A 144,179-nucleotide genomic window follows, 5' to 3' on the forward strand; every position below is an offset into this window, starting at 1 on the left:
CCTTTTCATTTTATTTTATTGATGGTTCCCTTTGTTGTGCAGAAGACTTTTTAGTTTTATCTAGTCTCACTACTTTATTTTTGCTTTTAGTGCCTCAGGCATTCCATGTTCTTAACCACTGTGTTATTTGATTCCTCCTCAAGGGAGTAAACCAAGACTAAAGAGAATATGCAATCTATTAGGCTGGAAGAGGAAAAGAGAGAGATCTCAAATTTAGTGGATTATATATATCTTCTCTTTTTTGGTTCACTTCCTTGTTTGGGCAAAGTACATACTTCAGCAGCTTCCTGAGAGGGTGCATAACATGTAAATTTTAGAGAACTTGCTTGTCTGAAAACATCTTTACTCTTCCCCCACACTTGGTAGTTTCCCGCCGTGTGCTGATCGAATTCCCCAGAAATAATCTTCTTCCTGAAGAATTTATGTCTGGCTGCTAGGTTTAGTGGGGAAATAGAGTGTTTCATCATTCAATTTCATCATTGACATGATATCCTCTTTTCTATATCGAGCCCCTGATCTCATCTATACTCATTGTCCCATAGTCGTACTCTCTCCAGAGAATAAACCTTTGATCTTTGGGTATAGTCTGGGAGAGACAGGTTTCTTTAGGAAAGAGCATTAAGAGTGTGTCTTCAGTGCATTATAAACTATGTTCAATCAGCTATTTTCACCTCCTTCCCCAGCAGAAGATATTGAAGCCTGTTAAGCCTCTGAGAACTTATTTGCTGAATATCAGGTCATATCTTAGCTTTCTCCACTGTCAATTCAGAATCCTCTTGGATTCACAAAAGAAGTGATAATCTATCCATCTGCTTCTGGCTTGCAAAGTTTTATTGCTGCTGTCTCCTACCCTATCTTCTTCATTCTTGTCAGAAATCCTGTAAAACTTCCTTTTCTGACTTTTTATTAGGACTTCTGAAAGAAGTGAAAGTAAATACAGTTCAAACTGTCACCTTAAACTGGAAGTCAAAATAACCTGTTAACCTCTCTCTACATGTACATACTCTTGCCACCGTCTAATCCATTCTCCGGAACTCAGCTGGAGTCATCTTTTGAAATGCAAGTCTAACGTGTCACCTCTCTACTGAAAATAGTTCACTGGTTTTCCAGTGGGAAGCTCAAAGTCTTTACCATGAACCACAACCCCTAGCAGGGCCTGACTTCTTCCTGCAGCCTGTCATTGTCCTGGGCACTGCGCACACTGGTGTCTTTCAGTTCTCTGTGGCCACTGAGCCTGTGCACTTCTCTGCCTGCATCACCCCTCCTCCTCTCCCCTTGCCAGCGAGTTCCCTTTACCGTATTAACTCATCCTTTTCTTCCAGCTTATCTACCGCCTCTCTTCCTGCCTTCCACCACCAGGCCAGGCCTTCTTATGAAATGCTCTTAGAAGAACATGTAGTTCCCTTTCATAACTCTTATCCCTGTTGTAAATTTACATTCAGCTGAATACTTCTTTCATTAGTTTGTCTCTCTTCTCCTGGACTTACAGGCTTCATGAGAGCAATGCCCATGTCCATTTTTGTTCACCATTGTCTCGTGGAATTGGAGAGGAAATGGCAACCCACTCCAGTATTCTTGCCTAGAGAATCCTGTGGACAGAGAAGCCTGGTGGGCTGCTGTCCATAGGGTTGCACAGGGTTGGACACAACTGAAGAGACTTAGCATGCATGCATGTCTCGTGGAATTGCGTGTCATACATTATAAACATTTAAAGCACGTTTGTTGAACTGAAAAAGAATAGATCAAAACTCGCTTCTTTTCCTCAGTCTCTAGTTTATTGTCACCTTCCAAACTCTAAGAGGAGCTCGGTGCTCTCTCCTTTCCTTTCATCCCTGGGAAGGGGCCAGAGGACCGATGTGGGTTAGACCTAGACCATCAGGCCTCTGGTCACAGTCCTTAGGGATAGAATTTTTGGTGTCCACACGGCATGGTGTCAAGCAGAGCACCGAGCCCTGGTGATGGATCCTAGGGGATATCTCCAAACACTTCAGCCCATTGCATCTCAGTATTGACTGGAGTTTCCAAAAAAAGATACAATGCAGTCAAGCCCTAGATGGGACAGCATTTTAGTTACACAGAGAAGAGGCAGAATGAGATCAGCTTTAATAGTGGGCATCTGTACCCCATGGCTAGTGGGTCTCTCCCAGGTGTCACACAGGGCAATTAGTCAGGCACTGCACCCATTCATGCTGCAGTGAAAGGAACCCTGTTCCCTCACCTCAGAGGACATCATAACAGTTAGGATTGGCCAGGTACCATGAAACACATGTGGTTTAAGCAGAGACGAGAGTACTCACTGAGATTAAAACAAGGAAAGATTTTCCCACATAGGTAATAAACCAGACATAGTCTGTATGGGCTCTTGAGCAGTTGATAAGGAAGAATTCCAGACCCAAGATTCATTTTATGCAGCTGAGTGGGGTTCCATGAGACTGCCTTTTCCAGTGAAAATTCTTCTGGATTTTCTCTCTCTCTTTTATTTTTTGGTTTTCTCCTTATGTCCTCTCTTTGGAATTTCAGTATAGACTCTTAGATCTTCCTCTTGCTTCTTCCTTTTGTTTCACATTCTTAGGTCTGGATGGAATCTAGGGGAAGGAAACCTAAGGAGAAGGAGACATCTTGTTTCACACTTGCCTATTTACTAGAAATAAGTTCTACAGTGAGATTCAGGGTTGAAGCTTCATCAGTAAAACCCAGAGATTTTATCCAGCACCCTTTCTGCATGACTCCTTTTAGAGTTAAACTATAGCATCTATGGACTATTCAGAACTCTGTCACCTCCATATTCTACAGTGGAGACAAGACTCTCATTTACATCAGGCAAGAGCTTATCCAAGTTAGAATGCAGGAGTTCTCCTCAATTCTGATTGACCACACACCATCTGTTGATTCTGTTAAGTCTTTCGGATCTGACTTCAGTCACACACAACTGAGCCAGTTCCTTCCCTGAATTAGTAGTGTCTAAACAGTGCTCCAGTGATCCCTGGAGGTTGTGTAGATGTGCTTCTGAGAACCACAGCAGGGGACAAACTGGAAAGGAGCATGCAGGCCACCAGAGCAACATGTAAGTCTTCATGTTATATGCTCTTCTTGGTGCTTTTATTTAGACAGCTACTCTACCCATTTTTATTGCCGTCTTCATTTGTTAGGTGAAGAAACTAGAGAGGTTTAGCAACTTAAATGATACGGTTAGCAAGTGTTGGATTTAGGCTTTGAACTGTGGTATTCTGATTTCTGAGCCTACCTTCTTGATATGTAAGTTACAGAGTTGGCCCTTTGTATCCATGGGTTTCACATCCATTGATTCAACCAACTGCAGACTGAAAATAATTGGGGGAAAATTCCAGAAAGTTCCCAAAAGCAAAACTTTAATTTGCCACATATTGGCAACTATTTAGCTTCCCTGGTGGTTCAGTGGTAAAGAATCTGCCAGCAAGGCAGGAGATGCAGGAGACTCGGACTTGATGCCTGAGTTGGGAAGATCCCCTGGAGGAGGAAATGGCAACTCCAATATTCTTGCCTGGAGAATCCCAGGGACAGAGGAGCCTAGCAGGCTACAGTGACATGGGGTCACAAAGAGTGTGACATGACTGAGCTACTGAATACATATGCATGGCAACTATTTACATAGCATTTATACTGTATTAAGTATTTTGAAGAAATATCGGTAACCTCAGATATGCAGATGATACCACCCTTATGGCAGAAAGTGAAGAAGAACTAAACAGCCTCTTGGTGAAAGTCAAAGAGGAGAGTGAAAAAATTGGCTTAAAACTCAACATTCAGGTCATGGCATTTGGTCCCATCACTTCATGGCAAATAGATGGGCAAACAATGAAAACAGTGTCAGACTTTATTTTTTTGGGCTCCCAAATCACTGCAGATGGTGACTGCAGCCATGAAATTAAAAGACGCTTGCTCCTTGGAAGAAAACCTATTACAAACCTAGACAGCATATTAAAAAGCAGAGACATTACTTTGCCAACAAAGGTCCGTCTACTCAAAGCTATGGTTTTTCCAGTAGTCATGTATGGATGTGAGAGTTGAACTGTAAAGAAAGCTGAGTGCCGAAGAATTGATGCTTTTGAATTGTGGAGCTGGAGAACACTCTTAAGAGTCCAAGGGATCTCTGCAAAGAGATCCAACCACTCAATCCTAAAGGAAATCCATCCTGAATATTCATTGGAAGGACTGATGCTGAAGCTGAAACTCCAATACTTTGGCCACCTAACTCGAAGAGTTGACTCATTGGAAAAGACCCTGATGCTGGGAAAGATCGAAGGCAGGAGGAGAAGGGGACATCAGAGGGTGAGATGGTTGGATGGCATCACCGACTCAATGGACATGAGTTTGAGTAAACTCTGGGAGTTGGTGATGGACAGGGAGGTTTGGCATGCTGCAGTCCATGGGGTCGCAAAGAGTCAGACACAACTGATAGTCTGAACTGAACGGATGATTTAAAGTATACAGAGGATGTGCATAGGTTATACGCAACTACTATGCCATTTCATATAAGGGACTTGACTATCACTGTATTAGGGCTTGGAACTAATCCCCTGAGGATACTGAGGGACAACTGTACTAGAGTTTACTATGTGTCAGGGACTGTTCTCGGAGAAGGCACCTGCACCCCACTCCAGTACTCTTGCCTGGAGAAGCCCATGGACGGGGGAGCCTGGTAGGCTGCAGTCCATGGGATCGCGAAGAGTTGGACACGACTGAGTGATTTCCCTTTGACTTTTCACTTTCATGCATTGGAGAAGGAAATGGCAACCCACTCCAGTGTTCTTGCCTGGAGAATCCCAGGGAAGGGGGAGCTTGGTGGGCCGCTGTCTATGGGGTCACACAGAGTTGGACACGACTGACGTGACGCAGCAGCAGCAGCAGCAGCAGGACTGTTCTAAGGGCTGTAAGGGATTATTTCATTCATTATTTCATAATGGCCCTGCATGGTCAGTACTATTAGCTTCCTCTACAAATGGAGAAGCTGAAGAATAAGGAATTTGTCCACAGCCTTGAAGCGGCAGAGCTGGGATTTTAACTTGGATCTGCCTCATCTAAGAGCCATGGCTTTGATAGTCCTATGCTCTCCATGTCCTCCTGTATGTGATGACAGGATGCCCGTGTGGGCTTCCCTCTCCTGCTACAGTAAGAGCTTCTTGAGAAAAGAGGACTATGATTTATTCAGCTTTGTCTTTCAGGAACAGTGGCAAGATTCCTGACACACAGTCCATGCTCAATAATTGTCAATTGAATTGCACAGAAGTCAGGATTTGCAAGAGGGTCCTTGGAGTTTAGAAGATGGAAGAACTCTGAGACCAAGTGATGTAAGGCTGTTCTTGTGGATGTTGAGAGCTAGGAGGGACAATTGAAAACTGTCTGATACTAAAACAATGCAGGAGGGTAGGGAGACAGTCTTGGTGGCAACATGCTTAGCAAAGCTGACTAGTTGGCCAGGCAGTGCCCCAGAATGGCCATGCCTCAGTGTGCTTTCCATGTTTCAGGGGATAATTTCTTCCATTTTGTTGTTTCAGAACCATCCTCTCTGTTCTCAAAAATGATTAGGTTTTCATGTTGATACACTAAATGCTCTAGGAACTGTGCAATAACCAGAGTCCCATATCAGTCGGTCAGTTCAGTCACTTAGTCGTGTCCGACTCTTTGTGACCCCATGAATCACAGCACGCCAGGCCTCCCTGTCCATCACCAACTCCCGGAGTTCACTCAGACTCATGTCCAACGAGCCGGTGATGCCATCCAGCCATCTCATCCTCTGTCGTCCCCTTCTCCTCCTGCCCTCAATACCTCCCAGCATCACAGTCTTTTCCAATGAGTCAGCTCTTTGCATGAGGTGGCCAAAGTATTGGAGTTTCAGCCTCAGCATCAATCCTTCCAATGAACACCCAGGACTGATCTCCGTTAGGATGGACTGGTTGGATCGCCTTTTGGCAAAGTTATATCTCTGCTTTTTAATATGCTGTCTAGGTTGGTCATAGCTTTTCTTCCAAGGAGCAAGCGTCTTTTAATTTCATGGCTACAATCACCATCTGCAGTCATTTTGGAGCCCCAAAAAATAAAGTCTGACACTGTTTCCATTGTTTCCCCATCTATTTGCCATGAAGTGATGGGACCAGATGCCTTGATCTTAGTTTTCTGAGTGTTGAGCTTTAAGCCAACTTTTTCACTCTCCTCTTTCACTTGCATCAAGAGGCTCTTTAGTTTTTCTTCACTTTCTGCCATAAGGGTGGTGTTATCTGCATATCTGAGGTTATTGATATTTCTCCCAGCAATCTTGATTCCAGCTTGTGCTTCTTTCAGCCCAGCGTTTTTCATGATGTACTCCGCATAGAAGTTAAATAAGCAGGGTGACAATATACAGCCTTGACACACTCCTTTTCCTATTTGGAACCAATCTGTTGTTCCATGTCCAGTTCTAACTGTTGCTTCCTGACCTGCATATAGGTTTCTCAGGAGGCAGGTCAGGTGGTCTGGTATTCCCATCTCTCTCAGAATTTTCCACAGTTTCTTGTGATCCACACAGTCAAAGGCTTTGGCATAGTCAATAAAGCAGAAATAGATGTTTTTCTGGAACTCTTGCTTTTTCCATGATCCAGTGGATGTTGGCAATTTGATCTCTGGTTCCTCTGCCTTTTCTAAAATCAGCTTGAACATCTGGAATTTCACGGTCCACATATTGTTGAAGCCTGGCTTGGAGAATTTTGAGTATTACTTTACTAGCATGTGAGATGAGTGCAATTGTGCGGTAGTTTGATCATTCTTTGGCATTGCCTTTCTTTGAGATTGGAATGAAAACTGACCTTTTCCGGTCCTGTGGTCACTGCTGAGTTTTCCACATTTGTTGGCATATTGAGTGCAGCACTTTCACAGCATCATCTTTGAGGATTTGAAATAGCTCAACTGGAATTCCGCCACCTCCACTAGCTTTGTTCGAAGTGGTGCTTTCTAAGGCCCACTTGACTTCACATTCCAGGAGATCTGCCTCTAGGTGAGTGATCACACCATCATGATTATCTTGGTCATGAAGATCTTTTTTGTACAGTTCTTCTGTGTATTCTTGCCACCTCTTAATATCTTCTGCTTCTGTTAGGTCCATACCACTTCTGTCCTTTATCGAGCCCATCTTTTCATGAAATGTTCCCTTGGTGTCTCTAATTTTTTTGAAAAGATCTCTAGTCTTTCCCATTCTGTTGTTTGCCTCTATTTCTTTGCATTGATCTCTGAGGAAGGCTTTCTTATCTCTCCTTGCTATTATGCTTATATCTTTCCTTTTCTCCTTTGCTTTTCACTTCTCTTCTTTTCACAGCTATTTGTAAGGCCTCCCCAGACAGCCATTTTGCTTTTTATGCATTTCTTTTCCATGGGGATGGTCTTGACCCATGTCTCCTGTACAATGTCACGAACCTCCATCCATAGTTCATCAGGCACTGTGTCGATCAGATCTAATCCCTTAAATCTGTTTCTCACTTCCACTGTATAATCATAAGAGATTTGATTTAGGTCATACCTGAATTGATTATGCCAAAGCCTTTGACTGTGTGGATCACAAGAAACTGTGGAAAATTCTTAAAGAGATGGGAATACCAGACTACCTGACCTGCCTCTTGAGAAATCTGTATGCAGGTCAGGAAGCAACAGTTAGAACTGGACATGGAACAACAGATTGGTTCCAAATAGGAAAAGGAGTACGTCAAGGCTGTATATTGTCACCATGCTTATTTAACTTCTATACAGAGTACATCATGAGAAATGTTGGACTGGAAGAAACACAAGTGGGAATCAAGATTGCTGGGAGAAATATCAATAACCTCAGATATGCAGATGACACCACCCTTATGGCAGAAAGTGAAGAGGAGCTAGAAAGCCTCTTGATGAAAGTAAAAGAGGAGAGTGAAAAAGTTGGCTTAAAGCTCAACATTCAGAAAATGAAGATCATGGCATCCGGTCCCATCAGTTCATGGGAAATAGATGGGGAAACAGTGGAAACAGTGTCAGACTTTACACTTTTGGGCTCCAAAATCACTGCAGATGGTGACTGCAGCCATGAAATTAAAAGATGCTTACTCCTTGGAAGAAAAGCTATGAGCAACCTACATAGTATATTCAAAAGCAGAGACATTACTTTGCCGACTAAGGTCTGTCTAGTCAAGGCTATGGTTTTTCCAGTAGTCATATATGGATGTGAGAACTGGACTGTGAAGAAGTCTGAGCTCTGAAGAATTGATGCTTTTGAACTGTGGTGTTGGAAAAGACTCTTGAGAGTCCCTTGGACTGCAACGAGATCCAACCAGTTCATTCTGAAGGAGATCAACCCTGGGATTTCTTTGGAAGGAATGATGCTAAAGCTGAAACTCCAGTACTTTGGACACGTCATGAGAAGAGTTGACTCATTGGAAAAGACTTTGATGCTGGGAGGCATTGGAAGCAGGCGAAGAAGGGAACGACAGAGGATGAGATGGCTGAATGGCATCACTGACTCGATGGATGCGAGTCTGAGTGAATTCCAGGAGTTGGTGATGGACAGGGAGGCCTGGAGTGCTGCAATTCATGGGGTCGCAAAGAGTTGGACACAATTGAGCGACTGAACTGAACTGAATGGTCTAGTGGTTTTCCCTACTTTCTTCAATTTAAGTCTGAATTTGGCAATAAGGAGTTCATAATCTGAGCCACAGTCAGCTCCCGGTCTTGTTTTTGTTGACTGTATGGAGCTTCTCCATCTTTGGCTGCAAAGAATATAATCAATCTGATTTCGGTGTTGACCATCTGGTGATGTCCATGTGTAAAGCGTTCTCTTGTGTTGATGGAAGAGATTGTTTGCTATGACCAGTGCGTTCTCTTGGCAAAACTCTATTAGCCTTTGCCCTGCTTCATTCTGTACTCCAAGGCCAAATTTGCCTGTTACTCCAGGTGTTTCTTGACTTCCTACTTTTGCCTTCTAGTCCCCTATAATGAATAGGACATCTTTTTTTGTGTGTTAGTTCTAAAAGATCTTATTAAACTCAACTACCTTCACTGGAATTTTCTTCTTTTGATGGTAATGGTGCAATCATCAGAGAAAGGCAGAAAGCAGACTAGAAAAGACAGGCAATGGCTATACTGTTCCGTTTGGAGAAAATCTGTGTGGACAGAAGGGGGATGGTATTCTCCGAAAAGCAAAGGCAGCTGGCAATACCTGCCTAAGCATCTCCAAGGGAAGGAGTCTGATCTAAGCACACTTGTTCAGATGAGCCTTATAGTAAGTGTTCATTAAAGGACAGTTGTTACTTTTGTTAAGATGGCTTCCTTAGGTACCCTTAACTGAAAAACACTTTTTGACATTTGGTAACTCATTTTCTATTTTTTGCTTTGTAAACAACCCTCTCATCCTTTGACTTTATATAAGAAGTGTTTTGGGCTTCCCTGGTGGCTCAGATGGTAAAGACTCTCCCTACAATGCAGGCTACTGGGTTCCATCTCTGGGTTGGGAAGATCCCTTGGAGACAGGAATCTGCTCCAGTATTCTTGTCTGGAGAATTCTATTGAATGAGGAGCCTGGTGGGCTATAGGCTATACTCCATGGAGTTGCAAAGAGTCAAATACGACTGAGCAACTAACACAGTGTTTATGGGGCTTTCCCAGTGGTGCCAGTGGTAAAGAATCTGCCTATCAATACAGGAGACATAAGAGACGTGGGTTCAATCCCAGGGTCAGGAAGATCCCCAGGAGGAGGGCATGGCAACCCATTCCAGTATCCTTGCCTGGAGAATCCCATGGACAGAGGAGCCTGGCGGGGGTGGTGGGGGGGTGGTGGGGGGTTACAGTCCATGGGGTCACAAAGAGTTGGACACAACTGATGTAACTCAGCATGCACGCAGAGAGTGTTTACAGCCTGTAAATGCTGGTCAGCCTGGGATGAGCTCAGGTTCACTTTACCAGTGTTTCTTCTTGTGAATCGATATTGACAATATGGACTTTTGCAGCACTGTTTCTGTGTGCTTTTTAAAGAGAGTCTGCCTCAGAAGAGAGAATCCTCTCCCAGTGTGAATCAGGGCAGTGTTCTCTGGAAACAAACCACTAGGGTTCAATTCCTGGTTTATACTATCTCTGTTACCTTGGGCAAACTATTGAATCCTTTATGCCTCAGTTTCTCTTGTTTGTACGATCAGAAAAACAATAGTACCTACCTACGAAAGTAGTCATAAGAATAAAATGAGATAATGCAGAAGGGCTGGCACATAATAAAGCCTCAATAAACGCTGGCGTTTAAGTTCAGATTCTTGAGCTTGCTGGGCTAGGACCAAACCCTGGAGTTTTGGAAATAATCAAGGTAAATGCTGCCTAGTCCTTGAGCCTAACTCTCTGAGGTGACATTTTCTGCTTGTCAGTGGGATCGCCTTGACATTTAAAATGAGTCACTCATATAGTCTCAGATATTTACATATATTTATTCATTCCACATTTCTGGCAACCTTAAGAGAAAGGAACTCATATTTCCATTTTACAGATGAGGAGACTGAGGTGTAGAGAGGCTAAGTAAGTTGCCTAATTAAATGGTGGATTTCACTCAGAGAATCACCTTTTATTCACATGTTAAACTACCTCTTCTTTCTCAAAGAGAATGGCTATTTTTCAGTGAGAAAAATTTTGAAAACTCATATTTTCCTCTATGTAACAATGTTTTAAAGTAACACTTTCTCAGTAAGCTTTGAATACACTTGTAAATGTGTCATGTAACTATTAAACGTGGTGGGCTGCTTTGTTACTTCCAAATATTAGCACAAGGTTGTTGCCCAGTTCTTACAAAGCAAGCACCACAGAGCATGCCTGTAATTGTGCTTCTCACTTCCCAATTTTCAAAATTGGCCTAAGTGTTCTCATGTTTCAAAAAAAAAAAAAAAACCCCAAAGGTAGAAAGAATAACTGTATAAAGACACTTCTTCAAAAATGTCTATAAAGTTGAATATGCACATGCTTATTAAGCCCCTTGGGTGCTGGCCTTGTACCTGGAACATCTAAGGCAGTAACATTAATATTTCTCTGGCCTTTTAAGAGTATTTACAAAGAGGCTTTCCAAAGATGCTTAGAACTAATAACTGGAGCAATGAAAAGATAAAGTGTCGCCAAAATCTCAGCTTTCTGTGAACCAATGCCAAACAGAAAAATGGAGGCGGAGTTACGGAGAAGGAAAGAGTGGCTTTATTACTTTGGCAGGCAAAGTAATAAACATGGGGAACATGGTAGGCTAGTGCCTCAAGAACTGTGTCCCCCCTTTCTGGTCAGTAGGGAGAGGTTATATAGACAGGCAGGAGTATGTGAAAAGGAACAAGGCAGGAACAGCCTTGTATTTTCTTCTGCTGCTGATGAGATGAGGGTGTGTGCACGGTCCTAGGTGGTCCCATCTTTTGATCTTGATGAGCCTCTTTGGACTTTTAATCTCCAGGTAGTCTAGTTGCTGTTCCTACTTTGACTAGGAAACTGTTCTGCTGTTTGGAATTGAGAGAATGTCATGGAAGCTGGAGAGCCTATAAGAAGTGAAAGTCACTCAGTCGTGTCCTACGCTTTTCGACCCCTTTGGACTATACAGCAGTCCATGGAATTCTCTAGGCCAGGTACTGGAGTGAGTAGCCTTTATCTCCTCTAGGGGATCTTCCCAACCCAGGGATTGAACCCAGGTGTCCCGTACGGCAGGCAGATTCTTTACCAGCTGAGCCACCAGGGAAGCCCCTGCCTATAAGAAATGAAGGACAAAAAGGCCTCCGTGCCTTTTTGAGATAAGAGCTCCGTGCATTCCCACAGGGCCCTGCTGATCATCAATCCCGCCTTTTGTCTGATACTCCTCAGTCTTGAGGAGCACAGAATCTTTTCCCTTTTTCTTCAAGTTGCTGCTCACACATTGCTCTTTTTCATAATTTTGGCAGTTCCCAGTCTCCTGCTTTGAAGAGATGTTAGGGAGCATCCAGGAAAGGGGGAGACCCATGGAACACAAACTCATGCATAGTGGTTAACAATTGTCCAATCTGTTGGAATATGCTGCTTAATTGTATCTCCCATGTTAGAAAGGTTTCTCTTCTTTATCCTGAATGTTTTTTATTATTTCTGTTAGCTTTAATTACATGCTTAAATTAGAATCTTCATCTCTTAAAACCTTAAATTCTTGTGAAAACTAAGAAGTAAGCAATTATGAACTGTCATCTGTATTAGTATGTTGTAGATTGGTAAGCAAACACCAGTGTTAATTTCTAAAAAAAAACAAAACAAAACTTGTTTTCTGACTGAGAACATCTCAGAATGGCACCAAACATTAATAATCCTATTTAATAATAATCTATAGTTTCTCTGTAAGAGGAAGCCAATGTACAGTCATTTATGTGTCAGTATCTTATTTTCTTTGAGAATGACACAGCTTTTCAATAAATTTCCTTCACTTGATTTGCAACTCTAAAATTTCAAGTTACTAATATCTGGAGAGACAGACATTTCCAAAACATAAGTATTCTTAACAGTTTATCTAAAAGCTCTTATCTCATTTAGGGATTCCCTGGTAGCTCAGATGGTAAAGTGTCTGCCTGCAATGTGGAAGACCCAGGTTCAATCCCTGGGTCGGGAAGATCCCCTGGAGAAGAAAATGGCAATTCACTCCAGTACTCCTGCCTGGAAAATTCTATGGATGGAGGAGCCTGGTGGGCTACCGTCCATGGGGTCACAAAGAGTTGGACACTACTGAGTGACTTCACTTTATTCACTTCATCCTTAAAAGTTTCTTTATATCACCACCCATTGGCAGCAGGTTACTTAGCTTGCTGATCTATTACAAAGAGCAAGAACTAGTAAACTATTTTGGACCTACTTGCTTCTAATCAGTCTATGTCATGTCCTTAGGCTATGTCATTCCTTCAGAGTTTGTGTCCTCCCTCTTCTCTCTTGCTTCATTTCCCTCTGAAGATATTTGACTCCCATATTCCTATGGAAGGCAGAGGGGTGACATCCACCTTCTGTAACTGCTGCAAAGCTGAGTAGAGACATCGATGCTGATCTCTGGATACCTGATTTAGGAGCCTGAGGCACAAGACAGCTCTTGAAGATCATGGCTTCTGGTCCCATCACATCACGGCAAATAGATGGGGAAGCAATGGGAACAGAGACTTTATTTTCTTGGGCTCCAAAATCACTGCAGTTGGTGACTGCAGCCGTGGAATTAAAAGACCCTTGCTCCTTGGAAGAAAACCTATTACAAACCTAGACAGCATATTTAAAAGCAGAGATAATACTTTGTTGACAAAGGTCCATTTAGTCAAAGCTGTGGTTTTTCCAATAGTCATGTATGAATGTGAGAGTTGGACCATAAAGAAAGCTGAGCGCCGAAGAATAGTGCTTTTGAATTGTGGTGTTGGAGAAGACTCTTGAGAATCCCTTGGACTGCAAGAAGATCCAACCAGTCCATCCTAAAGGAGATCAGTCTTGAATATTCATTGGAAGGACTGATGCTGAAGCTGAAACTCCAATACTTTGGCCACCTGATGCAAAGAACTGACTCATTGGAGAAGACCCTGATGCTGGGAAAGATTGAAGGTGAGAGGAGAAGGGGACAACAGAGGATGAGATGGTTGGATGGCATCACCGACTCAATGGACATGAGTTTGAGCAAGCTCTGGGAGTTGGTGATGGACAGGGAGGCCTGGCGTGCAGCCGTCCATGGGGTCGCAAAAGAGTTGGACATGATGGAGCGACTGAACTGAAAAAAGAGGAAGCAGTGACAGATTTTATTTTCTTGGGCTCCCAAATCACTGCAGATGGCAACTGCTGCCATGGAATTAAAAGACTCTTGGCTCCTTGGAAGGAAAGCTATGATGAACCTTGCCAGCATATTAACAAGTACATCACTTTGCTGACAAATGTCTAAGCTATGGTTTTTTCCAATAGTCAAGTATGGATGTGAGAGTTGGACCATAAAGAAGGCTGAGCACTGAAGAACAGATGCTTTCAAACTGTGGTGTTGGAGAAGGCTCTTGAGAGTCACCTGGACTGCAAGGAAATGGAACCAGTCAATCCTAAAAGAAATCAGTCTTGAATATTTATTGGAAGGACTGATGCTGAAGCTGAAACTCCAATACTTTGGCCATCTGATGCGAAGAGCTGGCTCTATAATAATTCTAAGGAGCCTTCTAAAGTATCCCAAAGTTAGCGGGAACTCAAAAGACCTTTAATTAAAATTTGATATTTGGGAAGTTTGTCAAAAAGTTTTAAAACACTTGATCAAGATCAGTCATTGTGTAACAATACCCATTCCTTAACCAAAGTAACCAGGGATCTCAAAAGCAAATATTAATACAAATTCCTTAAAGGCAAAGAAACTCATCTCATACAGCTGTAGTCAACATCTCCAGAATACTAGAGGAAGAAACCAAAACCACTCTTGTTCTTGCCTATTTCTAATAAAATCCATTTACCTAACTAAACAGTCCAATCTTACAAATTCTGATAATGCATAATTCAATCTTTTATTCCTTGCATCTTCTACTGAAAACACATGTATTATTTATTCGTGTAGCAATGAATATCCCACATGCTACAAGTCCTGACCTAGCCAAATACATAAACTAAAGCAAAAAGATTAGGAGATGGACCCCCTAGGACCCTCAGTTCACTTCAGTTCTGTCGCTCAGTCGTGTCTGACTCTTTGCGACCCCATGGACTGCAGCACGCCAGGCCTCCCTGTCCATCACCAACACCCGGAGCTTACTTAAACACATGAATTGGAAGGTTGGAAGATTTCTGTGAGGTCAGGCCCTCAGGGTTCCCCTGCTGTAGGGCTGTGCTAGGGTCACACCCTGTCTGGGCTACAGAACTCCAAGTTTGCTTCAGAGAACAGGGGAGAGGTCCCCTAGGAACCTGCATACACCCTAATCTTGTCAGCAGCCCCACCCTTTTGAAACTGGAAAGAATATGAGTGTTACTGCCTTGATCCTTTTCCCATACTCCTGCCTGAGTATTTAAACTTCTCTTACTCACCATGGAGAAGTTCCTGAGTCCTGGCACTAGCTAACCTACTGTGTTCCTCCTTTGCCTGGCAAAGTAACAAAGCCACTCTTTCTCCTCCGTAATTCTGTCTCTGTATTTCTGCTTGGCATTGGTGCACAGAGAGCTAAGATTCTGACTACAAGTTTGCAGACTCGTCCGGGATCTGATCGTGGGCAGGTGGCCCCGCAGGCCACTCAGCTTGATCGGACACTTTTGGATCTCTCTCCACCCCAGCCTCTCTCCTCTAGGAGAGTTGGAAGGTTGGAAGATTTCTCTGAGGTTAGGCCCTCAGGGTTCCCCTGGTGTAGGGCTGTGCTGGGATCACACCCCGTCTTCCTTCTGGGCTACAGAACTCCAAGTTTGCTGCAGAGAGCAGGGGCGAGGTCGCCCTAGCAGCTGCCCAGGATTTCTTTGCCTTTCTCTGTGAGACTTCTACTCCGAGAAGACATTAACTTTTGGAGGATTAGAAAGAGTGCCTTTGGTACATTGCAACACAGCTGCCAGCAATTTGGTAAGTCTCATGGAGTGTACACCAGGACCTCTTTGACCTTGCCTCTTCTGGGGAAGTTTGATTTCAATTTGGGGAACTTTGGTGCCAATCTGGAGAACTTTGATTTCAACTGGGGGAGTTCTCCCTGTGAAGGGCAACTCCTTTTGTAAGGCACACCTTGGACAAGGTCACAGGTCTAGTGGAATGGGAAATCATGTTTGGGGCATTCACTCCATTTGGCTTTGACTTCTGAGCATCTCTTTGCCATCCTCTTGGGGCATTTTTGCCATTTGGCTTTTTGATTTCTGGGTATCTCTTTGCCATTTATTTTGAGTATGACTTCCAGCTGGTGAGGTTTCACTTTTGTTTGGTTGCTTTGGTTTGAGCCTGCCAATTGGTTTGAGTGTGCAGACATCTGGTAAAAACTGCTTGAGCTAAAATAGGAAGTGCTTCCTCTAAGATTCTACCCACCCCCTTATCTGGGAACCCCTCTGGAAAAGTTTTAAATGACTGGTCAAACTATGGGCTTCCCTGGTAGCTCAGACAGTAAAGAAATCTGTCAGCAATGTGGGAGACCTGCGTCCGATCCCTGGGTTGGGAAGATTCCTTGAAGAAGTGAGGTCTCTGGGTTGGGAAGATCCCCTAGAGAAGGGAATGGCTACCCACTCCAATATTCTGGCCTAGAGAATTCCATGGACACAGGAGCCTGGCAGGTTAGAGTCCATGAGGTCGCAAAGAGTCAGACATGACTGAGCAACTTTTACTCACTCAAAGCCAAAAAATGGGTCTAAAACTAACAATTAGAACTTTACTGGCACAGGATGTTTCTCTCCCCTTGTGCCCAGGCCCTTAGGGGAAAAAGTGGGGAGCAGAGAAAAGCGTTTAGAACTCAAGCATAAAAAACTGAGATTTCTGGTTTGGTCTTTATGTAAAATTTACTTTGTAAATGAACTCTTCTAATTGACTTGAAAGCTGTTCAGTTGCTCAGTCATGTCCAACTCTTTGCGACCCCATGGACTGCAGCATGCCAGGCTTCCCTGTCCTTCACTATCTCCTGAAGTTTGCTCAAACTCATGTCCATTGATTGGGGGATGCCATCTAACCATCTCATCGTCTGTTGCCTTCTTCTCCTGCTCTCAATCTTTCCTAGCATCAGGTTTTTTTCCAATGAGCTGGCTCTTCACTTCAGGTAGCCAAAGTATTGGAGCTTCAGCATCAGTCCTTCCAATGAATATTCAGGGCTGATTTCCTTTAAGACTGACAACAATGAGGGCATTTGCCATCTGCCTCTGTGGAGACTGAACCCTGTGCTGCCGTAGGTGTTGACCTTCAACACCCTCTGAAGGAGTTCAGGGTGGAGTGAGGCCCTCTGTGCTCCAGGGAATCTGGTGAAACAGGTCTTTAGATATTTTCAGGAACTGATTTCATGATCCCAATCTTTGCACTTCTTCAAATCTAGAAAATCACTTAATCCCTTCCAGGTGACATCAGCTCCTTGTGCCAAAACTTTTGTAAACTAAGCCCTTGATTGCACTGAGCTCCCCCTTCACTAAAATCTTATATATTGACCTTACCTGACTCCTTCTTTGGAGCAATCTCTTAGAGCTATCTGAGGTGCTGCCTCCCAGGCTGCGGTCCTCACCCCAGCCCAAATAAAACTTAAGTTACAAATCTCAAGTTACATATATTTTTAGTTGACAGTGGTATCATCTCCATATCTGAGATTGTCAACATTTCTCCCAGCAATCTTGATTCCAGCTTGTGCTTCATCCAGCCTGGCATTGTGCACAATGTACTCTGCATCAAAGTTATATAAGCAAGGTGACGATATACAGCCTTGTCATACTCCTTTTCCAGTTTTGAACCAGTCAGCTGTTCCATGTGTGTTTCTAACTGGTGCTTCTGAACCCGCATACAGATTTCTCAGGAGGCAGATAAGGTGGTCTGGTATTCCCATCTCTTTAAACATTTTCCAGAATTTGTTTTGATCCACACAGTCAAAGGCTTTAGCGTAGTCAACAAAGCAGGTTTTTCTGCACTTCTCTAGCTTTTTCTATGATCCAATGGATGTTGGTAATTGGATTGGTTCTTCTGGCTCCTCTGACTTTTCAAAATCCAGCTTGTACATCTGGAAGTTCTTAGTTCACATACTGTTGAAGCCTAGCTTGGAGGATTTTGAGCATGACCTTGCTAGCATGTGAAATAAGTGCAATTGTGCAGCAGTTGTAACATTCTTTGGCATTGCCTTCTTTGAGATTGGAATAAAAATTGACTTTTTCTAGTCCTGTGGCCACTGCTGAGTTTTCCAAATTTGCTGGCATATTGAGCGCAGCACTTTAACAGCATCATCTTTTAGCTTTTTAAATAGTTCACCTGGAATTTCATCACCTCCACTGGCTTTACTTTTTTGCCCACTTAACTTCACACTGTAAGATGTCTGGCTCCATGTGAGTGACTACACCATCTTGGCTATCCAGGTCATAAAGACACTTTTTGTACTGCTCTTCTGTGTATTCTTGCTATTTTTAATCTCTACTGAGTCTGTTAGTTCCTTTCCATTTCTGTCTTTATTTTGCTCATGTTTGCATAAAATATTTCCTTGGTATCTCTAAGTTCTGAATTTTGACACTTGAAAGCAAGCACTGAGAAATTAAATCTATATAAATAGAAAATTGGCCAAGATAAATATTAGGACCTATATTCTGGGAAATATTCAGTACTAAATTAATATCTACTATTGAAGGTGGCTGAAGCTTGTTGGTTTGATTAACATAGACATGTCCTTAGAGTTATCTATGTTAAGTTTAATTCTGTTGTACCTAAGTTTACTAGATGTCAAATAAGACCTTATTCCATCTGTTACAGATTTGTCAACAAGAAAAGTATCTCAACGTAATATGTACTTTTGTTGCAGTCAGTTCAGCCGCTCAGTCCTGTCTGACTCTTTGTGACCCCATGGACCGCAGCACACCAGGCCTTCCTGTCCGTCACCAACTCCTGGAGTCTACCCAAACTCATGTCCCTTGAGTCCGTGATACCATCCAATCATCTCATCCTCTGTCATCCCCTTCTCCTCCTGCCCTCAATCTTTCCCAGCATCAGGGTCTTTTCCAATGAGTCAGTTCTTCACATCAGGTGGCCAAAGTACTGGAGTTTCAGCTTCAGCATCAGTCCTTCCAATGGCTATTCTGGACTCATTTCCTTTAGAATGGACTGGTTGGATCTCCTGGCAGTCTAAGGGACTCTCAAGAGTCTTCTCCAACACCACAGTTCAAAAGCATCAATTCTTCGGCACTCAGCTTTCTTTATAGTCCAACTCTCACATCCACACATGACTACTGGAAAAATCATAGCTTTAACTAGACGGACCTTTGTTGGCAAAGTAAAGTCTCTGCTTTTCAATATGCTGTCTAGGTTGGTCATAGCTTTTCTTCCAAGGAGCAAGCATCTTTTAATTTCATGGCTGCAGTCACCATCTGCAGTCATTTTGGAGCCCCCCAAAATAAATTCTGTCACTGTTTCCATTGTTTCCCCATCTATTTGCCATGAAGTGATGGGACCAGATGCCATGATTTTAGTTTTCTGAATGTTGAGTTTTAAGCCAACTTTTTTACTGTCCTCTCTCATCAAGAGGCTCTTTAGTTCTTCACTTTCTGCCATAAGGGTGGTGTTATCTGCATATCTGAGGTTATTGATAGTTCTCCTGGAAATCTTGATTCCAGCTTGTGCTTCATCCAGCCCAGCATTTCCCATGATGTACTCTGCATAGAAGTTAAATAAGCAGGGTGACAATATACAGCCTTGACGTACTCCTTTTCCTATTTGGAACCAATCTGTTGTTTCATGTCCAGTTCTAACTGTTGCTTCCTGACCTGCATACAGATTTCTCAAGAGGCAGGTCAGGTGGTCTGGTAGTTCCATCTCTTGCAGAATTTTCCAGTTTGTTATGATTCACACAGTCAAAGGCTTTGGCATAGTCAATAAAACAGAAGTAGATGTTTGTCTGGAATGCTCTTGCTTTTTCCATGATCCAGAGGATGTTGGCAATTTGATCTCTGGTTCCCCTGCCTTTCCTAAAGCCAGCTTGAACATCTGGAAGTTCATGGTTCACGTATTGCTGAAGCCTGGCTTGGAGAATTTTGAGCATTATTTTCCCAGCATGTGAGATGAGTACAATTGTGCGGTAGTTTGAACATTCTTTGGCATTGGCTTTCTTTGTGTTTGGAATGAAAACTGACCTTTTCCAGTCTTGTGGCCACTGCTGAGTTTTCCACATTTGCTGGCATATTGAGTGCAGCACTTTCACAGCATCATCTTTTAGAATTTGAAATAGTTCAACTGGAATTCCATCACCTCCACTAGCTTTGTTCATAATGATGCTTCCTAAGGCCCACTTGACTTCACACTCCAGGATGTCTGGCTCTAGGTGTTTTTTGTTGTAGGGAGGAAGCCAGTTCTGACTCCATGTTTGAAACTGTTCCTTTGACTTGTTTTTCTTATTATAATGATACTTAGTGACTTGCCTGGAAGATGCTGACCCTCTGCTTGACTGTAAGCTAAAGTGCCTTTGTCCAGCTGATGGATAGATAGTTTGTCCCTGCCCACATGTGAATAGAAGAAATTAACACACCCCTTCTGAAGGCTTGCCATTCCCTTGGAGTTGTTGGTAGAACGAAGACCCTTCCACTTTAGTTGCCCATTGCATCTCCCTCTCTGTCCTGCCTTTTGTCTTTAGTTCCTCATTGCTTCTTTCTCTCTGATTGATGAAAGAACTTGGCATCCACACCCTGATAAAATAGTTATTTTGAGGTGCTAGCCGGCCATCTTATCGGTCTGCTGACTCCCCAATTAAAGTCTCTTTGTTGCCTCAACACCTCATCTTTCGGATTCATTGGCCTGTTGTGTGGTGAGCAGATCAAGCTTGGATTCCGTAACATTTTCAGTGGAAGGTATAAGGAATAAAAGATACCGAATTATGCATGATCAAGAGTCTCTAAGACTGAATTGAGTTTAGTTGGTTAAATGGATTTTGTTAAAAATGGGCTGGAACAAGACTGGTTTTGTTACCAAGTTCAAGCTCATTTCTCTGTTTCTCCTTGTCCCTGTTTTTTTGTCTGTCTTTTGATTTTCTGTCTTTCTATACATTTGCTCTGTCTCTGTATCTTTTTTAGTGTTAGAATCAAACTGCAGTACATGTTTTACTAATATTTATTACAAATCACTTGCATTTTTCCTCAATCTAAAAATCAAATAAATACATTATATAATTATCTTAAAACTTGCCAAATTATGAGGAAATTTTTCAATTGATTATTTTTCTCTGGGTTTTGGCCCTCAGTATTAAAAAATGTCCTCTCCACTGGGTGAGACTCTGAATATAATGCTGAATATAATGCTGTTTCCTCTTTCTGGTCTTCTTTATCTGCTCATAAACCCTTGTAGGACTCCTTCCAGTAAGGCCAGGGTCCCAGCTGGGTTGGAAGCCACCATGTCATTCATTCAGTCTTGGCTTCAGTGATCTTTCCTGCTAACAAGGATGCTCCCCAATTTCCCTCTCAAGTCACCCGATGTATGGGACATCTCACTACCCCTGCCTGGCCCCACTTCCACCGGGGAAAAGATAAAGTGTGAGATACTATGGTCCCTCTACTCATGATGAAGCTGCCTACTTTTCTAACTTTTCTCCTTTGAGAACGCCATCAACCCTGGATCCCTGGTTCTGTTGTTCTGTTACTGAATTCAAGCTTACTCTGCTTACCGCACGATAGGCCAATAATTTTGAGAGATGAGGGGTTAAGACAAAGGAGCCAGCTGACCGAGAAGATGGCAGGTTAATGCCTCAAAATAACCATCTTATTGGGGTCTGGATGAGAGGTTCTTTTCATAGAGCGAAAGAGAAAGAAGCCAGGAGGAACTAGTCAAAAGGCAGAATAGAGAGGGAGAGGCAGTGAGGAAGTAAAGTGAAAGGGTCTTTAGTCTGGCAAAACATCTCCTAGGGAATGGCCATCCTTCGGAAGTGGAAGTGTTAATCTCTTTTCATTCACAGGTGGGCGGGGTCAGATCTTCTCTCTGAGAACTGAACAAAGGCACTTCAGTTTACCCTCAGGCGAGGGACAGAGTCCTCTGAAGCAGGCCCTTAGGTATGATCATGATAACAAAAGCAAGGAAAAGCAAGTCAAAGAAACAGTTCCAACATAGTCAGAATTGGCTTCTTTTGTAAAACAGTTTTGGCTTTTTCCTCCAGTATTGTTGAAACACTGCTTTTAACTACAGACTATGTAAATATCTTTGCCTTCATGGGATTTGTATTAATATTTGCTTTTGAGATCTCTGGTTACTTTGGCTAAGCGATGAGTATTGTCTTACAATGAATGATTTAGTTTGACCAAGTGTTTTAAAACTTTTTGACAAGCTTCCCAAACATCAAATTGTAATTAAATTTCTTTTGAGTTCCAGCTAACTTTGGGATACTTTCGAGTGCCCCAAAGGTCTCTTTTGGAGAAATATTTAACTAGAATTATTTTGTAGGTTACATGTAATCATTCATAATTCTGGTTACTGTAACCAAGTTTCTTTATCTATCAGATGTTTACCATATCTTTTGTTATTTATATACACTTTTGTACTCTGATGCAAAAAGGGATTCATTATTAAGGAGATTCACAAGAGGGCTAAGGAAGCAGTCACAACATTTCCAGGGCACAAAGATGGCTACGAGAGGTTTCCATTCCTTGTGAATTAAAATAAGGAGCTGTCCTCCCCCTGAGGCTCATAGATCTGGTATCCAGAGATCTTTATTCCCTGCCAGGCAGGGTCGGTGCCCCTCCTCAGCCTTGAAACACTTACACAAGATAGACCGTAACCCCTCTGCTTCCCATAAGAATGTGGGAGTAAAATATCTGAGAGTGGGAAATAAAACAGGAGGGGAGGGGGCAGGGCACAACGTTTGAAAGAAAGACATCACCCAAGGACAGTACATACGCTGATTAGAAGCAAATAGATCCAAGATGGCTGAGTAGTTCTAGAGTCTCAGTATATGCTCTTTGTAACAGACCAGCAAAATAAGCGACACACCCATCAGCTGGTGGTGGCCCAATTCAATATAAAGAAACTTTTAGGGATAGAAAATGTAAATGAGATCAGAACGTTTGGATAAACGGTTAAGAATGAATATGCTTTAGAAATCTCTAAAATAGTCTTTGCAATTTTGCTAACTTAAAATTCTGGAGTTGTATTAAATTGAGGAAAGTTGATTGAATAGCTGGTCATTCCCAAATAAGATACTGAAACATGAATTACTGAACAATGACTTCCTTTTACAGAGAAACTAAAGATATTTAAAACTATTAATGAATGCGTTTGGTGTCGCCCTGCGATGTTCTCAATCTGAAAGCTTTTTTTTTTTTAGAAATTATCACTGGTATTTGTTACTAGTCTATAAAATACTAATGCAGAGGACATTAACTGCTTACTTCTTAGTTTTCACAGGAAATGAAGGTGTTAAGAGACGAGGATTATAATTTAAGTATGTGATTAAAGCTAACAGAAATAAAAAATTTTCAGCAAACAATAGGAAAGCAGGGTGTAAGTTATCAGTAAAGATGGCATGTGGAATGGACTTGAATTTTATCGAGGGAAAAGGAAATCGGTCTGACTTAAAGCTGACTGTTTGATTGGAAAAAATAAAGTTGTTGTACATAAAGTGGTGAGCCGTTTGAGGAAAGCAGATCCCAAGAAAACAGCTTTGTGCATGATCAGGAGTGACGCGGGGCTTCCCTGGTGGTCAGCGGCAAAGAATGTGCCTGCCAATGAAGGACGCAGGAGGCACCGGATCGAGCAAAAATATTCCAGTCTCCTAATCTTGGTGAGTTTAAATCCGGCCTGTGGTGATTTCGTTGCTGTTCCTCCTTTGATTAGGAACTGTCTGACTCTTTGCGACCCCATGGACCGTATGTAGTCTGCCAGGCTCCTCAGTCCATGGGATTCTCCAGGCAAGAATACTGGGCTGGGTAGCCATTTCTTTCCCCAGGGGATCTTCCCGACCGAGGGATCGAACCCGGGACTCCCACATTGCGGGCAGACGCTTTGCCGTCTGAGCCACCAGGGAAGCCAAAGAAACAAAAAGGGGACAAAAAGGCCTCCGCGCCCAGGAGTCCCATGGGGCGCTAGTCAGCATCCAAAAGTGTTTCCTCTGCTTTTGCGACTCTTTTCGTAGCCCTTGGGAATCACGAACGTTCGTCTAGTGTACTTCGGCTGTTACACACGTTTCCCACCACAGCCGTGTGCTGACAGCAAACTCCTGTTAGCGGAAGCTCTCCGCCCACCCCGTAGAGAGGCCCGCGCGGCGCGGGCTCTGAGCATGCGCAATAGCTCGGTCCCGCCGGGCCGCTGGCAAGCGCGCGCCCCGGCGCCTCCTCCCTCCCGCTTGACAACGGGAAGTCTGCGAACGTTAGGGCGCGTGCGCAGACGGACCGAGGGGACGGGAGAGGGGGTGGGGGTGGGGGGGACGCCTGCAGAGCGCATGGGCAGAGCCACCGTACGTCCGTTTGTCCGGATCCGAGGGGAGAGAGTGGGCGCCATCTTCTTCTGGGTTCGCTGAGGGCTCTCCCGGCTCTGGGGAGGCTGCTGCGGACGAGGAGAGCTCCCCGCCCCCAGCCTTGGGGTTCCGACTCGGCGGCAGCGGTGTGTGTTTGATCGCCCTAGTGCGAAGCAGTTACCGCAGGGGCGTCGGGCGTGGGGAGGGCTTGGCGGCCGGGACCGAAGCACAGGGAAAGGCGGGGCCGCGCCAGCAGCGAGCGTAGCTTCTGCCGTCAGGGCACCCTCTTTTCCCCTGCTAAACGCACCCGACTTCCCCGGCAGCCTCCATGTGGTGTTGTGCGTGCCCTTTCCAGTCGGCTTGAGAGAGTGGAGATCTGGAAGGATTCCATAGGTACTTGTTTTTCTTTGCTATGTCATCGTAGTCAGTGGTGGCAGGAAAAGCGCTTGGAGGCCTGGCTAGTTTTAGGCTTGAGGGGAGCCCAAGTGTTTAGGTGTAGGGACAGCTCACCCTTGGGCGAGTCGGGGCGGAATGTTTGCCCTTGAGCCGGTGTAACGGAAAGGCACGGAGGTTGGGTGGTTCAGGTTGATTTGAAGGCTGATTTGGCTGAAGGTCTGGCAAGAGCATCGGATCCCACGTAGGAACTTTGGCCTGGAGCACAAGAAGGAAGCGCTGACCCCTGGGAGTCTGGACAAAGGCTTTTTGAGCTATAGAAGCAATGCCTTCGGATGATCCCCATTTGAGGAGGATGGATGTTAATGGGAATTCCGGTGCCGTGTGGATTCGCCTTCATTTCCAGTTTCTACTGGGGACCAGGCTCTGTCGTCATGGCTTTGGCTTTTTATTTTAATCATCTACGTTATAAAAGGATAAAAAGGCAAATCGTCATAAAGAACCCTTATGGAATGGGGTAGATTATTTTCTGCAGGGTTCACTCTTGCATTTTAAATGTACTTCATCATAACTTTAGGTTTTAAGAAATAGCAGTTATCTCTCTCTCACCATGTCTGGAAAATGACTTGCTATTCTCTAGTTATGATAAATGGATCGGAGATAATATCATTTTAAGTTAGCTTTCCTTCCATTTCCCTCTAAGGCTTGATTAGAAAATAAGCATTTCTTGGGGTTTTTGTGATAATGATTAAGTGGGATGAATCGTTGGGTAAAATCAGCTAAGTTATTTAAAATGAGCTTGTTAATTTCAGCCACTTACACTTAAATGAGCTTTTAAGGATTCAGTTCCTTTTTTTTTGGAAAAAAAAAAGGTTAGAAGTTGTAATTACTCACTGTCTTTTAATCAACACAGCTATAAAGATGGTTTTGTTGCATTCGTAAGAAGCATTTTAAGTGTTGAGTAGGGTTTTTTGCTTTTTGTGTAGTTCTAAGAATAGAATTTCTGGGGTATTTGCTTAGGAAAATCACGTGGAAACCACAGGAAAGTTGCTCATTTTGATATCTGGTTTCTTACAGGTGATCTCCTAAGTGTATTTCTGTAGAGGGATAAATAGTTCATTACCCTTCTATTTCAAGGGCAAAAAAGTTTAAGCAATAGTTATGTTTCGCTGTGGCAAATTAGAAGAAAATTTTTTTTTATATTTTTGAGTAGGAATTCATGAATTTGTACTCATGAAACTACTTAGTTAAAATGCTTTCAAATTAGGATAAATTATAAGACTTTAAAAAATTTGACAGTAATTATTTTGTGAAATGTTCTTGGCTATGTTTTTAAAAGTTTAGCAGGGATAAAATGTTTTACACTACTTGCCAAAAGTAACAGGAGCTAAGTCATTTTGCATAGGAAAGAGTCTTGGAATATTAATGTGAACAACTATTCCAGAAGCGATTTGTAGTTTTTATTAAAATGTTGGTGTGGGTTTGTTGAAGAAATTAAGCTTATACTCATTTTTGGGGTGTTTGGGGGGTACCATGCAGATATTGTCCAGTAGACTAAGTTTTAGAACTATTTTTTTATGTTCACAGTAATATTGAGTGGAAAGTACGAAGATTTTTTATATGTCCTATGTCTGCCCCACCATTTTCATGCATTAATATTTTATAGTAAACCTCACTAATCAGAGAAGGTGATGGCACCCCACTCCAGTACTCTTTCCTGGAAAATCCCATGGTCAGAGGAGCCTGATAGGCTGCAGTCCATGGGGTCCTACTAGTCGGACACAACTGGGCGACTTCACTTTCACTTTTCACTTTCATGCATCGGAGAAGGAAATGGCAACCCACTCCAGTGTTCTTGCCTGGAGAATCCCAGGGATGGGGGAGCCTGCTGGCTGCCATCTATGGGGTCACACAGAGTTGGACACGACTGAAGTGACTTAGCAGCGAAACTCACTAATACTTTTAATATCAATTTGGCATTGATAATTCAAATGTGTAAAAAAATGCCAGTTAACTTCTTGAAATCATCGTTAGTTGTAGTTTGAAAAGTAGTCTGTGGACCTTTTTCAAAGGAAAATAGACCTTGCAGACCTCAAAGACCATGTTTTCAGACAGCACTTTGTGGATGAGTGGTATTTAAGTGTAAGTACTGAATTAAAACATTTTTTCATTAAAGACAATTTATAATCATTAACAGGTCTTAAAAAACATATTTGGTAATACTTAGTTTGGATATCTCTCAAAGTATTTGATGTAAGGAATCTTGAGATTTTTCAATAGTTAATACTGATATCCCCAAATATTCCAAATTAATGTATTCTTACTATGTTTCTACCTTTTAGCATAGTCATTTGGATTTCCCCAGAAGGCAGGACAGTTATTCAAAATGGGGTAAACTTATTAGCATAATAAAATTTGAGTTTAAGATACAGAGTAGCAATAGTTGAGTATAAGTAATTGAGAACTATTTGTCTTAGTGGAGTCAGGAAATTGGGTTCCATGTTTGGAAGTGTGAGGTGTTAATGTAGAACATAAAATTGTGTCCAGATGGTAGCCAATGGTTTGGATTTATTGCTTTTCTTCATTTATTGTATCATTTATTAATTTGATTTGCTCTTATGATTTGAAAGATTTACAGGAGAGTTAGAAACGATGAATTAGATATTGGTTTTTTCAAGTGGAAGATAGGGTTTTGGGAATTTTTGGTGTTAAATTGTCATTTTTACTTGTAGAAAAGATTTTTAAAAATAGGTTGTAAAATTCACATACAGTCAAATGCCCAGACCTTACTTAAGGATAGATTCATTTAGCCTTGATAAATTTATACTCCCAGGTAACCAATAGTCCAATACATTTCTGTCACCTTTTTCTGGGGCCACTTTCAATTAAGGACCAATTGTTAAGTTTTCGGGTTTTTTGTTTCTAAATAATTTGCACATGTCTCCTTGGAATTTCTACCTTTTTGCTAAAAGATGATTGATTTTCCCCTTGGAACAAAGACAACCATTTTGTAATACCCTTAGTTATGCCTTCTTATATTGCTTCACTTTTAACAGTTAATTGTGAAGTGAATATCCTAATCTGGCGTTGTTTAAGGTCAATTACAGGGTCCAAGGATTAATTATATTTCATTTTCTTTCCACAGTTAAGTTGCTTTTACAGAATTAACAGGTCTTCAAGAAATAAAAAGGTAAGATATCCAGAGCTTAAGGCTTTTCACAGAGGCTTGACCAAAAAAAAAAAAAAAGAATAGTACACCTGGGTATGCATGGCTTCTGTACTTTATGTCTGGCCAGTGATGCACTAGTGGTAGGCAGTTTGTTATCATGAGCAGAAATTATATACTGTCCATAGATGGCTTTTATAACTATGTAAAGTTTGTTGTGGTTGGTAAGATTCTTTAATCCACAAAGCTCTCACTCATGTTTCACTAGCAGATATGTCTGAAAATAGTTCGGTCATGTTGTGAAGTAGCACTTGGCAGACTTTCTACTCAACACTGTATAGGATAGGTGATAGGAAAAGTTTCTTCAAAGTAGCTGGTTTATTTGTATGTTTAGTTGGGAGAAAATTTATTCCATTTGTTTAAAGAATTAGATACAATCAATATCATTGTGAACTCATATCTTGTTTTCATTTATAAATGCTGAAGAAGGTAGGGACCAGTAATTAATAAGCTTAGTTTTGGATTAGGTACTTCAAAAATAAGACTTGCTATTATGTGTACCTTTCTGTCTGCAGGTCATTATTGCTGTGGTTTGCACTCAGCATGGCTGTAGTCATCCGTTTACTGGGGCTTCCTTTTATTGCGGGGCCTGTGGATATCCGTCACTTCTTCACGGGATTGACTATTCCTGATGGAGGAGTGCATATAATTGGAGGGGAAATTGGGGAGGCTTTTATTATTTTTGCAACAGATGAAGATGCAAGACGTGCCGTAAGTCGTTCAGGAGGGTTTATCAAAGATTCATCTGTAGAGCTCTTTCTTAGTAGTAAAGCAGAAATGCAGAAGACTATTGAAATGAAAAGAACTGACCGCATGGGAAGAGAGAGACCAGGATCTGGGGCATCAGGGGTTGGCAGCTTATCTAATTTTGTTGAGGCTATTAAAGAAGAAGGAAGTAATTCTGGATATGGTTCTCCGATTAATCAAGATGCTGGGTTTCATACTAACGGTACAGGACATGGTGATTTAAGGCCAAGAAAGACACGGCCATTGACAGCTGAGAATCCTTACTTGTTTCTACGAGGCTTGCCTTATTTAGTAAATGAAGATGATGTACGTGTCTTTTTCTCTGGTTTATGTGTGGATGGAGTAATTTTTTTAAAGCATCATGATGGCCGAAATAACGGTGATGCCATAGTAAAATTTGCCTCATGTATTGATGCTTCAGGAGGTCTTAAATGTCATAGAAGTTTTATGGGTTCAAGATTTATTGAAGTAATGCAAGGCTCAGAAAAACAGTGGATTGATTTTGGAGGTACTTTAATTAAGGAAGGTGACATTTCTATGAGGACAGAAGAACATACATCACCAAGAGGAATTAATGATAGACATTTTCGGAAACGATCTCATTCAAAATCTCCCAGAAGAACATGTTCTCGTTCTCCTCTTGGATTTTATGTTCACTTAAAAAATCTGTCTGTAAGTATTAACAAAAGAGATTTAAGAAATTTTTTTAGAGATACTGATCTGACAAATGAACAAATTAGGTTTTTATATAAAGATGAAAGAAGAACAAGATATGCCTTTGTGATGTTCAAGACTCTGAAAGACTATAACACTGCTCTGGGTTTACATAAGACTGTTTTACAATATCGTCCAGTTTATATTGATCCAGTTTCTAGGGAACAGATGCTGAAGTTCATTGAATGTTATGAAAAGAAAAGACCAGCATCAACAGAGAAAGAGAGACTTGGACAGGTCTCACAAAAACACTCTCAAGAAGGCTACTCTGGCCAGAAATTGTGCATATATATAAGAAATTTTCCATTTGATGTTACAAAAGTTGAAGTGCAGAAGTTCTTTGCTGACTTTTCCCTTGCTGAGGATGACATTTGCTTGCTTTATGATGACAAAGGAGTTGGTCTAGGAGAAGCGTTGGTGAAATTCAAATCAGAAGAACAGGCCGTGAAAGCTGAACGTTTAAACCGACGGAGATTCTTGGGGACAGAGGTGTTGTTAAGGCTCATATCTGAGGCACAAATGCAGGAGTTTGGTGTAAATTTTTCTTCAATGCCTAGTGAAAGAATGCATGACCATTCACAGTCTTGTGATAGAGATGATCATTCCCATTCGTTTGACTCAAATGATCCACCAGTATACTCAGGTGGACCTTCGGAAAACTTTAGGCATGAGCAAGAGGACTTGAGGCAACTGGACAATTTCAAGCATCCTCAGGGGGATTTCCGACCACCTGATAGACGCCCTCCAGAAGACTTTAGGCATTCCCCAGAGGATTTCAGGCGGTCCCCGGAAAACTTCAGGCGCCTTCGGGAGGAACACTTCAGGCGACCTCCTGAGGATGACTTCAGGCACCCTCGGGAGGAGGATTTCCGGTACCCAAGGGAGGAGGACTGGAGGCGGCCACCTGAGGAGGATTTCAGGCGACCTCCCAAAGAAGACTTCAGGAGGCCTCAGGAGGAGGACTGGAGGCGCCCCCCAGAGGGAGACTTAAGGAGGCCACCTGAGGAGGATTGGAGGCGGCCTCCTGAGGAAGACTTCAGGCGGCTTCCCCCAGGGGAATGGAGGCGACAACCTGAGGAAGACTTTAGGCGGCCCCCGGAGGAGGATTTCAGGCGCCCTCCTGAGGAGGACTTCCGGCGACCCCACCAGGAGGACTTCAGGCGGTCTCCTGAGGAGGATTTCCGAGTTTCTCCCGAGGACTTCAGGCGGCCACCCCCGGAACACTTTCGGCGGCCACCCCCAGAGCACTTCCGACGGCCCCCCCCAGATCACTTCCGTCGGCCGCCCCCGGAGCACTTCCGGCGACCACCTCAGGAGCATTTCCGGCGGCCACCGCAGGAGCATTTCAGGCGGCCATCCCAGGAGCATTTTAGACGACCGCCTCAGGAGCTTTTCAGGCGGCCACCCCAGGAACATTTCAGGCGCCCCCGAGAGGAAGATTTTAGGCACCCACAGGATGAAGATTTCAGGGGCCCTCCAGATGAAGACTTTAGGCATCCTTCTGAAGAGGACTTCAGGAGTTCTCAGGAGGAAGATTTTAGAAGCCCTTCTGATGAGGACTTCAGGCGGCTCCCGGAGGAAGACCTCAGGGAAGCTCCAGAGGAGGACTCCAGAGTTCCTGACAGTTTTAGACTTCCTGGTGAGGAGTTTAGGAGCCCCCCTGATTTTAGAAGTCATCGTCCTTTTGTGAATTTTGGTCGCCCAGAAGGTGGCAAATTTGATTTTGGAAAGCGTAATATGGGAAGTTTTCCTGAGGGGAGATTTATGCCTGATCCAAAATTAAATTGTAATTCAGGTAGAGTAACGCCTATTAAGATAATGAATCTTCCATTTAAAGCTAATGTTAATGAGATTTTAGACTTTTTCCATGGTTACAGAATCATACCTGATTCAGTTTCAATACAGTATAATGAGCAAGGATTACCTACAGGGGAAGCCATTGTTGCCATGATAAACTACAATGAAGCTATGGCTGCTATTAAAGATCTGAATGATAGACCAGTTGGCCCCCGCAAGGTTAAGTTAATTTTGCTCTAGAGAGCATTTCTAAGTTCATAATTATCTCCCCACAGTATTGATGCAGTAAAATGCATTTTAAGTGTTTATTTTTAATTATCTAATGAAAAGAAACATTTTAATTTTGACCTGTGAACAGAAGAAATGTAAATAGTAGAATGTGAATCTGGTTTTCTTTTGCTTGCAAATTGCCATTCACTTTTTCTAACTTAAAAATATATATGCTTTTTTTTGATGGGGGTGGGTGGGGTTGGGGGAGAACTAATTCCCTGAGTGCAGTAATTTTTGTTGATGTCATGGGTAAATGTCAAGACTTGTATAAAGTAGAAAACTGTGTTTGGGGAAGACAAGTTTTATGTTTACTTTTGTTTCCATTCTGTAGTCTACATCTCTACTCCAATTGTATAAGGAAATGGTCAGTGACTGATTGTTCAGGGTTAGCATTTTTATTGCTAACTGCCTGCAGAATTAATGCCCTCTTCCTTGTCTGAGATATTACTGTGTTAAGCCTCTCCTTAATCATAAATAGTTCAAAATTGACAGACTGTGAACTTGAAGTTTACTTATGTAAAAGGCTTAGGAAATTAAAAGTTTTTATAAAAATAAAAAAATTGCAACTGAATAGATGAACTAATTAACTTGTATTGTATATATATATATATAAAAGAATTACAGCTTTTTTGTGAAGGTTTTCAACAGCTATATTAAATAATATGACAGGAGGGACCAGACATTCTATAATAGTATATGAGTTCTTTGTGTAGTTCTGTGGTTTATTCCAACATCTCATCAACCAGACTGATAAGATTTACTCAATACTTAAAAGACAAGTAATTATAGGTACAAGGGGACCTTCAGGTTCTTCTTGGGAAGAATCTGATAAATGGACAGTTTGTTTATAGGAAGAATTTACTGATGATTTATATAACTTGTGGTTGTTTATTCTTAATTTCTAAACTTTTTTTATCTGAAGACTCAGTGACTAAATATAACAAGAATTCTGTGAGACTGAATTTTTACTTCTTTGATATTTGACACTAGAGATTTTACAAATACTGGATTTGATTTTTTCATACCATAATAATAATGCTAACATTGGGAACTTTCTATGTGCTAGGCAGTGTAAGTGCTTTACATGCATAATGTCAATATGCCCTAAGAGGCTTACAAATATATATTTCACAAATGAGATAAATTCAGAGTTTAAGTAACTTGCCTAAAGTCATAGTTGTAAATCATGAAGCCAATTTCAACCCTGACAGACTTACTCGCTCCAGTTCATGCTCTTAATACTTTGGCCTACCAACTTTGTTAAATGGTAGTTTTTAATTTTAGTAAGACCATGCTGGGCTTTCTTGGTGGCTCAGTGGTAAAGAACCCACTTGCCAATGCAGGAGAAATGGGTTCAGTGTGTGGGTCCAGAAGATTCCCTCGAGAAGGAAATGGCAACCTACTCCAGGATTCTTGCTTGGGAAATCCCATGGACAGAGGAACCTGGCAGGCTACATCCGTGGGGTCACAAAAGAATCTGACACGACTTAGCAACTAAAGAAGACCAGGCTAAAAATATTTTCAAAAGAGGAAAGGATATTTTCTTACCTCCATTGTTGCTTTAAAAATAGCATTAAAAAATAAAATTAATATGCCCAAACATTGTGAATAAAAGACTTAACGAGAAGTTACTACATATCCAGGGATTCTCTATGAGACAGACAGTATATACTGGCTTCTAATTTACAATTGTTCATTTTATCTAACATGATTTGATTTTGATTGGTCTTTTATAATTTATATAAAACAGTTGATTTCCCTCAATTTTGTGATACTTCCCCACACTGAGCAAATAAAATTTGAATTTATATACAGTAGTTGGGAGGGTATTGTAGAATACTTTTTAGTATTTAGCCATTTAGTACTGCAGTACTCATCTTCAGTGATTTAAAGAAGTCTAAGAAAAACTAACTGAAGTTTCTGTGTTTTTAATTATGTTGAACATCCTACTTGCAATAAAATGAATTAACTGGTAAACTTGGTTCAAAAAAGCACATCAATATGGCACTTGAAACTAGTAAGGTCACAAGCTAGGAAAATGACAAAAGGAAGAAAAGATTTTTTAAGTGCTCAGAGATTGTATGGCTTATTTGATCAATCTTACTGAGAAGTGTATTGGAAAACCTAAAAATGCTTCTCAAATAAATACATATAAATAAATGAAAGCTATGATGAAGCTTAAAGTAAGGTATAACTTAATATGGAACTGCTTCTCAGTCTAGGCTAGGGTGGAATGGTGGTGGTAATTAAAAGGCTAACAATAATAAGCACAGGCTTTGTATTTTGATTGTAAAATTATTGGATCGATAAGAATTCTACTCCATGATCTTCAGTTTAGTATATTTTTTAACTGGCTTCTACTGCTTGGGAGCCATTTCTGCACATCTGTTCACAACTTTAGCTTCAGTGACATGTTGGTAATTTGAATTGGCCATGGTAGGAGTATTTACACCATGGAAACTGGTAAGTGCAGAGTATCAGGGTATCTTCCACCCCAGTGAGCCAGTTTACCAACACACCACCAATTTCAAACATGTAAAAGAGAACAGTGCACTAAATCCTCAAAAACCCATTGCCCAGCTTCAATGATTATCTCACAGCCAGTTGTGTTTCCTCTTCTAGAATTATTAGGTATTATAGTGGCATATCAGTTATCAAGTTTAATACCCAGTGGCATTTTAGTTATCTTAAAGCCAAACATTTTTGGTTTGAGGCATCTGAAAAATACAGATCATGCCTAAAAAGTAAGCTTAATCTCATAATCAAGAGATAGTAAGACTCCTTAGGAGTGCACACTTACACACTTACTGACAATACTGTCATGAGCATTGGCTCTTGGTCCATGTATCACCTACTAAGCAGTGACCCTATCACCTCCATCTCTGCATTAAATGTTAACTAATATTTAGTGAACTGTAATAGGTACTATATGATCTTTATATATGAATTAACTATATAGTTCGAATCGGAGAAGGTGATGGCATCCCACTCCAGTACTCTTGCCTGGAAAATCCCATGGACAGAGGAGCCTGGTAGGCTCCAGTCCATGGGGTCGCAAAGAGTCGGACACGACTGAGCAACCTCACTTTCACTTTACACTTTCATGCCTTGGAGAAGGAAATGGCAACCCACTCCAGTGTTCTTGCCTGGAGAATCCCAGGGATGGCGGAGCCTGGTGGGCTGCCGTCTATGGGGTCGCACAGAGTCGGACATGACTGCAGCGACTTAGCGGCAGCAGCATATAGTTCCAATAACCCGAATATACCTATTTTGGAGACAAATGGAAGCCTATAGCCAACTAACTAGTCATACTAGTTGCCTGTCTTTTTATAAGGAAGCTAAAAAAAGGTTTTTATATTTTAAAATATGGTTACCTAAGTATCTATGTAATAACCTTGATTTTGTCCCAGCTCACAAATTGTAGAAATAGTTACTTTATAACCCTTTTAAGACTTTACCTTGTGGCTTTAGTGATAAAGAACCTGCCTGTGAATGTAGGAGATACGGGTTCGATCCCTGGGCCACGCAGATTCCTTGGAGAAGGAAATGGCAATCCGTTCCAGTATTCTTGGCCTGGGAAATCCCATGGACAGAGAGCCCTGGTGGGCTACAGTCCATGAGTCACAAACACTGGACACAACTTAGCGACTAAACAGCAACCCTTTCAGGTTGGCCAACCTATTGCTGGCCTAAAAATTAATTATACAGTTGAAGTATTACATGTAATAGTCCTTTTGTCCTTACAATATTTTTTTAAACAGAGCATACATTTTATATCATAATTTGATTGCTTTAAATATCAGGCACTATTTTAATTTTACAAATAGGGCAACTGATGCTCAAGTGAGTTGTGATCATAATCTGCAAGAGAAATACTACAACCTTGTTTTTTTCGCCTAGCTACAATACCAAGATTAAATACTGAGAAAATGCAATGACATCCTCAGTTTTTTATGAATGTGAATTATTTGTGCATGCTGTGTGCTAAGTCACTTAAGTTGTGTCTGACTCTGTGATGCTGTGGACTGTAGCCCTTCAGGCTTCTCTGTCCATGGGGTTCTCCAGGCAGGAATACTGGAGTGGGTTGCCATTCCCTTCTCCAGGACATCTTCCCAACCCAGGGATCAAACCAACCTCTCTTACATCTCCTGCATTGGCAGGTGGGTTCTTTACCACTAACACCACATGGATATTTACAGTTTTAAAATGTTTTGAATATTTTACTAAGTATCACTTAGGACTATTTTCTGGAAGCAATGCTTTGTTAAGAAAAGACCATGAATAACCAAAGTCAAAAAAGCATTCTAGAAAAGTATTTTTCTGTTATGAATAACTGCTTTTTGTGGTAATCCCAGATAATAGCAATTTCCTATTTTTTATATGCCAGACTTGGATCTATGAAATAATAAGTACAGTTCTCCATCCAAAGAAATAAAAGCATCAGATAATACTGAAAGGCTGATTAAATTGTTTTCTATTTTCAGGAAAGAGAGTGATTGTGTACTCTTACTGATTGTATGGTAGGCTGATAAAATATAATTTTTTTACTGATTTATGATTTGCTATATTTTTTAAGGGAAACATTCCACCAAATTCTAGCTTTCCAAAAGTTGTGGTACCAAAAAATATACAGTGCTTTAGTTTGATAGTGGTTTTGTTTTAAAACCAGAATCAAGCTGAAAATAGCTTTTTAAAGCTAAAATTTGTGCTTATGTATAGTTGTAAAACACTGATAGTGCCCTATTACTATTATTTGAGAGTGACTATAATACTCTTGTTGATAAGTAAATTTATATACTGAAGAATGAAACTTAAGGTTGTAGTAAAAGTGAAAAAAAAAAGAACACTTGTCTTTCTGATGAAAGCTTTATGGAATAAAATTTGTATTTAATTGGAATGACTACCTAGGACCCTTTTCTGATGTTGAAAGCATGGTGTCTTAATCTAAAGGAAGTAAGTGGAATTGTTAAATCTGTTTTTGTTATTTACCTACTACAACCAACTAGGTTAGTGTATTTGAAATACTTCTGAAATACATTGTTTTTAAAAAACAATGGAACCTATAAAAGAGAGTATGATGCTAGACAGAAATGTTGAAATGACTGATGTTTTTTAGAACTTCCATTTTTGGTTGGCATAAATTTCCTTTAATAATTTCTACATTTCCAATAGGATTTAATTTTGAGGTTTAATGTATCAAGCCAGTATTATGTTTTGCAATTTTAGTAATTCTGGATTCCAGGTCATTTAAGATGAAAATGGAAATGCAAAATTTACTTAAGAAATTTAATTTTCTTCTTCTGTAACATCTAAGTCTTCATCCTCTTCATCATCATCTTCTGTTTGCTGATCCTTTCTTAGTCGACAGGTCAATACCTGTTAAAAGTTAAATCACTAACTTAAAAATATTTTTACATGCCTGATATTTTTTTTATGCCCTGATAGGTAGATAAGGGTACACAGAACAAATATCAGAAAAATGTCCATAAATAATAATCTTTAGTAATGAAAATTCTAAACTATGAATTGTCCTTAAAAGGTTTGAAAACAATCACAAAATTTTTTCATTCATGTTATTTTTTTTTGAAGAGAGGTGTGAAATTAGCCATTTGAACTCCAGCTGGATATCAGTACTTTGATAATATACTTCCAGAGAAAAGTAAAGTACATTATAAATATTAAAGATATTTTAAGTTAAATAATTCTAAGGTCACAAAAACATGAGACTCCTCAAAGGGATGGCAGAACACAAGGATATTTCAACTAGGCAAAAATATTAAACTTTGAACATAGTGTGATTTAAAATTAATGAGATGAGAATCTGAATTCATGACTTGGCTTTCATTTCTGACTGTTGCCACTTGGGTCATCCTGCTTCACACTTTTCAGAGGGTGACTATGTCTCCCAGGTGACATCTGCAATGTCTGGAGACACCTAATTGTCACGACTGGGGGAGCGTAAGGGCATTACTGAGCTCCTGTGGGTAGAGGCTGGGAATGCTGCTCAGCATCTGTACCATGTACAGAACAAGACCTCTCACCACCGGCCCCCCCCCGCCCCCTGCCTCAAATCATCTGGCTCAAAGTTACCAGTGCTGAGGTTGAGAAACCTTGGCATCACGTAGTCTAAAGTGTTACACAGATCTTGGCTAAGTTAGGTGATACTATTAGCTCTAAATAGTCAAAATTCTCTATGTACTATATACTATAGATTTATGGAATTAATGTGCAAGGCACTTAGTACTGGAATAATCAAAGTATAATTTGGTTAGGGGGAGAGATGTGTAAGTTAAAAGCAGTAAATAAGTGCTTAGAAGATAAAAACAGAACATACTAGGTCACATACAACTGAATGCTCAATTTTAAATTCTGAAGGCTAGATATGGAAAAGATCATAGCTTTCTAAATCAGAAGTTGGCAAGCTAAAGCCCAGTTTGTCTTGTTTCTATAAATAAAGTCTTATGACAACATGTTGATTTGTTAATGTATTGTTTGTGGCTGCTCTTGGTTGGGGCAGAGACTACGTGGTTCACATAACCTGGTATTTTCTCTGTGGCCCCTGAGGAAAAAGAGGATATCTCCTACTCTAGATACTAGGTACCTCAGGTTTTCAGGATATAGAAGAAAAGAGAAAACTGATGCTTTACCTAAGGATACATGCTTCTGGATCTATGATAACATTCAGCAAAGGTCCTTTTTAGGTATAATTTCCAGTAAGCCATGCTGCTGCTGCTGCTAAGCCATGCTAGTGGGACTCAAATCCTAGGCAGTTTGATTTCAGAATCTGTGATCTTCACATTCTATCACTGAACAAATGTAAATTAGCACTCTCCTGTCCCTTCTACCTCTGCTCCCAAATGTTCTGCTTCAGAGAGTCATGTCTTTCAGATAATAAAAGAAATATCAATAATAGAGCAGAACCTAGTGCAGTTTTACATCATTTTATATAGATGAGGGGAAGAACAGGTTATTCAAAATCCTATGATTTAAGGGAAACATTTTTAATACTGAACAATTCAAAAGGCAGTAGCTTATATTCCTTAAAATTATGGTTTCTAGCTCACCTGTCCTGTTCCAGATACACACTTAGCAGACAATGATCTTTGAAGAGGTGACTTCGAATTTGCTCTTACGATATCTAAACGGGATGAGTAATCTTGCGGATACAGAGAATGTCGGAAAACCTGTTGCAATGATAAAAAAATGTTATAAATTAGATACTAAACTGGAAATCTATAAAGTCATGTTCCCTTTAGTTCAGAATTTAAGCAACTCTGCTCCCCCACCCTTGCCCCGGGGACATTATTTATTTAATTTATTGTAAATTTAAAACAAAAATTTAAAAAATATTTTACGTTGAAAAGATGTAAGCTAAAAAATTCTACTGAACCATGTAAAATGATGATGGGTCCTGAAACAGTCACTTAAGAGATTTTACTTGTGAAACGTGAAAAGTTCCTACCTTCAAAGAGCATGCAAGCCAGTGAGACAATAAGTCACACCTTTGATTCTTTCTGTTCTGCCTATCCTCAACTCAACAGTTTAAATTCACTACCGTGCTGTCCCAGTATATCACAGAAGAGTAAATGGAGCCATTCTATGAAATTCCAATCTCAGTAGCATCTGGAATGTCATTGCTTGTCAGTTCTTTTTCCTGAAAGTAGTAGTTCCAACTATTACTGCACTCTTAAGCTTCCTTATCTTTTATACCACTTTGTAACGTAAAACAGGCAAGTCTATCAAATGTGAATTTCTTCATATTCATTTTCCCCTCAACTCTTCATGCTATCGTTTTGCTTTTTTAAAGCAAGTGTGATTATGATTCCCCACAGTGCATTTTCCCCTTAGCCAAAACTTCAACAAACAAAAGCTTGCTCTTTTTTCTGTTTTTAAACATTAAAGAAGTACAGCATATAAAAGCAATCAAGGGATGAAACTTAACAAAAGAGGTAAGACTTGTGTTTTATGGCAATTCAGGTATATTGATAATTAGGTTATTAATAGTTTTACTGAAGACCCAATTATATTTTGGTGCTAGACATGGACTCTGCCATCCTGGTATGATATCAAAAGTGGATGACTGAAGTCACTGGTATTTGGAAGAAATACATGTTTGTTAAAACAACATTCTTTGGATTTTCTAGCAAAGATAAAAGTGGGAAATGGAAGATAATATACCACCCTTGGGATAAAAGTCTAAACCAGTTAAATATTAATCTATTGCAAAAGAACATATTTACAGGAATATTTATTGGCAATACTGCATTTTCCAATACATGGTCCAAGATCTTTTCTAGGAATGAGTCTCAAGATCTGAATATGCTCTAAACTGAATGTACAGAGGTGATCTTTTGAAGGGGAATATGATAGTACTTTTAATGTGAAGAACAAATCAGTTAAGATGGTTTCTGATATAACGATGTAAAATACTAGCTGCTATCTGAATAAATCTGCAATTCTCATGTAGTAAGGACTACTACCTAAGAACAGGAAATTCTCTGTCACTCTCTGCATCTTTTCTCTACTCGTTTCCAAGAGACTTTGTATTTAAAGGGTCCTTCCTCTCCTTGGTAGCTGATGTAATTTTACTTTGGCTTGTCCCACACAGCTCTTCCCCAGACTGCTTTCCTCTCCTTTCCACAAGTTCCGGCATCATAATGCATTATACCTCAGGACCTTTGTACTCTGCCTGAAATTGTAGACAGGGATTCGACACATTCCTCAAACTTCTGATTAAGAAATCATTCTTTGATTCTCCAGACTATTTAGGATCCTCCATCACATACACTCATTCACACAACAGTATGTTATCTATTATTTTTTCCTTCATATTATGAAACATATCTTTTTTTAATGCCTGAACTCCTTTTGTACGTTTCTGCTTTTTGACAACTTGGACCAACTCTATAGTGCTGAATCCTCAGCGCTCAGAACAGTGTCGCATATAACAGATGCTCAGTAAACAGTTGACGAATGTACATAAGTGTCTCCATAGAGAGAAGCAGTGAAGTGTGGAGAAATTAACTTGCTCAATAGTGCCCCATCAGAAAAAGTGGGGAAGTTGATACTCAAAAACTCACCTAGACAGCACTGAGATTTTGAGTGTTTATGGATCTCTCCTACAAGCTACCTAGCTAGCTGATGAAGAACAGTGTTAAGAGGAGTGGTAAAGGAAATGCTGTGACAGAAGACACCTAGGACCTATGGAATGAGAAAGAAAATCTTTGGGTCCAGGGGGCTTGAGGAAAGTGCATTAAGTCAAGGGTGTTAGAAAATGGAGAATGAAAATACTTGTAATGGGAACTTTAACCTTATAGGGAAAGTAGGGGATCAATTTTAAACCTGCCACTCAATGCAGTGTTTCTTGCAGGAAATAGTTCACGTCACTCACCAAGAATCATGCTTCTGGCAGCGTAGATAGGATAAAAACAGTGTCTGCAGTCAAACTACTGTTTGGCTTCCAGCTATTTTACTAGCTATGGGATCCTCTGGAAAGTTCCTTAACCTCAATGTGCCTCAGTTTTTTCATCCATAGAAATGAGGACAGTAAGTACTTTTATTAAAATTCATGGTAGGATTAAAATAATACAGTGAAAATGCACAGGTCAGTAGCTGGTTAAAGTTATCACTGTAGAAACATTTGCTGTTTTATAAATTACAGTTAAAAGCTTGATGATGATTTTTTAAAAAAATAGGATGTAAAAAGTGAAAATTAAGAAAGCTTTAGTAGGGAATAGAAACCATTCTATTAACAAATAGTAACAGAAATATGATTGTGTATGCTTTACTGAGGTAAAAGTGAGATCAGATTTTGGCACTGGAAAACATATACTAAAACATGTACTTCATTTTGGCCAAGCTGTATAGTCTGGTTTTACTGAATTCACATTTCTTGAAACCAGTGGAGTAGTGGGAAGTGAAGCCTTGGGGGATCTCGATAGATATTTTACTTAAAAAATAAATGGATCCTTGAAAATTATGGAATTAACTAATATAATTAAAAAATTTTGGCTATATCTTGAGAATACATGGCTGTTCTCACTTCTACTGTAGAGCTATATGGACAAAGTACATCTTGAATATTTAAGAGTTAATATTTGCATTTAACTGTCAATACAAAGGAAGCCTAGAGAATCCCATACATAGGAGCCTGGCAGGCTACAGTCCATGGGGTCACAAAGAGTCAGACACGACTGAGTGAAACACCTCCCCCCCGCCCCACCTATATACAAATCTACACATTTCATAGGTTACAGATTAAGTCTCACAAAGCTAGTTGAAGCCAGATTCTGCTCTTCTACTAGCTAAGTGGTCAAGGGCAAGTTAAGTTACTTAAAGCCTCTACATCTGCTTCTTTAGTTGTAAATGAATGATCACAGCAATTGAGTTACAGGAGTGAATGAGAAAATGCATGTGAAGCTTTCGGTGTTGTGCGTGGCATAAACACTCAAATTTTGGCTTAAATCAATAAATAGTATTTTTAACACATATAAGTGACTTACACCATTAGTCAAAATGATACCTTATTTCACATTATGGCTTTGTTTCTATGTTTTACTAGATATTCTTCGAACTTAACTATGGTTAATTTGAAAAGTTAACTAGAAAGTCATAAAGGTTCAGCTATTTGGAACCGCATACAATGACATCTAAACCACAAAGTGTAATTTAAGACATTTTTACCCACACTATGATGGTTTCTTTTAAATATTTCCATATCAATAGAAGAACTGAGCTTAGAGAGACATAGTCCTACCTCTAAATCTTCTTCTTCATCAATCTTTTGTATATTTTGGTAGGCAGCAGTGTAGACCTCTAAAGCTTTGCCGTGAAATAACATTTCAATAGTGATAAATTCTGAAAATATAGTCTGAAAAAACAAGGATTTGAATTTAAACAAATTGCTTCGTGAATTTAGTAGAGTTATTCTCTAGTGTAGTCTTGACATTTTATTGAATACAGAGGTTTTTCAACAGGGAAAATGAAGTACACATGATAATTGGAATCAAAGTAGCTGCAAATATCTTTTGCAGCAAAACTTTAAAATTACACAAAATATTTAGTATCTTATTATTTACTTCCACTTCTAAGTATGTTCTTCAATTAGATATTTACGTTTAAAAAAGATGTTTGTCAGTACATCACTAAAATGTCACTATTAGCTAAAGAAGTTCAGTTCTGAACCTGTTTTTAGCAACTCCAACTGGTGTTTAAAAGAATGGTTTTAGGCAAGAATTCCATCCTAACATATTTATATGTTGCTTGTATTCTCCAGCCACAATTCCTACTCCAGAAAACAGCAGGATACATTTGCATAGAGCTTTCCAGTTTACAAATATATGACATGCTCAGTATTGCTCATAGCTACAATGTTAAGACTTGGGTCTGATTCAAGGTCATAGCTCCTGCTCATTGTACTATGCTGTTCTCACTGGACTCAATTTTTGCAAATACACTGCAGGTAAACTCTTACCAGCAAGATGATGACAACTTTTGGTCAAGAAGGCTATGAGAAAAGAGAATGAATGAGGATGTGCACGTTGATCTAAGCAGGGGTGAGAGAACTGGTAGGCAGGGAAAGTATGTAAGCCAGATATGTTTTCAATAAAATAGGATCTCATCCTTCTATCATCTTGTCTCTTATCAAAATAAAATCGGAGCATTAACGTAGAGAAGTGGAGAGAATAAGAATAGGATAGAAAATACTCAAGCATGTCCTTAAAGGGGCAGTATAGATGAAATGGGTTAGGCTCAAAAGCAATAGTCAAATACTCATTTTCCTTCATTTCTGCTCTCCTGTCTTAACCATCCAGATAGGAGTGGTCCTGCACCCTGGAAAATAGCCATACAGCTTATCTTGTAGTATCATATTTAGAAATAATTTTCCTCAAATAAATACACCTTTCAATGATCACATGTAATCTGCTAATCTGGAATGGGTCAGTATGGTAAGAGACGGGCATTCAAGGAGTTTCGTTTTCCCCCTTTTCACTTTTATTTTGTTTGACAAGAATGCCATTTGGGTGGGTACTTCAATTTTATTGGTGGGGGGTGGGGGAGTTAATGGAATTCTCTACGCATTGGCAAGTATTCTGTAAAGCAGGTAGCACAGTAGTTAAAAATAGAGGCTCTGGATTAAGATAAACCTGATTTCAAATCAGGGGTTCTCAGATGGCGTTAGTGGTAAAGAACTCGCCTGCCAATGCAGGAGACATGAGAGATGCAGGTTCGATTCCTGGATAGGGAAGATCATGGAGGAGGGCACGACAATCCACTCCAGTACTCTTGTCCGAAGAATCCCATGGACAGGAACCTGGCGAGCTAGGTCCATGGGGTAGCAGAGTCGAACACGACTGAAGGGACTTAGCATGAGTTCAAATCAAGACTGAAACAAATCAGCTGTGTAATATTCAGCACTTTATCTGTTCTTTTTCCTTAATTTCAAAATCATAGGTTTTGCCTTAAGGATTAAATGTAGTCCAAGAAAAAGTATAGTATGGCTACTGGCTTAGAGTAAGTGCTCAGCACAAGTTAGCTAATTTTATTGCTAAAGAAGTAAGCCAGATAAATGAGAAACTGTTCCTTATGTAACATGAAAACCTCCATCCTGGTTTAACTGGAAAGCAGAATATTTAACAAAAAAGTCATTAAAAGTCTTGTCAATAATTTTTACAAATAAAGGTACAATGACAGCTCTCCAGAGTAAAGGCTATTCACTGAATGATTTCAGGGGAACTTTCTATTCATTTGAAAATAATAAATTTAGACATAGCTGCCTCAGACCATATGTAAAATACAACTGCATAAGCTATTTAAATATTTAAAATACTAAAAAATCATACAAAGACTAGAAGAAAATACAGCAAATAGTTATATAATCTTGGGGATGAATACTTCTTTCTAAACATGACACTAAGGCAGAAAAAGAAGGCTAATAGATCTGGCAGCAAAAATAAGACTGTAAGGTGGCAAAAACATAACCATAAGCAACAAAATGGGAAAATGTATTTCAACATATCTTCTCTTTAATATAATGGGTTAATCTTCTCAGTCTGAAGAGTTTTTTTAAAATTAACCAAAAATGCGAACACACTAAAAATATAAGCTAAGGTCAAGTGAGAGTAATTTAGTGTCATTAAATGTATGAAAAAACACTCTTCCTCAATAGTACTAACTGCAAATTAAAATGATACTGATTTTTCACTATCAGATTGGGTACTATTAAAAATACTACTACTCAACATTGTTACACTGGGTGCTTGTGTAATGTTCTGCAGAAATGTAAACTAGTCAAAAGATTTGTGGACAAAAGTTATAAATAGCTATCCAAATTGAAAGTGTGTATGCTCTTTGAACAAGAATGCTACTTCCAGTAATTGATCTCCCCCAAAACAACTGAACCAGCAAAAAGGCCGATGTTTAATGATGCAATGAGATCTATAATAGCAAAAATAATCTAGATGTCTATCAACAGGTGATGGTTAAACATGAATATATCCATACAGCTATACTATTCTCCATATAGTACAGCAAAATACTACACAGGGATATCAAAAAGGACAATATGGATCTTTCTTAGCACAAATATATCCATTACATATTAAATTTTAAAAAGATGCTACATACAGTGTGGTCCCACTTAAATATAACTGTATAGGGGTAACAATATTGCCTTTTTCATAAGACACTGTGAGGAGGAAATGAGTTTATCCACATAAAATGCTTAGAATGTGTGGCACAGTTAATGTCTTAAGAAATATTTGTTGTTGTCATTCTCCTTAGTGTATTTCTTGTGTATGTTTCATAGAAAAAAATTCTAGAAGGATATAAACCAAGATGCTGATTATTTCTCAGTAGGGAATTATGTTTTCTTCCACAATTTTATGAAAACTTATGGTCATTTTATATTTATAAGAAAAATAAAGCTGATAAAAACTAAATCTTGAAGCGGATTCTTGTTCACATCAGCTACTTTACCAATACTGAACTGCTATCCCTATCTGTCACTGGAATGACTCCTGATCAAGATCATTTTCATAGGTCAGAAAATTCCCTTGACAACATATAACTGATGACTTTTCCTATTACATGGGAAACAAATAGAACTGTGAGTTTTCTTTCACATTCTGTACAACTAACTAAGTTCATAGCAACTTCTCTCAGAAAGACAAACACTTTGCAAGGTTTGTATGAAGTCTTACTTACTAAGAATTGTGCTACCTTACTAATTAATGCTGCTAAAATTCAGATGGACGTGTTGATAAACCCCACCTCATAATTAATACATTATGAGCAGTGTTCACTATTGTCAATCATTTCTACCCTCAGGGAGATTTAAGCACCCAGAAGTTCTGCTTCCATCTTTAACAGTTGCCTGAAAACAGGTAACAATAAGAACATTCTTAAAAAAAAAAAAAAAAAAGAATGTTCTGTGTCTGTTTCTCCCAAAACATAAGTGGCAGCAGTGATTTTTTCCAAGAATTTGTCTCATAAATAGAAATGTTTGTCAGACAAGCTAACATCAACATAGTAGTACCTGAATACTGTTTTTATCAGAAATAAGGGTGTGGTAAAGTAACCCTTTTTATCTGATTTTTAAGGCTTTTGGGTGTAGGATTTGTGCATCCTTCTTTATCATAAAACATCTCAAATGAGGCTTAACTTTGAAAAGGAACAATTTGACAGATAAGGAGGAAAGATACAGAGAATGGAGATTCATAATCCTAACAGATTGGACTTGATTCCTGGAACTCATAATTCTGGGATTTTGATAGAGTTTGTATTAAAAGTGTACATTTTCACAGATGACATGATCTTATATATAGAAAATCCAAAGGAATGTGCAAAAAACTAAGAGAGCTAATAAAAGACTTCTGCAGGGTTGTAAGATATAAGGTTAGTACACAAAAATCTATTGTATTTCTGTGTGTTTGCAATGCACAACTGAAATGAAATGAACAATTCCATTTATAGTAGCATCAATAATTATGAAATACTGAGGAAACAGCTTAACATACATTATTAAAATAAATTAAGGATGCTTTAACTAAATGGAAAAACAGCCCATGTTTCATGGATTAGAAGAGTTCATCTTCAGAAGGCAGTACTACCCAAACTGACCCTCAGATTTGATGCAATCCCTGTCAGAATTTCGGGGGCTCAGACGGTATCTGCTTGCAGTGCAGGAGATCTGGGTTCAGTTCTTTGGAGAAGGGAGTGGCTATGCACCCCAGTATTCTTGCCTAGAGAATCCCATGGACAGGGGAGTCTGTCGGGCAGCAGTCCATGGGGTCGCAAAGAGGAGGACATGGCTGAGTGACCATGCACACACATGCGCACGCTGTCAGAATCCCAGCTGACCTGGAGAAGCTGATAAGCTGATTCCCAAATTCATACCAAACTACGACAGATTCAGAATAATCAAAAGAATCTTAAAAAGGAACAAAATAGAGAATTTATACATCCCGATTTTAAAACTTACTACAAAGCACTGTTAAAACAGTATGGTACTGGAATAAGAAGAAGGAAATGGCAAACTACTCCACTATTCTTGTCTGGGAAATCTCATGGACTGAGCAGCTTGGTAGGCTACAGTCCATGGGCTCGCAAGAGTCAGATATGTTAGTGACTAAACCACCACCATACCTCAATAAAAGAGAATGGAAGTTCAGAAACAAAACACATCAACTAACTTTCAACAAGAGTGCGAGGACTTAAACAGTCTCTTCAACATATCGTGCTGGAACAATTGCGCTGACAGATGGAAAAGAATGGGGTTTACCTTTCAGTTCACGTAATAAATAAAAATTAACGGATCAAAGGCTTAATAGTGAAAACTATAACAGTGTTAGAAGAAAACCAGGATAAATCTTTATAATCTCGGATTTGGCAATGGATTCTTAGATAATGACACAGTCCACAGAATTCTACACAGAGTGGGTAGCCTTTCCCTTCTCCAGGGGATCTTCCCAACCCAGGGATCGAACACAGGTCTCCCACATTGAAGGTGGATTCTTTACCAGCTCAGCCAAGGAAGCCCAAGAATACTGGAGTGGGTAGCCTTTCCCTTCTCCAGGGGAACTTCCAGACCCAGGAATCGAACCACGATCTCCTGCATTACAGGTAGATTCTTTGCCAGCTGAGCTATCAGGGAAGCCCAAAGATAAACTGGACTTCATCAAAATTAAAAAGCTTTGTGCTTCAAGGGATACCATCAAGATAGTGAAAAGAACTCACAGAATGGAAGGAAATAACTGCAAAACATTTGATAAAAGATTTGCACACAATATAAAAAGAAGTCTTAAAAATGAAATAAAAAGAAATCCAATTAAAATAATCTGAATAGACATTTTTTTCTCAAGGAAGATATACAAATGGTCATAAACATCAGCAGGAAAATCAAATCAAAACCACAGTAAGATACCATTCTACAGTCACTAGGATGGCTATAAGGAAAAAGTTTGGTGAGCAACAAGTATTGGGGAGAATGCAGAGAAACCGGAAGCCTCATCTAATACTGGTGGGAAAATATACTGGCATAGCCATTTTGGCAGTCTGGCAGTTTCTCACACAATTAAAGATAGAGTCACCTTATGAGCCAGCAATTCAACAGGGTATATGGTTGAACGAAAATGAAAAATGTCTAAGAGAAATGAAAATATATCTCAACAAAAACTTGTACATGAATGTTTCTATCATTAATAATGATAGCGAAAAGGTGGAATATGGTAATATCCATACAATCGAATATTATTCCACCATACAAAGGAATGAGATAGGTATTGATACATGTTATACCACAGATAAAACTTGAAAGCATGCTAAGTGAAAGAAACCAGTTATGAAAACCATGTATTTTATGATTCCATTCATATGAAAGTACATTCAGAACAGCCAAGTCCAAAGAGACATGAGATTGGTGATAGCTGCTTAGGCCATGGGTGGGGGCTGTGGGAGCAGGGAGGTAAAAACTAAAGTGTACTAGGCCTCACTCTGAGATGACAAGAATGTTCTCAAACTGAGTGGTCATGGTTGTAGATACCTGAACATATTAGAAAATGCTGAGCTGTATGGTGAATTGTATGGTATATGAATTCTCTCTCCTTTTTTTCCGTTTCCTCCTGTTTTTTCTTTTTTTGTGTGACTGCCACAAGACCTCCCTCTTGTAGGGGCATGAGACCGCAGGCAGAGAGCGCGGAAGCAGGTTTCTCCCCCGTGCACCCTCCACTGGCAGTGCCTCACTCCCTGTCCTGCTGCTTCAGGAGATCCCAGCTTGCAGTTGGGAATTCTACACTCACTGTCTCTGCTCCAGTTTTGTAACTGGTGGTGCTCATGGGATTATAAACCGCCTGTAGAGTTAGCCAGCATGCAAGAAGAAGAACATGGAAGTGAGCCCAAAGATCAAAGATTGCCACATGTAAAAGAGAAGTGTGCAGGCATGAAGAACAGCGGTAGGGTGAGGAATCGGGCTCCCAGGTCAGTAAAGAAGCCGTTAGGTGGCAATGAATCAGGCATATCTCACAAGTCTCCAATCTCCTTTTTTAGATTAAAGCTAATTATTTCAACCTTCTTTCCCTTCTCCCTCAATTTAAGAGAGGATGCTGGCAGTTACGTTACGCCCTGCCAATGCTCCCCCGTATCGGCAAAAGGGTTATCTCAGGACAGCCTCCTACGGAGCTCTTCCTGAGCAGCCATCTACATTACACTCTGAGTGCTGAACTGACAGGCTTACTTTTTTTTTTCTTTGACCTTCAGGACCAAAGTAGAGACCTTTGAGCCTGACTATTGGAAAAAATCAAAGTTCTGGAATCCTATGAAACTATGATAGGAAATTAAAAAATATAAAAGGACAAATAAATGTTTCATTGATTGCAGAGAGGAACGGTACAACTAAGTGGCAGATAATGCTGATTTTATTGATAAGGGCATAACTTTTGAAAGAAGGATAACTTGTTAGTAAGTTATGAAAATAACAAAAAATACTTTTCTTTAAAAGCTGTTCCAGGAGAATTGCAGTGAGTGAAAAGGCATCCTTAGATGACTTGTTTTAAAGGACACAACATGGTCATAAGTAATCCTCCAAATCTTTCCAAAATATTGATGAAAAAGTCACTGAAGACCGTCTTTAGGTTTGGGGATTTAGGAGGGAGGCTCTGGAGGGAGGGCATATACATATAATTATGACTGACTTGCATTGTTGTATGGTAGAAACCAATACAACATTGTAAAGTAATTATCCTCCAATTAAAAAAAATACCATCTCAAGTCCAGGAACCTGAATGTCTACTGATGTGTTACAATAAAATAAGGCTATTCTTCCTGTGACACTAAATTACGGTGGATGCAAGTTTATGTGGTTAGCTACTCTTATTTATTTGATAATGTAGGAATTAGAAAGCTACAAGCCAAAACAATTAGTAATAGTGTTAGGGGAAGCACATTGACTGAAACTGCCCACCCTGTCCAGGCACCATAGTAACCATCGGCATGAGTTGTTTTATGATAGGAGGTCCTGGTAAGGAACACGGAACTAATAAGCCACCACCAACTGGAAGAGTTCAGGAAAAGACAAAAGGAGTCACCACATGTCCGACCACCTCCCAGAATCCTTCTCTCTGGCATCCATCTCGGCTGAACAAGGCATGCACCACCAGGGAGGACTCTGAGTCCGAATAAAAAAGACAACCCGGAAACTAATCCCATCACCATAAAACGTGAGACTGCAAGCCATATGACAGAGCTGTTCTCCTGGGTTCCCTTACCCTGCTGCTCTCCACCCGGGCGCCCCTTCCAATAAAATCTTTTGCTTCAGCATGTGTCTTCTCAGACAGTTCTTTTCCGAGTGTTAGATAAGAGCCCAGTTTCAGGCCCTGAAAGGGGTCCCCCTTCCTGCAACAATGCTGTATAGTCATGGAAAGCACAGGTTTTTAAAATATATAACTGGCTTATAGTTCAGACTTTGAACTGTGGGCTATGATACTGCCTTATATCTCTGCTTAATCACCTCACTTTCATGGTAATATCCATACAAAGGAATATTATTCCACCATTAAAAGGAATGAGATAGATACTGGTACGTAGTATACATAGATGCTACACTATGGGGTTGCTGTAAAGATTAAAAGGTAATTTATGTAAAGTGCCTGGACTAGTGTAGTACCTGATACATAAAAACATAATAGACTTTATTTTTCTGTGGTTAATAGTATTTTTGATAACATCTGAATATCTGGGCTCTGGTTGGGAATGTAGTCCCTTTATATACTGTTGTTTCCATAAGAAAATAACATTTGATATATTTTGTTCATATCTTTCTCACAAAGACTTATGTGCTAAAGAAAATCAGTAATTTAAATTTTTCATAAATTTAAATAAAAAATTAATTTAGAATACATATTTTGAACCTTAATAGTTATTTAGTTGTTACCTTTATATCCTTTATCTTCTGCTTTTCGAAACTGTCAATAGTTTCCTCCAGGTGACGAGTTGTTCGGGTAGCATCCATTGTAGCTCTCTGTAATTCAGTTTCTGCCTACAGAGGTATTCCCCAACCAAAGATACAAAAAACAAAAATCGTCAGAATCCATTTTATTGAGTCTTTCTGTAAATGCTACCTTTGTAAATACAGTGTTGGCTTTTTGTAAATGCAGTACTGTAAATGCATTTGTAAATGCAAGACTGGCTTTTTGCCATAACAGTGTAAATCACTCAAAAATACATATTACCACATAAAATAAAGTAATCTATATTATAAACACAGAATAAAAAACTTTAAATTTATCAGATTATATGATTCATGATCTCAAAACAAAATTCCTTCCCTTTCTTTATACAAACCATTTCTTTTCCTGCTATCATCCTTGTTTGATTTACTGTAAAACTATTTTCTATATTTTCTACTGCTTTCCCATATTTCCAGTCTCTGCCATTTATTACCCTCTCCTTTTCCTCTCACTCTCTCTCCCCTTTAACCTTTTGTCCTGCCAAAAGACCTGTGACTTAAGTATTTTCAATCTTCTAGTTCTCCAAATGCATGATATGTTTCTACTGCTTTAATATCCTAATCAGGTAGAGTAGAATATACATGTAAAGAAGGTTGAGCACCAAAAAATTGATGCTTTCGAACTGTGGTGCTAGAGAAGAATCTTGAGAGTCCCTTGGACTGCAAGGAGATCAAACCAGTCAATCCTAAAGGAAATCAACCCTGAATCTTCATTGGAAGGACTGGTGCTGAAACTGCAATCCTTTCGCTACCTGATGTGAACAGCCTGATTGGAAAAGACTCTAATGCTGGCAAAGATTAAGGGCAAGAGGAGAGGGCTTGACAGAGGATGAGATGGTCGGATAGCATCACTGACCCAATGGACATGAGTCTAACCAAACTTCAGTAGATAGTGAAGGACAGGGATGCCTGGTGTGCTGCAGTCCATGGGGTCACAGAGAGTTGGACATGACTGAGTGACTGAACAACAACATAGAATATACACTACAAATGTTTATTTCAGTATGAATATTCTTCTTATAAGCTAGTAATATTACACTATTACTACTTAATGCTTATTACAAAATATATATATACAGATATACTGATAACTAATAAATTAGACGGAAAGTCTAATGTTTCGCTTCAAAGTACTCATACTGTTTAGATTCACACTGTACAGTCAGTAATGGCAGCCACTAGCAACCAGCTATTTACATTTAAATTAATTAAAATTAAAAAGCTGGTTATTCTAGTTGCCATTTCATGAGCTCAACAGCCACATATATAGCTAGTGGCATGTATTTCTCTTTAAAATATCTCTTCCTTAATGACAACAGTTGTCCAAAAAAATTTAAAATTTTTTGTTGAATAAAACATGTTTTAAAAACATGGCCCAATTTTCTGATTAAGTTCTAATAATGTTTTGTTTCCTATGCTAGTATTATGTTCACTTAAAAGTATCACATATCATTTTAATAATTATTGCACAGAAAAAATCTGCAGTTGTAAGTAATAATATTTGTGACACATAATATTATACCATTTACACTTGCTTTCTTTTTTAAGAAAATGTATAAATGAAAATAAAATAAAAGGGTTTACTACAGGGATCCATCTCTTGACACATCACTTTATTACCCACCTGCGACTGAAATTTTTCATAAAGGAAAAATACCTTTAAAGTAGAACAATTTATTCCAATAAATTAAAATCATATGCTCTGACAGAATTATATCCTTTTGCAATCAGACTATACATTAATTGTAACATATTGATTATATACTCTTAAAACTAGGTTATTTCAGATATACAATTTCAAGAAACTAAGCTTTAAAACGTATGCATATATATCTGTGTGTGTACATTTGCTATAGAAGGTGTAAAGTTTTCCTGCATAATTTTACATGCAAACTTTTACTCATAACCAGTAATCAGAAACAGTTTACTTTATTACTGGGCTTCGGATTTTTTAAAATAACTATTACAGGATTTATTATTTTGAAAAACTTTCTAGATGTTATGATGTGTATTAATCTTTTACTAATGAAAATACTCAGAGTATTTTTCTAATACGGTTCAATACATGTGACTCATGAAATTCTTTACCATGACTACTTAATTTTGACAGGTGTTTTCCTTCCCCATTTTTTGACAGTTTCATTTTAAAATTTGGAAGGGTAGGTTGAGTTGCTTAAACTAGGAAAGAGTAGGAAGCAGAAGCCACAGCTGGAACATCTGTATGTTAATCTCTTACCACCTTCCAGCAACTATTTTTCATTCCTTTAAGTTTCAAATCCTTTCACTCCAGCATAGAAACTTGCCCAAAGTTACACAGCTATTTTCAGGAAAGTGGATACAGATCTGTATTCCTTCCTTTTGTTGAAAATTCTTCAAAATCATATAACGTACTAATTTGGTAGGAGATACTTTTGATTAAAATATTACAATGCTTTATGAATAAGGGTATCAGTGTATTTAATGAAATTGGTCTGAGTGCAAAATGGCCTATAGAAGAGTGAGCCAGATTGGTGTTTTTCAAACTGTGCTGCAGGAAACTTTTCAGAAGCTACCAGGGGCCTTGGGGGGGGTCCAGGTAGTGCACTAGGATTCTTCTTCACCCCAGCCTCTTATACCTCTTTATTTTACATACCGAACTTTAACGTGTTTCTTTTTAATAGTGAGAAGAATTTTAAGGGTCATCCTGGTAAATATTCTCTGATGCTATGACTGAGTATTTTTATATTTATAGTGGATGCATTTATATGTAGACTGTCCTTTATTTTCTAGTATCAGGTTGTCAAAATCATGAGACATAAGAAAGCATGGGGAAAGGAGGCAGCAGGGTAAGCTGAAAGTGAAGTGAAAGTCGCTTAGTCGTGTCTGACTCTTTGCGACCCCATGGACTATACAGTCCACAGAATTCTCCAGGCCAGAATACTGGAGTGGGTAGCCTTTCCTTCTCCAGGGGATCTTCCCCACCCAGGGGTCAAATCCAGGTTCCCTGGATCAAACCCAGGTCTCCCACATTGCAGGCGGATTCTTTACCAGCTGAGCCACCAGGAAAGCCCCACAGTAAGTTAGTACTTTCTCTACAATTGTACCTATCCCAGTTGCTTACAATTAGTCAGGTGCTATTTTTCTTTTTTTTGTGTAGTTTTGAATAGGCACATTCTAAGTTTCAGAAATAATCATTCTTAACAGAAGAGCCTTGTAACAGTAGACAAGCCTATTAAGACTTGTGTCCAGCTGTGAATCTCAATACCTTGGAATATCCTAAGGGTCTTTGGCTGGAAGTTATAATTGCAGTTTCACAAAGCAGTTGTTTTTTTAAGACGAAGGGAATTTCACTGGGGAAAAAAACAGTTTGTTCCTTTTCTCAAATGCAGGGCTGAGAAGGCATTGATATATTAGGATTAATGACAGATCTTTAAGTTACTTTTATAATTAATATTTAGTCATCAATCATTTTTAATGTAAAATATCTTAGAATGTTGTATGTACTCTTTATAAATCATCTATACATATGAGTGTTTTAAATTTTGAGTATCTATTGTGGAAAACAACACAAGAGGACTGATTTAAGTTGTATATTCTCTTTAAAATTAACTAATTTCCACAGTAAGCATTTTAAATGTCTGCGTTTCTTTTCAAACTTTATATTCATATTCTTTGCACATTTAAAGTATAAATGCATAATTTTCATATATATTTACTTTTTACAGCATACCTTACAGAATATTTTTTTAAAGACCAAAATTCAAAGGATACAATAACATGTCGATCAGATGGGTTTCTCTGACGTGTTCTTTCTAACTGAGTTAACTGTTTAGCTTCTCGATTCCTTGCTGTTAATGTTGCTTTGAGATCATCCTGCAAAAAGGCATTTTTTTTGTTAATAAATATCTCTGATTTAAGAATAAAATACACACTTCTTTAAGAATGCAAAAACATTCCCTATTTGATCCAGGCATCATTACCACTGGAATTATTACTATATTACCAGTGTGTGTCTTTGTATGTAAGACTATGTGCATGTGTGTATTTAATATCCTATTAAATAATGACAGAATTGCAGTGCAAAATTATATATATATATACACACACACAAAATTTTGATTATGGTGGTAGTTACATGTGTATACACATTTATCAAAACATTTAAAACAGGAGAATTTTACTGCATATAAATTATATCTCAATAAAATTGATTTTAAATACAGAACTTTTGGAATGTAATATCTACCATGGTGACCAGAATTAATACTACTGTACTGCATTTTGAAAGTTGTTAGGAAACTAGGTCTTAAAAGTTCTTATCACAAGGAAAGTTTTTTTTAACTATGTATTGTGACAGATGTGAACTAGGTTTATTTAATCATTTCACAATATATACAAACATCAAATCGTTATGTTGTACTTCAAGAAAAGAATTTAAAAAACAGCTTCATCACACTGACTTTTAGTTTGCAAGTTATTGCTTGCTTTAAAACAAATATATGAGCATATTTAGTAAAACAATTTCTGTCCATATATTCTTCATGACTATAAATATTAAATATTTTAAAGTTTCCACAATAAACAAAATAATGCTATGATGCTATAGTAGTATATAAAAATACTTATTCTCAAAGTTCTAAGAAATAATGCTTCAGTGTAATAAGAATCACTGAACACTACTCTGTACCTTTTACTAAGTAAGTAAACTATGGACTGAGGTTCATGACATTGTACAGGAGACAGGGATCAAGACCATCCCCATGGAAAAGAAATGCAAAAAGCAAAATGGCTGTCTGGGGAGGCCTTACAAATAGCTGTGAAAAGAAGAGAAGCAAAAAGCAAAAGAGAAAAGGAAAGATATAAGCATCTGAATGCAGAGTTCCAAAAAATAGCAAGAAGAGATAAGAAAGCCTTCCTCAGCAATCAAGGCAAAGAAATAGAGGAAAACAACAGCATGGGAAAGACTAGAGATCTCTTCAAGAAAATTAGAGATACCAAGGGAACATTTCATGCAAAGATGGGGTCAATAAAGGACAGAAATGGTATGGACCCAACAGAAGCAGAAGATATTAAAAAGAGGTGGCAAGAATACACAGGGGAACTGTACAAAAAAAGATCTTCACAACCAAGATAATCATGATGGTGTCATCACTGACCTAGAGCCAGACATCCTGGAATGTGAAGTCAAGTGGGCCTTAGAAAGCATCACTACAAACAAAGCTAGTGGAGGTGATGGAATTCCAGCTGAGCTCTCTCAAATCCTGAAAGATGATGCTGTGAAAGTGCTGCACTCAATATGCCAGCAAATTTGGAAAACTCAGCAGTGGCCACAGGACTGGAAAAAGTCAGTTTTCATTCCAATCCCAAAGAGAGGCAAGGCCAAAGAATGCTCAAACTACTGCACAATTGCAGTCATCTCACACGCTAGTAAAATAATGCTCAAAACTCTCCAAGCTAGGCTTCAGCAATACGTGAATCATAAACTTCCAGATGTTCTAGCTGGTTTTAGAAAAGGCAGAGGAACCAGAGATCAAATTGCCAACATCTGCTGGATCATGGAAAAAGCAAGAGAGTTCCAGAAAAACATCTATTTCTGTTTTATTGACTATTCCAAAGCCTTTGACTGTGTGGATCACAATAAACTGTGGAAAATTCTGAGAGAGATGGGAATACCCGACCACCTGACCTGCCTCTTGAGAAACCTATATGCAAGTCGGGAAGCAACAGTTAGAACTGGACATGGAACAACAGACTGGTTCCAAATAGGACAAGGAGTATGTCAAGGCTGTATACTGTCACCATGCTTATTTAACTTCTATGCAGAGAACATCATGAGAAACGCTGGATTGGAAGAAGCACAAGCTGGAATCAAGATTGCCGGGAGAAATATCAATAACCTCAGATATGCAGATGACACCACCCTTATGGCAGAGAGTGAAGAGGAACTAAAAAGCCTCTTGATGAAAGTGAAAGAGGAGAGTCAAAAAGTTGGCTTAAAGCTCAACATTCAGAAAACGAAGATCATGGCATCTGGTCCCATCACTTCATAGGAAATAGATGGGGAAACAGTGAAAACAGTGTCAGACTTTATTTTTTTGGGCTCCCAAATCACTGCAGATGGTGACTGCAGCCATGAAATGAAAAGACGCTTACTCCTTGGAAGAAAAGTTATGACCAACCTAGATAGTATATTCAAAAGCAGAGACATTACTTTGCGAACAAAAGCCCGTCTAGTCAAGGCTATGGTTTTTCCTGTGGTCATGTATGGATGTGAGAGTTGGACTGTGAAGAAAGCTGAGCGTCGAAGAATTGATGCTTTTGAACTGTGGTGTTGGAAAAGACTCTTGAGAGTCCCTTGGACTGCAAGGAGATCCAACCAGTCCATTCTAAAGGAGATCAGTCCTGGGTGTTCTTTGGAAGGAATGATGCTAAAGCTGAAACTCCAGTACTTTGGCCACATCATGTTAAGAGTTGACTCACTGGAAAAGACTCTGATGCTGGGAGGGATTGGGGGCAGGAGGAGAAGGGGACGACAGAGGATGAGATGACTGGATGGCATCACCGACTCGAGGGACATGACTTTAAGCGAACTCCGGCAGTTGGTGATGGACAGTGAGGCCATGCTGCAATTCATGGGGTGGCAAAGAGTTGGACATGACTGAGCGACTGAACTGAACTAATTGTTAGTCGCTCAGTCGTGCCCGACTCTTTGTGATCCCATGGACTGCAGCCCTCCAGTGCAGAAAATCTCTGTCCATGAGATTTTCCAGGCAAGGATACTGGAGTGGGTTGCCATTTCCTTCTCCAGGGCATCTTCCCAACCCAGGGATCAAACCCGGTTCTCCTGCACTACAGGCAGAGTCTTTACCAACTGAGCTACAAGGGAAGCCCCCGCTAAAAGGACAGTTATTGGAAACCTTGTATGTTTTGCCAGAATACCTAATAATAATAGAAAAAAATGAATTTACTTACTCGCTTCATTTTTACAATGGTTCCATAAGCTTTCAAAGGTTCAACTACTTTGGCTTCAAGTCTTTCAACCTATTGAGAATTATTATAAAATATAACTGGAAAGAAACATAGACATATCAAAATTTAAATTGTGAAATAAAACCTATGCTGTCTAACCGGACCATAATCACTATACTGATTAACATTTGAAATTTTTAAAATTTCAGTAACATTTATAAGTAAAAATGTAATCTCTGGAAATTGGTAAGACTCAGAATCTAAACTCAAATACATTAAAAACTGTGAAGGTGTGCAGTAGCAATCAGAGCTTTGGTTAAGTTTTAAGACATCTCAAATTTTATTGCAGCTATACTTTCAGTGTGTTTAACACTTGAATGGACATTTTACATACATTATATCTGAAATGTAACAGCCCAACCTTCCAGATAAAGAAATCGAAGCTGAAAAATATAGCATACTGGAAACATTTAAAACAACTGAATCATCAAAAGAAAAAAAGTCTAGAGACCACTGTGTTAACGGTAATTTTTTTTTCTGGGAAGACATTTGTAAATTGCCAAAGCTTAAAGTACAAGATAAATTGTCTCAGTGTTCCTGAGCTGTCAAACTATGTGGTCAATCTCTCTTTTATGTAGAATTAAACAGTTTTCTTAAACATTGCAATATTTATCAGATTTTGAGTAATTTCTCCTTTTACTAATAGCACTAGTGGAAGGCACTAAAGAAATGAATTTTTTTTTTAAAGGGAGGTATATAGCTATTTATATAAATATAAGAAAAACAATTCCTGGACCTTAAAATTTTCTTTTTCAGGATAGGTAATACAAGATGACATATATTTAATTGTTTAAAATGAACATGTATTACTTTTGTAGCAGGAATAAAGCTTTATTTTGCTGATACATGTTTTTATAATCAGTGAGTATATATCACTTTGTAATGATTTTGTTTAGTTTCTATAAACAAAATGTATATGAATACTTCATTTTAAAAGATTTTAGGAAAATAGAGATCAAGTTCTCACTAAGCATTTAAATATTAGGAATCCTAAAAATAAATCCATGAATATTCAGGATTATTTATTCCATTTCAAATAATCCATACACTGGTTATTCAGTGTAAAGATTAGCTAAATCTTTTTCTGTTCTCCTTTTTGTAGCCTACCTTTTTGTTCATTGTTCTTTAGCACCTCCACCATTTGGTAAGCAAGGGAAACAAAAAGGAGAACACATGTAAATCAATTCACTTTGCTATTCAATAAATAGCATAAAGATTTTCTAGCAAGGGGCACTGAAATTATTGGCTAAAGTAGGATTTTAGGATTATCTGCGAGTATAAACTACCTATGAAACAGTCAAGTTCCCAGTTACATATAACTGAAAGTTTGTTTATTACACACAAAACATCATATGAGAAGAACCCACCGTTTTCCCCCAAAGTAATTAATACTCAAATTTCTGTATCATTAGCAGTTATAGCTTCAAGGATCATTATCTTCTTTTTGATTTCAAGGGTTTTTTTTTTTTTTTTTAATAATTGAAATCTGTTTTAGGCTTTTAAAAAGGACCAAAGGCACAAAAGAAGTAATACAGCTCAAAAACTGGGCAACTTCTGACAAGTTAAAAGTTAAAGTAAAAACTTCCGACCTGAGTCTTGAACCTTCAAATAAATACACGTGAAAGTGCTAAGGAGGTATTAAAAGTAATGGGCTGGGCTTTCCTGGTGGCACAGTGGATAGATAGGTGTCCAGGCGCCAATGCAGGGGACAAGGATTTGATCCCTGGAGTGGGAAGATCCCACACACAGCAGAACTACTAAGCCCACATGCCAGCAACCACTGAGGCCGCCTGCTACAACTACTGAAGCTCTTGGGCCTAGAGCCCCACCTCCGCGACAAGAGAAGCTACCGCAATAAGCCCGCCCGCTGCAAGGAAGAATAGCCTCCCTGGCCCCAACTAGAGAAACCCCAGGGAGCAATGAAGACCCAGCGCAGACAAAAATAAATAAGTAAATAAAATTTTAAAAAGTAAATGGGATTTAACAATTTAAACAATTACAACGCCATCGCTTCCCACCTGTCCTTTCTGGGTGGGGTGGTTCAGTTCAGTTCGGGGAACTTCACAAAATTTCACTGTTGATTGTAAAAGAAATCAGTGCACTTTTCCCGCCCCCCGCTCCTCTCAGTGAAACACAGCTCAACTTTCCAGTGCACGGAAGCAGCAACAAAGATCTCTTGTCCAGTTACTACTTATCCATACGCAGTACCACTCCCAATATCTTCCATCTCCAGATACACTACTTTAAAATATACCTACCTGCATACAAGACACAAGCCATTGCTCCTTTTGTTGTCTCGGGTACTATGTTTACTATCCCCTGTAAACAGCCACCCCTTTGGCTAAAAGCTGGCAAATGAGGTGGGGAAATTCAGGACTTCAAGACACCCTAGAGGTTAGTTTGAGAACGGTAAAAATTACAGGAAGCTTCCCTTTGATAAGACTCACACAGTGCTACCGACATGACAATGCACGTTTATCATCAAGTGTGTGATCGCCACTGCAGCTGGGTAGATTACAGGTCTTCACGGCTCCGTCCACCACTTCAGGGCTCACTCATTAACAGGACGCTGTGACCTCATTCCATACCTCGGCTTGTCGATAATCCTGAAGTTTGGCAAACTCGTCCGCAAAGTTTTTCAGGCCCTGCTTTAAATGCGGGGTCTCGGTAGAGGCATACACGTTGATTTCGTTCACCAGGAGGTCCGCTTTGTCTCGCAGTCGGGCGGTTTTCCGCACGTAAGCAGCAAAGATCTGACACAGCTCTCCGAAATGTTTCTCCACATTGGTGACAGCATCTTGCAGTTGTCTGGTCTGAGCGTCCCTAGAGAGAAAGGAGACACAAAAAAGGCAAATCATTCTCATCTGATGAGATGAGATGACTTCATCTTCGCGTTACACGTGATGACGCCAACATTCCCGGGGGGCGCAGTTTGCAGCTTCGCCGGCGCAAACCTTGCAGCAACCCCTGCGTCTCCTCCGGGCCCCCATCCCGGGCCTGGCCTGCACATCCCGCAGTGCAGGAGCCCCGAGCGGCCCCGCTGGATCAGCAGCAGTGCTGGGCCGGCGCCCGGGGACCGTGTTGGGGAGGCGCCGCCCGGGCCCGCCGCGGCCCAGTGTGGTCGGCCCAGAGGGCGGCGGGCGCCGCTCGGAGCCCGATCTGAGGGCCCGAACTCGGTCCGGTGGCTCAAGGAGGAAAGCTCCGCGCCCCGACCCGAGCCCTCGCGTGTGTGTGTATGGTTGGGGGACCCTGGGCCGCTGCGGGCCGCTGCGGGCCCCTGCGGCCGTTACCGGTTTTCCAAGCTGCGCCTCAACATGCTGCCTCGCTCACGGCTGGAGACCCCGGGCTGAGACCCAACGACAGGGTCTCGGCGCCTGGACGTGCGGCGGGGCGCGAGAGCCCGCCCCGTGCGCCGCCGCCGCCAAGAGGGCCTCGGAGTTTCCACGGCAACGCGGCGCGCGCCCCCGCGGCCGGCGTCCGGAAGCGCGGGAAGGGCCCGGATGCGGGCACGCGCGGGGCGCGCCCACCCGCGTCCTCTGACCCCCGGCGTCCGCCCTGGCGTCCCCGGCGACCCGCGCCCGGAAGCGCCGGAAGGGCCCTAATGCGGGCACGCGCCGGGCGGAGTCCACCCGCGTTCGCTCCGGCGTCCCCTGCGGGCGAACGGTTTGTGGCGCCGGGCCTCTGCTTCTCCTGAGGCGCCTCTGTCCCCGCACTCTGGGCCGGAGCACAGCCGGTCACCCGGTAACGAGGAGGGAGATGAACCGAACGCCGGTGGGGCGGGTTTCGGGTGAGTCGTAGAACCTAAGCTCAGCTTGTCCACGTCTGCGTGTGGAGGCCGAAAGTCCGAAAAGTGTAGGCTCTTGCAAGGAGCAGCGCTTTCCGCCCTGTTCATTTCTTCAGCAAATGTTTACTGAACTTTTTTTGTGGAAAAGAGAATGTTCCACCCTGGGAATAATAATCAATACAAAGATAAGAATCCGCCCCTCACACCCCACCTGCCCTACAGGGCCTTAAGAGTTTAGTGAAGAGACAGACGGACCATAGCGATATACCCCGAGATAACAAACTGTGGTGTTGGAGAAGACTCGAGAGTCACTTAAACTGCGAGGAGATTCAATCGGTCCATCCTAAAGGAAATCCGTCCTCAATATTCATTGGAAGGACTGATGCTGAAGCTGAAGCTGATGCTGAAAATCCAGTACTCTGGCCACCTGATGCGAAGAACTGGCTCACTGGGAAAGACCCCTGATGCTGGGAAAGATTGAAGGCGGGAAGAGAAGGGGAGGACAGAGGGTGAGATGGTTGGATGGTATCACCGACTAGATGGACATGAGTTTGAGCAAGCTCAAACTTGGTGATGGACAGGGAAGCCGTGCTGCAGTCCATGGGGTCACAAAGAGTCGGACACAGCTGAATGACGGAACTGAACTGAACAAACAAACCCCATGTCCTTGGCCTTCGCTTGTGCTCCTCTTCCAAGTAAACACCAGGAGACTGAATCTCGGCTTTCTGCCTTTCAAGAACCCTCCTGTGACAACTTGGACATGTCCGTCTTGCAGGCAGCGTTAGAGCCCCTTCCAGGGCGGTATATTCCGTTGATTTTGTACTGTCTTCTAGTTTAGAGCTCTTGGACGCAGAGGAAAGGTAATCTTGGTCTTGTAATCCTCAGCCATGTGTTCTGACAAAAGTTCGTTTTGGACAGAGGAATGTCCTCAGTCTTTTGTTACCTTTCTTACAGAACTTGTCTTCTCTCCTGTTATGAAGTATGCCTCTCTTCTCCCCCTGCATTCATTCAGCAAGTTGTCCATTGAATACCTGATGTGTTTCAGATATTATGCTGGCTCTGAGCATGGCATGGTAACTGAAAACCAGAATAACAGAGCCCACAGTCTCCTCCAAGGGACAGACTAATCAAACAAACAGATACATGTATGGAAGATTGCGACTAAGATTGCACCATAACATTGCAACATGTAAGACTGCAACGGTTGCATCACTCTTTGCTATGTAGCAACTCACTACAAAACCTAGTGGCTTACAGCAGTACTTTGGCTAACTCAGAATACTGTGAGTAGGTTGGGTGGTTCTATTTTTGAGTCTGCTCAGCTGGGCTCTTTCATACCTTTCTGGTCAGCTGGTGGGTCTGCTGGTGGTTGGATGATCTAGGATGGTCTCATGCCCAAGTGTTGTGATGGGAAGGCTGTTAGTAGGGGCGATAGAGACAATGTGTTAGGGGCCACTTTTGCAATGTGACACAAGAACTAAGAAAAAGTACAGGACACCAAGCGAGCATATACTGAATATATGAAGTTTGTTTTGAACTATTGGGGAAAAGGACTACATTGCTAAAATGACACTTAAGCTGAGATCCAAAGATTGGAAAGGGGGTAACTGGGTGAAGAGAGAGAGAAAGACAGTCCAGAGAGAGGATATAGGCAAATACCCACCCCACACCCTTTCCCACTTCTCATTTCAACCTCAGCTTCCATGTTTCAGAAAATGGTACCACCCTCCAGCTGACTGTTCAAGTCAAAAACCTAGCAGTCATCCTTTCTTTTCCTCACTGGCAGTTCTCATCTGTTCTACCTCCAAAACGTATCCTGAACCACTCCTTCTTCATTTCTACATCACCATCATCCAAGTTCCTGTCATCGTCCACCTTTATTGAAAACCATCCCCACTGATTTCTCTGTCACACACGGCAATGCAAAATAAAAAGTGTGGGTCGGATCGTGCCAACCTTTCAAAGCCTATACTGGATGGGTCCGAATGTTTGTGTCTCCCCAGAATTCATTTGTTGAAACCCTACCCTCTAAGGTGATGATATAAGGATGTAGGGTCTTTGGAAGGTGCTTAGGTCATGAGGGCAGAGGCCTCATGAATGGGGTTAGTGCTCTGAAAAAAGAGACTAAAGAGTTTCCCTGTCTCCTTCTGTACACTGAGAAGACAGCATCCATGAGGGAGAGGCTCTTAGAAGGCACTGACTAGGCCAGTGCTTGGATTTCATAGCCTCCAGAACTTTATGTTTTTTTGTATGCTACCCAGTTTGTGGCATTTTTGCTATAGCAGCTCAGTGGACAAAGACTCACTCCCAGTATGCTTAAAATAAAATTTTGTATTCTTCCTGTGGCTGTGAAAGCTGTATCTTGCTCTTACTTACTCATCTCCCTCCTTTCGCCACCCCACTATTCTATCTCTAGCATATATCAAACTCATTTCAGAGTCAGTCTTGTTTTTGTTTTCTTTGCCTAGAACACTCCTTTATTATATCTCCACATGACTAGCCCTTTTCATCATATAAAATTCTACTTAAAAGGCACCTACACAGTGAGACTTTCTCTGGTAACCTACTTATTTCCATATCCTCCTTTTTTGTTTGTTTCCTTTGAGGTGTGTGCTACTCTCTGAAGTTAACCTATTTGTATGTTATTTACCATGACTAGAATATATTCTCCATGAAACCAAGCACTTTGCTATCATGTTTATATTATGTTCCCTATGCTACCACAGCCTTTGGCTCAAGGTAGGAACTCAGTAATTAGTTGAGCTTGTTAATGAATAAAGGGGTGATTGCAAACCCCATGACAGAGGAAGCCTGATGCATGTGAGGATGTGGGAGAAAACTAGTGAGGCTAGAGCAGAGGAAGTGGGTGATGTGCCTTATGGTGGGAGAGTAGGTATGACCAGGTCTTGTAGGGCATTTGGCCACGTAAGGAGGTTGGTCCTTGTATTAGGGTTCTCCAAAGAAAACCATATATATGGCTCTATTATAAAGAATTGGGTCATATGATTATGGAGACCAAGTCCCAAGATACATAGTCAATAAGCTGGAGACCCAGGAGAGCTGATGGCATGAATTCCAGTATGAATGCTGTCAGGCTCAAGACCCGAGAAGAGCCAGTTTTCTGGCTGGGTCTGAATATTGGGGGAAAAACCCTAAATCTCAGCCCATACAGTCAGGCAGGAGGCATTCCCTCTTCCTCAGCCTTTTTGTTCTAGTCAGGTCTTTGATTGGTTGGATGAGACCCACTCATGTTAGGGAAGGCAATCCATTTTACTCAGTCTACCAATTCAAATGTTAAGCCTGTCCAGGAACACCCCTAGAAACTCACCCAGCATAATGTTTGGCCAAATGTGTGGGCATCCTGTAGTTTAGTCATAGTGACACAGATTGATCATCATAGTCTTTATCTTGGTATCTGTGTGAAGATATTGATGGCAGCAGGGACTATCTTATTCATCATGTAACTCAAATCTTTTGGCAGATGCCACATACATAGTATAGTAATTGTTGGACAAATATATACTGAACTGTACTTTCTCAGTCTCTACCCAACATATGTGTTCTAGGAACTCTTCCCCTGAGATCTGGACTCTTTGATCGTACTCTTCTGTCAACAGACATTTCAAGACATGCACCAGCACAATTGTGAGCACAAGTCTCTTTCACTGTTTGGAGGCATTTTCTTTCTTATAGGCTGTATTTTATCTGGACACATTTCATAGAAGAGGAGCTGGGGACCTGGGGAGGCCAAGTGCCATAGCCAAAGTCACATGATAAGATAGTAGGGAAGTTGGAATTAAATCCTTTGTCTTCCCTCTCTTTCCACTGTACCAGGACCCACTCCTCTCATTATGCTTTTTTTTTTTTTTTGGCAAAGTTGCTAAACAAACATAAACATAAATTACTAAATAGTCAATGAATGTCTTTTCTTGTTTGGAATAAGCAGAGTGTGGGTCCATCACTGGGTATAGCATTCCGAAATCTCTCAGTATTATTGTTCTAGGTTACAAGCAGTATAACCTGACTTCTCATAAACTACTATGCGATATTTGTATATTTATTGTGAAAATAGCACAATCTTATTTTGTGTGAAGTTGAATGAATTCCAATGAGGGGTGGCTTAAGGAAGGTCCAATGAAGGCAAAGAGTTACATTAACTCCATTTACTCATTTATTCAGATCTACATACTGAGAACTCACCATGTACCAGATGCTATATTTACCAATCTTTAACCTAAGTTCTCTGAATAATGTGGAAAGGGAAAGCTATGCACATAACTGGATCATTAATTTTTTTTTCTGTTCTCATTTCTTTGGAACTTTAGAGGTGATGATGCTTGAATTAGATCATTTTATTTAAATTATGTAATTATTTTGTTATTCTCTTCCACTAAGCTTCTGCCCCATTTTAGAAATGAAGAAAGATGTTGAGTGACCAACCATGATATATTTATTTGCTAGTGTTTATGCCTAAATAAATGGGCTTCCCTGTAGCTCAGACAGCAAAGAATCTGCCTGCAACGCGGGAGACGTGAGTTTGATCCCTGAATCAGGAAGATCCCCTGGAGAGGGAAATAGCAACCCACTCCAGTATTCTTGTCTGGAGAATCCCACGGACAGAGGAACCTGGTGGACAGAAGAACCAGTCTGTGGGGTTGCAAAAAGTCAGACACAACTGAGCGACTAAGCAATATAACTTCAAATGCAGCTGTCCCATGTTAAGAAGCTTAAGCAAATTGTTTTAATGATGATGCAGAGAGATAAAATCTCTCTCCAGTAAAATTTTAGGGTGTTTTTTTTTTGTGTGTGATTATTTTGCTTTAAACATTCAGTACTTATGCTTCCCAGGTGGCTCAGTGGTAAAGAACCTGTCTGCCCATGCAAGGAGACATAGGAGATGTGGGTTCAGTCTGTGGGTGGGGAAGATCTCCTGGAGGTAAAGATGGCAACCTGCTCTAGTATTCTTGCCTGGAGAATCCCATGGACAGAGGAGCTTGGAAGGCCACAATCCGTGGTGTCGCAGAGTTGGACACACTGAGGGATTAGACACACTCACACTTGAGGGGTATAGGGACTCTCTCTAGTGGTGAACTGAGTACTTAAAATTATTTGGTCATGCAGTAGAAGCCCAGAGTACAGAATGAAACTACCCCAGAATCCTACCTCATTTAACACCAGTTTTTAAATAGTAATCACCTATAACTGATTTTCTTATTAGCAATTAAGGGGAAAATATTATTAAATGATAAAGCACACAGACTTTAATGGACTCTGAGTTCTCATACCTGGAATTAAATTCTGACTCCATCATTTTCTCAAGAATTAACTCACAATCACTTAGCATGCAGGATGTGCTAAGTTGCTTCAGTCTAGTTCGACTCTTTTTGACCCTGTGGAGCCCACAAGGATCCTCTGTCTAGACAGTATATTAAAACACAACCTTCTAAACCCTACCCCAGAGTTTCTGATTCAGGAGGTCTGGAGTGACAGCCAAGAATATGCATTCATAACAAATTCTCAGGTGTTACTGATGCTGCTGGTACAGGAACCCCACTTTGAGAAGAGCTGTGCTTGACTTCTAGAGTGTGAATCTAAGCCTTGTATTAAATAAGGTTAATACTAACCTTATATTAAATATTCCTCAAGGTTTAGCCATAGGGCTATTGTGAGGATTAAATGGAACAGTAGATGCATGGTAAGTGCTGACATAGTAAGTGCTCCACAGAAGTTAGCTCTTAGCAATACATCAGTGTTTTCCAATGTAAAAAATTAAAAAAATGAGGTGGAATTAAAAAAAAGAATATTGTTGTTGAGCTATTATTGTTAGCTAAGTTCAGTTCAGTCTCTCAGTCCTGTCTGACTCTGCAGCTCCATGGACTGCAGCATGCCAGGCCTCCGTGTCCATCACCCGGAGCTTGTTGAAACTCATGTCCATTGGGTTGGTGATGCCATCCAACCATCTCATCCTCTGTCATCCCCTTCTCTTCCTGCCTTCAATCGTTTCCAGCATCAGGGTCTTTTCCAGTGAGTCAGTTCTTCACATCAGGTGGCCAAACCAGGGTCTCCTGCATTGCAGGCAGATTCTTTACCAACTGAGCTATCAGGGAAGCTAAGTTATATCAGTAATTTTACTTAAGTGTGCTTGACAGTGTACTATGCATTATTAATATATCTATAGCACTGTTAATGTAGACTAATCTTTATTCATATTGCTCTGAAAAAATTGGTACAAAACAAAAACCACACGGTGAAGGGGCTATGTCAAAGGGACATAAGGGCCAACTGAAAGAGATTCCAATGGCCAAAGCTGGGATAATTTCATCAATAAAATGATTATAATTCATGTTAAAAAGTAAATATCCCCAAGCTCATGCTGAGATAAATAAATGCTTGGAGGAAGGAAGGAATAAATAAATAAATGGAGAAGAGACAAATCTCCCATGCTGAGGATTCCAAATATTTTTTTGTAGATATTCTGCCCTCAAAGATGTGGAGGATAGCTACCTACGTTTTAAGTGTAAGGAGCACATGGTGACTTTCTTCCAAAGAGGGAAAAAGGGGTAACTTTACAGAGGAGAAACACGATGAACACTGTCTCAGCCCGGTGATTAAGGTTGATATTGACAGTGGTAAGTCACGTTGTTAGCACATGTTCTTTATGTGGTGTACCTTACCCTGTGGGCTTCCTTCTCAAAACCTGTAACCCCAGTGTAATCATGAGAAACCCATCGGATAAATCCCAGTTCAGGGACACTTTGCAACATATGTGACCAGTGTTCCTAAAACTTGTCAAGGTCACCCAAAATAAGGAAAGTCTGAGAAACTGGCGCAGCCCAGAGGACCTTAAGGAGACATGACAACTAAATGTAATGTGGTCTAGTGGATAGGGTGGGTCCTAGAACAGGGAATGGATGTTAGCTAAAAACCAAGGAAATATGAATAAGGCATGGAAAAAAGTAAAGCAAAACTCTGACTTTTAGGGAAAAAAAAAGGTATATGTTGTTATTAGAAGTGCCATCCAAACTTTGGAAGCATAGTAAAGAAAATAAATGCCAATGCTGTATGATAAAATGTTATGTTAATTTTAGGTGAACATTTTTCTAGATTGATCTGTCTGTCTATAGAGGTAGAGCATATATACGTTTATATACACACACACATATGTACACTCACACACACACACATACATACATACACACAAATATAGTAGGCATGCAGACAAGCAATCTTATAAAAGCAGGATCTTTGTATGTGTTTTAAAATTTTATCTTAGGCACAATTTGATTCTTTTACATTATGAAGTATATCAAACATACATAAAATAATTAACTGACCCCTTCCGCATATTTAGGGCTTCCCTGGTAGCTCAGTTGGTAAAGAATCTGCCTGTAATGCAGCAGACCCTGGTTTGATTCCTGGGTCAGGAAGATCCCCTGGAGAAGGGAAAGGCTGCCCACTCTAGTGTTCTTGGGTTTCCCTGGTGGCTCATATGGTAAAGAATCCACCTGCAATGTGGGAGACTTGGGTTCAATCCCTGGAGGAGGGCATGACAACCCATTTCAGTATTCTTGCCTGGAAAATCCCATGGACAGAGAAGCCTGTCTGGCCATGGGGTCCTAAAGAGCTGGACACGATTGAAGCAACTTAGCATGCGGATTTGTACAACTATTACCACAATCAATAGAACATTTTTATCATCCCCCCAAAGAAATTTCACACATATTAGCGTTCACTCTCTATTTCTCCTCAATCCTCTCAGTCCCAGGCAATCAACAATCTACTTTCAGGCTCTATAGATTTACTTCTTTGGAACATGCCACATAAATGAAATCATACAGTATGTTGTCTTGTGACTGACCTTTTTCACTTAGGATACTGTTTTCAAGTATCATCTTATGATATGTATTAGATATATATAAGATATGTATCATCTTATGTATTAGAACTTTTTTTTTTTTACTGCTGATTAATATTCCATCCTATGGATATACCAACTTGAATTATCCCTTCATTTGTTATAGATGTTGGTTATTTTCACTTTTTGGCTATTACAAATAATGCTGCTATGAATGCTTGTATACAAGTTTTTGTGTGGGCTCATGTTTCCATTTCTCTTGGGTATATACCTAGGAGTGGAATTACTGGATCATTTGATAGTACTGTGTTTAACATTTTAGGGAATTTCCAAGCAGTTTTGAAAAATGGCTGCACCATTTTATTGATACATTCTCACTAGCAGTGTGTGAGAGTTCCAGTTTCTCCACATCCTCACCAACACTTGTTATTATCTGACTTTATTGATTTTAGCTTGTTCTAGTGCTTTCACTTTTCACTTTCATGCATTGGAGAAGGAAATGGCAGCCCACTCCAGTGCTCTTGCTTGGAGAATCCCAGGGATGGAGGAACCTGATGGGTTTCCGTTTATGGGGTCGCACAGAGTTGGACATGACTGAAGTGACTTAGCAGCAGTAGCAGCAGTGAGTATGGAGTGATATCTCATGATGGTTTTGATTTTCATATTCCTAATGGCTAGTAATGGAGAAGGCAATGGCATCCCACTCCAGTACTCCTGCATGGAAAATCCCATGGATGGAGGAGCCTGGTGGGCTGTAGTCCATGGGGTCGCACAGAGTCGGACACTACTGAGCAACTTCACTTTCACTTTTCACTTTCATGTACTGGATAAGGAAATGGCATCCCACTCCAGTGTTCTTGCCTGGAGAATCCCAGGAATGGGGGAGCCTTGTGGGCTGCCGTCTATGGGGTCACACAGAGTAGGACACGACTGAAGCGACTTAGCAGCAGCAATGGCTAGTAATGTTGAGTGTCTTTTCATGTTCTTATTGGTCATTTGTTTATCTTCTGTGGAGAAGGAATTATTTAGCTCTTTTGTCTATTTTTAAAATGGGTTATTTGTCCCTTTTATTACTAAATTACAATATCTAATTGTAAGTCCCTGATCAGACATACGGATTTGCAAACATTTTCTCCTAATATATGGATTGTCTTTTTCACTTGTTTGATAGTATTTTTTGAAGCGCAGAAGATTTTAATTTTGATGAAGTTCAGTTTGTCTAATTTTTCTTTTGTTTCTAGTGCTTTTGGTGCAAAGCTTTCTAAGGTCATGAAGAATCACTCCTATATTTTCTTCTAAGAGTTTTAAAGTTTGGGCACTTACAGTTATTGATGGTCTGATTTGAGCTAAATTTTGTGTACAGTGTGAGGAAGGGTCAAATTTCATTCTTTTGCATGTGATTATTCAGTTGTTCCAGAACATTCATAGAAGAGATTTTTTTCCTCCCTGAATTGTCTTGGTACCCTTGTTGAAAATAATTGCTTGTTAATGTAAGGGTTAATTTCTGGATCTTAACTTCCTGCCATTGACTTATATGTTGATCCTTATGCCAGTACTATGTGTGCTAAGTCGCTTCAGTCTTGTCCGATCTTTGCAACCCTATGGACTGTAGCCTGCCAGACTCCTGTGTCCATGGGATTCTCTAGGCAGGAATACTGGAGTGGGTTGCCATGCCCTCCTCCAGGGGATTTTCCCAACCTAGAGACTAAAACCATGTCTCTTATGTCTCCTGCATTGGCAGGTGGGTTCTTTACCACTAGCGCCATCTGGGAAGTTAGCACTATACTGTCTTGTATTTTAGAAATTGGGGGAAAGAGAAGGTATTTTTAAAGTCATTGTTTTAAACTATTAACTTTATTAAATTTAATAACAGAGAAAAAGAAATAAAATAAAATAAAGAATTCTTGAAATTTAGAAAATACGCCTCTTGCATAAGATGTTAATTCCTAAAATAGCTAAGATTTAAGTCATTAAGAATGGAAATTTTTATATTTTGAAAACATGTAGTTATATTTCAGATTCTATGACTAACTCTGCTTTAAAAAATAAGCAAATTAGCATCTTCATAATTCCTATCACTTCCCTTTTCTCACATTTTATTTTTACTAATAATATTTTTATATCATGTTATCAATGTTACTAGCAATATATTTGAAACTATAACCCATACAGTGGTATAGTCTCGGTTATACATTTATGTCTACTCAATACTCCCTACCAGTCCATGTTATCTAGATTGTTGACTATAGGTTCAAAGTTGGGTGTAATATTTTCTTTCTTTATTGAGTTATGGTTGATGTATTCTATTGTATAAGTTGTAGGTGTATAATATAGTGGCTTACAATTTATAAAGGTTATACTCCATTTATAGTTATTATAAAATATTGGCTACATTCCTTGTATTGTACAATCTATCCTTGTAGCTTATGTATAATACTCTGTATTTCTTAATCACCAAATCCTGTATTGCCCCTCTCCCCAATGCTATTGAAAAGCTTGTTCTCTATATCTGTGAGTTTGCTCCTTTTTGTTATAATCACTAGTTTGTTATATTTTTTGTATTCCACATATAAGTGATATCTCATAATATTTGTCTCTGTCTGATTTATTTCATTTAGCATAATAACTTTCAAGTTCATCCATGTTGTTACAAATGGCAATATTTTCATTTTTAATGGCTGCATGGTATTCTATTGTGTGTGTGTATATGTGTGTGTGTGTGTGTATATATACACCTCACATCTTTATTCATTCATCTGTTGATGGAAACTTAGATTGCTTTCATACATTGGCAGTTGTAAATACTACTGCTATGAACATTAAAAAAACAGAGACATGACTTTGCTGACAAAGATCTGTCTAGTCAAAGCTATAGTTTTTCCAATAGTCATGTATGGATGTGAGAGTTGGACCATAAAGAAGGCTGAGGGCTGCAGAACTGATGCTTTTGAACCGTGGTGCTGGAGAAGACTCTTGAGAGTCCCTTGGACAGCAAGGAGATCTAACCAATCAATACTAAAGAAAATCAGCCCTGAGTATTCATTGGAAGATGTAATCCTAAAGCTGAAGCTCCAATACTTTGGCCACCTGGTGTGAAGGGACGACTTGCTGGAAAAGACCCTAATGCTGGGAAAGATTGAGGGCAGGAGGAGAAGGGGTGACAGAGGATGAGATGGTTGGATGCCATCCCTGACTCAATATGCATTTGTTTGAGCAAACTCTGAGAGATAGTGAAGGACAGGGAAGCCTGGCGTGCTGTAGTCCATGGGGTCACAAAGAGGCAGACACAACTTAGCAACTGAACAACAACAAAATCAGTGAACATTGGAGTAAGTGTACCTTTTGATTTAGTGTTTTTGTTATGTATATATGCCCAACAGTGGAATTGCCAGGTCATATGACAGTTCTATTTTTAGTTTTTTGAGAAATCTCCATACTGTTTTCCAATGTGGCTGTACTAATTTATATTCTCACCAACAGTGAACAAGGCTTCCCTTTTCTCTACATTCTCACCAATGTTTGTCATTTGTGTTCTTTTCGATTATAAGCCGTTCTGACAAGTATGAAGTAAAATCTTTTTGTGGTTTTGATTTGCATTTCCCTGATGATAGCAATGTTGAGCATCTTTTCAGCGCAGTGCCTGTTGGTTATCTGTATTTTCTTTCTGGAAAAATGTCTATTCAATTCTGCCCATTTTAAAAATGGGTTGTTTTGTTTTTTGATGTTAGGTTGTATGAACTATTTATATATGCTGGATATTAATTCCTATTGGTCATATCACTTGCAAATATCTTCCCTCATTGAGTAGATTTTCTTTTTGTTTTGTCAGTGTTTTCTTTGCTGTGTAAAACTTTTAAGTTCAATTAGGTCTCGTTTGTTTATTTTTGCTCTTGTTTCCTTTGCTTTAGGAGACAAATCCAAAAAAGAAAATAAAAGAAAAAGAAAAACTACTATGCTGAAGTTATGCCAAAGTGTTCTGCTTATGTTTTTTCCCTCTAGGAGTTTTATAGTATCTGATCTTACATTTAGATCTTTAATTAATTTTAGTTTATTTTTGTTTATGGCATTAGAGAATGTTCTAATTTCATTCTTTTACATGTAGCTGTCCAGTTTCCCCAGCACCACTTATTGAAGAGAGTGTCTTTTCTCCTTTGTATATTCTTGCCTCCTTTTTCATAGATTAATTGACCATGAGAGTGTTGGATAATGTCTGGGCTCTCTATTCTTTTTTTATATTTAATCTTATTCATTTATTTTAATTTTGGCTGTGCTGGGTTTTGTTGCTGTGTAGGCTTTCTGCAATGAGTGGAGGTTCCTCTTTGTTGCAATGTGCAGGCTTCTCATTGTGGTGGCTTCTCTTGTTCTGAGCATGGGCTCTAGGGGGCACAGGCTTCAGTAGTTGCAGCATGTGGGCTTAATAGTTGCAGCTCCTGGGCTCTAGAGCACAGGCTCAATAACTGTGGCACACAGGCTTAGTTACTCCATGGCATGTGGGATCTTCCCAGATCAGGGATCGAAACTGTGTCTTCTACACCGGCAGGTAGATTCTTTATCTCTGGACTATTATGTTCTGTTGATCTATATGTCTGTTTTTGTGCCAGTACCATACTGTTTTGATTACTGTAACTTTGTAGAATAGCTTGAAGTCAGGGAGCATAATTTCTCCAGCCCTGTTCTTCTTTCTTCAAATTGTTTCGGCTACCAGGAGTCTTGTTTTGACTACCAGTGGTCTTGTTTTTCCATACAAATTTTAAAATTATTTGTTCTATTTCTGTGAAAAATGCCATTGGTATTTTGATAGGGATGCATTGAATTTGTTGATTGCCTAGGGCATTATGCTCATTTTAGCCATATTAATTCTTCCAATCCATGATAATGATATATCTTTCCATGTTTCTATGTCATCTTCAGTTTCTTTCATTGGTGTCTGTTTTTTGGCTGTGCTTCATGGCATGCAGGATGTCAGTTCTCTGACCAGGAATCAAACCTGTGCCCCCTGCCCAGGAAGTGTGAAATCTTAACCACTGGACCACCAGGGAATTCACAATCAATGTCTTATAGTTTTCAATGTACAGGTCTTTTACCTCCTTAAGTAGGTTTGTTCATAGGTTTTTTATTCTTTATGATGTGATGGTTCTTTAATAGGATTGTTCCTTAATTTCCCTTTCTGATAATTTGTTGTTAGTTCATAGAAGTGCAACATATTTCTATATATTAATTTTATATCTTGATGCTTTAATGAATTCATTGATGAGCTCTAGTAGTTTTCTGGTGGTGTCTTTAGAATTTTCTATGTATAATATCATGTCATCTGTAAACAGGTACAGTTTTTACTTCTTCCTTTCCAATTTGAGCTCCTTGTATTTCTTTTTCTTTTCTGTTTTCTGTAGCTAGAACTTCCAAAACTATGTTGAAGAGAAGTGGTGAGAATTGGCCTTCTTGTCTTGCTCCTGATCTTAGAGGAGATATTTTCAGCCTTTCACCACGAGTATGATGTTAGATATGGGTTTATCATATATGGTCTTTATTTGAGGTATGTTCCCTGTGGGCTCTCTGGTGGCTCAACAGCAAAGATTCTGCCTGCCAATGCAGGAGACATGGGTTTGATTCTTGGGTTGGGAAGATCCCCTGGAGAAGGAAATGACAACCCACTTCATTATTCTTGCTGGGAAATCCCATGGACAAAGAAGCCTGGTGGGCTACCCTTCATGGGGTCACAAAGAATCAGATGTGACTTAGCAACTAAACAATAATAACAACATCATCAACAACAACATTCTCTCTATGTCCTCTCTCTGGACATTTTTTTAAAAATCATAAATGATGGAGTTGAACTTTACCAAAAGCCCTTTCTGCGTCTGTTGATATGGTCATATATATGCATATCTATATGTCTTCTTTTGAAAAAGTGTACTCAGGTATTCTCATTAAAAAAAAATTGGAATTGCTTTACAATATTTTGTTAGTTTCTGCTGTACAACAACACAAATCAGCCATAGGTATACATATATCCTCTCCTTTTTGAGCCTCCCTCCAACCCCCTTATTCCACCCCTCTAGGTCACCAGAGAGCAGCAAGCTGAGCTGCCTGTGCTATACAGCAGCTTCCTGCTACCTGTCTACTTTACACATGGTAGTGTGTATATGTTAATGCTCTTGATTTGTCCCACCCTCTTCTTCCCCCTCTGTGTCCACAAGTCCATTCTCTACATCTGTACCTCTGTTCTTGCTCTACAAATAGGCTCATTAGTACCAGTTTTCTAGATTCCATATATGTGCTTTAATATATGATATTTGTTTTTCTCTTTCTGACTTACTCCACTCTGTATGACAGGCTCTAGGTTCATCCACATCACTACACTGATTCAGTTTCATGCCTTTTTTATGGCTGAGTAATATTCCATTGTCAGAGAAGGCAATGGCACCCCACTCCAGTACTCTTGCCTGGAAAATCCCAGGGACAGAGGAGTGTTCTTGCCTGAAGAATCCCAGGGACAGGGGAGCCTGATGGGCTGCCGTCTATGGGGTCTCACAGAGTCGGACACGACTGAAGTGACTTAGCAATATTCCATTGTGTATATATACCACATCTTTATCTATGCATCTGTCGGTAGACATCTAGGTTATTTACATGTCCTGGCTATTGTAAATAGTGCTGCAATGGACACTGGGGTACATGTATCTTTTTGAGTTATGGTTTTCTCAGGGTATATACCCAGTAGTGGGATTTCTGGGTTGTTTGGTAGTTTTACCTTTAGTTTTTTTAGGAACCTCCATATTGTTCTCCACAGTGGGTAAACCAATTTACAGTCCCATCAGCAGTGTAAGAGGGTACCCTTTTCTTCACACCCTATCCAGCATTTACTGTCTGCACATTTTTTTTTTATGATGGCCATTCTGACTGGTGTGAGATGATACTTCATTGTAATTTTTATTTGCATTTCTCAAATAATTAGTGAAGTTGAGGATATTTGCATGTGCCTCTTGGCCATATTTATTTAAGTCTTCTGCCCAGGTTTTGATTGGATTGTTTGTTTTTTTTTTTGATATTGAGCTGCATGAGCTGTTTGTATATTTTGGAGATTAATCCTTTGTTGCTTTGTTTGCAGATATTTTCTCTCAGTTTGAGGGTTATCTTTTCCTCTTGTTTATAGTTTCCTTTGTTATGCAGGGGCTTTTAAGTTTAATGACATCCCATTTGTTTAATTTTGTTTTAATTTTCATTACTCTAGCAAGATCCAAAAAGATCTTGCTGTGGTTTATTTCAGTGTTTTTCCTATGTTTTACTCCAAGAGTTTTGTAATATCTGATCTTACATTTAGGTCTTTAATCCATTTTGAATTTATTTTTGTGTGTGATGTTAGGTAGTGTTCTAATTTCATTCTTTTACATGTACTGTCCAGTTTTCCTAGCACCTCTTATTGAAGAGATTGTCTTTTTTACACTGTATATTCTTGCTTCCTTTGTCACAGATTAGGTGACCATAGGTGCATGAATTCATCTCTGGGCTTGCTATCTTTTACCATTGGTCTATATTTCTGTTTTTATGTGAGAACCATACTGTCTTGTTTACTGTAGCTTTGTAGTATAGTTTGAAGTTGAGGGCTTGCTCCTCCAGGTCGGTTTTCCTTTCTCAAGATTCCTTTGGCTATTTGGAGTCTTTTGTGTTTCCATACAAATTGTAAAATTTTTAGTTCTGCTTCTGTGAAGAATGTCATTGTAATTTGATAGAAAATGCATTGAATCTGTAGATTGCATTGGGTAGAATATTCATTTTCACTATATTCATTTTTTTAATCCAAGAACATGGTATATTTCTCCATTTGCCTATATCCTTTTTGTTTATTTCATCAGTGTTTTATAGTTTTCTGAGTACAGGTCCTATACTTACTTAGGTAGGTTTATTCCTAGGTATTTTATTCTTTTTGTTGCATTTATACATGGAATTATTTTCTTAATTTCTCTTTCTGCTTATTTCATTGTTAGTGTATAGGAATGCAAGACATTTCTGTCATTAAATTTGTATCCGCCAACTTTGCCAAATTCATTGATTAGGTCTAGTAATTTTCTGGTGTCATCTTTAGGATTTTCTATGTGTAGCAACATGTCATCTGTAAACAGTGACAGTTTGACTTCTTTTCCAACTTGTATTTGTTTTACTTTTTTTTCTCGCTGATTGGTGTACTGAGGACTTTCAAAACTATGTTGAATAAGAATGGTGAGTGTGAACATCCTTGTCTTGTTCCTGCTCTTAAGGCAAATGGTTTCAGTTTTTCATCACTGAGTATGATGTTTGATGTAAGTTTGTCATATATGATATTTATTATGTTAAAGTAGGTTCCCTTGATGCCCATTTTCTGGAGAGTATCATAAATGGATATTGAATTTTGTCAAAAAGATTTTTCTGTATCTATTGAGATGATCATACAGTTTTTATTCTTTATTTGTTAATATGGTGTATCACATTGATTGATTTGCATGTGTTGAAGAATCTTTGCATTCCTGAGATACACATGACTTGCTCATGGTGTGTGATCCTTTTAATGTGTTGTTAGATTCTGAATGCTAGTATTTTGTTGAGGATTTTTACATCTATATTCATCAGTGATATTTGTCTATGATTTTCTTTTTTTATGATGGCTTTGGTTTTGGTATCAGGGTGATGGTGACCTTATAGAAAGAATTTGAGAGTGTTCTACCCTCTGAAATTTTTTGAAAGAGTTTGAGAAGGATAGGTGTTAGTTCTTCTCTAAATGTTTGATAGAATTAGTATGTGAGGTATATGGTCCTAGATTTTGTTTGTTGGAAGATTTTTATTCACAGTTTCAATTTCTTTACTTCTCATTGGTATGTTTATATTTTCCACTTCTTCCTGGTTTGGTCTTGGAAGAATTTGTTCATATCTGAGAATCTGTTCATTACTTCCAGGTTGTTTCTCCTTGGTCATTCAGTTCAGTTCAGTCGCTCAGTCATGTCTGACTCTTTGTGACCCCATGAATCGCAGCACGCCAGGCCTCCCTGTCCATCACCATCTCCCGGAGTTCACTCAGACTCACGTCCGTTGAGTCCGTGATGCTATCCAGCCATCTCATCCTTGGTCGTCCCCTTCTCCTTCTGCCCCCAATCCCTCCCAGCATCAGAGTCTTTTCCAATGAGTCAACTCTTTGCATGAGGTGGCCAAAGTACTGGAATTTCAACTTTAGCATCAGTCCTTCCAAAGAAATCCCAGGGCTGATCTCCTTCAGAATGGACTGGTTGGATCTCCTTGCAGTCCAAGGGAGTCTCAAGAGCCTTCTCCAACACCACAGTTCAAAAGCATCAATTCTTCGGTGCTCAGCCTTCTTCACAGTCCAACTCTCACATCCATACATGAACACAGGAAAAACCATAGCCTTGACTAGACGGACCTTAGTCGGCAAAGTAATGTCTCTGCTTTTGAATAAACTTTAGAACTAACACCCAGAAAAGATGTCCTTTTCATTATAGGGGACTGGAATGCAAAAGTAGGAAGTCAAGAAACACCTGGAGTAACAGGCAAATTTGGCCTTGGAATGCGGAATGAAGCAGGGCAAAGACTAATAGAGTTTTGCCAAGAAAATGCACTGGTCGTAGCAAACACCCTCTTCCAACAACACAAGAGAAGACTCTACACATGGACATCACCAGATGGTCAACACCAAAATGAGATTGATTATATTATTTGCAGTCAAAAATGGAGAAGCTCTATACAGTCAACAAAAACAACACCAGGAGCTGACTGTGGCTCAGATCATGAACTCATTATTACCAAATTCAGACTCAAATTGAAGAAAGTAGGGAAAACCACTAGACCATTCAGGTATGACCTAAATCAAATCCCTTATGATTATACAGTGGAAGTGAGAAATAGATTTAAGGGCCTAGATCTGATAGATAGAGTGCCTGATGAACTATGGAATGAGGTTCGTGACATTGTACAGGAGACAGGGATCAAGACCATCCCCATGGAAAAGAAATGCAAAAAAGCAAAATGGCTGTCTGGGGAGGCCTTACAAATAGCTGTGGAAAGACAAGAGGTGAAAAGCAAAGGAGAAAAGGAAAGATATAAGCATCTGAATGCAGAGTTCCAAAGAATAGCAAGAAGAGATAGAAAGCCTTCTTCAGTGATCAATGCAAAGAAACAGAGGAAAACAACAGAATGGGAAAGACTAGAGATCTCTTCAAGAAAATTAGGGATACCAAGGGAACATTTCATGCAAAGATGGGCTTGATAAAGGACAGAAATTGTATGGACCTAACAAGCAGAAGATATTAAGAAGAGGTGGCAAGAATACACAGAAGAACTGTACAAAAAAGATCTTCACGACCCAGATAATCATGATAATGTGATCACTAATCTAGAGCCAGACATTTTGGAATGTGAAGTCAAGTGGGCCTTAGAAAGCATCACTATGAACAAAGCTAGTGGAGGTGATGGAATTCCAGTTGAGCTATTTCAAATCCTGAAAGATGATGCTGTGAAAGTGCTGCACTCAATATGCCAGCAATTGTGGAAAACTCAGCAGTGGCCACAGGACTGGAAAAGGTCAGTTTTCATTCCAATTCCAAAGAAAGGCAATGCAAAAGAATGCTCAAACTACTGCACAATTGCACTCATCTCACATGCTAGTAAAGTAATGCTCAAAATTCTCCAAGCCAGGCTTCAGCAATACGTGAACTGTGAACTCCCTGATGTTCAAGCTGGTTTTAGAAAAGGCAGAGGAACCAGAGATCAAATTGCCAACATCTGCTGGATCATGGAAAAAGCAAGAGAGTTCCAGAAAAATATCTACTTCTGCTCTGTTGACTATGCCAAAGCCTTTGACTGTGTGGATCACAATAAACTGTGGAAAATTCTGAAAGAGATGGGAATACCAGACCACTTGACCTGTCTCTTGAGAAATCTGTATGCAGGTCAAGAAGCAACAGTTAGAACTGGACATGGAACAACAGACTGGTTCCAAATAGGAAAAGGAGTACATCAAGGCTGTATATTGTCACCCTGCTTATTTAACTTCTATGCAGAGAACATCATGAGAAACGCTGAACTGGAAGAAACACAAGCTGGAATCAAGATTGCCGGGAGAAATATCAATAACCTCAGATATGCAGGTGATACCACCCGTATGGCAGAAAGTGAAGAGGAGCTAAAAAGCCTCTTGATGAAAGTGAAAGAGGAGAGCGAAAAAGTTGGCTTAAAGCTCAACATTCAGAAAAGGAAGATGATGGCATCTGGTCCCATCACTTCATGGGAAATAGATGGGGAAACAGTGGAAACAGTGTCAGACTTTATTTTTTGGGCTCCAAAATCACTGCAGATGGTGACTGCAGCCATAAAATGAAAAGATGCTTACTCCTTGGAAGAAAAGTTATGACCAACCTAGATAATATATTCAAAAGCAGAGACATTACTTTGCCAACCAAGGTCCTTGGTCAGTAGCATTTGTCTTATGTATTGAGGTGCTCCTATGTTGAGTGCATAAATATTTATAATTGCTATATCTTCTTCTTGGATTAATCCCTTTATTATTATGTAGTGTCCTTTCTTATCTCTTGTATAACAGTTTTTATTTTAAGGTCTATTTTGTCTCATATGAGTACTCCTACTCCCATTTTTTAAAAAAATTTCCATTTGCATGGTATAACTTTTTCCATTCCCTCACTTTCAGTCTGTATATGTCTGTAGGGTTGAAGTGTGTCTCTTGTAGGGAGCATATATGGATCTTATTTTTGTATCCATTCAGTCAGTCTGTGTCTTTTGGTTGGGGTATTTAATCCACTTACGTTGAAGATAATTGTCGATATGTATGTTCCTATGAGGGGCTTCCCAGGTAGGGCTAGTGGTGAAGATCCTGCCTGCCAGTGCAGGAGACATAAATGATGCAGGTTCCTTCCCTGGCTCAGGACCATCGCCTGGAGGAGGGCAGGGCAGCCCACTCCAGTATTCTTGCCTGGAGAATCCCACGGAGAGAGGAGCATGGTGGGCTACAATCTCAGGGGTCACAAAAGAGTTGGACACAACTGAAGTGACTTAACATATATTTCTATTTTCATTTTGTTAGCTGGTAATTTTCTTAATCGTTTTGAGTTTGTTTTTGTTGGTCTTTCTCTTTGTGTTTCCTGTCTAGAGCAGTTCCTTTAGCATTTGTTATAATGCTGGTTTGGAGATGTTGAATTCTCTTAGCTTTTGCTTGTCTGTAAATCTTCTGATTTCTCCATCAAATCTGAATGAAATCCTTGCTTTCAGCACTTTCACCGTTTGTGCCTGGGCTTGATTCCTGGTCAGGGATCTAAGATCCTGCAAGGTATGTGGCACAGCCAGATTTTTTGTTTTAAAGCAACAGATTTCTGTACGTTAACCTTGTATTCTGCAACTTTATTGAATTTGTTTATTGGTTCTAATAGTTTTTTAGTGGATACTTTAGGGTTTCCTATATGCAATATCGTGTCATTTGCAAATAGTGACAGTTTTGGTTCTTCCCTTCCAGTTCGGATGCATTTTGTTTATTTTTCTTGATTATTACCGTGACTAGGAGTTTCAGTACTATGTTGAGTAAAAGTGGTGAGAGTGGTCATCCTTGTCTTATTCCTGAACTTCAAGGAAATTCTTTCTGCTTTTCTCCATCGAATATGGTGTTAGCTGTGGTCTAGTCATATATAGCCTTTATTGTGTTGAGGTATGTTCCCTTTACGTTTTATTTTGTTGAGCGTTTTTATCATGAATGAGTGTTGAGTTTTGTCAAATGCTTTTTCTGTATCTATTGAGATGATCATGCATTTTCTTATCCCTCCTTTTGTTAATGTGAAGTATCACAATGATTTATTTGCACATATTGAGTCATTCTTATATCCATGGAAGAAATCAAACTTGATCATGGTGTACGGACCTATTTATATGTTATTGATTTTGATTTGCTTTTATTTTGTTGAGAGTTTTTGTATTTGCATTCATCAGGGATATTGGCCTGTAATTTTCTTTCTTTCTCTTTTTGTAGTATCTGGTTTTAATATCAGAAGAAATTTAGGAATTTTCTCACCTATTCATTTTTCTAGAATAGTTTGAGAGATGTATACAGTAACTATTCCTTTTATGTTTGGTAGAATTCCCCTGAATGGTCCTGGGCTTTTAATTGTTGGGAGTTTTTGATCACTGATTCAATTCCAATACTAGTAACTGATCTTTTCAGATTAGCTATTTCTTCCTGATTCAGTCTCAGAAGATTGCATGTTTCTAGGAATCTATCCATTTCCTCTAGATTGTCCAGTTTGTTGACATATTTTGTCCAGTTTGTTTCAGGATTCTCTTATGATTTCTTTGATACATTTGTAACTCCTCCTTTTTCATTTCTTACTTTGTTTATTTTGTTCCTTCTCCTCCCCCCTTTCTAAATGAGTCTGGGTAATGGCTTATCAATTTTTTTTAATCTTTAAAAAAAACCCAGTTCTTGGCTTCATTGATCTGTTCTATATCATTTTCTTGTCTCTATTTTATTTCCTCTTTGATCTTTATTATTTCCTTCTGTCTGCTGACTTTGGTATTTTCTTGTTCTTCTTTTTCTAATTCCTTTAGATGATAGGTTAAATGGTTTGTCTGAAATTTTTCTTGTTTCATGAGATAGCCTGTATTGGTATAAACATCTCTCAGAATTAATTTTTCTGCCTCCCATAGATTTTTTTTGAAGGTTATGGCTTTATTCTAATTGGTCTCAAGGTATTTATTGATTTCTTTTTGATTTCTTCATTGACCTATTGGTTTTTTATTGACTTTTATTGAGTTCATTGGTTTTTCATTAGTATGTTATTTATTGCCATTTTTCTTCTTGTAATTGATTTCTAACTTCACACCATTGTGGTCAAAAACATGCCTTAAATAATTTCCCCCTTAAATTTGTTGAAACATTCCATGTGCATTTGCAAAGAATATGTATTCTGCTCGTATTAGATGGAATGTCCTGTGTTAGGGAATGTTTAACAGGAGGATTCCTACGTGCTGTTTCGCATAAATTCTCTGTTCCTTATCAGTTCTTACAATGAGTAGTGCTGTGCGCAGCTTTCAGGACTGAGATCATGAGAAATGGTATCTGCTTGTATTCCTTTCAGTAACTCCCTTCAGTGACTCTTTTCAGTATCAGCGACCTTGTATGTATTAGACTATCCATATTGTGACTATTGATAAAATTTCATCCTGTGTAATAGCTGAGTAATCATCTTACTAAAGATATATAAGCCTGCATTTCTGCTAATAAAATACCTTTGCTCCATCAGAGCTTAGGTCCCCGTGTCTTTTTTTGTACCACCCCCCGCCCCGACTCACCCCCCCGCCCCCGACTCCCCTCCCCCCCCACCCCCGCCGGCTAATTCTCTGGAGGTTAGAAACCCACCCGTCGTGCTCACTCTCCTGCCCGGACTTCTAAGACTCCCTTGAGAAGGCGCCCTGTGCCTTCGTGAACGATGCAAGCCCTGTGTCAAGGGCTTTATTGGTTCTCTGCATAAACTGGGGAATATCAGCCTCTTTCTCTGTTTCACTTTCTTATCGTCGACTCCTGACCACCAGGTTCTGGTCTATTAAAGGACCCCAACAATCCTGTAGATATCTACTAAGTCTAACTGGTATAATATGTCTTTTAAGGGCAGCGGTTTTTAAAAAAATTGATTTTCTTGCAGATAATGTGTCCATTGATATAAGTAAGGTGTTAAAGTCCGCTATTACTATTGTGTTATTGTTAATTTCTCCCTTCATGTCTATTAATGTTTCTGCATATGTTTATGAACATTATATCTTCTTGTGTTGTTCTCTTTATCATTATATAATGCCCTTTGTCTTTTATTATAGACTTTATTTTAAAATCTGTTTTGTTTGATATGAGTATTGCTACTCAGCTTTCTCTTTGTTTCCATTTGGGTGGAATATTTTTTTCTATTCCCTCACTTCTGATCTGTGTGTATCTTGTACGCGATGTATAGATGAATCCTAGATTTTCATCCAGTCAGCCACCGCATTTCCTTTCATTAGGCATTTAGTCCACTGACACTTAAAGTGATTATTGATAGGTATACACTTATTGCCATTTTGCTATGTGTGTTCTGATTGCTAATAGTTTTTCCTCTTTTCTTTTTTCTTCTTTTAGTCCCTTGTTTTGTGATTTAATGCTTTTCTTTATGTTACATTTGCATTCTTTTCTTTCTAGTTTTGTATATCTATTGTAGGTTTTATGATTTGTGTTTACATGTTGACCTATGACTATTTCTATTTAATACTGGTGGTCATTTAAGTTCAAACACATTCTAAAAGCTCTACATTTCAGTTCCCCTACAATGTTTTATGTTTTTGATGTCGTATTTTACATCTTCATGTCTATCCCTTAACTGTTTATTGCTGTTATAGTTGATTTGACAGCTTTTGTCTTTGAACCTTTGTACTAGCTAATTTAAATGGTTGATCCACAGTCTTTATCAGCAGGATATTCCCTTTTCTATAATTTCTTATTTCTTGTTGTAGCCTTTTCTTTCCTCTTAAAAAGAATAACCCTTAACACTTCTTTAAGACTTGTTTACTATTGACGGACTCTTTTAGTTTTTGCTTCTTTGAGAAGTTCTTTATCTCCTCTTTAATTCTGAATGATGACCTTGCTGGATAGAGTATTCTAGGTTTCTGGTTTACTTTTGCTTTTAAGTACTTATATAATGCCACCCCTTCTGTCCTGCAAAGATTCTCCTGAAAAACTTAGCTGATAGCCTTTAGGGTTCCCTTGTATATAACTCTTTTCTTTTTCCTTTTGCTGCCTTTTACTTCTTTTTTTTTTTTTTTAATTTTTAGTTTTGCCATTTCAATTACGATATATCTTGGTATGATTCTCTTTTTGTTCATCTTGTTTGAGACTCTGTGCTTACCGGACCTGGATATCTGTTTCCTTCTTCAGGTTCAGGAAGTTTTAAGCCATAATTTCATCAATTACCTTTTTAAACCATTTCTCTCTCCTTTTTTTCTGAGGTTCCTATGGTGTGGCTGTTAGTATGCTTGATATTTTCTCAGAGGTCCCTTAAACTATCTTCATTTTTGAAAATGTGTTTTTCTTCTTGCTGCTCTGATTGGGTGATTTCTTTATTTTGTCTTTCAGATTGTTTATGTGTTCTTCTCTATCACCTAATCTGCTGTTAATTCCGTTTAGTTGTATTTTTCATTTCAGTTATTGCATTTTTTAGCCCTGACTAGTTCTTTAAGAAAAATTTTTTTTTCCTAGTTCTTTGTTCAAATTCTCACTGTGTTCATGTGTTCTTTTCTCCAGTTCAGCTTATTATTACTTTGAGCTCCTTTTGTTGTTGTTGTTGTTGTAAATTATTTCTGTTTCATCAGGATTTTTTTCAGGGTGTTTTTCATTTCTTTCACTTTAAACATATTCCTCTGTCTTCTAATTTTGTTTAACTTTATCTCTATGAAATTAGGTGAGTCAGTTACCTTACTTGGTCTTGAAGGCATGTCCTTGTATGGGAACATCCCTATGCAGTCCATCTGTGCCCAGTAGCTTTGGTCAGAGAATTGGAACTAAGCAAGCAGGGGTCATGTCTTCCCCAGGATGTGCTGGCAGCCACCACTTTGGTGGGAAGTAGGACTGGAGATGGAGTGGTTAGAGCCAGGTGAAGGTTGAAGTTTTTCCCATGATTAGTGGCTGTCATTGCCATATCAGGGCTTGGGGCAGGGCCCACAGGGCTGGAATAGGAGTTTTGAAGGAGTTGCGTTTCTCTCAGATGTGATGGTAGTCTTTGGTTTGGGATGTGGTCTGAGCCTGAGAATGTGGGGTGCACTTCTGTGTTGATTTCACTTTCCTTTTTGGTGTGAGATCCCTGGTTAGTTTCTCTGTGTGAGCTGGAGGGGTCAGTGTCAACACTGAGCTAGACTTAAAGTGAAAGTGAAAGTGAAGTCATTCAGTCATGTCCGACTCTTTGCGACCCCATGGACTGTAGCCTACCAGGCTCCTCCCTCCATGTGATTCTCCAGGCAAGAGTACTGGAGTGGGTTGCCATTTCCTTCTCCAGGGGATCTTCCCAACCCAGGGATCGAACCCAGTTCTCCCGCATTCCAGGCAGACACTTTAACCTCTGAGCCACCAGGGATGGGGATGTGTGCTATGGTGATGGTGGTCTCTGCTCTGGAGTTAGCCTTATTCCCTTTCAGTAGCATGTGATCAGAAGGCACATGCTGGCAATGGCTGTCTCCATGCTGATTAGAGGCAGGGCCAGTGTGCAAGCTGGCTCCATTTCCTCCAAGTTTGCACACTTTTGTTGGCTATGGCCATCTCCCTCTTGGTAGGGAGCAGTGTTGGAGCAAGAGGGACTGCAGCAGGAGCCCAGTATGGGTGGGGGGAGTTCTCTGGGGTGGCCTTGGCATGGGGAGAGCCCCAGGCAATTTTCAATCTGCTGCCTTAGCACTGTGATTGTGAGTAAGCAAGTCTGTAGGCATGCTCTTTTAAGAGTGGAGCCTCAGTTTCTTACAGCCCTCTAATAAGCTTCAGTGGTTTTTAGACCAGTTAAGGGGCTTCACCTTCATGGGGTCAGACCCCATGTCCGACTCTGTGCGACCACATAGATGGCAGCCCACCAGGATCCCCTGTCCCTGTGAGTCTCCAGACAAGAATACTGGAGTGGGTTGCCATTTCCTTCTCCAGTGCATTAAAGTGAAAAGTGAAAGTGAAGTCACTCAGTCGTTTCCGACTCTTAGCAACCCTATGGTCTGCAGCCTACCAGGCTCCTCCATCCATGGGATTTTCCAGGCAAGAGTACTGGGGTGGGATGCTCAAACTCCTTATTCCCCCAGGGAGGATCCCTGAGTCTGGAATACCCTCTCTTCTCTGTCCCCTGCTAGGGGTGCAGGTCCTGACCAGATTGCTTTTCCTCCCTTCCTACCAGACTACATGTGGATCTTTCTTTATAACCCTGGTTGTGGAAGAGTTGTTCTGCTAGTTCTCAGGTCAATTTCAGCAAGAGTAATTCTATATATAGTAGTGGTTTTGATGTGTTCCTGAGGGAAGGTGAGTCCAGCATTATCCTGATCTGCTAGCTTGATCTCTCTCTTTTGGTAAATATTCCTTTTCTATTGACTAGAGTGTTAGATGATACATATATATACACATATATATATATATGTATATATATATGTGTGTGTGTGTGAATGTGTGTGTTTATGGTAATTATTTTATATAAAACTCCAGCCAATAAGAAAGAAATATATATTTATTTCTATTACTATAAAAATACAATAAGCCAATTTTTAATGGGATTGTACTATATAGGCTATTTTGTAAATTGTTTAAAAAATGTTAACTGTGTACTTGCAAATTTTTTTAATAACAGAATATACACCTAGCTCATTCTATCTAGTGGTTATATAGAACTCCATGGTATGAATGTTTCATTATGCATTAACTATTAACCTGTTGTTGGATATTTAGGTTCAGTTCAGTTCAGTTGCTCAGTCGTGTCCAACTCTTTGCAACCCCATGAACTGCAGCATGCCAGGCCTCTCTGTCCATCACCAACTCCTGGGGTTTACTCAAACTCATGTCCATTGAGTCGGTGATGCCATCCAACCATCTCATCCTCTGTCATCCTCTTCTCCTCCCATCTTCAACCTTTCCCAGCATCAAAGTCTTTTCAAATGAGTCAGCTCTTTGCATCAGGTGGCCTGTCAGGGAATATTTAATTTTAAGGAATCCTATATATTTTCTGTTTCTTAAAGGCCCTCTGTTCCTTGTCAGTTCTTGGAAAACAGGAATGAGCAGAGCTGCCTGCAGTTCTCAGGACTGAGGTCATGAGGCAGAACGCATACATGGATTCCTTTCAGTAACCTTTTACTTTTCTGTAAAACTACTTAGTCATGTTCCTATTCGCAATACATGGATTGTCTTCTGGATCTGTGACGATTGTTATTCCCCTAGTTACTGTTGATACGGTCCTATGACTATTGTTATTCCCTTAGTTACTGTTGTTATGCATCTGGTTTTGGTGTTTTTTACTCAACTTTATTTTTCTGCCTAAAGCTTCCTTGTATAACAATATATAAGCACACACCGCCATGAATAAAGTACCCTTGTTCCACTAGAGATTTGGGTCCCCCGCATCCTTTTTTTCTTCGCCTTCTTTTCCTCGACTTCTGTCCCCAGGTCCTGGTCTGTCAAGAAGACCATAACAAGTGGCACCTGAACAGGGACCTGGAGTACGCCCTTGGCAAGCGGACGGAGTGACTATGGACCTACTGAGGTCGGTAAGTGCGGGGTTATGGGACAAACGACTGGAAAGCCCCACCACTTTTCTGCTTTGCTTCATTATTTATTTAAAGTTCAAGGACTTTCGGTTTCGCATCAGCAAATAGAGGCTTGTCTCCAAACGGTAATTGAACATAATCCCTGGTTCTCTGATGAAAGCAATTTTGATTTAAAGATTTGGAACTGGGTTAGAGAGAATGTTAAACAAGCTGCAAGAATGGGAAAAAGTATTCCAATAGATTTCTGGTCCTTATGGGCCCTCATTAAAGCCATGATTTTGCCTTTTCAAGGAAATTCTAGCCCCCCTGATATTCGACAACAGGCAGAACACTTGTTACATAAATATGAATTAGATGATAAAACTTTACAAAAGGCCCAATTAAAACAACATAAAATATTTCAGAATTATCCTACCAGCTCTGCTCCGGCTGCCGCAAGTGCTCCTCCTCCTCTTGCAATGGACTCTAAACCGAAAGTCCTCTTAACTCAAGGACAAAATGACTCTGCCAATGACTTTTCTGAGGCCTTTTTTTGACACTAAAGCTGGCAATACTTTTTAAAATGACAATGATAAGCCTTTAACACACACTCACATTTGTAAGAAAAAACTTTCTACTCATTCTCCTTCACGACAAAAGCTTTATGGGTTACTAGACTGGAACATGGAAAATGGGTTCTTTCTAGCCTTCACCATGTCACACCTGCCCTTAGCTGAACAAAATCTTGCCAAATATAAACTCCAAATAATTGAGCCACCCAACTCTGACAAAGATGGTCCATATTTTGAGCCCAACCTATGGATGTGGATAAACCCCAACACTGTATTTCCCCCTGGAAAGTTAGAAGTCAATAAAACCTGAAGACAACTACACAAAAATATTTCAAGGCCATAATGAAGCCTATGCTGATTTTTTTAGCTAGATTGGAAGTTGCTATTTCCTGTAATGTTATAGGAGAAGAAGCCAAAATGCAGCTAGAAAAACTACTTGCTTATAAAAATGCAAACCAAAAATGTTAAAGAGCTATCACTCCAATTCATGAGACTGAGACTATTATTGATTATTTGAAGGCTTGTAGCAATTTAGGATCAGAACTTCAAAAAATGAAAATGTTAGCTGAGACAATGGTTGCTGCCTTTAAAAAGGGAAATGAAGGATGTTTTGCATGTGGGGATAAGACCCATTTAAAAAAGAGATTGTCCTAAAAAATACACAGAAAAAATTAAAACTATTAAAAAGCCTCCAGGAATTTGCCCTCGTTGCCGTAAGGGGATACATTGGGCCAGAGAATGTCAATCTAAATATGATATTTAAGGGAAGCCTATTTTGGGAAACTCCAAGCTGGGGACTCCCCAGGTCCCCATCAACAAAAACCAGGGGCAAACTGCATCTTTTCCTTCAAACCCTCAACATCCGGCAGTGCTGCTGTCAATATACCAGCCTTAAATGATTTTCACCTTTTTCCTCAAGTATTCCCTTCTAGAATACCTACCAGACTTTTTGGACCCCTACCCCCACAAACCTTCAGTCTTTTATTTGGCTGATCTAGTTTGACTTCTAAAGGAGTTACTGTTTACCCTGAAGTAATTGATTCAGATTATAAGGGAAAAAATTCAAATTATGATGTCATCTCAGATACTATGGCAATTCAAAAAGGGGGACAAAACTGCTCAAATACTTCTTTTACCTTACATTTCTATTAACTCCTCTGATAACATACAGACAGGTGGATTTGACAATACAGATCAAAAACAATCCTTACGGACATCAGTAGTATCTGAATATGTATGACCAAATATAAATATCAAAATTAATGGCAAAAATTTTTTTGATCTTCTTGATACTGGATCTGATATCACTATTATCTGCAAACATTTATGGCCCAAATCTTGGCCTATACAGAGAAGTTCTTGCCAAATTGCAGGAGTTTCTCAAACCAAAGTACAAGAGGTTTATCAAAGTGTCCAAATATATCCATGTGAGGGACCATAAGGCCAGCCCACAACATTATGACCTTATGTGATAGATGCACCCCTTAATTTAATAGGAAGAGATTTACTTATGCAATGGCAAGCTAAAATATGTATTCCACGTTTTTCCTAGGGGCCACTGCTCACTTAACAAATGGTACAATTATTAAAATAACTCGGAAAAGTGACAAGCCTATTTGGAGAGAGCAATGGCCCCTTACAAAAGAGAAACTAGAGGCTGCTAAGGAACTTGTCAATACACAATTGAAATTAAAACACATTGGGGAATCTTATTCCCCTTGGAATTTTCCCATTTTTGTAATTAAAAAAATCTGACAAATGGCATCTCTTAACAGACCTTCAAAAAGTTAATGCATCTATGAAACCTATGGGTACGCTGCAACCAGGCATTCCATCACCTACCACTATTCCTCAAAACTGGCATATTATTATAGATTTACAGGATTGCTTTTTTACTATACCTTTACACCCTCTAGACTGAGAAAGATTTGCCTTCTCTCTTCCTTTTCCTAATCATATTGGGCCTCATAAATGATATCAATGAACTGTATTGCCTCAAGGAATAATGAATTCTCCCACCATGTGTCAATATTATGTAGCCAAAGCCCTTGAACCTGTGTGAAAACAATTTCCTGACTTTCTTGTTATTCATTATAAGGATGATATATTGTTTTCAGCTCCATCTGTTTTAGAAACTCAACATATGTTTGACATAGCTCAACGATGTTTAAAAGACTCTGGATTAATTATTGCCCCTGAAAAAATTCAAACCTCTACACCTTACCATTACTTAGGGTCTATTGTTAATAGACAACATATTACTCCCCAACTAACACAAATTTGTGTTGATAAATTATCAACCTTGAATGAGTTTCAAAAACTTAAGCTATAAACTGGATTAGACCCTCTTTAGGCATTGCAAATGATCAACTGACTAATTTATTTAATACTTTGAAAGGAGATCCTGATTTAAATATCCCTCGTTCACTTTCACAAGAGGTACAAGAGGAATTCTGTTTAGTACAAAATAAATTACAAAAACAGTTTCTTACTCATATTAGACTTGAATTACCTCTAAAGTTGTTTGTACTCCCTTCTCTCCATTCCCCCATAGGACTTCTTGCCCAACAAAAACACTCAATAGAATGGATCTATACCCATTTTAGAGGGACCAAGTCACTTACACCCTATCTTGATTTGATTGCTCTAATAATTATCAATGGGAGAAATAGAACTAAGACTTTAATTGGCTCCGATCCTCACAAACTTATATTACCTATTAATAAAGCTTAATTTGAAAATGCATTAGAAACTTCTACCAATTTTCAAATAGCCTTCTTAGACTATTTTGGAGAGATTTCATTTTATTATCCTTATAATAAACTTTGAAATTTCTTCAAAAATACTAAATTTATTATCTCTCACATTGTTACATCACAGCCTATACCTCAAACTGATGTTTTCTGTATAGATGGGACCAAAAAACGCTAAAGCCTCATTTTGGTCTCTCAAAGAATATAAAGTCTTTAATACTAAATTCCATTCTGCCCAACAAAATGAATTATATGCTCTTATTCAAGTTATTCACCTATATCCTTACCCTATTAATATAATTTCTGACCCCTCAAATTCAGTTTTTATATTAAAAAATATAGAAACTTCTACCATAAATTTTAATCAGTTATTATTCAACAACTTTTTCTTGAATTACAGTCTATTATTAGGGACCACACTTCCCCCATTTCACACACTGAAACTACAAATAAAAAAATTTAAAAAGGAGGAATACACAGGAACAATTATATCTTCCCTATCCAGAGCAGACTTTACTAGATTCCAACGTAAGATATCCTTTAAACCTATAACTATTGTTAATACAGCTTTATTTATTTTAAATTTTTAAAACTTACCACAAGGAGTTATCTTGAAATAAGCAGAAAAACATTTCTAGGAATTGTAAGACACTTCTCTTCCTCTGCCCATTTGGTATCAAGATGGGCTAACTAAACAATGGAAATCTGGGAAATTAATCTTACAGGGAAAAGGGTATGCTTGTATTTCTCCAGGTAGATCCAATGAAAATCAACTGGTTTCCTCTTTGGAAGATCTGCCCCAGAAGATCCTCCAGCATTCAAAATAAAAAAGAAACGACAAAATTCCCCAGAGAAAAAAATTCCAATACGAACCATGGTGATTCTAAAAATATCCAAGAAACACCTCCCTCAACATCATCGACCTTATGATCTCCTTGCTGCTGCTGCTGCTAAGTCGCTTCAGTCGTGTCCGACTCTGTGCGACCCCATAGATGGCAGCCCACCACGCTCCCCCATCCCTGGGATTCTCCAGGCAAGAATACTGGAGTGGGTTGCCATGTCCTTCTCCAATGCATGAAAGTGAAAAGTGAAAGTGAAGTCTCTCAGTCGTGTCCGACTCTCAGCGACCCCGTGGACTGCAGCCCACTAGGCTCCTCCATCCATGGGATTTTCCAGGCAAGATTACTGGAGTGGGGTGCCATTGCCTTCTCCGATGATCTCCTTACCTAGGGACAAACAAAAATCCTTACTAATCAAGATAAAAATCTGGTTTCTCAACAGAGAATGCCTTGGAATCCAGAAAATATTTTTGTTGCTTTGCTTGCTTTCCTTGCTTTTGCTTCCCCCACTCAAGCTGAATTAATCATACTTATTGGACCTATATACCTAACCCCCTTTTCCACTACAGGTATTTTAGACAACAGACTGGTGGAACCCATCCTTATTATAAAAATATCTCAGAGCAACTGGAAACTAGTGGTTGACTTTCTCTCTTACAAGCTTTCGCAGAGAGGATACAGCAATGCCATCAATGGCAACCCATCCTGGCACCTGGCAGGTAGCCCTGCAGTGAATGGAGCCACTGGCCACAGCAGAATCTTGGACGCCAGGGAAGTGATCCCCATGGCAACAGTAAAGCAAGCCCTGAGGGAGGCAGGCAATGAGTTTGAACTGAGGTACCAATAGACATTCAGTGACCTGAATGTCCCAGCTTCACATCACCCTAGGGACAGCATATCAGAGCTTTGAACAGGTAGTGTATGAGCTCTTCCTGGACGGGGTGAACTGGGGTCACACTGTGGCCTTTTTCTCCTTCAGTGGGGCACTAAGCATGGAAAGCACAGACAAGGAGATGCAGGTATTGGTGAGTCAGCTCACAACTTGAATGGCCACTTACCTAAATGGCCACCTAGAGCCTTGGATCCAGAACGGTGCCTGGGACACTTTTGTGGAACTCTACAGAAACAATACAGCAACCGAGAGCCAAAAGGGCCAAGAGTGCTTCAACCGCTGGTCCCTGATGGGCATGACTGTGCTTGTATGGTTCTGCTGGGCTTGCTCTTCAACTCATAGTAACTATTCCTTTCGTTATAGTCATTCATATTTTATACAAGCTAATGTTCCTCTTCCTTTTGTTATAGCTATAGAGAGCTTACAGTTTAATAAGACTCTACGTTTTGTGACTTCTATAGATTACAAATTATATACTTGCCTTAATTCCTCTGTTTCTTTGAAAAATGAATCCCTGGAAAGAGGGTCCCATGTCAGGACTTGCCTCCCAGCTGCTTACTAACTTACTCCAGCGATCTAAATGACTCATTGGATGGTTAATTCTTGGTATTTTGGGATTAGTAGCCATTTGTACCACTGCTGCTGTCGCAGACATTGCTTTACAAACCTCAGTTCAAATACATAATTTTATTCAAAATTAGACCAAAGATGCTCATACTATGTGGGCCACTCAGGCTCAGTTAGATGAGGAAGTTCAAGATGAAATACAGAAACTAAAAACAGCCATCAAATGGGTTGGAGATCAATTAATAGATTTACAGAAGCAAATAATACTAAAATGTGATTGGAATTCTGCTCAATTTTATATTATCCCTGTTCAATTCAACTATAGTGCTTATGACTGGGAACAAATCAAATTTCATTTGAAGACATAGACGATATGCTTCCCTAAATGTAGTTATTACAAAAAGAAATCTTCAAAACCTTCTCTAAAAGTCTGCCCTCTTTGAATAATTTGGAAACTTTAGCTGAACAGCTAGCTGATCAATTATCTGGGCTAGACCCTTAAGGATGGTTCCAAAGTATTACTCATAGTATTGGGTCTGGTGCTGTAACATTGGTAATTGTCCTGGTAATTATATTTGTTGTATACCAATGCCTTTCAACAAAAATTGTTCAGACTAAACAAACTCAATTGGTCAGGGCCTTTTTCACAACAATAATAAAAAGGGGGTATTTTCAGGGAACGTTTAATTTTAAGGAATCCTATATGTTGTTTTCTGTTTCTTAAGGGCCCTCTGTTCCTTATCAGTTCTTGGAAAACAGGAACGAGCAGAGCTGCCCGCAGTTCTCAGGACTGAGGTCATGAGGCAGAACGCATACATGGATTCCTTTTAGTAACCGTTTACTTTTCTGTAAAACTACTTGGTCATACTACCTTATCTGCAATACATGGATTGTCTTCTGGATCTGTGACGATTGTTATTCCCCTAGTTACTGTTGTTATGGCCCTATGACTATTGTTATTCTCTTAGTTACTGTTGTTATGCGTCTGGTTTTGGTGTTTTTTACTTAACTTTATTTTTCTGCCTAAAGCTTCCTTGTATAACAATATATAAGCACACACTGCCATGAATAAAGTACTCTTGTTCCACTAGAGACTTGGGTCCCTCGCATCCTTCTTTTCTTCACCTTCTTCTCGTTGACTCCTGTCCCCACGTCCCGGTCTGTCAAGAATACCATAACAGTGGCCAAAGCATTGGAGTTTCAGCTTCAACATCAGTCCTTCCAATGAATATTCAGGACTGATTTCCTTCAGGATGGACTGGTTGTATCTCCTTGCAGTCCAAGGGACTCTCAAGAGACTTCTCCAACACCACAGTTCAAAAGCATCAATTCTTCGGTGCTCAGCTTTTTTGTAGTTCAACTCTCACATCCATACATGTCCACTGGAAAAACCATAGCCTTGACTAGACAGACTTTTGTTGGCAAAGTAATGTCTCTGCTTTTGAATATGCTGTTGAGGTTGGTCATAACTTTTCTTTCAAAGAGTAAGCGTCTTTTAATTTCATGGCTGCAGTCACCATCTGCAGTGATTGTGGAGCCCCCCAAAATAAAGTCTGTCACTGTTTCCACTGTTTCCCCATCTATTTCTCATGAAGTGATGGGACTGGATGCCTTGATCTTAGTTTTCTGAATGTTGAGCTTTAAGTCAACTTTTTCACTCTCCTCTTTTACTTAATATCAAGAGGCTCTTTAGTTCTTCTTCACTTTCTGCCATAAGGGTGGTGTCATCTGCATATCTGAGGTTATTGATATTTCTCCCGGCAATCTTGATTCCAGCTTGTGCTTTATCCAGCCCAGCATTTCTCATGATGTACTCTGCATATCAGTTAAATAGGCAGGGTGACAATATACAGCCTTGACATACTCCTTTTCCTATTTGGAACTAGTCTGTTGTTCCATGTCCAGTTCTAACTGTTGCTTCTTGACCTGCATACAGATTTCTCAAGAGGCAGGTCAGGTGGTCTGGTATTCCCATCTCTTTCAGAATTTTCCACAGTTTATTGTGATCCACACAGTCAAAGTCTTTGGCATAGTGAATAAAGCAGAAGTAGATGTTTTTCTGGAACTCTCTTGCTTTTTTGATGATCCAGTAGATATTGGCAATTTGATCTCTGGTTCCTCTGACATTTCTAAAACCAGCTTGAACATCTGGTAGTTCAAGGTTCATGTATTATTAAAGCCTGGCTTGGAGAATTTGAGCATTACTTTACTAGCGTGTGGAATGAGTGCAACTGTGTGGTAGTTTGAGCATTCTTTGGCCTTGCCTCTCTTTGGGATTGGAATGAAAACTGACTTTTTCCAGTCCTGTGGCCACTGCTGAGTTTTCCACATTTACTGGCATATTGAGTGTGACAGTTTCACAGCATCATCTTTTAGGATTTGAAATAGCTCAACTGGAATTCCATCACCTCCACTAGCTTTGTTTGTACTGATGCTTCCTAAGGCTCATTTGACGTCACATTCCAGGATGTCTAGCTCTAGGTGAGTGATCACACCATTGTGATTATCTGGGTCATGAAGATCTTTTTTGTATTCTTGCCACTTCTTCTCATTTAGGTTATCTACCATTTTTTTTTTTTTTTTTTGCTATTACAAACAATACTGAAGTGCCCACCTTATATTGTCTTGTCAATGTGCATACTGGATGCAATTTTAAAGGAAAATTCCTAGAAGTGAACTTCTGGGTTTAAAAGGTTAAAGGGTTAATAGATTAAAGTGCTAAATTATCCTCTAAAAGGATTTGTCAATTTCTGTTCAACATTATGTGAAAACAGTATTACTTTCTCTACACCTTTGCTTTTACTGAATACTATTCATCCTTTAAATTTTTGCTAATAGTGAATATGCTTTCTCATTGTTTTAATTTGCATTTCTGTGAACAGCAGTGAAGCTGAGCCTCATGTATATATATATAATTTGTCCTTTTAAAAACATTTCATTTGGAAATAATTTCAAAACTGCAAACACAAAAACAGTACAAGGGAAGTATGCACACACTCTTTACCAGGTTCATTTTGCTTTATTATTTGCTCTCTCCATGTATGTTTACATGGGTATTTACATGTGTGGTGCATGTATGCTCATGTATGCATGTGGACATAATTTTTTGCTGACCTATTTGAAAGTTGCATATATTATAATAGTTTAAGGTATCTCCATGTATATCCTAAAAATAGGAATATTTTTTTACATAACTATAATGAAGTTATCAAATTCATAAATTAGCATTAATATAATACCTTAATCTATCATTCATATTCCAGTTTTGTCCATTGACCTAATAATATCCCTGATAGGAGTCTTTTCACTCCAGTAAAAGATCCAGTCCAGGATAAGGTATGGCATTTAATTGTCATGTTTCTTTAGCTTTCTTTGATATAGAACATTTCCACAACCTTTCTTTGTCTTTTATGACATTAATATTTTGTAAGAATGTAATCCCTTGTGCCCCACTTTCTTAGCAGAATGTTTATCACTTTGTGGTTGTCAGATGTTTCTTAATAACAGACTGAGGTTATGCATTCTTGGCAAAAATACTGCATAGCTGATGGTGTGCTCTTCTCAGGGTATCACGTCTAGGGCACGGCTTGTCCATCTCTTCCTATTGGTTACAATAATAGCCACATGTCAAGTGTTCAACATGCATCCCTTGTTTGTTAAGTACTGGATTCAAAGATGAATAAAATAATCCCTTTGCCAAGGAGATTACAGTCTAGGCAGAAAGCAGAAATATAAACAGAAAAAATGTGTTGAATGTAATAGAGACATGAACAATGGAGTAATTAAATCTACCTTTAGGAATAACTCTGGCCAGGGAAGCTTCACAAAGATGAGTTACTTAAGAACAGGAACTATCCCTATGAATGTTTGTTTCCTTGATAGCACCTTTCCTTGAACTCGTTATATAAATATTGAGTAAGTTAATGAAAAAAATCTATGTACCTCAAAATAAAACTGTCAGAGTATGGTACAAAATATGATTTTATTTCTCTTTGTAGTTCACCATCCATTATAGAATTGAATGTTTTACACACTGAATAAATTTATTTACATGCTGAGAGAAAATGTTCATAGTAAATAATGTGTAAAAAATGTGGTTTATAAATTTACGATATAAGCTTTTCTAATATAGTTTTATAGCCAGTTAGAGACTTTGATTACAAACTTGAAATATGTACAGAATCATAGATCTTGATGCAGAAAAGAATTTCAAGAGTGCATTCATTCTGATCTCTTCTCTTGAGGCAAGGTCAATTATACACATCAAGCCACGGGGCTCAGAGAAATTTAATGCTTTGACAAGGTTAAAGTTGTACAGTTATCAAGGAGTCTATAGTCCAGATCTAATGCCAGGCATGTTCCTGGTAATAATTGGTGCTTAATCCATATTTGCAGAATGAATAATTCTTTCTTCCTAGTGTATTGTGTTACCTACTATTCATACTGAACTTTTAGGAATCCCTGTGATTGCAGCTTTTATGTGTGGTCTCCAAGAGTCACAGCTAATCCTTCAGGTCATGTCCTAAAGTTACAAGTTCTATTGCTGTGAACTGATAGTATGGTCTAATAGAAATACAAAATGAGACATGTTTGTAATTATGAGTCTTGGAGTAGCTACATTAAAGAAGTAAAAGAGAGAATAAAGTAAATTTTCATAATATATTTTATTTAATGAATATACGCAAAGTTTTACATTTTGATGTGTAAATAATATAAAAATTATTGAGATATCTTACATTCTTTCTTTATAATTTCTTAGAAAAGCAGTGTGTATTTTGCAACCCAATCTTATTTTGGACTGTCTACATTTCAGGTGCTTGAAAGCCACGTGTGGCTAGTGGTTACTGTGTAGCCCAATAACAACAGTATGGAGTGTGTGTTGGACAATGCAGAGCTAAAACACGACCTTTGGTAATACACTTTATGCTTTGCATTGCTTAATGACAGATGCCAAAGGACAAATGTCCCAATTGAGGGTTTCTTCTGCCACTAGACCTGACTGTGACATAGTCTCAGGATTGTGAGTACAGATCTTATTACAGTTCTTTCATAGAACTGCAGGATCTTAGAAAGGGCCAACGCTATATAGTAGTACTTTGCTGAAAACATACACACAGGACCACTTGTTTCTCATGCTTATGGGAGCAGCAGCTAGTTGTGATGTTTTCAGAATTAGACTATGAATAATGTGTTTATCTAAATTGTTCTCCATGTTCCTTTTAAAGATTAAGACATCACAGCATCAAGATAAAATTGCTTACTCCTAGATTTGAGGGGAGGAAAAGAAGGTAGCTTTGATGAAAATTTGATACTCAGATTTTAAATTCTTTATTTTATATGTTGATAGTGAACATTTTTCTTTGCTATTATTAGAGACAGAAACCTTTGTAGAAGATAATATTTCAAATTAGTGGGTAAAGGTACATGGACTTAATATACAATCTTGAGATAACTGAGCACACATCTGTAGAACTGTAAAATAACAAAGCTGGGTCCCAACGTTTCCTCTATGTCAATCAGGTGTTTTGGCTCATGCTGTTGGTGGAGTGCAAGATTGGAGGGCAATGTCAATTTATTTATTTATTGTTTTTAAATAAATTATTTGCTTTTATTTTTGGCTGCTCTGGGTCTTCGTTGTGTGCATGCCAGGATTTCTCTAGTTGTGGTTACCAGTCATATGAGGTAGGCATTAGTATTCTCATTAGCTTCTTTGACATGGATTAGGACACTTCAGAGAAAGGTTCAGTAATTTGACTAAGATCACACAGCAAGTACGTGGTAGGCAGTCTGATCTAAAAATGTAGGTTCTTTATCAGTATTAATTAGTACCTTGATATATTTGGGAGGTCATAAATTTTATTTCTTTTTTTAATCTTTCGGCTGTGCTGTGCAGTATATGGGATTTTATTTCTCCAACCAGGGATTGAACCCACACCCTGTGCATTGGAAGAGTGGAGTCTTAACTCCTGGACTTCCAGAGAAGTTCCAGATTTTCTATATCCTTCCCTTTTCAACATACAATAATTTTTTCTTTTAAAGAAAATAATTTTATTCAAAGATAAAGAATCTCTTTACAGCCAGGGGGCAGCAAATGATTGCTTTTGAACCAAGTGTAGGGCAAGTGAAAAAAATGCAGATAGATTTTTAAACTGCTTAATGGTAGTTAATAAGCCTCAAAATAAGAAAATGAAAGTCTTCCCTAGGCTTTTTTTTATGTTTTTAGAAAAAGTTACTTTCATGTTAAAGGAATATTTAAAAATATTACTTTGAGGTCATAAATTTATACAAAGACTATTATCATCTTGATCTGAATCTTGATCTAAATATCAGTATCTCTAATATTTTTCCCCTTTGATTTTATATTTTAAATGCCAGAATATGTCTATTCATTACAAATATTGTAATTGCTGCTTTCATAAGAGAGTGAAATAAAGTTAGAAATGGAATTTCAATTTATGTATACAAGATATTTTTTAAAGATTCAAAAAGGAGGAAAGTGGTAGGGAAACATGAGCATCAACTGAAATATTAACTTAGGTTTTCTGTATTGTAAAAAGGTACAATTGTTAGATACTGTAAATGAAGATTTGAGGGTGCTTTTAGAGCTTTTTGAAGGGATAATACAGAGAATAGAAGAATGGGACATTTACTAATAAATAACTACTCAATAATCTTTGATAATCTAATGGGAAAACTGATACTTAAATGTTGTTTCTCCAAATGAATGGAAAGAACTGGAATTGGGACGCAGGATTCTTAACATTTTGATTAACATGAGTTCTAAAACTGAGGGGAATTCATATTTAATTTATTTACCATCAGGCAGATACCAATCCAAAATGAGGAATGCAAGCATTCCCTTTGGAATGACTGTGGGGTGAGAAGAGATGGCAGGAGGCAGGTGGCCCGTGCCCAGCAGGGGTGGGGGCAGGACTCAGGTGAATTTTGCTCCCTAGACTGCTGGGAAGGGCTCCAAAGACCTCTTTCCAAGAGCCTCCACTCAGCAAGCCATCACCCGAGGTCCGTTTCTTTTATTCAAAACAGCCTCTTAAAAATAGTAGGTGTGCTTGAGAGAAAACACAGTATACTACCAGACATTATTAGCGCTTTTGGATGACTGATTTCCTTGGCTAATTTCCTTTAGGATAGGGAGCAGGATTCAGCCTTTCTCCCAGGGCTCAGCCTCCTGGTCTTGTTTTGTAAACCCTTTCTCCTGGGGCCTGCTCTAATCTCCCCACATGGAAGCCAGCGACCTGCCTTTTTAAACATTTTTTAAAAAACTTTTTATTGTACATTGGCGTATAACTGATTAACAACGTTGTGATGATTTCAGGTGCACGGCAGAGCAACTCAGCCACACATATACATGTATCCTATACATATGCATGTATCCATGTACATGTATCCATGTACATGTACCCCAAACTCCCCTCCCATTCGGGCTCCCACGTAACATGGAGCAGAGTTTTGTGTGCTCCTTGGTAGGACTTTGTTGCTTATCCATTTTAAATGCAGCAGTGTGTACAGGGACACGTCTTGCTCTTGTTTGACTCCTTCTGACCCTGGCATAGACTGAGCCTAGAAGAGAGGGGAGTGGGCGTGGGCATGTCGGGAGGAAGATGTTCCCAGAGAGGGCCTGTGGCCAGCAGGCAGGGCTTAGACCCCCGGAAGGAGGAGGGCATGGCTGAGGCCTGCAGTTGGAGGTAGGGGGCCCGTGAAGGAAATGTGTACATTTCATGATAGTACTGCGGAATGCTTGTCCTTTGCAGAGGTGAGAGAAAATAATCATCTGAACTCCTCTGGGTTCTAAATTAATGCTGGATCCCACCTCCATTAATAAGGCTTTGTATTTGACAAAGAATTTTCTACTTCTTTGTCTCAAACAACAAACATAAGAAGAGGCCCTTTTGATATATACATCTGAGGAATCGAGGGAAGGTCTATGCACAGGGAAACATAATATTTTTAGTGTTGTGTCCAAACATAGTTTGCATATAATGTAAACATTGTGTAACTTTTATAAATTTGTATCATATTCATATACTTACATATCTACGTAATATTTATATTTCCCCTTGCTATGGTCCTAACTCTAGTTGGCACCATGCGTGCTGGGTCACTGGCCCACATTTTTTGAACAGAACTCCTCTCAGATTTGAGCTCATTTAGGGACACCCCGTCCACCATCTATAACTCTAGCCCCTCCTCCCCCTGCCTGCTGAGCTTTCTTCCCAACTATATTGTTGTTATGGAATCTAAACTGCTGTGGATCGTGCTTGCATCCCTCTCCCAGCTCTTCCCTGGTGGCTCAGGTGGTAAGAATCCGCCTGCAAAGCAGGAGACCTGGGTTTGACCCCTGGGTTGGGAAGATGCCCTGGAGAAGGGAACGGCTACCCACTCTGGTATTCTGGCCTGGAGAATTCCGAGGACTGTATAGACCATGGGGTTGCAAAGAGTCGGACACGGCCAAGCACTTTTCGCTTTCACCTTTCGCTTTCCAGCCCTTGAGCAGTTGATTTGCTGTTAGCTTTAGTGCATCTGCATCCCCTGCTTCCTTGCATGGTTTCCACCTCTTCACAAGGTCTGTAGCGCCCAGCACTGCAGCTCGTGTGTCAGTGTCCCTGCTCCCAGGCCTTTGCACCTGCCACCCCTTTGCGAGGAGCATTCCTCCCCCAGATGGTCACTTGGCATTTCCTTCACTTCCTTGAGGACTCAACTTAAACATACCTGTCAGTGCCTGAAATCCACCTCCCTGCCCCATGGCATTTTCTAGCTCCTTTCCCTGCTTTGTTTTTCTGCTGAGTACAAAATACACCTAGTCTTCTATAGATTATATTTTACTCACTAATGTGGTTTGTTTTCTGTCTAAATTATGTGTCCCAGGAGGACAGAGACTTTGGTCTATTTTGTTCGGAATCATATCCTCAGTGCTGGCACACAGTAGGTGTTCAATTAGTATTAACCCATAAAGGAATGAATAAATAGCAGCATTAAATAAATGCAGTAGAAATAAATCAGAGTACCCAGGCATTGGATCTGAGCCCAGAACTGATGTCAAGGGAAATGAATGATTTTTTCCCCTAATATGTATAGAACGGCACTAGCTAAATTAATTCAGTTACCTGGATCTGCTAAGTTTGTGAAATGCCAACTAGTCATTTCACCATTTCATATATGTGTATATATATATGAAATTAAAAAATAAAGAGTGGGAATCTATAAAGATTTCCAACTGATTTTTACAGACCAAAGGGAAACATAGATCTTTGTCTCCTGGATTGTCAGAGACATCATTATGCTTCTAAGACATCTGTTCATCTCATCATTTTTGTTTCCTCCTGTGGTTTGTACAATTGAGCCTATTGGTACGTGTTTGTTTACATAATATGGCATATGGTATTGGTCAGTTCTGACCATAGAAATGTCCTGAAGATTTGCGGTGGCACTGAGCCTCACAATGTATGGTTTTGTCATTGAAAAATTAGATTTTTACTCTGGTAAACAAAATGAGTACTGAGCAATTTGACAGGAATTTTGGATAAAGCTATTTAGATTTCTCATCCCACTATACAGTACTGAATTGCAAGATTTAGTGAGCTAATACTGAATAAGTAATTTTTTTTTTTTTTTTACTTATTAAATGTAAGGTTGGATCTGGGCAAATTGGGACAACTTGATATTCCAGAATGAAACTTGGAAAATATTGGGGTTTTTAGTGTAATTTGTGAAAAGATTTCACTATTCTTGTGAATGCAGATATTTTCCAGAAAGCACTGCCCTTGAAAAGTTGTGAAACTTTATCTGAGCAAAGAAAAAAATATGAGAAATATGTTTACCCTCATGAACATTGTATGATTTTGCTTCTAGAGCCAGAAGACTTTATCATCTTGGTTTGCTTTATTTAGTAGTCAATGTCCCTCAGCTTTAATTATAATTCTTGATTTTATCAAACAAAAAATGGACTTAATAAGGAGAGACTTTAATTGCAAAAGGGGGAAGGGGCTGTTACAGTGTTGTAAGGGGGCCATTGCCTTAGAAATAATAGTGACCATGGGACCTGAAGTGTCTTTAAGAGTTAGGCAAAAGGGCTTTTACAAGAGGAGTCGTTGTTCATTCGCTAAGTTGCGTACAACTCTTGGTGACCCCATGAACTGCAGCACGCTAGGCTTCCCTGTCCTTCACAAGCCTCCCTGAGCTTGTTCAAATGCATATCCATTGAGCCAGCAATGCCATCCAACCATCTGCAGTGTCTTAAGAGTTAGGCAAAAGGGCTTTTATGAGAGACGGAGACAAAGCTAGAAAGAGCCTGGTGTGGGGAAGTGGAATGAAAGGATGGCATATAGGACAGCAAATGAGAGAATGGTTTGTCTTGACACCATCCAGGAAGGACCCACAAATAGGGGCTGTACGCTGTCTCAGGCTGAGAGAAGGCACAAGGCCAGGGACCTGAGAAAAGGAGAGGGGTTTAACCAGTGTTCAGTTTCCAGACATTTTGTTCTGCTTGGTCAGTGGGGGCAAGGGGTTGGGCTGATCACGTATGAAGCCAAGGCTGACCTTGCCATAGGTAAACACGGGAGCATCTGCGAGTCTCGTCTATGTCGCGTCATTTGGGAAGGCTGGTTCTTCACAGGAAGCTGTTTTCCAGAGCACAAAGAATGGGAGAACTCCTGTAACCTCTGTTTGCCAGGAGCACAGGGCTCAGTTCAAGTTCAACATCATTGGCTTCTTTCGTTGAATGATTTTGGAAAATACTCTGGCTTTATTTTCTTTATAAAAAGATTACAATGAATTTTTCATTGGTGAGAAGTAACTGATGGTTACTAATTTTAACATTTGAGAGTCCCTCTCCAAGATGTTCATGGGGGTGGGATGTGAATATGTGAAATATCTCCTTAAAAAAGAAAAAGGTGTTTTTGAAGCTTTTTACTTGCAGATATAGTAATATGTATTAAAGGATGTGATTTCCTGGTTTATGTGGCGGCTGACTTCCAGAGGCATTGCATATTTAACTGTTGCACATGAGAATTGTAGGAGATATAAATCTTTAAAATGTTGATTAATCAAACTTAATACTTGAAAACTTTACCCTAAAGGTAAACATCTAGGTCACCCTAAGCTACTTCCTTTACAAAAATTAAAAAAACTACTTCCTGACCCTCTAGGAAGTTTCATTCTACAGTGGATGACATGGCAAAAAGTTGCGTACAAATAGAAGGAATTAAAGATAAAAATGTGTTTCATTTGTTGTACCGTGTTAAAAAAGACCATAGAAACACAGAATTTATATTTAAATCAGTTCATTCTTTTTCTGAAATGGATTGGATACATGAACTTAGAGATAACTGCCCATTTTATTTTTTCTTGTAGCTATGCATTTATATTAAATTCTGATTTTCTTCAAGGTATCTCAAAGAAAATGAGGAAAATATATAATTTTATTAAACCTCTGAAATTCCAAACATATGCAAAACAAATAAAAATAGACTAAAGGTGGGAAACTTTTGAACATTTTGTAGGTGTGCCCACCTGGCAGGAAAATTCCTTCCCATTGAGTCCGGTCCGTGAGGAAAGCTTGGATTCAGTCTGAGTTCTGTCACTCACCACCTGGGTGACTCCAAGGATGCCTAAAATTTCCTAGCCTCAGTTTCTTGCATTCCTTAAATACAGACTAGATGGTCCATAAAGCTTAAGTGTAGTTTTAAAAGTTTGTTGCATTGTCTTAAAGCCAGAAATTCCTTAATTTATGAGGCAATTAAAAAAATCTTGTATCATCAACAGATTTCCAGCCCTAAAAGATTTGTCCATGGGATCGCAAAGAGTCAGACACGACTGAGCGATTGAACTGAACTGACTGAAAAGATTTGTAGAAGGTGCGATTAAGGAAAAGGGTAAGAAAGAAGAAAGGAAGATATATACAGTAACAGGCGCAAGAGAGAGATCTTCCCTGAAAAGGGCTGAGTGCTCAGGGTAAAAGTTCTGTTTGCTGGTAGCACCCAGGATCTTGCATTTTTCCTCACCTCATCCTGGCCATGAATTTTTACAGGGTCACCACCTGTGCCAAAACAACCCCGCTCTTTGTTTTTCTTCTCCCTCCTCGGTCTCTGCAGAATACTCACCCTCACATCCTGCTTTCCAGAATTAGCTGCACCTGGGACAGCCTCATCAGTTTTTGCCGCAGCCTTCTGCAAATCACGTATAAAATAGCTTCTGTTGCTATTTCCATTTTCAGGCACTAGATGGCGCTCGTTTACCACTATGGAGGTCTCAGCCCGTTGTCATCAGTGTTCCCAGGTCTTCTATATCAAGTTATGTGTTTAACTACCTTAGAGTTAGAAATATTTTATTTTCACTTGTTTGTAATCATATCTTCTAGGCAGTAATTTTACACATTTATGTAAAATTCGCAAACAGTGCTTCCTCATTTTGGATATTTCTGTAGAAGAGTTATTTTCTCATTGTGATGCTGGAGGATGGGGAAAAACCAGCTTCGTATCTTAGAGATCTCATGAAATCATGCCATCTTCCATGAGGTGTTGAGATGTTGCCTTTTGGAAAACACATAAAAAAAATCTTGTGTAGTTGACAATATCTTCCAGCTAAATATTTGAAGTTCTATTTCTAATGAAAAAAAGAAAAAACTTTTCAAATTGTATCACCCATTTGATTTTTATGCCCTTTGTATATTTCTTTTTCTTTAAGCCAAAGACATTTAGTCTTAAAAGATGCAGTTCAGAATCAGTTTTCTGGAGACAGATTGTCATTTTTCTCTCAATGCTGTGCCAGGAAGCTAAAGGGAGCAGTAGAGAGCGGATATACACATCATCATGACAGACATCTAAAATATACTTACGGTCTTCAGGAAGATATGCCCATCATTTGTAAAAATTTCAAAAATGACTTCATGAGAGATGTCTTAAGAATTTCCATGGAAAACAAAGTTATGGAGAATCTGAAGAAAGTTTATCTAGTCATTAGTAAATTTATAATTTTTTGTAACTCTGGTGATTGATGTTACCAGCATACAATTCTATTTATTTCATTGAATGGCTATTTAAAAACATAAATTCTTTCTTTCTTCTCTTCTTGGTATTTGACCAGATGCCACATAAGATCAAAACTGTAAATGTATAAACTAAAATAGAACAAAACTGTAAATGTATAAAATAAAATAATTTTAATTTCCAATGAAAAGGTCTCTAAAACTCAGTTTTTCTGCAAAATCTTGATTCATACAGATTTTTTGCAAAATGTCATTTTAATTAAAAAATTAATCAGTTCTTGGTGCTGTTGTTTAAGAGGGTAACCTAAATATTGTTAGGGCTTCCAAGTGGCACCAGTGTTAAAGAATCCACCTGCCAATGCAGGAGACACAAGAAACTTGGGTTCAATCCCTGGGTCGGGAAGATCCTCTGGAGTAGGAAATGGCAACCCTCTGCGGTACTCTTGCCTAGAAAATTCCATGGACAGAGGAGCCTGGCAAGCTACAGTCCATGGAGTTGCAATGAATTGAACATAGCTGAGCATGCATGCACATACAACCCAAATATTTTAGGAGTTGAATTAAATTTTTGATGAGCCCCCTGGTTAGCATTAAAAATAATTAAAGATCTTCTATGTACTCTCAAATATGAGGACTTTTTTTTAGCAGATTATAATTTAAAAATGATCTCTGATATCTTTCGCAACAGTGGAGTTCTGTCATTTCACAATTCCCTTCTTAACTATCCAATTACCTGAATGCCTACACTGTGGACGCAGTCCTTCCCAACTTGATGATGGCTTTGTGTAGCTGTCAATTCTAGATTTATTGCTTAGTTTGGGAAAGAGCTGTTTCAACAGCCCATGCCCTGCAGATCTCTCTGAACCACAAAAATTGTTTGCCTAAAGCAAAATATTAGTCGATACCTCACATGTCTGTAATTCTGAAATTATGTAGTTTTTTTTTCTGAATAAAGTTAAAAATCTAAAATGACAACAAAAATTTCTTAACTTTATCATAACTCTGTGATATTGCTGTCTGGCAATAGCCGCGGCCAAACCCACAATTTAAATTTCAAACTTAGTAAGTGTGAAATCATCTTTGTGAGCCAGAATACACAAAGCAGCAGTTGCAACAATATCCTTCTACAACACATGTTAGAAAGAACATCACAAAACACGTTGCCAAAATTATTAATTTTCTAGAAGAAAAACACACGAAGCAAATGTTCTTGTAGAACTAATACGGTTCATGCCTTGAAAATTGCTTTAACTAGCAATAGTATATCGCTGTTGAATTACATGTTCAAGACATTGGAATTCTTGTTAATTCATACTCTGTTTCATAACTACACATACTTGAAAAAGCCGTATATCTTTAAAAGCTGAAATTTTGAGGACTCAGACAGTTTGCTGGGACCCAATCCCAGTCCTTTTATAGGTACGAATAAAAAAACGAACGGTAAAGACAGGGACCATTGCTTCTTGCTCCTTCCTCTCCTCATGTCTCCTAACCTGTCCTGATTTGATAAAATAACTTCACTCAGGTGGTCCGTGCTCAAGTTCAATATTCCAACCAACTTTTCTCTCTTCCAAACTGTAGTATTTTTAACCCCCTTGTTTTTGTCTCTTCCTTCAGGCTCAGAAACCATGGGCCATTGAAATCTTCTCCCTCTTTCTTGTTTCTCTACTAAATTCTTGTGGTCGCTGGGTTCTTTCTCTGAAACATTTCCTCTTCTCAGTTATTGAAATATTTTCATTCCCTCCTCTTCACATCTGGATTTGATGGGTCAAAATTCAAATTAGCCTATTTTCAACATTGATTTTTACATTTCTCTCTCATCTTCCCCAGAACTTAGGGAGTTTAGACTCTGCTTCCCAGGGGGTGTTAGTGGTAAAGAACCCACCTGCCAATTCACGAGCCATAAAGGATGAGGGTTTGATCCTTGGAACTGGAAGATCCCCTGGAGGAGGGCATGGAAACCCACTCTATTATTCTTGCCTGGAGAATCCCATGGACAGAGGAGCCTGGCGGGTTACAGTCCATAGGGTCGCAAAGAGTCAGACATGACTGAAGCAATGTAGCATGCACACGCATGCTGGTAAGAGCTAAGACAGACTTTGCTGGTAGATTATATCCGATGCCAGCCTTACTGGCATGATCCTTGTTACCAGCCCCACAATGACAGCACTTCCTGCTGCCTCTGCACTGCTTTCCTTCATCATTTCGCCTCTTGCCCTTCTTTGTGCCTTCTTTGATTCAGCTTTGTTTTGCTACTCAAATTCAGCATATTCTTCATTCAAAATGTGGAAGAAATCCCAGGAAAGCTGCACTGTTACCCCAAAGAGCGCCCGTGTGGCCCTCTCCCTCCTGCAAGTTTTTTGCTGGCATTTCTAATGGATAGCCCATGACTTTCCTTGTGTTCTTACTATGGCCTCATGTGACCACTGCAATGTCCTAAGGATATTTCAGATTCCTGAGGCTGAGAATATTATCATTTTTGTCAAATTATCCACCATATGTTCTTTGTTGTTGTTGTTGTTGACAATTGCATTTGTTCTCTCCCTCAGGATTCTGAAGACTGCTCCTCCAAGTGATCTTTGCCCCTGAAACTATGGTTGTTATTCATTTGGCAATCTCTCATTTCTTCAGAGAGGACTGGTGTGTAATTTCAAATGCTGCTTCCTCTTTTAGCTTTAAAATAAAACAGTTTTATTTAGATATAATTTGCATACTATAAAGTGCACCTGTTTTAAGTATACAAATCCATAAATTTGAGTATACCTACGGAGTTATGTAACTTCCACCACCATCTAACTTTAGAATATTTTCATCACCTCCAAAAGAAACCTTGTACCATTTTCAGCCACTCCACTATTGGTTGGCATGTAACCCACCAGTGTTTTAAAATACTGAATGCATTAGGACATCTCTATTCAACACTGTGGTTATTATTGAGGGAAAGTTATCAACTAATTTTTAATGGATTTAAGAAATACATTTTCCTGGCAATCACTTATGATTAAAGATCCTTGATTAGGCACTCATTTGAAATTTTTGTTTGTTTTTTGGTGCATCAAACTTCAATGCAGAAGAACATTTGGCTTTTGTGCAATGGCAGATCATTTTTTATTTTGAAAGAAACTGTGTCAACAGAACAACTAATTCATTCATCTTGATTGAATTGATGAGTCAATTTAGTTTTTCCAGCACTGTTAAAAGTGATTATTTGATCAAGAACATTTGTTATTTTATTCAAGTTTGTCAAATAATTTGAGTGTGTGGATAGTCTTATATTTACATTAATTAATCTAAAAATTGGTGGGAAAGGAATAAGACCTAATGCAAAAAGAATTTCAATGGAGCACCACTTTGGAATCTAGTTATGTATCTAGTTCCAAAGCCCCATGTGCTTGTTAAAAATTGACAGTAGAAATTTAAAATATTTTATTAAACAGATGTTCCTGTTGTAGGCAGTAATAACTACATTGATTTGTAGATCACATATCAGGAGCTGCAGTTAATATGGGTACCTTGTGTCCTTGTGACCATTTCCAGTATTTGGAAACTGAGTCGAACACGACTGAAGTGACTTAGCAGAGCAGAGAGAGTCAGAGCCTGAGCGTTCCCAGGTGGCGCTAGTGGTTAAGAACCCGCTGGCTAGTACAGGAGACGCAAGAGACGTGGATTCGATCCCCGGGTCGGAAAGATCCCCTGGAGGAGGGCATGGCAATCCTCCAGTATTCTTGCCTGGAGAAGCACCATGGACAGAGGAGCCTAGCTGTCTATAGTCCATAGGGTCACAAAGAGTCAGACACGACAGAAGCGACTTAGTGTGCACTCACTCACACACACACACACACACACACAGTCTGACATTTTGATATTTGCTTTTACCTTTATTATTTCATCAAGGTTTTACGTGTACCTTGTCAGTTTTGCTTTCTAAATATTTTGGGAACCCACTTGTAACGTCTCTCAGGAGAAGAACTGGGACTCTCTCTTGGAGTTTCGCTGTCCATGCTTGGCTTGTATTCCTGCTCCCCTCGTGGGCCCTTTCCCTGTCACCCCATCCTCAAGCCTGTGTCTTCACTCCGAAGCCAGCACAATCCCTCAAGACCAAACCCAGTCGTGCGGGCCCCTGCGACGTGCCTGGGTCCCGGGGAGAGCCAAGGGCAGGCTGCTCCGCGGGCACTGCTTCCTCACCGGCTCCCGCCCGCCGGATGTTCCAGCACCTTCTTGCTGGACGCTTCTCCGCACGTGCTCTGACGCTTCCGGCCTCCCTCAGCAACTTGCTCTGCCTGCAGTGGTTGCCTCCCATCCTTCTTCACACAAGTCACTTGGATTCATTTTTAAAGACAGTTCAGGTGTCGAGTTTTCTGGAAAGCCTTTCCTTGACCACAGATTAGGGGAAGGGTCCCTCCTCTTTGCTCCCTGAAGCACGTCACTCATTCTATCATTTTCTGAAGCAGTTTGGTATGTGTCTTTCACTGGTGTGCAGATTCCTCGAGGGCAGGGAGCGTGTTTTAATTCTCTCTCTATTCCCGGTGTTTGGCAGATTCTTTATGATAGTTGGCTGACCTGAAGTGAATTTTGCTGAATAAATGGCTAAATTTCTTGGATATTGGAACACTCTGTTCTTTTTTTGTGCCTTTTTCTAAACATTTGTTCATCTCAATATTGTTGCTCTGATTTACAACCAAGTTTTTCTAGAACTTTATGAGTATAAAACATTGTTTTTTCTCCCCATAGTGTTTTTGTGAATGACTCAAGCCTGACTTTAGGATGAAAAATGCAAAGTAAAGGTTCTAAAACATTATTCTGTATTAACTCTTCACATGTTTGCATTTATTTGTTGATCATTTTCTAAAGTGAAAGTTAGATTAAAAATGCTAAAAGTATTATTATAGCTACCACCTTCATTTATCAAGTTCTTACTGTATGCAGGTGACTTCCCTGGTGGCTCAAATGGTAAGGTGTCTGCCTACAGTGTGGGAGACCTGGGTTCAATCCCTGGATTGGGAAGATCTCCTAGAGAAGGAAATGGAAACCCACTCCAGTATTCTTGCCTGAAAAATCCCAAGGACGGAGGAGCCTGGTAAGCTACAGCCCACGGGGGTCACAAAGAGTCGGACACAACTGAGCAACTTCAATTCACTCGCTTACTGAATGCCAGCCTCAATAAAAAAATCCCTTCACAGTAAGTTTATTATACTAAAGCATCCTAACAACAGATGCAGAAGAAAGTATTATCCCCACTTTTACATCCAGGGAAACTGGGTCTCAGAGAGGGTAAGTAAGTTGCCCAAAGTCATACAGCTATAAGTTGCACAGCTAGGATTCAAACTCAGAGGGGTTAACTCCGGAGTCTACTTTTCTACTGAGTCGCAGTGCCTTCCAGAAAGGCAGTTTCTGCAAGAATGACACACAAGGTCAGTAAATTATGAAAATAAGGGGGTAGAGAGGAGGCAACAGTCAGACACTGCTTTGAGAGGGTAAGCAGTGTAATAATAGTCAAAGCAAAGTTAGAATGGGAGAGTGGGTATCTCTACGGGGAGAAGGCAAGCCTCTGACATCTGGAAGGAGGATGTGGAAAGGTGGGAGGTCTGCCAAAGACCCAGTGTGCCCAGGCCCCCATTTTTCAAGCGACTGTTCTTGACAGGAAATGTTTCGGTGCTTACAACTCATCACATGACCCAGGAAAAGCTATGGATGGAGGAATCCTTCCCTCGCTCCTAAGTCTTTCTTTCCAATTTTCTTCTTGTTCCTTTCTTCTTCCTTCTTATTTTTTCACAAAGCAATGAACAAGAGGAGAAAGAAATTAAAGGAAAAAGAGGAAAGGATTTATTAAGTGGTAAAGAAATAAAGAGAAAGGTTAAGAAATAAAATAAAACAGATCTGGTGTTGGTCATCAGATATTTTTCTATGTAAACATCATTATCCTCAGATAAATGATTTCTTTCTTTTGGGAGCTGAAATTATATCTTCCACAAATTATTTTTCAAGAAAATCCATTTGGCTTGATTTTAACTCCAGTATTTAAAAGACCTGCAATCATCATTCTTTTTTCACAGTTTATGATTCTTTTGAGGTCCCATTTTCTCAATATTTGACCAAATTATTGAAACAGAAATGGAAAAACATGGATTTCTTCCAAATAGTGTGAACATTGCTTTATAATTTTGTTAGCGTGTAGAGGTGACAGAATGCTTAGTAATTTTGTCTGCAAACTCTGAGCATGGACATTCCATTTTAAAATGAATATCAAAATAAAACCAAATGAATGTCATTTGTGAATGTTATTATATCACTTTCTTTTAAAATTATGACAATAAATCAGTTTTTTCTCTCTTCATGGCATTGAGTTAAAACTTTTTAGTAGCTGATCTTCTTCCCAGTATGAAGACAGATTTGAATTAACAGTCTCTTTGAAATGGAAAAAAATGGTAAGTTGTATTGATAAACTGTGTGATAAATGGTTGTGTAGAAACCATTGACATTGTATGGTGGATCAGAATTTAAAATGACTTTATGTTTATATATGTATATATATATATGCATGTATACATAGTCATTCTTGTAAATTAGTCTCAATCACATGGCTTTGCTTTTAGCCATATATCTATGTAAAATAGTACATTTAAAAATATTTAATTTTACAATGAGACAAAATAAAAAAAAATTGACTCAGAGGAAAATTGAACAACGGGGATGATGAACTTTCTCTGACCTGTCATAACTGAAAAAGTGATTTCAATCAAAAATAACTTTTTTTCCCCTGCAGAGCAGAAGGGTAATATATGGAGATAACTTTGCAGTATCCAGACCTGTGATTTCAGGGTTCTGCCAGATGTTGTATGTGTGCCAAGAGACCTCACAGAATTGGGTAGGAAGCATGGACCTTGCTGCCTGAGTGACACACAAGGAGGACCATGGGCCAGTCAGGAAAGGCTGCTGCCCAAACCAGGGCCCCAAGAGCTGCTGAGGGAAGGGCTCAATCAGGTGCTTGCCTTGTTTTGTCCCCATCAAACAGGAGGCAAGGCTGGCTGGGGTGGGGAGAACCAGATCCAAGACTCGCTTCTGATCCCTTTCATTGTCCTCTTCTAAAATGTAGGAGGAAAGGGCATGTAAAGAAACTTCAGATTATGCAGAATTCCCTCCAATTTAAATTTTGGGCTGTAGTGACCTGAGTGCAGTGGTGAAGCCTACCTATTGTACATGTTCTCCTTTTATGCCTTGTTACAAGCAGACTGATGAATTCATTTAACCTCTCATTTCTTCCTTTCTTCATTTGCTTGTCTTTTTTTAAATTGAGGGGTAATTGCTTTACAGTATTGTGTTTGTTTCTACCAAATATCAGTATGAATCAGCCATAGATTTCGTCCTTCCGTCATTTAGCTACAACCATTAACTGTGTTATCGTTTTGCCGAAACCTAATGGTGAAATAAGGCAGGTGCATGGCCCACAAGGAACCTGTGAACAGGCATTAGCATCACTCCTCATGGAGCTCAGTCTAGTTGGGGTACAGTCAGTAAAATCAGTAAGTTGAATAAATCACTTTGCAATGGCTGCTGTGAAAGAGATGAACAGGATACAGTGACAGAGAACAATGCTGGGGGAAAAAACTACTTGATAGGGTGGTCAGGTACAGGTGTTTTGAGAAGGGGGCGTGGAGGCTCAAACTTAAGATGATAAAGGGCCAGCTCTGCAAAGACAGTGAGTTGCATGTGCAAAGGCCCTGAGATTTGTACTCCTTGTGGTAAGAAGGAGCTTGTGTTTTCAAGGCACAGAAGGGCAAGTGTTTTCTTTCTCAGCTGCAGCTTTTGTGAGTCAGAGAGAGAGGCACAAACTGGAGGATGGGTATTGCAGAGTTTTTCAAGGCAAAGCAAGGAGCTTCATTTTTCTTTGAAATAAAATGTGGAGTCCTTGAAAGGGCTTAGACAAGGAAGAAATAGGAGCTAGCCTATGTTTTAAAAGGAATTCGGGGGCTTCCATGTGAAAAACAGATGGAAGTGGGCAGGTGAAGACGCAAGGGAATCTGTAGGGGGCTTGTGCACTGGTCTGGGTGAAAGGACAGTGCTGGTACCCGGTGGTGACCGAGGTGACGGATGGGGTGGGGAAGATGGGCAGGTAGACTTGGCCGGGCTGAGGGTGAGATCTCCGCTTGTCCGCTGGAGTTCTGCAGCTCTGAGAACACAGCTTGAAAATCACTAATCTGTACAGTGTGAAGATGAATTTGACTGACGTTTTCATGAACGCAAAAATGATTTGACTGAACCGACCAGATTCCCTAGTGGTTGAAGCTTTAGTTCTTCTAAGGCTAAGATTCTAGTTCGTTTTATTCAAAAGCTCCAAGATGGCTTTTGATGATGGAAGTGTATTTATTGAGGTGTATAAAAACTGTTTACCACACATGTTTTATTTAAAATGTTCTGTGGAGGAAATAATTTCTAAATCCTTGACTTTCAATCTTATGATTGAACTCTCATGATTGAAAGTCAAGATTGAGTGGGTAGCATAAACAAGGGACGAGGCCATCAGGAGGAAGAAACAGCAAAGATGAATGGAGTCAATGATTTAAATGCATAAAAAAAAAATCAACCTAAGACTGCTGTGCTCAATCTTAATTTTTTTTTTTTTTAAATGATACCGCTTCTTTCAATGAGCAGTGTTTGGAAGGTTAAGACAATGGTTTTGTGATTTTGAGGCCTCAGGCAGGTTGTGCTTCTGTACTTAATTTTGCTGCAGTAACACACGCCCTGACGGAGCTCTGGCTTGATTATTGTAATTCCCTTTTAGGAGGACTTCCAGCAGGGCTGTGCCGTCACTCGCAGCTCACGCAGTAGCAGCGGCGCATCTGCGGGCTGATTTGAGAACGGGCAATCATATTACCCTATCCTGTATAATTTGATCTGTGCGGGTCACCGAGGACGCTGGCAACGTTTCTTTGTTTCTCACTCGCTCTCCCTCTCTCTTTTTAAAGGATGAAAATCACATTCGTGTGTATCCACGCCTGTCTATTTTCGCCATCGTCTATCTTTTCTTAGGCAGAATTGTGTGCCATTTTACCTACTCTCAAGTCACATGTCATTTTAGGTAGCCATGCTGCTTATGATATGAGTGACAAGGGGAAAAAAAAAAAAAACAACAATGAGATAAGAGTATGAGGTCCTGTTTGCATATGTTTTGTTTCTCCTTAATCAAAGAGGCTTATGTCCCCTGGAAGGATGAAGAGCGATTCGATTTGATTCCATTCTGTTCCACCCTTCTACTCACACCTTCTTGAACCTGGCAGCAGCCTGGAAGACAGAGGCAGCTGCTGCTCATGCTGCAGCTTTGTCTGTGGTTGGTAAGGTAGGTTTTGACGCATGTGGTCAGTAAATGTGAGAAAAGCTGTGGACACAGAGGTCAGGTCAGGAGCCATGACACTGTGGGCTTCACTGGATTGCCAGGTACCCCTCTTTGTTGTCCAGTGAGCATCCTAGTTTAAGGTTGTTCAGAATGGTGGAAATTGGATTGGAAAAAAGATCATCCGTGTGTGTGCATGACTCTGGACTCCTACCCAGAGGGGATGTGAGCCAAGGTACACAGGCAGGGGACACACATCCTGCCATCAAGACCAGGTGAGCACCAGGCCTTCCTTCCTTCCAAATAGAATGAGTAATCAAAGCAGATGGACACAAACAAAGACATTCTCTGATAGTTGGTGTAAAGATCAGATTAGTGATTATGTGGCTATCGACAAAGGAGCAAATTCCATGAGAAATCTGTTCATTTTAACACTGTTTTGCCTTTTAAACATCAAGTACTACATCTGAAGATTTATTGTGTACAAATACAGTGGAAGCAATATGTGTAAGAAATGAAAGCCTCCCTCCTTCAGAGTGAGGTCTAAGAAAAGTCAAAGAAGAAGGACTCTAACCAACAAGCATTTTAATAGATGGATAGCCCTGCTGAGAACAGAGTGGTTTGTAGAAAGAAGTCAGATGACTATGATCAGTGCTGGATGCAAATGGTTAAACCGGGACGTCTGCTTTCATGCAGCAGTGAAAGCCATTCTTGCTGTGAAATAGCATCCCTTCTGCTGAAATAAACTGCACAGTGTTAGTCTCAGGCTGGTGACTGGAGAACCTAATTCTTGTGACACTTCTCAACCGAGGAGTACTAAAGCTTTTGAGATAGTGCAGATGTTCAAGGTTGCCCTTGGCTTTGAAGACTTGCAGTGATATATCGCTGGGCTCTGTTAGGTCATAGAATTGGTTACTGGCTTTCAGGGGGATTTCAGTTTAAATTTGAAATCTCCAAGTCAAGAGTAGGATGCTTTTTCTGCTAGTCATTATAAAATAAACAAGTCTTCAATTAAGCCATGTCCTTTGACAGAACATATGGGACAGGGTGAAGTCAGTGAAGGCTTTGTTTCTTATGGATGAAGGACAGGTTAACACTAGGACACTACTTTACAGTATTTTTAAACAGGTGAAATTATCCTGTGACTTGTATTTGGAAGCAACAAATTATAAATATTTTGGGTGCATATACTGGAATCGGTTACTTCACAAATCTGAGTGTGAACAAAGAGTTGTGCTCTAACCTGTGGCTTTGGCTGTGGACAAATTTCATTGGGGGAAACTGACAGACACCGTCAGTGTCACTGACGTAGCTAAAGGAGACATTTTCTAAAGCCAACCTTGAGAACAGAAAGCAAAATGCAAGTGGTGGTGGGACTTGAGAAAAATACTTTCTCTTGGGATCTGGGAAGGAAATGCCAGAGAAGACAGAACCCAAGCCTTGGAAAAATGGTGTGAGCTTAGAGGCATCCTGGATCATTTTCAACATTGCTTAAAATGTTCTGTGCGTTATTATTATTTTTAACAAAAACTCCTCTGAGGACCCCTAAGGGGATCCCCAAAGGTAATTTATGTACATCACATTAAAAATTTGCCTATTAAGTTGTTTTTCAATTTGTGATATCCTAGGTGAATCAAGTCCACATGACCCTTCAAGTAATCAACATAACCTTAGAGAAATAGCTAGATTCATGGGGAGTTTTGATTTTGATATTTAATGAGTGAGGTTTTAAAAGTGTGTACATGTGTATTTTCTTTTAGGGAAATGGCCAAAAACCTTATTGAAAAATAGAGAGAGTACAAGATGGCTTATACCTTCTTGTGACTGTGGGCAAGTCACTATGCTTTTTTGGTCCTCAGTGATTTCATTTATAAAATGAGAGAACTGCTGTAGGTTCTTGGAAGTGTATAGATACTTATAAAATACATGATAATGCTTGCATGTAAATACTCTTTTAATGCATGTGGACTGTTGCTTATCTTTTTTGCTAACTATTATGAAGTGGGCTTAGCTGGAAAAGTGGAGGAGGAACATAAACAGGGATGATGGGGAGGCGCCGCATGTGGATTGATGATGCCAGTACTCCATGGGCTGAGGGGTCACCCATGGCCTGAAAAATTAAAGCAAAGAAAGGAAGCAGGATCAGAGGGCAGTTCCCAATCTATTTAATCTCATCAGCCAGCAATATTTCAAAGACAATGTTTGGAGATTGACTATTATATATTGTAAGGACATTAAAAAATCTAATATGATGTGTTACCTTCATTTTATAAATAAAATGACATTCATATCTGTAAAATACAGGGAGCATATGAGGAAAAAACCCGTTTCTTTAACAAAACTTATCTTTTGGAAAATTTATCCTATGGGCCTTATTTTCCTCATTTTTCATTGGACTGGTAAGAAAGGGTCACAGGTCCTAGGAGTGGCATTTAGAAATCAGTGAGTCTTTCCAGAATTCATTCTATGATTCTTTTTTTTTTTTTCCTAATAAATGAGTGCTCTCCTAGGCTCAAAGTCCCCAGAGCCTCTGTTTAGTTGTGCTCGTGATGGAGGGTTTGGAGGGCAGACCAACTCTTTGTCATCTTCTTAGGGGACCAGTGAGCTGCTGTGTGTGTGGGGAGGGCTTGCAGGAGTGTGAGTGCATTTGGAAACAGTGGGGAGCGCTGAGACGGAACCTTGGAAACCCTGCTGGGATGATCATCTTTAAGATCGAGTTTTACAATTAGCATGGTACGAATAACATAAATAAACTGATGGTGATTTACCTTGCTTTTTTATTTCATTTCCTGGAGTTTTATGACTTGAATTTTGTGAAAATCTCCATTATCAGTCAGCAGGTAGTCCACCCATCTAAAATTATTTGTTGATTGTCTGAGAAATAATTATCCCCCAAGAAAGTCCAGCACCGGCAAACACTGTCTTAATTATTACACAATTCTTCTTATCTTTCCATAGCCTTTTGGCCATGTGTAGCCCTTTGGTGTTCTGATGGTGCTCTTAGCATTGCGATGGTGCTGTCTGCATCCGTCAGTCTACACTTGATAGGAAAACCTGTTTTCAGGGTACCCGGTTTCCCTCTTTGTGTTGGGGGATGATAATAGTGAGACTGTCATCTCCTGGAGGCAGAGATAATAGCATCCATCCATCGACTTGTCGTGATTTCCTGATGTAACTGCCCTCGACATCCACGTATCTTTAGACCAGGAGCTTCCCACTACCTATAGCCCAAATTCCTTGAGGCGAAGCTGCAGTATATATACTGGCAAATAATCAGTGTTCCTTAAGAGGAAACTGTTAATGGAAAGCATTTTGGAGTATTTCTATTAGAGCGTGTAAGACCTCTAAGCTTTGGCAGCTTTCTGATCGGTCCTCTCATCAGCTAGGAGACCGAAGGCAGCATTGGCCCAGAAGCCACTAAAGTCGGAAAGGGTAATTAGAGGATGTGTCTCCCTTGTTTAGAGTCACTCAGGGGCCTTCAAAGAAATTCCTCTAGTGTTTAGAACAGGTTCGGAAAAGAGGAACCTGGTCTACTCGTCTCCTACTGAATGTTGTATATAACTGAGCTTACTTTTTTATTTTTTTAAGTTCTGGTAATGAAGTAGCTTTGAAGATGAGCCTTTCTGTTTTGTGAAGACACAGCCCTCTAGATGGTATAGCAAAGAAAGGGGCCTGGGATAGGTTGAAGAGGTGGTAGCCTGGAGAGCGATGCGCGAATGACTCTCATCTCGGCGGGACGTCTCGTCATCCTCCTCTTCCCGGAAACACAGCGGTCCAGCTTCACCGGAAACCGGAACTCTGCCCATGAAGCGTCTTCATTCCGCCATTCTCTAGGTCTCAATCAATGAAACCATTTAATTGCAGTCATCCGCAGCAAAAATTTTAGCCCATTAAAAAACTTTATCATTGGTCTTGACTTTTCAATCAGTTGCTAGGGGGAGGGTGCTTTTTCTCTAAATAGTTTTCTCCCTCCCCATCGTAATTACTTAATCCAGGGCCCCCACCTTCCTGCCTGGACTTGGACATGGTCCTCCCCTCTACTTCCTTGGACTCTGTATCTTAGCCCTTCCGGTTTGTTCTCTGTGCCTGTTTGAGGACTTATCTTTTCTTTACCCCAACTCAGACCATCACCTCCACCCAGTGCATCCAGTCTCAGCTCTACTGCCTGAATTTCTCCAGGATTCACCTGCTCCACATGCATTTATTGAGCACCAACAATGCACTAGGCACGTGCTAGGACCTGGGCGTAAAGTGGTTCTCCTGGAGGAGAGAAAGTGTGGGGGAAGTTCCAGAGTCAGGGAAGGCTTTGCCAAGGAGGTGACCTTGGAACCTGGTCTTGAGGGAATGGAATTCATCACACAAAAGGGATTTCCAAGGAAGAGGAACTGCAAAGAGAGATGAAAGGGCACGGATTTGTGAGGTGGCATGAATTCTGAAGTTAGCTCTGGATGGCCTGAGGATGGGTGAGCCTGGAGCGGTAGGGCGGAGACAGGCGCTGCAGCCAGGCCTCCTCGCGGTGGTCCTGCTCTCCCCAGCAGACAGCCTCGGTTCCGACTGGGCCGTCTCATGCCCTTCTGGTCCTTTCCCCACCCAGGCCCTCACTCGCGTGCTCCCCTCATTCGGAACATGCCATTTCCCCAGATCTTCCTGTCTTCTAAGATGCAATTATTGTGCCACTTGCTCTAAGGAGACATCCTAGACTTCTTTAACCCTCTTTACGTGCCGTTTGTTTCTAAACTTTTTTGTGTGGTAAAATTACAGACTATAAAATTTACCATTTTAACCACTTTTCAGTGTACAGTGTGACATTAAGTACATTTGCGTTGTATCTATCACCACCATCCATCTCCAGAACTTTTTCATCTTCCCCAGAGACTCTATACCACATCCCTCCAGCTGCTGGAAGCCACTGCATTACTTTCTGTTTCTGCAAATATTACTTCTCTGGATACCTCATGTAAGTGAGATATATACAATATTTGCCCCTTTGTAAATGGCTTCTTTCACATAGCATAAAGTCTTCAGCTTTCATCCATGTTGTAGCATGTGTCAGAATTTCCTTTTTTTTTTTTAAGGCTGAGTAACACTCCATTATATGTATGTACCACCTTTGTTTATCTATTCACCTGTAGATGGACACCTGGGTTCCTTCTGTCTTTTGACTATCATGAATAATGCTGCTATTAACATAGACGTATGGGTTTGAGTCCCTGTGTTTGGTCCTTTGGGGGTGTTTCTTTAAAAAAATTGTTTTAGACTATGTAACATAATTTGATATGAAATAGTTTCTTATTTATTACTGATATTATTTTATAATACTTTGAATATCTACTAAATGGTATGATATAGGCACTTTATGTAGAGAAACAACCTGAGCCACTAGTATCAGTTGAGCTCTTATGATATACCAAGCACTCTTCTGCATGTTTTACACTTAATAACACATTTAATCTTCAGAATAACATGAGAAGAACACTTGCAATCCCCATTTTGCTGACTGAGGAAATGGAGATGCTGAGTGGTTACATAATTTACCCAAGGGCATATAGCAAGTAAGAGGTATATGTTACTAACTTTCCGCTACTCAGAAAGGCAAATATTATCATCTTCACTTATTCAGATGAGAAGATGATTGTTCTGAGAAATTAAGTGTCATACCTAATATACCACACAGTTAAAAAGCAGCAGAGTTCAAACATAACCCTGGTTTACTTGACTCCTGGGTTCCCTGGGTTGGGAAGATCTGGAGAAGGGAAAGGCTACCCATTCCAGTAGTCTGGCCTAGAGAATTCTCTGGTCTGTATGGTCCATGGGGTTGCAAAGAGTCGGACATGACTGAACGACTTTCACTTTCACTTTCTTTTACCTGACTCTAATTCTCATGCTCTGCAGTGTATTTTTATTTTACTTTAAAACCAGATTGCACATTCTCGAGGGGAAAACATCCTAAGTATGACACATTTCCAAGTATATAATCAGTGATCACTAAATATTTGATTTCTCATTGTTAGGTTAATGAGTGGATGAATGCATAGGATTTAAGGAAAGGACATCACACTTTTGAATGGAGATGAGGCATTTGAGGACCAGGGATTGGGAAGACATCATTTAAAACAATACTTTCATGAAGACATTAGTGCTCAATAGCTGTTGTTTTTCCAAATCTGTAAGTAAGTCATAATACATGGAATGCAGTGTTTCAAATGCTTCATCCCATGAAAAAAAGTCATTGATGATTCACAGAGTTACACTGCTCTCGTGAATTATTAATGTTTGCTAGTGGGATGAGAAGCCCCAAACTCCCACCAGGCTGCTGCTTCTGCTCCTGCCATGGAAGGGGGCCTTTTCTGTGAAGAGAGGAGACCTTGGGGGAAGCCAGGCTGGGAGGGGATGGCTGACGGAGAGTCAGCGTGAGGATGGACGGCCCCAGTGGGAGGAGGGCACACGTGAATTGACAAGTAGGATCCATCCATTATATAAAAATAAACAATAAGCAACTTTTGAATCACGGTGCTGTATTTCCTTCTGGGATTCAAATGACTACACAAACCACTTGAGCTTCATTTTTATGGTTTATGAAGCTCAAGGGAATTATATGCTCATAATTTATAGCTGCTTGTTTCACATAGTGTTTATGGCTCCGTATGCTATGTATGATGATATCGTGTGCATGCCTGTACACAGGCTTTAATTAATGACCTGGAGATTATCCTTGGCTTGACTTATTGATGTCTCTGTGTTGGAAAACATGTGCTCACATGCTGAAAAATAAGAGCAGCTCAGGGCCACGAGAAGTAGCCTTGAAATTTGGAGTGAAATTTCACGCCACTCTATGCTTATCCCAGCTGCAGATTCAGTATTTGGAATTCTTCATAGGTTGTGCACCTTTCAAGCTCATCCTCTAAGCTTCTACAAGTGAATCAATTGAAAGTTGAATTAGGTTCTAAGTCTCTTTAAGTCTGTTCTTTTCTATATTTTTTGGAGAGTGCAATGGACATAAAAGTTGTCATTTCTTTCTTAGTTATTCTTTCTTTGAGAAGCAGAGAGTCTTCTTCATTCTGTGCAGTTGGGGGAGGGATGGTGTCCTGCTGTGGAATTTGCAGAGATGTCTTTAGGGCTCCATGTGTAAAGAGAAGAGGGAAGATGAGGGATGCAATTTTACTTTCTCCTTTAGAGTAGCTCTGCTAAAGCTATATTTTAGACTGTTGAAGTGACTTAATTAGATCTAGTTCCACAATTTTCAAACTTTAAAAAACTTAGAGACCCCCCTCTTTAAAGAAAAGCAAGTGTAGATATCAAAAGATAAAACAGATAAATGATCAACTGCCTTTGTCCCTTTGGCCAGGTGACAGGCAGTGTGTACAGCAGTTCAAGTATGAACTGTGGCATTGGACAACTTGAGTTCAGGTCCCGACTCGTCCCACTTACTTAGGAGCACAAGTTATTTAATCTTCTTGTGTCTCGATTTCTCCATCTATAACATGGGGAAGATAATAAAACTTCTCTTATGGCACTGTTGATATAAGTTACATTTTTATGCCATGCCTTGAAAGTGAAAGTCACTCAGTCATGTCTAACTCTTTGCAACCCTGTGGATTATACAGTCCATGGAATTCTTCAGGCCAAAATACTGGAGTGGGTAGCCTTTACCTTTTCCAGGGGATCTGCCCAACTCAGGGATTGAACCCAGGTCTTCCTCATTGCAGGCAGATTCTTTACCAGCTGAGCCATCAGGGAAACCCAAGAATACTGGAGTGGGTAGCCTATCTCTTCTCCAGTGGATCTTCCTGACCCAGGAATCGAACTTGGGTTTCCAGCATTGCAGGCGGATTCTTTACCAACTGAGCTATGAGAGAAGACCCCAGGCCATGTCTTACAAGTGGTATTAATACTATCAGCTACTGTTATTGTTATGTAAACTGCTCAAGCCTTGGTGCAACAGCCTGAAAACTTTGAGTTCTTCAAACATATATTGAACACCTGCCTTGTGCCAGGTCTAAGTACTGGAGGGAGAGTGGTGAACTAAGCAAAGTCTGCTTTACTGGCTCTTGTATTCAGGTGGTCTAGCCCAGGGGTTGGCAACTTTTTTTCTGAAAAGGGTTGGGAATGTAAGCGTTTTAGGCTCTGAAGACTGTACTGTCTCTATCACGGCTCAGCTCTGCAGTTGCAACACTAAGCAGCCCTAGACACTATGCTAAGAACAGGAAGTGGGCTGGATCTGGCCTCATGGCAGAGATTTGCCTCTTCCTGGTCTAATCTAATTCTAATCTTGTTTCTTTATAAACAAGAAAATTGAAGCCCAGGTCACACAGAAGTGGCCAAATCAAAACCAGAATGCTGTTTCAGACAACCTAAACTGTACTCTGAGACATTACTTTGCCAACAAAGCAGAGACATTACTTTGCCAACAAAGGTCCATCTAGTCAAGGCTATGGTTTTTCCAGTAGTCATGGATGGCTGTGAGAGTTGGACTATAAAGAAAGCTGAGCGCCAAAGAATTGATGCTTTTGAACTGTGGTGTTGGAGAAGACTCTTGAGAGTCCCTTGGACTTCAAGGAGATCCAACCAGTCCATCCTAAAGGAAATCAGTCCTGAATAGTCATTGGAAGGACTGATGCTGAAGCTGAAACGCCAATACTTTGGCCACCTGATGCGAAGAACTGACTCATTTGAAAAGACCCTGTTGCTGGGAAAGATTGAAGATGGGAGGAGGAGGGGATGATAGAGGATGAGATGGTTGGATGGCATCACCAATGCAATGAATGTGAGTTTGAGTAAGCTCCGGGAGTTGGTGATGGACAGGGAGGCCTGGCGTGCTGCAGTCCATAGGGCCGCAGAGTTGGACATGACTGAGCGACTGAACTGAACCAAAGCTGTACTCTTTCACTCTGCCATACTCTCTGGTGCGCTGGCTCTGTAAGGGCCCTGTCTTCTTCCCTCCTATCTTCTATTAAGCACAGAAAGCTGGATGAAGAAGAAGGTGACCAGGAGCCTTACCAGCAGATCCTATGATTTACTAGCTTTTGTACCTGTTTTCAGATTGGTGTATTTGCTCACTCAACAAATAATTTATCAAGTGTTTATTGTGTCCTAGATAAGTAGTTAGCAAAGCAGGCAAAGATCCCTGCCCTCAAATACAGACACAGACACAGAGAGCAGACTTGTGAACACAGCAAGGGAAGGGGAAGGTGGGATGAATTGAGAGAGTAGCATTGATATATAAACACTACCATGGGTAAAATTGGAGAAGGAGATGGCAACCCACTCCAGTATTCTTGCCTGGAGAATCCCATGGACAGAGGAGCCTGGTGGGCTACTGTCCATGGGGTCGCAAGAGTCAGACACGACTTAATGACTAAACCACCACAAACCATGTGTGAAATAGATCCCTAAAGCAAAGCTGCTGTATAACACAGGTCACTCAGCTCGGTGTTCTGCAATGACCTAGAGGGGAAGGATGGGGGTTTGGGAGGGAGGCTCACAAGGATGGCTGATTCATGCAATTGTATGGCAGAAACTAACACAGCATTGTAAAGCAGTTATTCTCAAATTGAAAAAAAAAAAAAGATCCCTGTCCTCTTGGAGCTTCCATTCTAGAGGAGATGAGGGAGACAGTATACAATACACACAACAGGTAAGTAATTAGGTGATGAGGATCAGGAATGTAGGGGTAGGCTGTAGGGCTTCCTGGTTGGTTAGAGTAGACCTTGTAGAGAAGGTGAAATTGTTATGGAATCAAACTCGGGTCTTCTCCCCTGCACACAGTAAAGCCAACTTGCTGACACTATGTTGTGGTGAAGGAAACTCCAGTGTTTATTGCAGGTCCAAGGCAAGGACCTGCAAGGAATCCAAGGCAGCTAGTGTCCCAAACACCTAAACTCCTTGATGCATTTCAGTAGGGAATTTTTAAAGGCAGGATGGGGAGGGGCATCCTAACCAGCTCATGCACGGTTCTCCAGTTGGTTGAAGGTGAAGTAACAAGGGAAGTGACATTATCAGTCCTCAGACTCCAGGATCTCCAGCAAAGAGGTCCAACCAGTCCATCCTAAAGGAAATCAGTCCTGAATATTCATTGGAAGGACTGATGTTGAACCTGAAACTCCAGTACTTTGGCTACCTGATGCGAAGAGCTGACTCATTTGAAAAGACCCTGATGCTGGGAAAGATTGAAGGCCAGAGGAGAAGGGGATGACAGAGGATGAGATGGTTGGATGGCATCACCTACTCAATGGGCATGAGTCTGAGCAAACTCTGGGAGTTGGTGATGGGCAGGGGGGCCTTGTGTGCTGCAGTCCATGGGGTCCCAAAGAGTTGGACACGACTAAGTGACTGAACTGAACTGAACTGAGGCTCCAGAAGGCCTGGGGGCTATGTGCTCATGGTCATCAAGTGGTTAACATTTTCCATTTTTGGAAGTTTTCGAATCAACTCAAAAAACATGCATCAGATGCTATTGTCTAGGTCCTTCAGAGAGGAGCTAAAGCAGAGGATAATGGGGCGGAGTCTGTCCCAGAAAGGGCCCATAAGTTCCTGCTCAGTGACAAAATTTGAGAAAAGCCTTGAGGGAGTCAAGAATATTCGCAGAATGAAACCAGGGCAAGGGCCTTCCTGGCAGAGGGAACTGCTGGAGCAGAGAGAGGGTATCCAGGCAAGAGAGTTGGAAGAATGGCAAATAGGTCAGGAGTGCTGGAGAGGAAGGAGCATGTGAGGGAGCATTGGCGGAGGTGACGTGGGGCAGAGGCCGTGTGGCGTCCGCGAGCCTGAGGGCAGTGGGGAGGCACCGCGACATTCTGGACAGAGGACGGCCATGCTCCGGGAGCATGGACTCGCTCCTGGTTCTCTTGAGGCTGCAGTGTAAGAAGGAGGCTGGTGAGGAGGCTGTAGCATCAAGGCAGACAACAGGGGACATTGGCTCAGCCCCAGGGATAGCTGTGGGTGGGGAGAGCGAGAGGATGTCAGAGTCTGGATGCCTATTTTGAATGATATGCGTTTCCAGCATTTTGAAGGTGGAGTGTGAAGAATGAGAGGAGTTAAAGACGCCCGTCTGCTTACAGGATTCCCAGGATTCCCGAGCTAATCACACAGCCCAGGACACTTCTCTGATGCCTGGGACAACTGAGGTCCAGAGAGCTGTCCCTCTGTTCGGGGCAACTCTACCTCCCTCTTCTGTTCCCCGCCGCCTCCCCGTGTTTGTCTTCTTCCTGCTTCCCTGATGCTGCAGAGCTAGGTGCCCCTTCTCTGTCCTTTCGCGGTCATTCTCTATTTACTTCCTCCTGCCATGAAGTGTCCGTCTCTGTTTAAGGACTCCCCTTGTAGGTTAGCTCTCTGAGGCTCCTACCATAGTGCTTGATACACTGTAGGTGGTTAGTTAATGCCTGTTGTGTGGATATGAGTTTGGGCAAACGCTGGGAGATGGGGAAGGATAGGGAAGCCTGGCATGCTGCAGTCCACGGGGTCGCAGAGTCAGACACGACTTAGCGACAACAATGAAGAAGTAAATTTTTTCAAATAGTCTCCAAATTTCCGGCCATTCTGAAGTCTCCTTTATAAGCTATCCTGTTATAGTTCTTTCGCTGCCTTTCCCTCCTGTGTTGTCTTTCTTTCGTTTCTCATGGAATCTTTACTCGGATTTGCTTCATATTTTCTACTTTAAGAGTTTCCCCTGGGCCTGTCACATTGAAAGGAAAAGTCCTTTGATTTTCATTTTAAATTACATCCGTTAAACAGTAACACATCAGGCAGTAAGGCATTTGATATTTTAAATCTCTCTTTTTACTTTCTTTTGGTTTCTCAACAGGTCTCTCGGGGGGCATTCAAGCTCCGAGTGTCTTGAAATTCTGCCAGGACTGGGGCACGGTTGCTGCGGTGTGTGTAATCCTTGCATGTGTGAAGTGCAGCTGGAGAACGCAGCGTTTACTCATGCCCAGAGTGTAATACATCTGTCTACGCCCGGCCTTCTCCTTTGCCATTACGCTTAGTTGAGCATGTGCTATAAAAACCACCAGGTGTTAACCATCTAGGCAACCGAGCCCTGACTAAATCTTCTCAGGATGAAGATGCACCTGCTGGAAGCATCTTCCAGAACTGCAAATTCATACAACCCTTTGCTTTTAGCTGAATTATTGCTCCAAATCCTGCAAGCCACAAAAGGACAGCATCAGGGTAGAGTACACAATGGGTAAAACACCCATTATCTGCAGTGACTTGAAAGATTTTTATTCTTATTGCATATTTTTATTCTTTGAAGGATGCGTGAGTCTTTTTATTGCCTTAAAAGTGCTGGGAGGTAGCAATAGATTATTGGTTGCCATACTTTTGGCTTTATGACTCACTGATCATAGTCTCATTCTTTTGAGTTCAATGATAAAGTAATACATAATATTTATTGACTGGTACCATGCTGAGTGTCCTACATGTGTGTTTAATTATCACAACCCTAAGATAGGTGCTATTATTATTATTCCCATTTTACATTTGAAGCATGAAGTTAAGTAACTGACCCCTGGACACTATCTGTGGAGCCCAAGACACACTTGTTCTCATCAAATGGTATTTGCATATCTACAGGCTCTCTGGTCTTGTGCAGGCTCATATTCAGTTTTTCCTCATTTATATTTTAAATTCTGATCCTTTTGGGGATACAGAGTAAATCTTGATAAATCCTAAAGTTAATTTGTGTTTCATTTGGTGGATGATATTTTATAAAAACTTCCAACTTTTATGTATCACTATAGCACTTACAAAATATTTTAAACATAATATCTCCCTTACTTTTAGTGTTCTGTGGATACTTACTCTTCTATAATCAGAGTCATACTGATCATCTTAAATGCAGAGAAAAGCTTCCTTGTCCTTCTTTTTCCTTTTAATTCTCCCCAAGTCCGACCTCTTGTCACATCTATTGCTTCACAGTATTCAAAATAATTTCATATCTATTATTGGATTTAATCCTCAAATCAGTTATCTGAGGTAGATGCTATTTTCCTTATTTTTCTGTTGAAGAAATTGAGTCTCAGTGACTGATTTGACTTGTCAGAGAGATGAAGCAGAAGGGAAATCAGAGAGATTTCAAGTGTGGGAAAGATTCAGCCTACCATCTCTGGCTTTGAAGGTGAATGGCCCCAAGCCTGGGATGATGAGCAGCCTCAAGAAGCTGAGATCAATCCTGGTCAAGAGCTGGCAAGGAAATGGGGATCTTAGTCTTACAACCTCAGGGACCTGACTTCACCCCTAGCGCTTCCAGAGAGGAAAGCAGTACCTTGATCTCAGCCTTGTGAGACACCTAGAGAGAACCAACTGAGCTTTGCTGTGTCTGGACTCCTACTTCATGGAGCTCACTGGAAAATAAATATGCAGTTTTAAGCTGCTAAATTTGTGATGATCAGTTATAATGACAATAGAATACAAATACAGTCCCATATTGTTTGCCAACAAAGGTCCGTATAGTCAAGGCTATGGTTTTTCCAGTAGTCATGTATGGATGTGAGAGTTGGACTATAAAGAAAGCTGAGCGCTGAAGAATTGACGCTTTTGAACTGTGGTGTTGGAGAAGACTCTTGAGAGTCCCTTGGACTGCAAGGAGATGCAACCAGTCCATTTTAAAGGAAATCAGTCCTGAATGTTCATTGGAAGGACTGGTGCTGAAACTGAAACTCCAACACTTTGGCCACCTGATGTGAAGAACTGACTCCCTGGAAAAGACCCTGATGCTGGGAAAGATTGAAGGCAGGAGGAGAAGGGGATGACAGAGGATGAGATGGTTAGATGGCATCACTGACTCAATGGACATGAGTTTGAGTAAACTCTGGGAGTTGGTGCTGGACAGGGAAGCCTGGTGTGCTGCAGTCCATGGGGTTGCAAAGGGTCAGACACGACTGAGTGACTGAACTGAACTGAACTGATTGTTTCCATGGGCTTTCTGGACAGCACACAGCACTGTGGTCTCTGAAAGTGAGAATATTATCTGCCCTGGGTGTGCCCAAGATAATCCACTTAGGTCACAAAGAAAGCTCAACTCTTATAGTTTTGTGTTGTTTTTATAGTGTAATTAATGTATTGGTGCATATGCATTATAATGCATGTATGTGTTGTCTGCTCAATTGTTTTTTATTGATAGGGTTACATGATCAAAGAAGGATGTTGAACAGTGGCCTAGGAGAAAGGCGAGTGGAGTGTCAAGTCAGCATGTTTCAGTGGAAAGCTCCCTGTGTTTGGAGTTAGAGAGATGGATTTCGTTTCCACCTATGATGGAATCAGCCTGGTAGCTTTGGCTCAGCCACTTCACATCTGTGGCTCACACTTCCCCATGGAACCTGAGGAAAATTTCATGAGCTTCCTTGAGGGTATAGTGATGCCATGTTGATGTCCAAATTAGTAACTACCATTTTTGAACCATGTCTTTGTTCTGATTGAGGAAAAGAGAAACATAGACCGAAAAACAGGTTTTACTGAGTTGGCTGATTGTTCGAACAAATTGATCACTGTGTTTGACTGAGTTTACTTAATACAGTAAGCTACATCTAGACAGGTATTTTTCTGATTGACTTCCTAAGTTTACCAACCTCTAATCTGGTACTTCACATCAGATTAATAAGATTTTGCAGAATCAATGGATAGACTTAGTTAGGTAGAAAAAAAATTTAATGAGAAGCATTAATAATATAATTTCAATTATTTGCTTATTACCAGGGCCCAGTAATAATACTGGCCCCCTGGTTTCTGTTAGACCACAGAATCTCAGGGAGATTGGCAGTAAAATTGATATCTCTAGGCATATTCTAACAGGACTGTCATTTCATAATATGGCTCCATGTATATCGTACATATCATGTGCCAGATGTTATTCTAAGTACTTTCTTTTTCTATGTTAACTCAATGTTCACAATAACAATGTTGCTTTAGTTCAATATTACTCCTTTATTACAAGGGGGTAAAGCAAAGGACAGAGAGGTTAAAGAACCTACCACAGCTCACACAACTAGTTGGGAGGGCAGGGATGGAGGTGCAGGAGGCTGACTGCAGAGTCTGTGCCCATCACCACTAGGTACTGTTGCTTCTCCATGGTAGGAGGTTATGCGGTAGGCTTAGGAGGACTCTTCTCCTGAGTTCTTAGAGCACAAGTATTTCTTAAACTTCTAATCAGGAAAAACTGAGGGCCACCTTTCCTCCCCAAGGACTCAGAGCAGGAGACTAGAGTGGGAGAACCCAGAGTGGGCTGTCTAGGGTTGCTATAGAGACAAGCAGTGAGGAGAGCATGGCACCAAGAACTCTCTGGCCTTGGGAAAATTAATCAAGCTTTCTGAGCCACAGTTCCCTCATATGTCAGCATGGAGCTGACAAGCCTACGGAATGAGGCTGTAGAGGATGAAGTGAAATAATGAATGTTTAGCATTGCTTCAGGCATGGAACACAACAGGTGCTTAATGAGACTGTCGCACTACACTGCACCCCTGTCTGAATGGCTCTTGAGCCCAAAAGGTGTTAATACAGGAAAGAGGGTGTGACCTACTGACTGTGGCACAACTTTGGCTACACGGAGCTTGAGCGTACCATGGCCGAAGCCTCTCCCATGAGCTGCCTCCTTCCTGGCCTTCTGTCTTCCTGTGTTCTGACCTCTTTCCAGGACTTCACAATCCTCCAGCGTCCTCAGCTGGGAACCTCACCTGCCTCCAGAGAACTGCTGAGATGTGTCGCGTCTGCCTCTCTACAGCCAGCAGGACTCATCTTCCTCTTTGCTTCCTCATGGTTAAAGATTTAGCTATGGAGAAGGAAATGGCAACCCACTCCAGTATTCTTGCCTGGAGAGTCCCAGGGGCAGAGGGGCCTGGTGGGGTGCCATTTGTGGGGTTGCACAGAGTCGGACACAACTGAAGCGACTTAGCAGCAGCAGCAGCAGCAAAGATTTAGCTCAGGGTCTCATTACTAGGCTTAGATTATAGGCACAGCCTCTTAACCTGTCTCCCCAACTCCACATCCGCTGTATTCCTGCAGGTTATCTGTCCAAAACACAAGCCAACATGTTGCTTCCCCATGAAAACCTCGTTTTCTCTTTGTACTGCTCTCAGTGAGGCTGTATGTAATCTGGAGCCTTTTGGGGTCACATCCTGTCCAGGAACAAGATGTGCGCTTGGCCAAAGTGCCTTATTATCTCCAGATAAATGAATGTGATGTGGCCACTGGATAGGGTGCTTCAGCAACTGGGTAAGGGGGCCACCAACATGGGTTGCTTAGAATAACTGGTGAGAGATAGAAGGTGACTAGCTGTCAATAACCTCAGATATGCAGATGACACCACCGTTATGGCAGAAAGTGAAGAGGAGCTAAAAAGCCTCTTGATGAAAGTGAAAGAGGAGAGCGAAAAAGTTGGCTTAAAGCTCAACATTCAGAAAACGAAGATCATGGCATCTGGTCCCATCACTTCATGGGAAATAGATGGGGAAACAGTAGAAACAGTGTCAGACTTTATTTTTTTGGGCTCCAAAATCACTGCAGATGGTGACTGCAGCCATGAAATTAAAAGAAGCTTACTCCTTGGAAGAAAAGTTATGACCAACCTAGATAGTATATTCAAAAGCAGAGACATTACTTTGCCGACTAAAGTCCGTCTAGTCAAGGCTATGGTTTTTCCTGTGGTCATGTATGGATGTGAGAGTTGGACTGTGAAGAAGTCTGAGCACTGAAGAATTGATGTTTTTGAACTGTGATGTTGGAGAAGACTCTTGAGAGTCCCTTGGACTGCAAGGAGTTCCAACCAGTCCATTCTGAAGGAGATCAACCCTGGGATTTCTTTGGAAGGAATGATGCTAAAGCTGAAGCCCCAGTACTTTGGACACCTCATGCAAAGAATTGACTCATTGGAAAAGACTCTGATGCTGGGAGAGATTGGGGGCAGGAGGAGAAGGGGATGACCGAGGATGAGATGGCTGGATGGCATCACTGACTTGATGGACATGAGTCTGAGTGAACTCCAGGAGATGGTGATGGACAGGGAGGCCTGGCGTGCTGAGATTCATGGGGTCGCAAAGAGTCGGACACGACTGAGCAACCGAACTGAACTGAGCAGCAATCCTTACCAGGGCCATAGATTTCTCCTTCCTTTTGACTTTCCACCTTTTAAACACTTCATCGCCACCAAGTTTCCCACCAAAGTGTACATAAGAAGAACAAAAACAAGGCTTTGATAATTTGCTGAACCCTGGGAAGGGCTCTGAAGACAATCTCCATGTTCAGAATCTGAGAAATACTCACTATACAATCTTTGCTTCTCCATACACAGTTTGTAGGCCTGAGATCTTTTTGGTCACTAGACTATAATTTAATGTATTTAAAAGGAATGTATTAATAAATATCTTCATGACTTCTCAAATATAGATACCATAATCTTCATCACTACTTTGTTTACAACTAAAAAATACATTTAAATGTTCATTTGTTTTATTAGTAGAATCTAATCATGTCATTTCCTGCTAATTTCTTCCCATTGCTTAGCAAGAGATCAAAACTTTACTTATTTGTTAAATTAAAATCTTTTCTATAATACTAATTGCATGTTAGTCATTATTCTAAGAACTTTACAAATCATAGTTCATGAATAGTCCCAGGTATGTACTATTATTATCATCCTGATTTTGCAGATGCAGAAACTGAAGCCCAGGAGGGTTAAGTAGCCATCTGCTGTAACACAGCTGGTAAGGCTTCATGATCTGGCTCCTGCCTGGCCCATAGACCTCATCTCATTGCTCCCTCTCACTCTTTCTTTCTGGTCATCTGTATATTTTGTGCACATATAATCCTAAAAGGTGATGCTGTTAAAGTCCTGCACTCAATATGCCAGCAAACTTGGAAAACTCAGCAGTGGAAAATGTCAACTTTCATTTCAATCCCAAAGAAGGGCAATGCCAAAAAATGTTCAAACTACCACACACTTGCACTCATTTCACATGCTGACAAGGTAATGCTCAAAATCCTTCAAACTAGGCTTCAACAGTATGTGAACTAAGAACTTCCTGATGTACAGGTAGATTTAGAAAAGGCAGAGGAACCAGAGATTAAATTGCCAACATCCATTGGAAAAAGCAAGGGAATTTCAGAAAAACCTCTACTTCTGCTTCAGTGACTATGCTATAAATTCTTTGACTGTGTGGATCAAAAGAAACTGTGGGAAATTCTTAAAGAGATGGGAATACCAGTCCACGTTACCTGCCTCCTGATAAACCTGTATGCAGGTCAAGAAGCAACAGTTATAACTAGATATGGACCAACAGATTGGTTCCAAATTGGGAAAGGATTACATCTAGGCTGTATATTGTCACCCTGCTTATTTAACTTGTATGCAGAGTACATTATGCAAAATGCCAGCCTGGGTGAATCACAAGCTGGAATCAAGATTGCTGGGAGAAATATCAATAAGCTCAGATATGCAAATGATACTACCCTAAAGGCAGAAAATGAAAAGGAGCTAAGAGCTTCTTGATGAAGGTGAAAGAGGAGAGTGAAAAAACTGGTTTAAAAGTCAACATTCAAAAAACTAAGATCATGGCATCTTATCCCCTCACTTCATGGCAAATAGATGGGGAAAAAATGGAAGCGGTGACAGATTTTATTTTCTTGGGCTCTAAAATTACTGCACATGGTGACTGCAGCCATGAAATTAAAAGATGAAATTAAAAGCTGTGACAAACCTAGACAGTGTATTGGAAAGCAGAGACATCACTTTGCTGACAAAGGTCCATATTGTCAAAGCTATGGTTTTTCCAGTAGTCACATATAGATGTGAGAGTTGGACCATAAAGAAGGCTGATCACTGAAGAATTGATGCTTTTGAACTGTGGTGTTGGAGAAGACTCTTGAGAGTCCCTTGGACTGCAAGGAGATCAAACCAGTCAATCCTAAAGGAAATCAACCCTGAATCTTCATTGGAAGGACTGGTGGTGAAGCTAAGGCTCCAGTACTTTGGCCACCTGATATGAAGAGCCGACTCATTTGAAAAGACCCTGATGCTGGGAAAGATTGAGGGCAGGAGGAGAAGGGGACGACAGAGGATGAGATGGTTGGATGGCATCACTGATTCAATGGACATGAGTTTGAGCAAGCTCCAGGAGATTGTGAAGGATAGGGAAGACTGGCCTGCTGCAGTCCATGGGGTCACGAAGAGTCAGACACTAGTGAGTGACTGAACAACAAATGATGGGCCTGGAATATATTCTTTCCCACTTTTCATTAGTTAGTTCCCAGAAGTGGAAATATTATATTATGAACATACTTGGAAGGGGCAGGATTCTAACAGCTGCAATTCCCTTGACAGGCAGAATAATAAATCTCAATCAAAGGGTCTAATGTGGTTTTGGCTTACCTCCTGCACATCTGTGCTGCCTTCAGTCTTCCCTATCTCTGTTGGTGGACCCCCATTCACCCTTATGTTCTTTTTCCTCCTTTGTGTTGGGAGGATTGCTGTTCATCTGTCCAGTCTCTTTTCGCTGTCTCTAGAACCACTATTCATCCTTGTGTTCTGGCTTCCTCCTCTGGGTATGGAGGACCACTGTTCACCCTCGTGTTTTTCCCTATCACTGCTGGGAGGACCACCATATATCCGTGTGTTGAGGCTTAGTCCTTTGGAGCTTTCCTTGACTCTTCTCTTTCTCCTTTACTCCACATCCCATCCTGTCTGTTCCAGCTTCATAACCTGTCCTGAATCTAACCCCTTCTCTTATCCTAACTACTGCCAGGTTAATCCCAGTCAGTAGCACCTCAGGTGGGCTTCCGCCTGGACGCTTTGTGTTTACTTGCTAATTCCTCTGAAGCGTTCTTCCCAGATCTGCCCGTGGCTGCTCTTTCTTACTCTTCATGATCCTGCTCAGACTTTATCTCTTTAGAGAGGCCTTTCTGTCCCCAATGCTCTCTCTTTCATAACCCTGTTGACTTTCCTTCATGGCACCTGACTTGTTTCCTTTTTTTTAAAGCTATGTATTTAATTTGCCTTTTTGTTCTCTTTCTAGGATGTATGGGGATTCAGCACCTGGAAAAATACTTTATACATAGTAAAAGCTTGTTAACTATTTGGAACAGTGGATGAATGAATTATTGTAGAATTAAAAATGAATATGGGAGAAGAGGGAGTCAGATATTTCCAGGAAGATTTCTGCCAAGAGCAGCAGGAAGCGGGAAGGCATTCCACCATGGGGTAATTCCCTTCCCTTCTTTGCAAGAGGGAATGCAGCTACTCAAGGAACACAGTCAGCCCTGTTGGGCGAGCCCTCCCCACCACTCTCTTTTATACACCCATTGCTGGCCCACTGGGTCCCCCATCCTGCTGGCTAGAGGCTAAGGGACGAGCACTGCTTTGCTGTCACTAAGCAGAGCAGCTGTGCTTTTCTCCCTTCCCTGGTGCGAGGGTCTCGTCCCTGGGCACAGGCTTACAGAAGCTTGGGGCCTGGGATGCTCGTCCCTCTCTGGATGGTCAGGGAGCAGCGCAGAGCCTGTTTGTCCACTTGGGAGTAAGGTCCTGGGGGAGATACTCAGTAGTTTGGCTGAATCGCGGAGCCTCTTAGCGAAACCCTCCAAGGAGTTTCCGCTCAGGCCTCCCAGGGAAGAGCAGTGTTTTGCAGCCATTTCAGGCCTCTTTATATTCCAGTTTCATCTCTCCCCATTGATTTTGCCATTTGTGGCTTATAATAAAAATGAGGCGAGTGGGTACAGATGGAGCAGTTACTAGACGCTTCTCTGTTCTGTAGCCAGGGCACTCCTGGGGAATCAGATGCATGGGTGTTTGCTTCCTTAACTTTTCTCTGGGTTTCACCAAGTCAAGGTCGCCCAGAAGATGGTTCTCGATTCTGTTGACTGGTTCATATTGCACAGAGTGAAATAAGATAAAAAAGAGTTAGGGCCACCCCTAATATAAAAGCTGAAAGGAGAACATAAGAATGTGAGTGGTGACCATTTGTACTAATTTTATGAATATACTTTGCTAAAACAGGATGAAGAATACATTACGTTGGAAAAACTTCCCTCTACCAAGTTCTTAGGGGGCAATAAATTGTTTATTTTGTTGCAGCTTGATCATGATGCATCATAAAGAAGGTTGACATTTATTTTGCTGTAAGAAAACTCGAGATACATATGGTGATATGTCATTTATGTAGAGGCCAGTCTGGAACACAGCTTTGGTCTAAAAAGGTAAGTGGAAAAGGCCTTAAGGATATGAGGCAGGAGAGTCATGTTTGTGCATGAAATCCAGGGCGCTTCATTACTTATTCTCAATTCCCACTTAGTATTCTAGCCTCAACATTTGCGGTGTCTTTTGTCCCCAGCCCAGAGCAGCTAAGAAAGAACAGATTGGGAGAGGGCAGGGAAGTTACAAGTCACAATCATGCTAATGGGAGAGGGAAATGGCAGCTGACAGCAAGGGAGGGGACAGCAAGACTCGGCTCGCAGGGCAGGACTGCTCTAGACTAGTTCGGAATTGTTGACCTTTGTCTGCAAGTCCAGGAAAGACTGTGCGGGGATTGCCTTTAGGCACCGCATACAGGAAGGGGACGTCGGAGGGAATAACTCCAGGAGGACGTGAATCTCTAAATGTTGTTCATCAATTTACCAAGTCAGAGAGCTCTGCCTGGGAAGGAAGCTGGGATAGGAAGCTGGGCAAATGTTGCTTGGCTCAAGATAGATGCTGGAGGACCAAGAGTTGGTCTCCAAGGTATGTGGGCATGAGTGTTGAGGAGAGGTGCAGTGAGGTCCATGTGGGTGGTCAGGCTGATTCAGAAGCTAAGTTAGAGAGTTAGGCTTGTGGTGGCTGAGTTTCTCTCACATAAAGTAATTAGCCTCCAATTAAAATAAATCAATTTATATTAAAAAAAATTAACTGCTGCAGACTGGTACCTTCCACATGCTTGCTCTAGGGAGGGAGCACAGTGACCCTAGGGCGTGTGGTGTATGCAGTATACAATGCCTTTTAATCTAGATACAGAAAGAAATTAAGCTTTAGGTAAACAAATATTGACAGTGGCATTAGTGTGACTTATAAATAGATATACGTATTTTCAGGGGGTGCTCAAATCAAGCACAAAATGAAAAGTGCTTGAAAATGACCAGTCTACAGAATAATCTGGCTCTCTCAAGCAGTCCGCATGGATTCTTTCGGTTTCTTGCCTCTGCACACTTAATCTGTATCCATAGCCTCATTTCCGCCTTCACTCTTTCTGCTATTGAGAGATCTTTCAGTGGAAGGGATGGCCTTCTTTCTGAAGGTGATTCTTTCTCCTGCATTTAGGGTCCCAGTCCTACAAGTCAATGTTGAATACTTCCTCCATAAATCTGTTCTCTTTGTACTGACACATTTAATCTTTTGTGCTAAACTTACGAATAGTCCCACAACTCTTGCATTTTTAGAAACCTTCTCCAGTTCTTTATCCTGAATCTACTGCCTTCCGCCCTGCCACACCCCATTCCTGTCAGGAGGTTTTGAGAGGAGCCCAGGCTCTCTGCACGCACTCTCGCTCTTCCTTGACTTCCCCCTACCACTTCTGAAATCTGGATCCTGCCCCAGCATCCCAGGGAAGCTGCCTCAGCTGTTAATGCTGACTCTAACCACCAGTGATGACCTAATGCCAAACCCACTGTGCACTTTTACGGCTTTTTCAAACCACGTTTCTTTTGACATCTTAACCATTCCTTCTTTTTGAATGTCTCCTTTCAGTTTATCTCTAATTGTTAACCCTCATGACCACCTACCTGGGAAACCATCTCTTTCAGGTCAAAAATGAAAAACATCATCTTTGGCCTAAGCTGGTTCCTCTGTCTGTATCTCCCTTTCTTGCTGAATGCCAACACCATCTGCTCTGTCACCTGAGGCTGAGCTTCCACTCTCTCTACTGATGAAAAGACGTTCTTTATTTCTATTCTTGTGTTATGATTTCTATCATTTCATCCTGTTTCTTATTCTTTGAATTTCCATCTCCTTGCTTACATTTCCCATCTTTTCTTGTATGACGTGAAGTGAACGTTGTTCAGTCGTGTCCAACTCTTTGCGACCCCAAGGACTATACAGTCCATGGAATTCTCCAGGCCAGAATACTGGCGTTGGGTAGCCTTTCCTTTCTTCAGGGGATCTTCCCAACTCAAGGACTGAACCCAGGTCTCCCGCATTGCAGGCGGATGCTTTACCAGCTGAGCCACCAGGGCAGCCCACCAACTTTTTTCGTTAGTGCCCTTTACCTATTATGTACTCAAGTCACTCAGTCGTGTCTGACTCTTTGCGACCCCATGGACTGCAGCCCGCCAGGCTCCTCTGTCCATGGGATTCTCCAGGCAGGAATACTGGAGTGGGTTGCCATGCCCTCCTCCAGGGGATCTTCCCAACCCAGGGATTGAATCCAGGTCTCTTGCCTTGCATGTGGATTCTATATCGTCTGAGCCTCTAGCGAAGCTCAAAAATACTGCGTGGGTAGCTTTCCAACTCAAATATGTGCTGAAATTTGAGTATGGTTCTGATGATTTTTTTTCTGTACAGACTGTTTTTTCTGGTCTTTTGTCACACCTAGTAATTTTTGTTGAAAGACAGGCGTGTTGTTTTGGGAACTATGAATTGAGTGAAATAGGTTTTTAGGGGGAGGATTTATGTTAATCTGGGTAGGAGTTGGGCGGTGTTTAACCTTTATTTCAGCTGTATGTGCCAGAGGCTTCAGTTTCCTTTAGTTCTTGTTTTTGTCCTTTGGCTTTGAGGCTTCCCTATGTTCTGCTCTTTGGATGGAGTTTTCATCTCTCACCTCTTTAGGTGTCAGTTCAGTTCAGTTGCTCAGTCATGTCTGACTCTTTGCCACCCCATGGACTGCAGCATACCAGGCTTCCCTGTCCATCACCAACTCCTGGAGTTTACTCAAACTCATGTCCATTGAGTAGGTGATGCCATCCAACCATCTCATCCTCCGTCGTCCCCTTCTCCTCCACCTTCAATCTTTCCCAGCAACAGGGTCTTTTCAAATGAATCAGTTCTTCACCTTAGGTGGCCAAAATATTGGAGTTTCAAGTTCAACATTAGTTCTTCCAATGAAGATTCAGGGTTGATTTCCTTTAGAATTGACTGGTTTGATCTCCTTGCAATCCAAGGAACTCTCAAGAGCCTTCTCCAACACCACAGTTCAAAAGCATCAGTTCTTCAGCGCTCAGCTTTCTTTATAGTCCAACTCTCACATCCATACATGACTCCTGGAAAAACTATAGCTTTGACTAGACGGATGTTTATTGGCAAAGTAATGTCTCTGTTTTTTAATATGCTGTCTATGTTGGTCATAACTTTTCTTCCAAGGAGTAAGAATCTTTTAAATTCATGGCTGCAGTCACCATCTACAGTGATTTGGGAGCCCCCCAAAATAAAGTCTGTCACTGTTTCCGTTGTTTTCGTATCTATTTGCCATGAAGTGATGGGGCCAGATGCCATGATCTTCATTTTCTGAATGTTGAGTTTTAGCCAACATTTTCATTCTCCTCTTTCACTTTCATCAAGAGGCTCTTTAGTTCTTTGATTTTTGCCATCAGGATGGTGTCATCTGCTTATCTGAGGTTATTGATATTTCTCCTGGCAGTCTTGATTCCAGCTTATGCTTCATCCCGTCCAGCATTTCTCATGATGTTCTCTGCATATAAGTTAAATAAGCAGGGTGACAATATACAGCCTTGAGGTAGTCCTTTCCCAATTTGGAACCAGTGTGTTTTTTCATGTCGAGTTCTAACTGTTGCTTCCTGACCTGTATACAGATTTCCCAGGAGGCAGGTCAGGTGGTCTGGTATTCCCATCTCTTTCAAAATTTTCCACAGTTTATTGTGATCCACACAGTCAAAGGCTTTGGCATAGTCAATAAAGCAGAAATAGATGTTTTTCTGGAACTCTCTTGCGTTTTCGATGATCTGGCGGCTGCTGGCAATTTGATCGCTGGCTCTTTAGCTGTAATCCGCTAGCAGTATATTGGATCCTACTGGTGCAGTGGTAGGGGGAGGGGGAGTGAGGTGCTCTGTGGTCTTCAGTTCAAGTCTCAGTCAGAGGCTCATTGGGAACCTATGTCTGAGGCTCTGGCTTTCACAAAGGTTCCTGTCCTTTCCCCAGTGGTAGGTATTTTCCCTCCTTGCCCCCTACTCCATTCCTGGGCTGCGGCATTTCCAATCTATTTTCTCGAAACTTGATTCTTTGTGAATGTGGGATTTCTGCCCCTACCCACCTTAACCTTAAGTGTGACAGGAAGACTTGAGGAGTCTGGATGGGAAGGAATTCCTTTCCCCAGATGAGGTAAGATTTCAAAATTGTGTTCAGATGAAGCCCTTTCCTCTGGAGAAGCGGATTTTGTTGCGGAGATGGCTCCGGGTAGGTTGCACAGCAGTTACTCTTTCCCTCACTGTGCCAGGGCTCGGAGAGGGACGAGGTCTTTCTCAGATCCTCAGTGTGAGAGCCTGGTGGGGTTCCTGGAGGGGAAGCTCAGAGAATTTCCCTCCCCCAGGAGTCTCTCACTCTCAAACTCGTCTGCACTGAGCCTCCAGCAATTTGTCAACATTACCTGCTAAGTGTTGCACAAGATTGTGGTTCCTGTGGCCTCTGCTCCAGGGAAACTGATTTTGATCATTTTAGTTCCCCAGGATGTGCCTATCTCTCTAGATGGAAGGGAATTGGTTTACGCTACTACCTCAGTTCTATGGCTTCCCAAGAACCACCTGCCAATGAGGGAGAGGCAGGAGACGTGGGTTGGACCCCTGGAAGATCCCTTGGCAAGCCACTCCAGTATTCTTGCCTGGAGAATCCCATGGACAGAGGAGCCTGGCGGGCTACAGTCCATAGTATCACAAAGAGTCGGACATGACTGAAGCGACTTAGCACACACGCATTACCTCTGTTCTATGATAAATCCAGGAAAAAGGACTGTCAGTTTGTTCAGATTTTTCTTGTTTAAGGATGAGAGTGATGAGTTCTGAGATTTTTATATGTCAGAGCTAAGATTGAAGTCTGCCTCATTCCCAGAACCTTAGTGTCCATGTCGAAGTCCTATTACTTCTTTGTCCAAAATATCTCTTGAAATATCCCCAGCGTTAGTCAAAGCATCATACTTTCTTGTCTGGATCCCTGTGGCCGTCTCTTGACCATTCTCATCTCCAGTAATGCCCTTGTTCAGTGGCTCCTTCAAGTGGCATTTTAGGACTGTCCTTGCTAACATCTTCTGACGGTCCACCTACCTTAGTAGAGAATACAGTGTCCCTCTAGGGCCCCTGCCTTCTGGTCCTTTACAATTTAGTTAGAAAAAATGAAAGGTTCAGAGTCTGAACCCAGGGATATGGATGCATTTTATGGGAATTTTGAAATTATTCCTTTAATTTCTGTTGCTTTAGTTAAATAATTCCTTTAAATTGGTATATGTTCACAGAAGTAAGAAAACAGATCAAAACAGATCAAAGAGAAATAAAAGTCAGAGAGAACAAATTTTAATAAATGGCCTATTATTGATGCAAAATATGTTTCTTTGTGATCATACTGACATACCCAGACTTGTACAGGGAGGGACTGGGTTGAAAGGTCTCCTATTTTGACCCCAACTACAGCTCTGAGGGGTGTGATGTTGACGCAGACTCTGTCAGAACATACCTGAGCCTGCACATGGGTAAGATGAGGGGCTCCCCACATAAGCATTTGACCTAGTTTCAACCTCAGGGGCTCTTAATTCACTTCCAAGGACCAGATGAAGTAATAACCGTAAGGCGCCACCAGTCTGAAATTTAGCTGGCCCTGGAGGCGTGGCATGAGTGTCCTGTGGGTGAGGTCTAAATTAGATGGCAGGCAGGTATGTACACAGGAGTGGTCATTACTGTGGGCAGATGTGCACGGCTAATGGCTGGCAGTGGTGATTGCTGCACGGGGAATTCCTTGATAAAAATGAGTTAAAATGAGATAATGGATTATCCGGAAGGGTGCTTTTTTACAGACCACCCTTTTATTGGTGAAAGCAATCAAAGGAAAAAAATCGAGCCATTAAAAATGAAAGCCACTGTAATGTATTTATTTAATATCATCTATGTAGCACACAACTGTATGCATACATATGACTCTGAGTAGATTAAAGGAAATATTGTTTTTATTTTTTTCCCAAATAAATGGAAGTGGGAGGCTGGTACATTAATGCGATGTAGGAGCCTAATGTACAGAGGCAGAAGGACTGCTTGCAAAAGAGCTAAATTTTTATCCATGTAAGCCAGACTGCCCACCATCTCATTACACTGCAGAGAGCTTACAAGCATTGCTCCCAATCACAAAGAAAAATCAGCGTGCAAGTGACCTGTGTATTAGCATCTCTGCAAATCTCAGGCAGGAGCTGAGATTTATATACCCTTTACACACCCCTGAGGAAATACCCATTTTATGCCATTGATAGGCCAGATGTATTTTCCTCTGTGAAATGTGATCAGAATATAATTAGAAGAAAACACACTGTGTATTCAAAAACAAATGCACTGTATTCTTTAAAACTCCATGGTCCTTTAGAACAGGCAGCAATATCAAATTAGAGGAGCTGAATGGAAGGGTTGTTATTGTGTGATCAGCCCTGTGTGGTTACATTTGTGACAGCGCGCTGATTTACTTCTGCAGCTACTGAGCTGCATTGAAAATTTCA

General features: G+C 40.3%; 2 protein-coding genes and 1 pseudogene across 3 annotated transcripts; 2 read left to right on the top strand and 1 right to left on the bottom strand.

Moving 5' to 3' along the window:
• The first annotated feature begins 28,203 nt into the window (after positions 1-28,203).
• RBM12B (RNA binding motif protein 12B) lies at positions 28,204-31,339 on the top strand. The gene has a single exon (XM_068983734.1). It carries the CDS (start codon positions 28,204-28,206, stop codon positions 31,156-31,158), a length of 2,955 nt encoding a protein of 984 aa, XP_068839835.1. The 3' UTR covers positions 31,159-31,339.
• Positions 31,340-36,346: 5,007 nt separating this feature from the next.
• Positions 36,347-61,120, bottom strand: CIBAR1 (CBY1 interacting BAR domain containing 1). Of its 2 annotated transcripts, XM_068983907.1 has the most exons (9): positions 60,988-61,120; positions 60,286-60,520; positions 57,641-57,709; positions 54,440-54,541; positions 52,314-52,319; positions 50,615-50,719; positions 41,945-42,058; positions 38,253-38,372; positions 36,347-36,564 (listed from the first exon to the last, which is right to left on the bottom strand). In XM_068983907.1, the coding sequence occupies exons 1-9, from the start codon at positions 61,011-61,013 to the stop codon at positions 36,475-36,477; spliced, it is 867 nt and encodes a 288-aa protein (XP_068840008.1). In that variant the 5' UTR covers positions 61,014-61,120; the 3' UTR covers positions 36,347-36,474. The 2 variants fall into 2 exon arrangements, with proteins under 2 accessions (XP_068840008.1, XP_068840009.1); XM_068983908.1 differs by lacking the exon at positions 41,945-42,058.
• A 20,036-nt stretch (positions 61,121-81,156) lies between these two features.
• Positions 81,157-93,988, top strand: LOC138088351 (bcl-2-like protein 1; annotated as a pseudogene).
• Positions 93,989-144,179: the final 50,191 nt, after the last annotated feature.

Source organism: Capricornis sumatraensis, chromosome 11 (assembly GCF_032405125.1).
Source record: "Capricornis sumatraensis isolate serow.1 chromosome 11, serow.2, whole genome shotgun sequence".
NCBI lineage: Eukaryota > Metazoa > Chordata > Mammalia > Artiodactyla > Bovidae > Capricornis > Capricornis sumatraensis.

Bases quoted from the DNA above. Each gene is read 5' to 3' on its own strand.
- CIBAR1 (XM_068983907.1), bottom strand. From the start codon at position 61,013: ATGTTGAGGCGCAGCTTGGAAAACCG. The intron at 54,542-57,640 runs GTAAGTAAATTC...GCCTTTTTGCAG, and splicing joins CCATTGTAAAAATGAAGCGA to GATGATCTCAAAGCAACATT. The intron at 42,059-50,614 runs GTAACAACTAAA...TTGTTTTTTCAG, and splicing joins AGAAGATAAAGGATATAAAG to ACTATATTTTCAGAATTTAT.
- RBM12B (XM_068983734.1), top strand. From the start codon at position 28,204: ATGGCTGTAGTCATCCGTTTACTGGGGCTTCCTTTTATTGCGGGGCCT.